The sequence below is a fragment of the Triturus cristatus genome, chromosome 8, assembly GCF_964204655.1.
Source record: "Triturus cristatus chromosome 8, aTriCri1.1, whole genome shotgun sequence".
In the NCBI taxonomy this organism is placed as follows: domain Eukaryota; kingdom Metazoa; phylum Chordata; class Amphibia; order Caudata; family Salamandridae; genus Triturus; species Triturus cristatus.
Window position 1 is genome coordinate 1509219968 of NC_140591.1, and position 144179 is coordinate 1509364146.

The following is a 144179-nucleotide window of genomic DNA, read 5'->3' on the forward strand; positions in this document are numbered from 1 at the left end:
GACGACGAAATTCTCTCCTACCTTCGAGAAGACTTTCAATACATCTCCGTGTCTCCTGAGCAGATAGTCGGAGGTCTTTTGGCGCCATCCTGTGACAGAAAAAAGAAGACCAAAGCTAAGTACATTTGAGAGACATGAGAGATGAATGGGAAAAGTATATGACAGTAAAGATTGCATAGAAAACGTACCTGATAACTCTAGTAATCAGAAATTCACCCTGAGAAGAAAGATTAATGTGCAGTTAATTAGAGTTGAAGAAAACAATACAAAAATATACTCCCACCGTTCTCTAGTACAAGATAACTAGAAATAAGGAAAAGTAAGGTAAAGACAAGTTTAGGACTAGAACAGTATAGAGTGAAAGTATAACCCTGCTAGACGAATACACAGAAGAAGAGGACAAGCAAGAATTATTCCACTCTAGAAGTAAGCCCAAAAATAATTATTTTTAAGTTAAGAAAACAATTTAGAAAAGGTAAAAAGGAAAGAGAAAGAATTAATAGAAAGATGTTTTGTAGGAAAGAGAGTCGGAAAGAAGTGACCAGACCCACAGAAAAGAATTGAAAAAAGAAACACCACACAACAAGACAGACATACAGAAGAGGGGCACAGTGCTTGAAACCCAGGGTAGGTGTTAACACATAGAGAGTGTTAGAAGTCGAAGGGAATAGAAAGTAATTGTGTCGTGTTTGTTATAAGGTTCTCATTTACAAGAGCTGGCAACAGCAATAAGAAGAAGCTGAGGAGAATAGTGAAGAACCGGAGTTTCAGGACCAGTCTCTTCTTTGTTTATTATTTTATCCACTTCCCCCTTCCCCCTGCGGGGTAGTTACAGAGTCCAGGTGAACATTACTGGAACTCTGGCTGCCGCGTAGTGGGTGTTGGGAACCAGCATCTCTGTTCCTGTGCAAGCACTTCAGGATACGTCATCTGGACTCTGACAGAGTGAAGTGCCCAAGTGGTAAACTTGCACCCGGACAGAGATGGCAGAAGGAATAAACTTACAGACCTTGGCGGTAGTGTTAGAGACCTTTCAAAAAGAGTTGGTGGCAGTGAGAGAGGACAACCAAAACCTGAGGCAGGAGGTGATGAACTCGAGAAAAGAGACAGCAGAGTTAGTTCAACGAGTTAAGCAGCCATTCGGCTCAGGGAGAAACGCCTTAGACCCATCCACTGAAGACCCAAATAGAATAACTACACAAGTGATCCATTCACTGTCCCCAGTTATTCCGTTGGCTCCTCCGGAGCGCTTTAGTGGGGACCCACAAAAGGCACAGCTATTCATCACACAGTGTTCTTTGCACTTCATGTGTCGCCCTTCCATTTTCCCAGATGCGCAGTCTAGGGTGGCCTTTGTTCTATCGTACTTGAGCGGAGATGCAGCGTCCTGGTCAATGCCTCTGGTTTCCCGGGATGATCCTCTGTTACAAAACTATGAAGACTTCAAACAAGAATTTCTTCGAATTTTCGACAGGCGGAGAATATCTCAAGCAGTAGATAATGAATTATTGGACCTAAGACAGGGAAACCGAGATCTAGTAGCATATCTGGCCCAATTCAATAAATTAGTCGTAGAAACGGACTGGCCAGAAAGCAAGAGAGCTGCAGTTTTTTATAGAGGTTTAAGAGATGAACTTAAAGATGTGTTGGCACAGATACCCAATAGACCCACAGAAATCTCAGAATTAATGGACCTGGTCTTAGAAATAGACTTTCGTCAAGGAGAGAGGAGAGGAGAAAAAAGGAAAGAATTCAGGCCAGTAGCTCCAAGATTTGATCGGGTTCGGCCAGAAGGGAATAAGGCTGTGGAAGGACAACAAGGTTCGGAGCCCATGCAAATTGGAACGATAAGAGGTCCCCTAACCAAAGAAGAGAAAGAGAAAAGAAGGGCAGGAAATCTTTGTATGTATTGTGGCTCCAGTGGGCATTTTGTTAGGGGTTGTCCAAGAAAACCAAAGACCCCCTTTAAGCCGAAGGAAAACTCGCAGCACCACCAGTAGCGGGAGTTGGACCGGTGGATGCTAATCAGAAGTCAACTCCAAAAGAACATCAAGTGGCTAACACTCTACAGTCGTCAGCTCCACATCTAATTCTATCCATGGTACTCAAGTTCCGGCAAGAAACGTTGACAGAAGTTTCAGTGATGATAGATTCCGGAGCCACCGGAAACTTTTGTGATATAAAATTTGCTGCCAAGGTGGGGTTACGAGCCATCTTGAAACCCAAGAGTGAACCGGTTCGGGCTGTAGATGGGACGAATCTCTCATCTGGACCAATAGTGAGTCATACTGAACAGGTACAATTGATTTACTGTGATGGACACGAAGAACTCATTCAATTCAATCTAATTGACGCACCACAGTTTCAACTTATCCTGGGCCTTCCATGGCTCACGGAGCATAACCCAACAATAAACTGGAGCACAAGAACCATAGTGATGGATTCAGAATATTGTCGAAAAAATAGTTTTGAAACAAAAGAAGGAACCAGAGAGTGTAATCCAGCTCAGGCCTTGTGCACAGCGGAGATGTCTGTCTGTGCGATAGACTCCCAGAAGATTCCGTCGGAATATGAAGATTTTGCCGATGTTTTTGACGAAACAGAAGCGGAACAATTGCCACCCCACCGGGTTTATGATTGTAAAATAGATCTAGAGCCAGGTTGTAATCTCCCCTGCAGTCGGGTATACGCGTTGACAGAAAAAGAACATCACCACTTGAAGGAATACTTGTATAAATATCTAGTGAATGGATTCATTCGTCCATCCCAGTCACCCGTATCTTTGCCTCTTTTCTTCGTGCCCAAAAAGCAGGAGGGAGATCTCAGAACTTGTATAGACTATCGCGCAATCAATAAGATCACCAAAAAGAACAGATACCCGCTTCCTCTGATTTCTGTTTTATTGGATCAGTTGAAGGGAGCGCAGATCTATACAAAACTAGATCTTAGAGGAGCCTACCACCTTGTGAGGATACACGAGGGGGATGAATGGAAGACAGCCTTCAGGACTCGATTTGGGCTGTTCGAATATCAAGTTATGCCTTACGGTCTGTGCAATGCCCCGGCTGCCTTCCAGCATTTCATCAACGATGTTCTCAGTGAGTATATTGATCAATGCGCAATAGTGTACATCGACGACATTTTAATCTATTCGTCAGACACGAGTCAACACCAGGAACAAGTAAGGAGAGTGCTACAGAAGCATAGAGAAAACAAATTATTTGTAAAATTGGAGAAATGTGCATTTGGGGTCTCCCAAGTGGAATTTTTGGGTTTTGTTTTATCTCCGGCTGGAATGAAAATGGACGAGCAGAAGGTGAAGGCCGTGGTAGGTTGGAAATCCCCAGAGTGTGTCAAGGAGGTCCAGAGTTTCATCGGGTTCGCGAACTTCTATCGAAGATTCATAAGCGAATTTTCACGAAAAATATTACCCTTGACGCGTCTACTGAGAAAAGGAGTGCGTTTCGAGTGGACGGAAGAAACAGAGAGAGCCTTTCAACTCCTAAAAAAAGACTTCACGACCGCACCGATACTCTTAAATGCTGACCCTACTGAACCTTTTTACGTGGAAACGGACGCCTCAGATCTGGCAGTTGGAGGGGTACTATCCCAACGGCATAAGGTAACCGGTCAATTACATCCAGTCGCCTACAGATCACGAAAACTAACACCTGCAGAGATAAATTACACCATAACTGAAAAAGAGTTACTGGCAATCAAGGATGCATTTAAAGAGTGGCGACACTATCTCATGGGGGCTCAGCATCAAGTGACAGTCTTCACCGACCACAGAAATTTGAAATTTTTGAAGTCTGCCCGGACACTAACACCAAGACAACTCCGTTGGTCATTGTACTTCGCAGACTATGATTTCGTGATTACCTATAGACCAGGAGCCCAGAATGGGAAAGCGGACGCTCTATCCAGATTGGGAACAAATGACCAGAAGAATCAAATCAAAGATCAAACAATAATTCTGGAAGACAAAATAATTGGAGCTACAATATCTTCTGACTTAAAGGAGCAGATCCTCAAACGAATGAGCCCAAAGGAAATACAGGAATGGGTTGAGGAAGACAAGGAAAGAAACATTCAGCAACAGTTGCCTTACTTTAAGGAAGCTCTCTACTTGCCAACCCCGGAGTTACGGAATCAGGTGATGGCTGAATGTCATGACAATCTTTTGGCAGGGCACAAAGGAGAAACGAAAACAGAAGAGTTGATCAAGAGACATTATTGGTGGCCGCATATGACCAGAGACATTGAGGAGTACGTTAGAACTTGTGAGATCTGCGCACAGGGGAAATCGGAACGGCAGGCCCCCAAGGGGTTGTTGCAACCTCTACCCACTCCACCATACCCATGGCATACAGTTACACTAGATCTAATAGTGGATTTACCTTCAAGTTTAGGTTATAATACTATTCTAGTGTTCGTCGATGCATTTTCTAAGATGGCGCACTTTATGGCCCTAAAGGGAATTCCATCAGCCAAACAGTTAGCCCACCACTTCACTACACAAATTGTAAAGATACATGGGGTCCCCAAGGTCAATATTTCTGATAGGGGAACACAATTTGTATCTCATTTTTGGAAGGCCTTTGTGGGTGGATTGGGAATTGAAGCCAAGTATTCGACTAGCTATCATCCAGAGACAGACGGGCAAACTGAGAGAGCGAATCAGGAGTTAGAGCAGTATTTGAGGTTGTTCCTTCTGAAGCAAGAAGGAGAGTGGTCAGAGTTGTTATGGGCGGCAGAATTCGCACATAACAACGCCAAAAATGTCTCGACAGGTTATTCCCCATTTTATTTAAATTATGGGAGACACCCAAATGCAACTATTAGACAAACGGATATTTCCGTTCCAGCAGTAAAAGATCTGGTGACCCATCTGGGTAGGGTCCATCAAACTGCTAAACAAAATTTAGAACAGGCAAAACAGAAATACAAACAATATGCAGATAAAAAGAGACGAGAGGGTCATTCCCTAGAAAAAGGAGATAGAGTCTGGTAAAGCACAAAGAACCTTAGACTAAAAGGAAACAGGAAATTTCAGCCCAGATTCATAGGACCATATCTGATAGAAGAGAAAACCTCACCAGTTAACTACCAGTTAAAATTACCTCCTAAATTGAAAATTCATCCTGTTTTTCATGTTTCCTTGTTAAAAAAGCCATCAGCAGGCTTACGCAGTGAATTGACACCAAAACCCATTCAGTTAGAATCAGGGGTTGAGTACGAGGTGAAAGAAATTCTGGATTCCAAAGTAGTTAAAGGAAGACTATATTACTTGATAGACTGGAAAGGCTATGGGCCCGAGGAACGGTCTTGGGAACAAGAGTCAGATGTTCATGCTCCTAGATTGGTGAAATCATTTCATCAAAGATTCCCTACCAAACCAGGAATGAGAGGACCTCCTTTGTTGGGGGGTACTGTCAGGCCTCCAGAGGACGAAGAGGCGGTAATGGGGGCAACGTTGGGGTCTTTCTGCTGCCCAGGACTGAACAGAAGGGCAAAGAACAATTCATGGACTTAACTACAAAGAAAGAGGAATTCCAAGATGGCGGCCGCTCTGGAAGCATAAGCGGCAGTCTAGTCTTTCTCCCCACAGGTGTTCCGAGGTTAGGAGAGGCGCGCGCTCCTAGAGGACGACGCACTTCACTGAGGAGATTCAGAGAGTAGCAGCTTGACATTAGAGTTCCTGAGGAAAGAGTCAGAGAGAATAGAATTAGAGTTAGTTAGTTAGCGCCAGGGCTATAGAATAGATTTCCAAGTCAGAAACCTTTCACAACTCCGAGAAAATCACTGAAGAGAATTTCAGGAAGATTTACAGAGACAGAAAAGACGACGAAATTCTCTCCTACCTTCAAGAAGACTTTCAATACATCTCCGTGTCTCCTGAGCAGATAGTCGGAGGTCTTTTGGCGCCATCCTGTGACAGAAAAAAGAAGACCGAAGCTAAGTACATTTGAGAGACATGAGAGATGAATGGGAAAAGTATATGACAGAAAAGATTGCATAGAAAACGTACCTGATTACTCTAGTAGTCAGAAATTCACCCTGAGAAGAAAGATTAATGTGCAGTTAATTAGAGTTGAAGAAAACAATACAAAAATGTACTCCCACCGTTCTCTAGTACAAGATAACTAGAAATAAGGAAAAGTAAGGTAAAGACAAGTTTAGGACTAGAACAGTATAGAGTGAAAGTATAACCCTGCTAGACGAATACACAGAAGAAGAGGACAAGCAAGAATTATTCCACTCTAGAAGTAAGCCCAAAAATAATTATTTTTAAGTTAAGAAAACAATTTAGAAAAGGTAAAAGGGAAAGAGAAAGAATTAATAGAAAGATGTTTTGTAGGAAAGAGAGTCGGAAAGAAGTGACCAGAGCCACAGAAAAGAATTGAAAAAAGAAACACCACACAACAAGACAGACATACAGAAGAGGGGCACAGTGCTTGAAACCCAGGGTAGGTGTTAACACATAGAGAGTGTTAGAAGTCGAAGGGAATAGAAAGTAATTGTGTCGTGTTTGTTTCAAGGTTCTCATTTACAAGAGCTGGCAACAGCAATAAGAAGAAGCTGAGGAGAATAGTGAAGAACCGGAGTTTCAGGACCAGTCTCTTCATTGTTTATTATTTTATCCACTTCCCCCTTCCCCCTGCGGGGTAGTTACAGAGTCCAGGTGAACATTACTGGAACTCTGGCTGCCGCGTAGTGGGTGTTGGGAACCAGCATCTCTGTTCCTGTGCAAGCACTTCAGAATACGTCATCTGGACTCTGACAAAAACACTAATGAGGGTAAAAATGGCCTCTTTAAATAAATATCATAAAGCAATTTTTGTTATTGATCTATTTTTTCCCATAGTATTGGTGCACTCTGAATCTACTGTCAATTTTAAAATTAGGTTGCGTCAATTGGAATATTGTTTTCTAAGTGAAAAAAATACTCAATGAAGTTTTAATGATAAACCATTGAAGACTGGATTTAAACCCTTTAATATATACATACATTCGTGCTTAAAAGAAGTCACAGGTGTGATCAATTTCATACTTCACATGACCTCTGTATGGGTATTTCAAGCAATTCTCTGAAGCAAAAATATTAGTTTCCTTAATGCAGCTTCTTAGTTGTGACTAAAAATTAAAGTTAGCCTTTCTTTTGAAACAGGCCTGCCCTTTTGTGAAGTCAACATAGGTGAACGGTGTGTTCACCTAAGAAATTCAACCATACTTTTTTGTTTGATGTCTCCCGAATACAATCCCATGTCCTACATTTCTTTCATTGCACAACTTGGTATTAACAGTAAACAGTTGAAATGCATGTGTTTGTCTTCTCATCCTGCCAAATAAAATAGCAAGCAGGATGTGTTGTGTTCCTGTTCATCAGAAATGCCTGCAGTAAGCTATGTGTAGGTCAACCTTCAGTGGCATGGCCTACATGCCAATGATATGAACGCTATAGCTCTATGCCCACCATCCTGCACACAGAGACTGTCAGCCAGTCAAGATTACTTTATTCCGTTCATAGCAAAAACCATAAAAGTATAAAAACACCATGGACCATACATTTATAAATAACATTTAAAATAAGCATATATTAAAACAGCTGGATTTTGTAGAAAACAGAATAAATATCACCCCACTAATTCTATGGGTAAAAATGTGGACCTCAGAGGACCTATTATTTTCAAGGAGTATTCTTAGAGACTATATAAACCCTGAAAAAGGCTCTGGCTATCCACTGGCTCCGTTACGTCAAAGATAATTTTAATAAGATTGGATTAGGGCACTATTATGATAATCCCGATAGCATTCAATCTAATATGAAATTGATCATAAAAACGCATATTATGCTGGATTAAGTATATCTAATCGGGACTGCGGAATACAAAACTGTGTAGATGGGTGCCTAAACCGTCAGCAATTTTATTTGTCTTTTACTACACATGTACAATCGTGTTTCCTTATGACCAGATTTTGTCTTTGCACGCTGCACTTTCTTGTGCCTTTTCTTAAACAGGCAAAGTGGCGTGAGAAACTGATTCTCTGTCCATGTAATAATTCAGCACAACAAAGCACTATGCACTTTAGGTTGTTTTGCACACTTTACAAAGATCTAAGGGCACGTTTTATCAAGCCCGTTTTGTGCGAAATCCGCCCCTGTTCTTACCAGGAGGGTTTTAATTATGTACAATCATTATCTACTGCTGCTATTTGTACTGCTGTGCTTAACTTCATTAGAACTGCTTTATTTATTAGGAAACGCTATGAATTGTAAAAGGAAATTTAATTTGTAAGTGATTTTACAGTTTTATTTATTTTGTATTGATGTCTTGGAAAATGATAGGATGCATTAGGTTTATTAATAAAGAACTTGTACTGGGGGAGTAAGAGCCATGGAGGAGAATCTGCTTTTTTAAGATTAGGCAAAGTGTACATTGTTTTAAAATTTTAAACCTTCAGTCTACATATGTCTTTTTTGTCTAATTTTTGCACAAGTCTTCTTATGAATACTTAACTATTTTATGTATGTATGCCAAAATTTTATGATTCGAATGAATTGAATAAAGTTATTTTGACTTGACTAGACTATTTGGTTAATTTGCCAGAGATCCTGAACTATCTTCTGCTTTTTGTTTGCCATTTGTAAGGCCATGATCAGACAGTTACATAGACTCATGATGACTTGTTTTAGGATGCCCTGCTTTATCATGCTCTCGGTGACAGGAGTGATTCCTGCAATGTCTTATGGGCATGTTTGAGGACAACCTGTGTTAGGTCAAATGTTTATCTTTACAGACTTTGCTCCTTTGATCAATCCAATCACACTCACTATAAATCTCAAACATCCTCTTTGACTGTCTTTCTTAAAATGATGGGTAAGTCCTCATGGTAATAACCAAGTACAGTTTGCCAATTACATCCCGTCATAACAAGTTTACAGGCTCAAATTACACTCCACATGCAAATCTGGCAAGGGGTAACCTTCTTTAGGGCACATATGCTGGTTCCTGGTGCAGCACCTCAACCCCATGAAAACTCCTTACATGCTCAACTCAGTACTGGGGTTAATTTTGGTCCCAGTGAGGGTATATTGAGTCCTTTCAATCCTCCATTTTGGGCTAATTGGGTCTATCATGTACATCTCCTTTAGCACCTTTCTCTTTGCTGCTAGCATATCACTACATTTTGCATACTGCAGGATCTCATTGAGTGGTTTACTCTGGCAAAAGAGAACACCTTGTGTTATCTGATTGCTAAGAATTTCAGGACTTAGTTGTGCACAAAGGAGCATTGGAATTCTCCCAAGTTGTCCCCAAGGGAGGCGTTTAGTACACTATGCTCCATGTATACCTACATCAACTGCTCAAAATAAGCTTGTACAGATTCTTTACTATCTTGAGCGGTTCGAAAAATCTTAGGCCTATTTATATCTCTATGAGGAACCATAGGATTTAAATGTTTTATGACTTTTTCAAATGTGGTTTTAACCAGGAGCGAGGGTATGTTTATTCTTTGTCCCCTATGAGGCCCCTGAGCCAGCCAATTTAATGATCCTCTTACATTCCAACCACAGTCCTTTGGGACCACTGACTGAACAAATGCATCAAGATCCTCCAACAAGGCTTTGAAAATAGTCACAATCTGTTTGTACCACTTATCAGGATTTTCCCTTAACTTAGGAAGAACATTTGTAAAGTGGAAAAGATGTCTGGAAACATGGGACATGTACGTATGCTTCTCTCTGTACCTGCCTTAAAGAGTATTACCTTACTGCCTCTCATGTGGCCTCTCACTAATTTTCCTTGTCAGCCTATTTCCTTTTTTGTCATCTTATCCCTTTCTTTCTTGGAACACAGTTCCCTCAACTTCTCGGTCTTGCTCCAATCCCTAATGTTGTCAATCAATTCACTTACATGGGTTCTCAATCGACTCAGCTTTAGCATCTTCAATTCCTTTTCACCCATCATCATCCCAACATTTCTCTCAGTTACATTGACTCAGCATTCATCCACTACTTTCCCCTTTCCCGCATGCTCCTCTTGTGCCACTTTCGCAGGTTCATTGCTCATGTAGAGCAATACACCCTTGTTGTAGGTAGTGTCCTCTGAAATCAATCCCTATGTTCCTTTTAACAATTTCTTCAAACGCAGCGTTCATCTGATTGACAATGAGTCTTTGTGGGGTATTTTTTTAAGTGAAGGGTCAATTGGTAGGGTCTCAAAACCAATTGGCTGTTTGCCATGAAGCTAGTCGAAACCTCTCCTTGCTGAGATCATAATGCTATTATGCAGGGTGCTGGTTCTGGGTCCTAAGACATGCTTGGAAGGGTCTGACTCAGGGGTACCAGGAACTGCCTCAGTGGAGGTGGTTCATGGGGTACCCAATAAAAGGGTTGTGCTTGTTGAGGGCTGAGCAGTGGGAGAAGTTGTAGTTTCATTGTTGCTTGGGGGTGTGCAGGCTTTGGAAGGGGTTCTGGTATCTGCACTAGTCTCAGTTGCTTTTGGGGAGGTTTCTGCCTCTGATTTATTTTTACATTTCTCCTTCTTCCCACGTTTCTGCTTTACTGTTACCTCACCCACTATCAATGGATAAACTCCAAAGGTGTCTATCACTAATTTCATCAAATTTTTTCTGCCTTTCATCATCCTGTGCATGTACCCATGTTTAAGCCCTATAGTGTTCATTTAATGCAAACGTATTCCTTTTCATTTCATTTGCCATCTGTTCCCAAATATTTAAAGCATCAAACCACGTAAATCTCGACTGAGGTTTCAACTCGTACATGCTCAGTCTCAAATTTTCTACTCAGGGAATATTGAAAGGACGACTCAGTGGTAAATGTAGCTCTCCATCTTTATACTTGTGTTTGTGTTATTGGCTAAGTCACATGCACATGTGTAACCCTTTCTTTGCTGCCATTTTCCTAACTGGTGTGCCTTCGGTTGGAAATTTCTCTTCCTTATTCACATCTTTCTTCTGTTTTGAAAAGGGATTCCTCAGGCTTAGAAACTCAAAATCATGCTCAGTTCCAATTTAACATGCTCCTAGTTTGGGTACATTATATGCTGACCAATATCAGTGCATCTCTGTCAGAGGTCACCCGATTGCAGAGCGGTACATTGTACGCCAGCCAAACCCTGTCGAGCACCTGAATTCTGGCAGGATTTCCTGAACCACTTTTTCCGACAATTCTTCTTTTGTCTTCTTTGTCCAATCAGAAATCTCTACAATGCCAAGAAGACTACCTACTCTCATGTAGCAGTAGAATCTCGCCCTGCAGGAATCACCATACCCAGTGTTCTCACTCCTGCACACCAAGGAATAAACTGCCACTAAACTTGATTAAAACACTTGTTCAAAGGAAAAGTTACATCCCTGCCTTGGTGTGACTAATAGTGCCTCAAAGTACACCTCACTTTAGCTGACAAGTTCAACAATTCAGTAATCTAACATAAGGTACCTCTTTCCACTATTTACTGTACATGTAACAATCTGCATTTGTCAAATTAAAAAGTCAAAGAATAAAATAAATACCATAATAACTACCATCCCCATAAAGCTGAGAGCTAAAGTTACATGATAAGAGTTCTCAAAATCTGTCAAGCGCATATCACCACAGTAGGCCTACATATACTGCCTTCCAGCTCACTTCTCAGTTATCATTTGAGGACATGCAATTCCCTATGTACTCACATTGTCCTTCTTCTGTTACCTCAGTTTCTGTATCCAAAATCAGGTTGGGACTGGGTCAATTTGAATCTTAGAGAAAAAATGGTCGAACCATGAAGATACAGTAATAGGTTCTAGAGCCAATTGGATTTTAGTAGAACAGATTGGATCCAATTGGAACCATCAGCTCTGCTACGAGTTCTTTCCATAGCAAACCAGTCTTCTCATATCCTTACCAAGGGCATGCCAATTTCTCAGACCGGAAGCAGTGTAGTCCGTATATGAACTGTGATGCTTCCCGACTGGACCTGTCTCTAATTCTATAGAGCCTAGAACCAGAACTGTTGCATTCTCCGTAAGAATGACAGACATGGGGCAAGAGTGTTATGCAGAATACATGAAGAATCTCACAAGCATGATTAGCACAAATCATGAATACGAAGAACTCTATAAACTTCAATGCAAAATCCAGCATAGATGGGCCTTACTACGTGGGGAATGGTGTATCCTAGTTATAAATGAAAAGCCTGTCCTTTTATTGGATTTTAGACAAAGGATTTCATACATTACTAAGCTTGTCCATGGTTCTCAGGAAATGCACCAATAACGAATTATTAAAAAAGAAACATTATAGTACAGAATACATTTGATGATCTTCTCATAACACTACCACATTAGATATAGTTACTGTGATAGTTTAGTAATACACATGAGCTGACACATGGTATAAACAATAACCTGAAACTGTTTGGATTCAACATGATGAAAAGCTCCCAGGAGCTCTCATTATTTTCAGTTTGAAGATTGCAATTATTTATTTAGCTGAGAAATAACTACAACAATGACCACATGGTTTGGTACAGTGCCACTTCAAAATAAAAGACAGTCGGCCAGATGTACGACCAAGAAAATTGTGCATCGCAAATTGCGACTCTTTTGCGAGTCGCAATTAGAGAGGCGCAATTTCCGATGTACAACAGTGTTTTTCACACTGTTTGTGATTCCCAATGGGGTCGCAAATTGCAAGGCTCATTAATATTAATGAGCCTCTCGCAATTTGCAAGCTCATTGAGAATGACAGCCCTCCCAGGGATGGTGGCCTGCTGGGCTCAGCAGACCACCATGTCTGGGACGGCTTTTTAATAAAGCAGCTTATTTTTTTTAAAATGCAGCCCATATCACTTGAAGGAAAACGGGATGCATTTAAAAAAGAAAAATGAAACGTTTCAGTTTCATTTTTTTAAGGGCAGGCGGTGGTCTCTGGAAAAAATAGTTTTCAACATACTCACAAAGGGGAAAGGGTCCCGTAGGGACCCCTTCCCCTTTGCGAGTGGTTTACCACCGACTTAAAGTAGGTGATAAACAGTGAGTGTTTTGCGGCTGCAAATGAGGTTGCAAAACACTAGTACATAGCATGTTGACTCACTATTAGAAAGGGACGCCCCTTCCTAATAGCGAGAGTTGTAATTGCTATTTTGCAAGTCAGGGACTCGCAAAATAGCATTTGTACAGGCTATTACCCTTTTTTGCAGCCAAAAAACGGTTGTACATCTGGCCCAGTACATCTTAGGATATGTTTGTGCAAGTTTAATTTCAAGCTTTTTAAAAACCCAAAAGTTGAAAGAACGTTCCTACCGATGACTGCAAATACAGAGAGGGAATGAAACCCATCAAGTGGAAGGGAAATAAAAAATGTTAAGAGCCAAGCAAATTAAACCCCGGTTGATGAAGACAAAAGGTTTCACAGCAGCTGTAGGAAGCTGGCTCTCTATATTGTGTACTAAAACCAAGTACGCTGTGCAGAGAGTCCAGTGAGTCCCTTATTGGTTGACAGAGGCAAAAGTAGATAATACTAACGCTCTATCTGTGGTAGTGTGGGCAAGCAGTTATTTATTTATTTATTTCTTGTGACTTGTATAGCGCACTATAACCCAGGGGTCTCTAAGCGCTTTGTTAGGATCAGCTATACAATAAAAAGATGCATCAGATTAAAATTTAGCGGCCACCCCACGCTTGCTGGAAAAGCACAGTTTTTAATTGCTTGCGGAAGGGCATTAGTTTCTTTTCATTGCGGAGTTTCAGCGGTAGTTTATTCCACATAGCTGGCAAAGTATGTGAGAAAGCACGCCCACCCACAGTGGTCAGTCTACAGCGTGGCTGAACCAGACATATGGAATCAGCAGATCTAAGCACCCTCCCTGGTTTGTAAAGGGACAGGCGAGATTTCAGATAGGTGGGTGCTCTGCCATGAAGCGCTTTGTGTACAATGCAGAGCCCCTTGAACATTAGCCTCTGCCTAACTGGCAACCAATGGAGTTCCCACAGGAGGGGGGATGCCTGGGTACTCCTTGGTTTCTTGAAAATGAGCCTGGCAGCATCATTCATGACCGTCTGCATTCTGTTTAAGAGGCCCTGTGGGAGTCCTATATACAATGAATTGCCATAGTCCAGCCTAGCCAAAATCATTGCAGAAACCGCGCTCCTTAGGGTGGAAAAAGAGAGCAGCGGGGAAACTTTCCTGAGTTGGCGAAGGAGACCGACGCAGCAGCCCACCACAGCTGTGACTTGCTTTTTCATGGACAGCTTGCTGTCCACCTGGATGCCCAGGCTTTTAACCACCTCAGCCGGTTCTGGAGGCGTGCCCAACTCCCCAGGCCAGAAACGGTCACACCAAGGGTTGCCAGCGATGGTAATCGGCAACACCTCGGTTTTGTCCGGGTTGATTTTTAGGGAGTTGCCGGACATCCAGTTAGGCTTAGCATACGGTAGTGCTAAGCAGTTGTTGTACTCACAGAGGCAATAAATGATGTACACGCTCAGGAATAAATCCGAGACCAATTTATGAAAATATTATACATTTTTATGTAATTTTTAAGGCCAAGAACTTTGATCTACAGTAAGAGTGGGGAAAATATATCAATTTTGTGCGCTATTACACCAACTGAAGTCAATGGGGAAAAGCAGAACATGAATATAAAACCAGGCAATGCTTTTACGTAGTTCAGCTTCTCATTTTAGAGAAGGACCAAGTCCAACGTTCCCAAAGCAAAAGACTTGGAGCGTCCCAGATTCATCCGGGGGCAGGGTGCTGAGGGTGATGGTAGCTGGAGCGCTATGATGAAGGGGGCCACCTGGAAAGACACTGCACAGGAGGACTTGTAGGTAAGCCTGGTGGGTCCCATTGAAGGGGGGAGGTTGCAAGGGTCTTAGGTCTATGGGTGTACAACTTGGTTGTCCTTACTGGGGCTTTTCGGGCCAGGTGCAGAACAGTTAGGTCAACTGGGTGCAGTGCGTCAAGATGTCCGCGTGGTCAGAAGCATGCAAATTGGAGAGGCAATTTGAGAACAGTTGGGCCACTCACGACATGGGTCTCAAGGGTCTTAATGTCCCTTGTTAGGGGCTTGCTCCTGGAGCAGTTAAAGTCCAGAACAGACCAGTCATCTTGCTGTTTGCTGAAGGGGGTCCGGTACCCCCTGCATTGGTATGGTGAACCTACGGTAGGTTCTGCAGTCTCCAAACTTGATGGCGATACAGATCTGACCCTCGGGAGCTGAGGTACCTCTTTTGGTGCAGGTGCTGTATCGGAGTCATCGGGGAGCAGCATGTCAACAAACAGGACTTAGTGGGATCTCTGCCTGCAGTGTGCAGAGGAGTGATGCCTTCACTCTAAGGGAGGATGTTGGTGATTTCTCGAGGGCTGGAGGAGCTCTGGGGTTCTTGGAGTCTTCATAAGTTCAGGACAAGACTGCACAATCATGATTGTTGCGTTCTTGAGGCAGCAGGCAGGGTTTGCATCAATTTTCTCTGCAGCATGGCTTTAGTTCTCGAGCAGCAGCTCTTTTTTCTTCTAGGTCCAGGGATGCCACATAAAAACTAAATTTAGGGGCATTAAATAAGGGAGACAGGTAGTAGTCAATAGACTGCCTACCTTTAGTGAATCTATACTACTTGCTGTAGGAAGGGGCACCACCCTAACCCTGATAGGTTGGTTTCCCACCATACCAAGATGGTGAATATTCAGGAGAATGGTTTACATTGCCTGCCTCATCTTAGGGGTGGTGCTGGCTAAATGTGGGCACTCCTCATCTAACTAATTTTCCAGCTTGTCCTCCTACCAAATGTAGAGCAGGATGGGAGTGTGGCATGCCCCACTATCTGGGGAAGCCTTAGCAGCACTTCAAAGATAGCATTGTCTTTGAAGCTTCCCACTCTGGATGGCCATTCCGGCCTGGAAGATGTAGGAAGCACCGCCACCCAGAGTAGGCTTTGTTTCTGGCCTCTGAGAGTGAAGGCTCTTACACGAGGGGGTCAGAAATATGTCTGGTGTTGGCAGCCTGACTATGACTACTCAGAGACCAAGGCCGTCTCAGTGCTATAATTAGCACGGAATCCTGATGGTGACGGATCCAGGTAGCCGGTTGTTTCAATATGGTTAGAGATGTGTTTATTCACATATTTCTCAAGGACCTTGCACAAATGGGGGAGGAGGGAGATAGGGCGAAGGTTGGTAAGATCCTCCATGGGAAGCTTATTATTTTTTCGTAGAGGTATAACCTGAGCAGCTTTCCAAGAAAGGGGAACTAAGCCCGTACTTAAAGTTGAGTTAAACAGCGTGGTAGCAGAGTCCGCAAGTGCGTGCGCCAGAGATGCTCCTAATCTTGCAGGCATAACATCTAAGGGAGAGCCAGATGTGACATTGCGTAATAATGTAGTGGTCTCCTCCCGTAGGATAGGGGGAAAGGACATCCAAGGTGAGGGGTTGACGTACGTTTACATAGGTAAATGTCAGGCTGTGTCTTCTGTCAAGCTGCTGCTTAATCTTTTATCATGGAGTTTGACATTAACTTACAACGTGACAATTTTGCTGAAGAATTTGAAGTGTGGAAGGAAAGGCTGCAGGGTGTCATGTTTTTTCTAACACAATATTTAAATACCTGTAAATGAACTGTGCAATTTATTCAGAATACATCAGCAGTTAGGAATGCACAAATGAAGCAAATTTGTTTTGCAATTCTGAAGTGTGATGGAAACAAAGATTTTAATTTGATGAAAACAAATCAAAGCACTTTACTTACTGAAACACAAATGATAAATGCTTTAGCTATATAAGTTTGACAGATTGTTCAAAAATGTACCATTGGCTAAACACTAAACCCTTACCTCTCTCCTACTAAATGGGTGTGCCTCATTTGCTAAACTTGTTTTCTGTGTTAAGCTTCAACAATCAATATTACTTGATTGATGTAACATTGATGCCAGCACCCCCACTCTGAAAATTGTTCCAGCACCTCTGCAAACTCACTAAGTTGTGTTCATGCAACCTCATTGGGAGTGCTTCTGTCTTTATGAATAGTGTTGTTGCTGCCCATTAAATGTGCAGTGGCTTTGCTGTTCTGCAAGGGCAGTGTTTCACTAAAATGTACAGAAGCCTTACTGAAAACTGTGGGGAGTGTCTTAGTAAATATATAGGGACTTACTGTAGTGTCTGTACTGCCTGGGACCAAGCATGGACGTCCATTAAAATAAAGTTTTCCAGCATAAGTTATTTTTAAACTTTTAAATCACAAGTATCCCAGTATTTAGAACAGTCTTGATACTCTCTAATCGAATGTATAGCAGTCTTGTTAAGTAGCTTGTCACACTATGATATTCCATGACTGATTTGAATGGGAGGAGTTTGGGCTGATCTGATCAGGTCAGATGAAACGTCAGCTACATAGAGGTATGTGGTAAGTTTTGGTGTTGATTCTTCTGTTGTCATGTTGAACAGAATGCCTGTCCCATTCATGTCTACAGCCTGATCAGGCCAACAGGAATTGTACTATTGCATTAGCCAAGCCAATGTTTGATAATAGGGGAAACTCCATGATTCTCTGCCCACCAGTGAGTATCACTCGAGCTTAAGAACTTCAAATTTAGTTCAAGCTAGATAGAGCCATTGAATCCATGTCCTCTGAGCTGAGACTGTTACAACTCCTTAAAAACAGGACATTTTGATTGAATTTGACTTTGCTATAGCTACAAGAAATATTTTTTGATTTTATTAAAGTCTTGTATTTTTTATTCCGAAGTGCATTTACATGTGCACCTGTTATTATGTCATAATTCTCATGCTCTTGAGCCACAGTTATGCAGCTGTTCATTTATTTAAGAAGCTTCTTTGCTGAAACTGAGCCATCCTAAATGTTTCCCAAGTGCTGAGTTAGGTGCAGGTTTTCAGAGAGAAGACAGTAAGGGCCAGATTACGACTTTGGCGGTGCAGTTCTGGAACTGCCCTGCCGCCGCACTGCCAACGTCGTGGTCCGACAGCCCACCAGAATTACAACTTATTATTTTTCTGTTGGGCTTTTCTTTGGCGTTCCCATGGCAGTGCCCTGAAAATGGGCACTGCAATGGTAATGCCAAAAACAGTTCCTGCATGGCATGAACTGAGAAGTCCATGTCTTGGATGAATTTGTGTGCATGCAGACAGGGGGCCACATGTTGTGCCCCATTTGCATCCACATGTAGAAGAGGCTTACTCTCACCTACAGTGTTCCTGGAGTAAGAACCTCCATGACATCACCGGCTGAGAGGGAACTTGTAATATGCTTGGTGGGACTGCAGCGGTACTGCTAAGCATATTGCAGCCTCCTGACCACCATTGGTGGTTCCCTGGTGGCTGTGGCAGGGCTGTGGTGGTCTGACCACCCAACTCATAATCGGGTCTTCGGGAGACTGCAGTGTCCCACAAGTCTGGTTATCTATGGACTGCTAGACTCATAATCGGGCCCTAAATGTCTCAAATTGAGAGTATTTTGCATTCTAAATCCCTTTGGCTGAACTCTAATTTCCTAGAATGTTTGTGGAAGAGGGTAATTAGGTATAAAGGATTCATGAGATTTCTTATAGTCAGTGTTATACCTGACATCTTTTGGCATGTCTCCATTGTCTTTTTTCTTCTGACCTCCCGGTTTTTGCTGGTTTAGTGGCTCTGTGCACTTTCTAACTGCTGTTCAGGGTTAAAGTGTAAGTGCTCCTATTGTAAATCATATAATGGATTGGTGTTTTCATGATTAAAATACTTTATTTACTAGTAAGTCCCTAGTAAAGTGCACTGAGGATGCCAGGGCCTGTAAATCAAATGCTGCTAGTGGGCCTGCAGCACTGGTTATGCCACCCACACAAGCGGCCCTGTATTTTTTTTATTGAAAATACAAAAAACAGATACAACGATAAAAAAACCTTTTTTTATCATGTGCCTCCCCCTACCCTCCCTTTGCCCCCCCCGGCAGTTAAAAACATCAGAATAGGCATTTATTGATGAGTAGCCTATTACAGACATTCAAATTCTAATGTTTCGAGAGTCAAGAAAACAGTGGACAAAGGGAAAAACAAAAGAAAAACATGAAGAAAAAGAAAAGAAGACAAAAAGGAAAGAAAGAAAGAAAAGCTTATTTATGGCGTCGACAGTGTGAATACGTGAATGTCTCAGCTAAAATCAAACAAAATCAAACATTATTGTGGGTACACTAAGTATCCCACAGAATATTCCTCAAAAGAGCAAGAACTATTATTTGAATGGCAAAAGCCCCTTTTAAGCCTATCTAGCTAAGCCAAGCGGATAACGGTTGCCAGATAGCAAGACCCTTTTTTTTCCCTATTGCCCATTCTGGAGAATATACTGGCACATGCATCAACAATGCCATTTGCAATTCCTTATTAGCGAAAAATAAGGATTCGCTAATAAGGAATAGCAAAAGGCTATGCATGTAGAATTCGCTTACAAAATAGCGATTTCTAAACATTCCTTAATTGCGAATCGCAAATTGCGAGTCGCAATTAAGGAATTACCTCCCCATTTATTCCTATGCACCTAGAGGCCCATAGGAATGAATGGGAAGACTTTCTCAATTTGTGATTCTCAAATAGAGAATCGACAAATTGCTCATGCAATTTCAAGGGTGCCAGGGTGTCAAAAGGACACCCTGTTGCACCCCTGAAATCTGCATATGAGTACATCTTGCACACACACATGCCCCAAGGGCACACGCACATGCCCTAAGGGCATGTGTGTGTGTGTAAAATGGAACTTTGAAAAATGCACTTTAGTGCATTTTTCAAAGTTTTTGCAAATTACCATGAAGTTCAACTTCATGATAATTTGTTCCCCCTTTTAGCGAAATCGCTAATATTTTTACTTTAATGCATTGCATTTAAGGAATCTCAATTTGAGATTCCTTAAATGCAATCGCAATTTCAGTAATCGCTATTTAGAGATTACTTAAATTGCGATATTTGCATTTGGGATGATGCATCCCAAATGCAAAAATACCGGATCGCAAAGGGGCAGATTCTGAGAATCTGCCCGTTTGCGACCGGTTTTTGCTTTGATGCATGTGGGCCATAGCCTCTTCCAATTTGCAAGTAGAAATCAATTGGGCTAACCAGTGGGAAAATAATGGAGGGTTGGGGGTCCTTCTATGATGAAGTTATACAGAGACACAGGATGCTCATAGCTACAAAGATAAGTGTGCCTCCGCTCTTTCTACTGACTTTATCTTGTGTGCCTAGTAAAACAGTTGGGGGAGTTAGTTGAATTTCCTGTGATAGGACTTCACTAAAGAAGTCTGCTCTCTGGCCCAAGAGAGGGGTAAGTTGGGGACATATGGATCGAATCCGCGCTAAACTCTGCACACCTAGGACAGAGTGTTTCTGCCCCCATCCCCCATTTTGCAACTCTGCCCGGTGTAATATATAGGAAAAAGGCAGTCTTAAAAAATTGTGCCTGCAATTTTGCTGATAGCAAGTCACTCCTGGCTGATTGCACAGCTTGGTTGAATGTGCAGAGATATTTAGCTTTCTTTACCATTTATTGGCAGTGGCAAGCATATCACCAGGCCTCAAACTAACTAATTTAGGGGCATATCAGCAACAACCGGCGATAATTATGGCTAAGCGCACTTAGCGCTAGGATAATTATCGCCTGCTAGTGTGGATTTTTATTGCTGAGATAGCGTGCTATTAGCAAAGCTTATCTCAAAAGCGATAAAAATCCTAGCGCTAACTGCCTAACGTGAGGTTATCGCTGGAAAACCAGCGATAATCCCACGAAGTTTGGCAATGGCTTGCTGATAGGGCCTCACATACTTAGCCATGAGATCCACCTTCCATAGGTTATCATGGCTAAGTCACTTTCATAGCAGGCGTAAGGAAAGTAGCAATAACAGAGGTTATTGCTACTTTTCTTGTCGCTATGCTGATTTGCGTGAGGCTTGATAATAGGAGAAATGTTGCTCAGCGACATTTCTCCCATTATCCTGGGGAGGAACGCCCACTTTGCATCTCATTAGAGATGCAAAGATGGGCGTTTGGAATTCAGGCGCTAAGGCAAGGTTTCACGTGATAGCGTGACCTTGCTGATATAGCGATAAAATGATCGCCACTTTTCGGCAGAAAACGGCCGCAAAAGCGGAGATGATTTTTTATTGCCGCCTTGTAGATATGCCCCTTAGTGTATATGTATCCGATCCTGGGCAGGGTGGAGTTTTGTAATTTATCAATGAGGTCTACTCTGGAGAAGCCAGCTGTCGCCCCAGTCTTACAGGATAGAAAGTTTCTTACAGCCATATATTTGAAAGACTGATGTTCTACCAATTGAAATTTAGTTTGGAGAGCACAAAAAGATTTAATACCATCAGTGGTTATCAAGTCTCCCATTTTCAGTATACCTGCTCGATGCCATTCAGGCATATAGGAGGCATCGAATATCGATGGCTAATTGGGGTTAATGTTAAGAGGGATGTAGTAATTTAAACTACCAAGCCCAAAAGTTTTCCGTATGTTGGAGAAGATTTTGTAGGCATTCATTAACGTCTTAAATCTTACCCGTTTGTAGTAGCCAAAGGAGAGCTGCTTCTGAGGCATCCATGGGTCTCTTCCCCCAGGAGCAGTTGATAGGGTGATGGTAGGCGTATATCTGGGGTATGTAGATGTTCTTGTAGCAGCTCTGCGCTGCATTGCATAGCCGCAGCCCAATAATACAATCTCAAATTAGGTAACGCGCAGCCGCCCCTCTCTCGGGGAAGAGAAAGCAGTTTAAAAGCTCCCCTTGGCCGGGAATATGCCCAGATAAATTGAGAGAAAATATGATCAAATTTTTGTAGCATTGTTTTGCTCATCTCCAAGGAGATGGCTCTAAAAAAATAGAGCAGTTTAGGAAAGTAAGTCATTTTAATAACATTGCATCTCCAACGTTAAAGAGTGGTGAGCGTCACAGAACTCGCGTGCACAGGCACATATTCTAGGTGTATCACTTATTGGCTAGATATTCAAAGAAACCGCTCACTTCTGATGATCCACCGCCCAGAGGTCATCTCACAAAAGATTAAATCCACACAGAAGGAGCGTACAATTATTATGAATTCACCCACAATTGATTATTGAAGTCCATAAATAATAAAAATTCCAATGCAAGCTTTCTTGTCCACTTGTCTTTATTGACACTTGTTCCAAACTCTTCAAAACACAGATCAATCAATAATTCAATACAGCCAGCCTACGCGTTACGTCCCCCATGGGACATCATCAGGGCTGAATCATTTTCATGTTACTGTCCATTCTTATTCTTTTTCCAATTTTCCGAAATTTCTATTTTATGATGCAAATTCTTTTTATAACGTCGAACGGGTTCCTGTCAATTGCTCTTGCAGACTACCTTATCGATTTTCAAAATTTCTATTTTGTGATGCTAATGTCCAAGCATCTCCATGAAGTTCCCTCCTCGGCAGCCAGGCCCGATAAGTGGACTTTACGTGACATTTTAATCTGCTCCGTCAGAGTAGCCTTAACTAATAAATTAGCTGTAGGGTTACTATAGAGCGCTTGTATGGCTTGTATTGCTTTCGGTCCAAAGCACATTTAACTCATGACAGCCCAAAGGAATGACCAGGAGACCCGATCAAGCGCTTTCTCAGCGTCGAGTAGAATGAATGAGATCGGGTCTCCTTTTACTTGAGCTGCATCCAATAGGGTGATAGCTCTGCGAATATGTTCAGTCGTACTCTTTTTAGGGATAATCCGGTGTTGCCACTGCGAAACCAGAGACTCTGTTCTCAATGATAATCTCGAAGCAAGTTTGGTGTATATTTTGGAGTCACAATTAATTAGGGTCATTGGTCGATATGATCCCATTTCCAGAGGAGATTTATATTTTTTAGGGAATTACACTATCTTGGCATTAGACCAAGAATCCGGGGGGGGGGGGGTGCACCACTAAAGATAGACTCTACCAGTGTAATAAGGATGTTTTTAATCTGAGGGGCAAATATTTTATAAAACTCAACAGGAATATATATATATAGTTTTATTCGATCAAAAGAAATGCTCACTCACATCATAAAAAGTACAACACTTCAGAGTAAAAAACACATCAGAATAAAAACAGTTAATATTCGTTAAAAAAAAATATTATCAGAATATCCACTAAAAACAAGGTTACAATTCCTGTAAAAAACACAGTAGGCCAAATCATCCATTAAGACAAAGTAAGGTTATGTATACACAGCCATTTTCACAGGCTGAGTTACACATTTTAGCCTCCTCCTCCAAGCAAATAGCAGGATTCTTGAGATAGAAAACACTAGCCAACGTGTGGTATCAGATTTAAAAATGCGTATAGCTTCCGAATGAGACCTAATAGAAAGCATACGACAAACTGGGGCTATCCAGGTTCTTCTATAGTCAGCAGATGACGGGCAATAAAAAAGAAAAAGTGTCTCGGATGCAACAAGGCAACATGGACACAATACATTAACTACCACATTTCCCCAGCTGCTTCTCCTTGTGTTTAAAGGAATCGTTCCATATCTAAGTTGGGTATACAAAGCTCGTGCCTGTGGTGGCTCAATGTCGTCCAAAAAGGACTCAAAGCCATAGCTGTCTTTAACATTTAAAAACTTCACAGTTAAAGTGCCATGTGCAAAATGTTCAACACTTTCGTAAATCATCAGTGCCCAGAACCTTTTTCTACAAGATGGATCAAAGATTTAGTAATGGACCCAGGTTCCTCCCAAAGCTGCCCCAACCCAATTTTTAAAAACCAATCCTTGATCTTTTTGAACCACTTGATTCGACCAGTTTGCCTGTGCAATGCAATCAGCTCAACCATTGCTTGCTTCAGTGGGACCTTTGTATTACTTGTCCACACCCTTATCCAGAATAAGAGGGCCCGGAGAATGGCAAAATATTCAATAGGTTTTAGGCCAAGGTCTAGTCTTAGTGGCAGAAGTGGTATATTCACTGGCAAGTTCGTAATAGCTCTAATAAATTTGTTCTCAGAGGTGGTTAGGTCTGTAAGATTTTCAAAACCCCATAACTCAGCCCCATAAAGAGCCGGTCCTAGACCTTTAGCCCTATGCATTTCTAGGATGGGTGAGATGGGCCGGTAGGGAGATGCCCTAGCTCTACGTACTAGGGCACAATCTACATGCTGGAGGGTCAGAGTGCTCTTTGCTAGCTGCGCATTCCAAGTTAACCTATCACTGATGCGAACCCCCAAGTAGTCAAAGGACTTAACTTGCTCTAAAACTTGTGTACCCAACGCAAGTTTGCCCTTACTAGATTTATATGGATTAAAGGACATATACTTAGTCTTGGAGCAATTTATTTCTAAGCTCTTGTCTTTACAGATCTTAGCAAAATTATTTAATAGATTTTGTATTCCTCTAGGGGTTTTGGCAATAAGCAAAGTGTCGTCTGCAAATAGCAGACACGGCACTGGTCTACCTGCCAATTTTGGGGGGTCACAGTCGCAATTAAAGAGTTTGACAATTAAACCATTGATATAATGAACAATGTCGGAGCAAGAACGCAGCCTTGGCGTACGCCTTTCTGAACCAGTATGTTATTGGTCAGGCTGCCATCGGAGTTCCATCTAACCTTGGCATATGTATCATGGTGTAGCCGAATCAGGATTCTAAGTATATAGGATGGTAATCCTAATTCGCTCAAGGCTAGCCAGAGTTTGGTCCGGTCAATTGAATCAAAGGCCGTCTTTAGGTCCACAAACACCACATATAAGTGACCACCTCTAATAGTAACTTCCTTCCAGATTAACAGGAGGAATCTAAAAACGTGTTCAGTGATGCCTGTGGAATCCCTAAATCCTGCCTGCAGATCAGACAAAACATTTTTATCCTCTATCCAATTATGAATTCTTGTCAGAATAATTTTACCAAACATTTTTGGGGGAACATCTATTAGGCTGATAGGCCTATAATTGCAGGGTGACCCTTATCACCCTTTTTATGGATAGGAATGATTTCCACGCCCCGCCAGGTTTCCGGAATGGCTCCCCGTGCAGGAGGGTATTAAACATTTTTTGAAGCAGGGGGCCCCAAATAACAGGATCGGCTTTAAACTAGGCCTGGGCTAAATTTCCGTTCCGATCGCGGAAATTGCGATAATTTGACATTTCCGCGTTCCGCGGAGAGCGCGAAAATGTCAAAATTTTCGTATTCCGCAGCTTAGCGATAATTTGTTTCTTGCTCGCGCTGTAAAATAATACATTCTCGCGCGCGATCGCCTTACCTGAATCCTCGCGTTCGCCGACAAGTTTTCCCGATCCGGTCGCGTTCTCCACGAGATGTTGGATTGTTGGTAGCCATTTGCGCTGTCTCGCGACAGTTCGCACCCGCAGTAACGTCATGCGTCGCGCAAACACGTCTTTCTTCTCGCGATCATGCACCGCGAGAAGAGTGAAAACGAGATGGCCGCGCCCGCGAGCAACCGCATGGGTAAGTTGGCGAGCCGCGACCACGCAGAAAATACCGCGAACGGGCGGGAAAAAAACTTCCGCATCTTCGCGATATTTCCGCGTGTTTGCGGAGATTTGTAACATTATCGCGATTATTTGCGAAAGTCGCTTTCGCAAATTTCGCCCACCCCTACTTTAAACAAGTCGCACGGAAGCTTGTCTAGGCCCGGGGCTTTCCCACTCTGTAACAAATTTATCGCCAGAATGGTTTTGTCTACTGTAAAACTATCTCTATCCAATATGCCAAGATCCTGTAGGTACGTGTGTGTGCCTAGATCATAATGCAACCCCTGTTCTGCAAATAGATTCCCAAAATAATCCTCCCACACATGGGCCTGAATGTGGAAATCTGTTTCTACAACTATATTTGATGATCCCTTTGACAGCAGATGCCCAAAAAGTTGGCTGTTCCTACGTTTTGTAGCTTCAAGATCCACGCGGCCCCTTCCCCTTTGAAACAAAAAAAAATCAAAAATAAAAGGCAGGCCGGCCCCGGGGGATGGGTTCCCTGGGGCCAGAAGTGGCCCATGAGGGGGGCCACGCAGCCCCCCTCCCCTGTAAAAAAAAAATACAATAAAAAAGGAAAGTCCGGCCGAGGGCCATAAATGGCCAGAGGAGGGGGGCCATGCAGTTACCCTCCAAAATATAAAAAAATAAATAAATACTGGCCATGCCCCAGGGATTGGGTCCCCAGGGCCGTAAATGGCCTCTGGAGGGGAGCCACGCGGCCCCCTTCCGTTTTTTTTAAGATTAACAAAATTGGGGTCAGGCCCTGGGGAATGGGGTCCCGAGGGCCCAAAAACTAGGAGAGGAAGGGAGGCCACACTGCCCTCTTTCTAAAAATATATATTTTTAAAAGCCGGCATTGCGCCCAGGCCCCTGCCCCTTCCCAGTAACACTCTGCAAATGCGCCCGTGGCACGTTTTAAGTTGGTGAATTAATTCCCCTTTGATTCTGAGGGTCCCTGGGGGCAACTCGCCCACCAAGTACCTCGAGTAAGCCCACAGAGCTGCCTTGTAAAGAGGTGTTCCGAGGCCATGCCCCTTTTTACACCTCTCTGCAATGCAGCTTTGTGGCGCTTACTAGAGCTACCTGGTGGGCTAGTTGGACCCCAGGGACCCTCAGGATTCAAGAGGACTTAATCGCCCAACTTAAAACGTGCCACAGGGAGCGTTTGCACACTTGTCACACCAGGTACCTCCAGTAAGTGCCACAGAGCTGCGTTGCAGAGAGATGTAAAAAGGGGCGTGGCCTTGACCACCTCTCTGCAACGCAGCCCTGTGGCACTTACTGGAGACACCTGGTGGGCTAGTTGGCTCCCAGGAACCCTCAGGATTGAGGGGGAATAAATCCCCCAACTTAAAACTCGCCACAGGGCGCCTTTGCACAGTGGTGCAGGGAGGGGGCAGGGCCTGATGTGACAAGTGTGCAAACGAGCCCTGTGGAGCATTTTAAGTTGGGGGATTGATTGCCCTTCAATCCTGAGGGTCCCTGAGAGCCAACTAGCCCACCAGGTACCTCCAATAAACACTACATTGCTGCGTAGCAGAGAGGTGGTCCGAGGCCACGCCCCTCTTACAACCCTCTGCAACACAGCTCTGTGGCGCTTACTGGCGATACCTGGTGGGCTAGTTTGACCCCAGGGACACTCAGGATGTAACGGGACTTACTCCCCCAATTTAAAACAAGCCAAGTGGCGTGTTTGAACAGTGGTGAAGGCAGAGGACGGGACCTGATGTGACAAGTGTGCAAACATGCTCTCTGGCGTGTTTTAAGTTGGGGGATTAAGTCCCCTTGAATCCTGAGGGTCCCTGGGGGCCAACTAGCCCACCAGGTATCTTCAGTAAGTGCCACAGAGTTGCATTGTAGAGAGGTATAAAAAGGTGCATGGCCTCAGACAACCTCTCTGCAACGCAGTCCTGCGGTCCTTACTGGAAGTTCCTGATGGGCTAGTTGGCTCCCAAGGACCCTCAGGATTCAAGAGGACTTAATCCATTCACTTAAAACATGCCACAGGGTGCGTTTGCACACTTTTGACGTCAGGCCCTGCCCCCTCCCTGTACCACTGTGCAAACGCACCCTGTGGCGCATTTTAAGTTGGGGGATTAATTCCCCTTCAAACCTTAGGGTCCCTGGGAGCTAACTAGCCCACCAGGTACCTCCAATAAGCTCCACAGGGCTGTGTTGCAGAGAGGTAGTCCGAGGCCATCCCCTTTTTTACACCTCTCTGCAACGCAGCTCTGTGGCACTAACATATGCACTGCTACAATCCCCTTTGTACTACTGATGCAGTCCAGCCATCTCCTTGTAACTACCCATGCACTCCTCCAATCACTCAGCCAGTTCCATGTCCTTTTCTAATCACTACGTCAAAACACAAGCACTTAGAAATTCACCATGCACTTTCCGTGCAGTACTCTAATCACCCAGTCAGTACTCATGTTCTTATGCAATAACTCAGGTACTAACACATGCACTGCTACAATCCCCTGAGCACTACTGATGCAGTCCAGCCATCTCCTTGTCACTACCCATGCACTACTCCAATCACCCAGCCAGTTCCATGTACTTATCTAATCACGGCACCAAAACACAAGCACTTATAAATTCACTATACCGCTCTCCTTGCAGTACTCTAATCATGCAGTCAGTTCCCATGTACTTATGCAATGACCCAGGCACTAACACATACACTGCTACAATGCCCTGAGCACAACTGATGCAGTCCAGCCATCTCCTTGTCACTACCCATGCACTCCACCAATCACCCACCCCGTTCCATGTCCTTATCTAATCACTGCGCCAAAACACAAGGACTTATAAATTCACCATGAGCTCTCCTTGCCATACTCTAATCATGCAGTAGGTACCCATGTACTTATGCAATCGCACAGGCACTAACAGATTGACTGCTACAATCCCCTGAGCACTACTGATTCAGCCTAGCCATTTTCTCGTCAACACCTATGCACTCCTCCAATCACCCAGCCAGTTCCATGTCCTTATCTAATCACTGCGCCAAAACACAAGAATTCATAAATTCACCATGCACTCTCCTTACAGCACTCTAATCATCCAGTAACTACCCTTGTACTCATGCAATGACCCAGGCACTAAAACATGCACTGCTACAATGCCCTGAGCTCTAATGATGCAGTCAAGCCATATCATTGTCACTACCCATGCATTCCAACAATCACCCAGCCAGTTCCATGTACTTATCCAATCACTCCGCCAAAACGCAAGCACTTATAAATTCACAATGCAGTCTCCTTGCAGTATACTAACCATCCAGTCACTACCCATGTACTCATGCAATGACCCAGGCACTAACACATGCACTTCTTCAATCCCCTGAGCACAACTGATGCAGTCCAGCCATCTCCTTGTCACTACCCATGGACTCCTCCAATCACCCAGCCAGTTCCATGTCCTTATCTAATCACTGCACCAAAACACAAGAACTTATAAATTTACCATGCAGTACTCTAATCATCCAGTCAGTACCCATGTACTTATGCCATGGCCCAGGCACTAACACATGCACTGCTACAATCCCCTGAGCATTACTGATGCAGTCTAGTTATCTCCTTGTCACTACCCATGCACACCTCCAATCACCCAGCCAGTTCCATGTCCTTATCTAATCACTGCGCCAAAACACAAGCACATATGAATTCACCATGCGCTCTCTTTAAAGAACTCTAATCATCCAGTAACTGCCCATGTACTCATGCAATGACCCAGGCACTAACACATGCACTGCTACAATGCCCTGGGCTCTACTGATGCTGTCAAGCCATCTCCTTGTCAACACCTATGCACTCCTCCAATCACCCAGCCAGTTCCATGTTCTTATCTATTTACTGCGCCAAAACCCAGGCACTTATAAATTCACCATGCACTCTCCTTGCAGTACTCTAATCATCCAATGACTACCCATGTACTCATGCAATGACCCAGGCACTAACCCATGCACTTCTTCAATCCTCTGAGCACAACTGATGCAGTCCAGCCATCTCCTTTTCACTACCCATGCACTCCACCAATCACCAAGTCAGTCCCATGTCCTTATCTAATCACTGTGCCAAAATACAAGCATTTATAAATTCACCATGCACTCTCCTTGCAGTACTCTAATCATCCAGTCAATACCCATGTACTCATGGAATGACTCTGGCACTAACACATGCACTGCTAACATCCCCTGAGCATAACTGATGCAGTCCAGCCATCTCCTTGTCACTACCCATGCACTCCTCCAAACACCCTGCCAGTTCCATGTACCTATCTAATCACGGTGCCAAAACACAAGCACTTATAAATTCACCACGCACTCTCCCTTCAGTACTCTAATCATCCAGTCAGTAATCATGTGCTCATGCAATGACCCAGGCACTAACACATGCACTGCTACAATACCCTGAGCACTACTGATGCAGCATAGCCATCTCCTCGTCAACACTAGGGGTGGGCAGGATTTGCGAAATCCACTTTCACAAATTATCGCGAAAATTTTAAAAATTATCGCAAACACACGGAAATATCGCGAAGATGCAGAAGTTTTTTTCCCGCATGTTCGCGAGATTTTCTGCATGGTTGCGGCTTGCCAACTTACAAATGTGGTTGCTCGCGGGCGCGGCCATCTTGTTTTCAGTTGTCTCACGGTGAATGATCACGAGAAGAAAGACGTGATTGCGCAATGCATGATGTCACTGCGGGCGCGAACTGTCGCGAGACAGCGCAAATGGCTAAAAACAATACAAGATCTCATGGAGAACGCGACCTGATCAAGAAAACTTGTCGGCGAACGCAGGGATTCAGGTAAGGCGATCGCGCGCGCGCGAGCATGTAGTATTTTACAGCGCGAGCAAGAAACAAATTATCGCCAAGCTGCGGAATGCGGAAATTTTGACATTTTTCCGCTTTCCGCAGAATGCGAAAATGTCAAATTATCGCAATTTCCGCGAACGGAACGAAATTTTCACCCAGGCCTAGTCAACACCGATGCACTCCTCCAATCACCCAGCCAGGTCCATGTCATTATCTAATCACTGCGCCAAAACACAAGAACTTATAAATTCACCATGCGCTCTCCGTGCAGTACTCTAATCATGCAGTCAGTTCCCATGTACTTAGGCAATGACCCAGGCACTAACACAAGCACTGCTACAATCCAATGAGCACAACTGAAGCAGTACAGCCATCTCCTTGTCACTACCCATGCACTCTACCAATCACCCAGCCATTTCCCTGTCCTTATCTAATCACTGCGCCAAAACACAAGGACTTATAAATTCACCATTCGCTCTCCTAGCAGTACTCTAATCATGCAGTAGGTACCCACGTACTTATGCAATGGCCCAGGCACTAACACATAGACTGCTACAATCCCCTGAGCACCACTAATGCAGTCCAACCATCTCCTTGTCACTACCCATGCACTTCTCCAATCAACCAGCCAGTTCCATATCCTTATGTAATCACTGCACCAAAACACAAGCACTTATACATTAACCATGCACTCTCCTTGCAGTATTCTAATCATCCAGTCACTACCCATGTACTCATGCAATGACCCAGGCACTAACTTATGCACTGCTACAATCCCCTGAGCATTACTGATGCAGTCTGTCATCTCGTTGTCACTACCCATGCACTCCTCCAATCACCCAGCCAGTTCCATGTCCTTACCTAATCACTGCACCAAAACACAAGAACTTATACATTCACCATGCAGTACTCTAATCACCCAGTCAGTACACATGTACTTATGCCAATGCCCAGGCACTAACACATGCACTGCTACAATCCCCTGAGCATTGCTGATGCAGTCCAGCCATCTCCTTGTCACTACCCATGCACTCCTCTAATCACCCAGCCAGTTCCATGTCCTTATCTAATCACTGCGCCAAGACACAAGCACTTATAAATTCACCATGCACTCTCCTTACAGTACTCTAATCATCCAGTAACTACCCATGTACTCATGCAATGACCCAGGCACTAACACATGCACTGCTACAATGCCCTGAGCTCTACTGATGCAGTCAAGCCATCTCCTTGTCACTACCCATGCACTCCTCCAATCACCCAGCCAGTTCCATGTACTTATCCATTCACTCCGCCAAAACCTAGGCACTTATAAATTCACCATGAGCTTTCCTTGCAGTACTCCAATCATGCAGTCAGTACCCATGTAATTATGCAATGACCCAGGCACTAACACATGCACTGCTACAATCCCTTGAGCACTACTGATGCAGTCAAGCCATCTCCTTGTCACTACTCATGCACTCCTCCAAACACCTAGCCATTTCCATTTCCTTATTTAATCACTGCGCCAAAAGACGAGGATTTTTAAATTCACCATGCGCTCTACTTGCAGTACTCTAATCATGCAGTCAGTACCCATGTACTTATGCAATTGCCCTGGCACTAACACATAGACTGCTACAATCCCCTGAGCACCACTGATGCAGTCCAACCATCTCATTGTCACTACCCTTGCACTTCTCCAATCACCCAGCCAGTTCCATATCCTTATGTAATCACTGCACCAAAACACAAGCACATATGAATTCACCAGGCACTCTCCTTGCAGTACTCTAGTCATCCAGTCACCACCCAAGTACTTATGCATTGAGCCAGGCACTAACACATGCACTGCTACAATCCACTGAGCACCACTGATGTAGTCCAGCCATCTCCTTGTCAACACCTATGTACTCCTCCAATCACCCAGCCAGTTCCATGTCCTTATCTATTTACTGTGCAAAAACCCAGGCACTTATAAATTTACCATGCACTCTCCTTGCAGTACTCTAATCATCCAATCACTACCCATGTACTCATGCAATGACCCAGGCACTAACACATGCACTTCTTCAATCCCCTGAGCACAACTGATGCAGTCCAGCCATCTCCTTTTCACTACCCATGCACTCATCCAATCACCCAGACAGTCCCATGTCCTTATCTAATCACTGTGCCAAAAGACATGCATTTATAATTTCACCATGCACTCTCCTTGCAGTACTCTAATCATCCCGTCAGTACCCATGTACTCATGCAATGACCCAGGCACTAACACATCCACTGCTACAATCCCCTGAGCACTACTGATGCAGCATAGCCATCTGCTTGTCAACACCTATGCACTCCTCCAATCACCCAGCCAGTTCCATGTCCATATCTAGTTAATGACCCAAAACACAAGCACTTATAAATTCACAATGCACTCTCCTTACAGTACTCTAATCATGCAGTAACTAACCATGTACTCATGTAATGACCCAGGCACTAACACATGCACTGCTACAATGCCCTGAGCTCTACTGATGCAGTCAAGCCATCTCCTTGTCACTGCCCATGCATTCCACCAATCACCTGGCCAGTTCCATGTACTTATCCAATCACTCCGCCAAAACCCTAACACTTTTAAATTCACCATGCGCTCTCCTTGCCGTACTCTAATCACGCAGTCAGTACCCATGTACTTATGCAATGGCCCAGGCACTAACACATGCACTGCTGCAATCCCCTGAGCACTACTGATGCAGTCCAGCCATCTCCTTGTCACTACCCATGCACTCCTCCAATCACCCAGCCAGTTCCATGTACTTATCCAATCACTCCGCCAAAACCCAAGCACTTATAAATTCACCATGAGCTCTCCTTGCAGTACTCCAATCATGCAGTCAGTGCCCATGTTATTATGCAATGACCCAGGCACTAACACATGCACTGTTACAATCCTTTCAGCACTACTGATGCAGTCCAACCATCTCCTTGTCACTACTCATGCACTCTTCCAATCACCTAGCCATTTCCATGTCCTTATCTAATCACTGCGCCAAAACACGAGGACTTATAAATTCACCATGCGCTCTACTTGCAGTACTCTAATCATGTAGTCAGTACCCATGTACTTATGGAATTGCCCTGGCACTAACACATAGACTGCTACAATCCCCTGAGCACCACTGATGCAGTCCAGAAATCTCCTTGTCACTACCCATGCACTTCTCCAATCAACCTGCCAGTTCCATATACTTATTTAATCACTGCACCAAAACACAAGCACACATAAATTCACCATGCACTCTCCTTGCAGTACTCTAGTCATCCAGTCACGACCCATGTACTTATGCAATGAACCAGACACTAACACATGCACTGCTACAATCCACTGAGCACCACTTATGCAGTCCAGCCATCTCCTTGTCAACACCTATGCACTCCTCCAATCACCCAGCCAGTTCCATGTCGTTACCTATTTACAGTGCAAAAACCCAGGCACATATAAATTCACCATGCACTCTCTTTACAGTACTCTAATCATCCAATCACTACCCATGTACTCATGCAATGACCCAGGCACTAACACATGCACTTCCTCTATCCCCTGAGCACAACTACTCTAATCATCCCGTCAGTACCCATGTACTCATGCAATGACCCAGGCACTAACAGATGCACAGCTACAATCCCCTGAGCACTACTGATGCAGCCTAGCCATCTGCTCGTCAACACCTATCCACTCCTCCAATCACCCAGCCAGTTCCATGTCCATATCTATATACTGCCCCAAAACACAAGCACTTATAAATTCACTATGCACTCTCCTTACAGTACTCTAATCATGCAGTAACTACCCATGTACTCATGCAATGACCCAGGCACTAACACATGCACTGCTACAATGCCCTGAGCTCTACTGATGCAGTCAAGCCATCTCCTTGTCACTACCCATGCACTCCTCCAATCACCCAGCCAGTTCCATGTACTTATCTTATCACTCCGCCAAAACCCAAGCGCTTATAAATTCACCATGAGCTCTCCTTGCAGTACTCCAATCATGCAATCAGTACCCATGTAATTATGCAATGACCCAGGCACCAACACATGCACATCTACAATCCCTTGAGCACTACTGATGCAGTCCAGCAATCCCCTTGTCACTACTCATGCACTCCTCCAATCACCTAGCCATTTCCATGTCCTTATCTAATCACTGCGCCAAAACACGAGGACTTATAAATTCACCATGCGCTCTCCTTGCAGTATTCAAATTATCGAGTCGCTACCCATGTACTCATGCAATGACCCAGGCACTAACACATGCACTGCTACAATCCCCTGAGCACTACTGATGCAGTGAAGCCATCTCCTTGTCACTACCCATTCACTCCTCCAATCACCCAGCCCGTACCATGTCCTTATCTAATCACTTCACCAAAACACAAGAACTGATAAAATCACCATGCACTCTCCTTGCAGAGCTCCAATCATCCAGTCAGTACCCATGTACTTATGCCATGGCCCAGGCACGAACACATGCACTGCTACAATACCCTGATCACTACTGATGCAGTCCAGCCATCTCCTTGTCACTACCCATGCACTCCTCCAATCATCCAGCCAGTTACATGTCCTTATCTAATCACTGCTCCAAAACACCAGCACTTATAAATTCACCGTGCACTCTCCTTGCAGTTCACTAATCATCCAGTCACTACCCCTGTACTCATGAAATGACCCAGGCAGTAACACATGCACTGTTACAATCCCCTGAGCACTACTGATGCAGTCCAGCAATCTCCTTTTTACAACCGATGCACTCCTCAAATCATCCAGCCAGTTCTATGTCCGTATCTAATCACTGTGCCAAAACACAAGAACCTATAAATTCACCATGCACTCTCCTTGCAGTACTCTAATCATCCAATCACTACCCATGCATTTATGCAATGACCCAGGCACTAACACATGCACTGCTACAATCCACTGAGCACCACTGATGCAGTCCAGCCATCTCCTTGTCAACACCTATACACTCCTCCTATCACCCAGCCAGTTCCATGTCCTTACCTATTTACAGTGCAAAAACCCAGGCACATATAAATTCACCATGCACACTCTTTGCAGTACTCTAATCATCCAATCACTACCCATGTACTCATGCAATAACCCAGGCACTAACACATGCACTTCTTCAATCCTCTGAGCACTGATACAGTCCAACCATCTCCATGTCACTACCCATGCACTCCTCAAATCACCCAGCCTTTTCCATGTCCTTATCCAATCACTGTGCTAAAACACAAGCTCTTATAAATTCACCATGCACTTTCCTAGCAGTACTCTAATCATCCAGTCAGTACCCATGTACTTATGCAATGGCCCAGGTACTAACACATGTACTGCTGCAATCCCCTGAGCACTACTGATGCAGTCCAGCCATCTCCTTATCACTACCCATGCACTCCTCCAATCACCCAGCCAGTTCCATGTCCTAATCCGATCACTCCACCAAAACCCAAACACATATAGATTCAACATGCACTCTCCTTGCAGTACTGTAAACATCCATTCAGTACCCATTTACTCATGCAATAATCCAGGCACTAACTCATGGCAAATACAGAGGAGGTCATGCTAATCACAGGGGTATCCCAACGCATAGTGTTCCCTAGTGTACGTAGGTGTTTTCACTGTATTCTAAGTGTCTTTTAGCATAGCACTGGGTCTAGGCCTGGTTATTCAGAGTCAGTTACCATCAGTACCCATCAGCAAAATGTTGGGGGCACAGGAGGACTTTCTGCCTCTCGGTCGGTTTTTTCTGCACATCTCTTGCTTCCTCCTGCATCTTTCTTTGTCTTTCTGGACTTCTATTGCCTCTTTCTGCATTTGTCTTGCTTCTTTTGAGCTTTTCTTTCTCTTATCTTCACATGTCCTATCTTGATATGCATAGTTAGAAATTAGCATTTAAAAACACTTTGAAATTCACTGAAAAAACCATAGGTTTCAGGAACGTTAAAGTTAGAAATTGAAATTTTAAAAACCTTAGTAATTCACTGAAAAAAACACAGGTTTCAGGGACCTTAAAGTTAGTTGGATATTTCACTCATACAAAACTAGAGAAATTCGGCTGTTAGTTCAGCTAGCTATAACTCGCGCCCCTGCAATGCACTGCTGATGACCTCACATATTATATCATTCATGACATGTTCAGTGACATCACTGATGACATCCCAAATGACATCACTGATTACATCATCCAGTGACTGGGTGTTTCTATAAAGTTTAAATATGTTTTATATATATGAAAAGGTGTAGTGAAGAATGGGTGGGTGTATAAGTGTCTGCATGGATGATTTAGTAGGTGTGTGACTGACTGTATAAGTGAGTGATTAAATGTGGTGTCTTACTGAATGCATGGGTTAGTGACTGATACAGACATTCACAGATAGTGCAAGCGCTTGCATTGGTTGGTGTGTGTAGGAGAGTAGGATCTGCTTGTTATGGTTACCCCCACTTTTTTCTGATTTGGTTCACAGTTTTTTTTACTTTAGTCTGGCTGGGGCCCTGTTACTCAGGACCCCAGCCTAGCTGCTTCCTCTCTAAATTGATTCCTAGTACCTTAGGTACACCACAGATTGGATTCTGGGGTGCCCTTGGTGGAGCGGGTAAAGTTTTTTTAGTATACCCTCTTCATTTTTGCATGTTTATATTAAAATGAATAATCGATTAATTATAATTTCATTAATAGTTTGATGTGCAATAACTAATCAACCGTATTAACAGATGAAACACACGTGGGAATGCATTTGCATGGCTAAAATAATATGTGAACTAAGTATGTACGCATACTAACGTTATAAACGTTGCTTTTGTGATGTATTTGTGATTCGTGCTTTAATAAGTGAGTATAAAACTGCATTAAGTGTTGCTTAGGCTAGATAAATGCACACAAATATGGGAATTAGTGAGGGAATAACATTGTATTAATCATTTCGATGTATTAATTATGTTTTGTGTTTCTTATGATTGAGTTGACCATTTGGGCCTGCCACAAAATGGCTGCCTCCTGTAGCTGACATTGAAAATGACATCATTTCTGATCCATGGAGAAGTGCGCCTGCGCTAACTTCAGCAACAGTGGCCTCTTTGTGACCCTAACTCAGCTGTACCCACCAAGGACGTTCTGGGCTACAAGCCATCTCCCCTGAAAGAACAAAGAAAAGATACATCGGACCGTCATATTAAAATATTACATATAAAGAGACTTTTCCCGTATGGGAACTCGTTGAACAATTTTGACCGACCAATCACAGTCTTTCAAAAATAATATTCGATACTTTTGGAATGTGATTTTACTATAAAAAATGGTAGAATAAAGAAGTGAAGAGAGAGGTCATTTTCCCATTTCCTGACGTTATGCTGACGGAGAGGACGGTGACACTGCAGGACAGCTGTTTCCCAGAAACTCTGACAGACTGAACCGATGACCATACTTTGACTTAGAGAACGACAATTAGCCAGAATAGGTAAATACGATGATTTGTGACTTGAATAACAGAGAATTTAATTTGAATTAATTAGATAAAGATTTATTGATTGATTTACTAAATGTGTCGGGTTGTTTATTCATTGAAAATGTATTGATCGAAGATAAATGAAGGGTTAGGAAGTCACTATAACCAGCAACTAGCTGATCCGATCGACCATTTATGGGAGGAATACCGGAAGATGGAATTTAGTGGTTAATGAGTTAAGGAAGGTTATGTAGGAGTGTTGCTCATTAGGAGAAAGAGCTATTTCCTTCCATGTCAGCGTGGTAGAACCAATCACCTCCCGAGTAATGTGGATCGTTAATGAGTGACTGTTGGTGTTATGGGCCCCACCAGCGAATATGTTGATTGAGTGTGATTGAGAAAATCAATTGGTCTGTGATAGAGGGAGGGATTTTGCATTCCACGCGGCAACACCCTTATAACTCCCTTGTATATGGTATACTATGTACCCAGGGCATAGGTACCCCAGAGGCCAATCCGGGGCTGCAGCATATATTATGCCACTCCTGAGAAGCCCTCCAAAATGACACCACAGGTCTGCTACTGCAGCCTGGGTAAGGTGGTGCGTGCAGCCCTTGCTGAGATATAGGTTCACTATATCTCACCCAATCACTACACATATAGACCTATCATTTACCCCTATGGCAGGCCTTATCAATCCTGAAGGCAGGGTGTTTGGTTTTATGTGAGAGGGTGCCCATGCATGAGCAGAGCCCCTCTGCTGCCTTTGGAATCTCTTCTCTGGGTTTGTCTGCGATGCAGCCTGACCATATACTGTTAAGTGCATTATAACCAAACGGTAAATGCTAACTTTGGACTGGCTGCACGACAACATGTTGTGTTTGGCCTCATACCCCCATACCAGTAACTGTTGTTGGAGTATGATCCCACCATTCTAGAGGGAGAGACATGACAGCACCGGTATACCCGGTACCAGCTAACAGAGCCCTGGCATCACAAAATGGATGCTGCCAGCCACAGACACGGGTCTTGCCTCCTGCTGCTGACCAGAATTCCGGCATGGGAGGCCTGGACAATAGGTTTCCCATCACAGGGAGGTGTTACCACCTCCCAGACAGGCCTTAGTGGAGTAAAGCTGGGTGGGAGCATTCCAAGATTGCTTTGAAGTCTGCATTAGGGGCACATTAGGTGTCCCTGTGCATAGTCCAGCTCAAACCAGTTGCAGGGGCTACCAGCCCCTGCTCTGGCATGAAACCTGATAAAGGAAATGGGTGTAGCCACCCCTGTTTCCTGACTCTCCCATAGGTGTGTCCCCAGAGTATGTCCAACCCCTTCCTTGGGTATAAGAAAGGAACCCCTACAGGACTTTAGATTACACCTGGAAGAAACTCTGCTACAGAAATCCCAGAACTTCAAAGATCTACACGACTAGATGACTGAAGACTCTCCCTTCGAGTAAAGGAGTTACCCCCTGCTTGGCAGGCACCAAAGATGCATCTGTCCGGTCTGCATCTCGAAAGCTCCTGCCGGACGCCGAATACTTTGCAACACAGGAGGTGGGTTTCCAGACTTCCCAGATGCTGACCCGAGTCCCCAGCAAGGCTTCCCTGGTTTGCTCCAGACGCGCCGAAGCATCTTTTCTCTTCTTGCGTGGGTTGCTGTTGCCAAGTCTTTTTTGTCCAATCTGGGCACTGATGCTGCAGCACTCGACATCCTTTGTGGGACAGCTCGAATCCAGCTTCTGGTCATTCTTGATGCCGCCTGATCCTCGTGGCTGAAACGTCAAGCTTCCCCTCTTCGCACCTGAAGCACCCGACATAGGTGGGCATTCGTCTATCATGCCCCTGGTCACTGGCAAGTGACCCAGACTCTGCCCCCTCTGCTTTCAGGTTCTTCACATCTTCGATCCAGGCTTGGATCTCTTCGGACACTTCTCCTCTTCACGTCATCAGCACTTTTCAGTCTCCTGCGACACGACCCAACACCATTTGACACCTACGCACCTGGCTCCCCTGGGTGAGGTAACATGAGTACTCCAGGGCTTCCGCGGGTGTTGGCCCTAGAACCATCTAAGTTCAAAAGAGTTTGTTCCTAGTGCACCTCTAGGTGTCCTTAAACTTTGAAATTCTAACCGCGACTTTCCCATAGATGGTAACGGGAGCTCGCAGCTGTGTTCTTACACTGCACACGGCCCCCGTGGTTCCCCTGTGTCACTACCTTGGGTGGTACCTTGGGGTCCCAGTGATTCTACAGGCTCTAGGCCTTGTGTCTAGTCAAGTCGTGGTTCTTATACCACTTTCTTAATATATGGTTTGGTTCGCCCCTAAGGCCTATCGTATATATTGTGCTAATTTACTGTGATATTTGAAGTGTAACATATGTGCTTTTACCTCTAACCTCATAAAGAGACTAGTAGGGTGCGTTTAGGAATAAATACATATGTTTTATATGTATACCTGGTGTGGTCTCCTTTCATTTAGCCACTCAAGAGATAGACTGGTAAAACAAGCTCCTTTACATTCCTTCAAGACGTAGCCTGAAGGCTGCTCTCCATAGCTACCACTAGGATAGCTTTCAAATAAGGTTGTCTTTAACCTATCATCAATAAGGGGTTGTTTGGACTGGCTCAAGGTGCCCACTATAACTAGTGGACAGCATATACCAGACCAACTTTTCACAGAGAGTAGCTAAATGAGGATCTATATGGGTTATTGATTGGTTGTCTGAGTATCTGTATGGGTGCCTGAGTGTCTGTGCTGGTGGGTGGGGGTGTGTGACTCTGTGCATAGATGTGTGAGTGGATGATTCACTGGGTGTATGGGTTCAAGAGTGTATCTGTGAAGGATTGTATGGGTGGGTGAGTGTGTGTAGGGGTGTGTTTGTGAGTGAATGGATGCCTCAGTGGTACATGTGTGAGTAACTGCATATGTGAAAGGCAGTATATGTGAGTAATGAAGTGTATAAATGACTATATGTGAGAGTAAGTGATTGTGTCAGGGCTGTATGGATCAGTGTGGGCTTGTATTAGTTATTGTATAAGAGTATAAGTATGTGTTAGTATATGTTTGAATAAGTAAGGTGGTTTGTGTATAACTGTATAGGTGAGCAAATGGGAGTGTGATTGATTCTTTGCATGACTAACTAGGTGTGTGAGTAACTCTATGGATGAGTGGCGGTGTGTGAGTGTCTAGATAGATATGTGAGTGCATATGATAATGCTATATTGTTGGTTGACTGCATATATGAGTGACACTGTGGGTGAATGTGTGGATGTGTGTAGACCTAGGAATTAGTGAGTGGGTATGTACTAACTGGTATTGGTGTATCTATGGTTTTGCAAATGGTAGTCTGTATTTTAGAGTGGATGTATCAAATGTGATATTAGGGTATGAGGAGGTGCATCAGATTATCACGTGGATGATGCCATCAGTGATGCCATTTGAGATGTTATCAGTGATGTCATCAGTGATGTCATTAACCATGTCATGAATGATATAATATGTGATGTCTTCAGCAATGCATTAGGGGGGGGCGAGTTAAAGTTAGCTGAACTAACCATAACAGCTAAATTTCTCTGGTTTTGTATGAGTGAAATGTCTAACTAACTTTAACGTCCCTGAAACCAGTAGATCTTTCAGTGAATTTCTAAGGTTTTTTAAATGCTAATTTCTAACTATAACGTCTCTGAAACCTATGTTTTTTTCAGTGAATATATATATATATATTATCTACTGGCGGTCGCCAGTAGATAGTTATAGTTAGGACCGTGTTTCCATAGGAAATCCGCAACATTTTATTTGGAATAACTTTGGCGCCGGTTGACGAATCCTCGCGAATTTTTCAAAACTAATGGGGCGCTACGCTCCGCTCCTACCCTGAAAGTCTTGGGGGGATTCGTCAAGCGGGGGCTGAGAAAAAAGGGGGGTCCCAAAACACGTTTTCCCCATGCATTTTCCCATAGGACCTTTAGTCCGAGCTACAGCCCGAACGGCTGACCAGAATTACTTGAAATTGGGCAGAGAGGTAGTCCTCAGGTCAGGGAGGTGCCTTTTGCAGGTCTGGTGTAAATCTGTTCAGTAGGTCCTGAGAAAATAGCATTTAAATCAATATATATATCTGTAAGCGCGCTCCGTGCGCTTACGGTAATCTTACCGTACGCGTACGGTGCCGTGCGCGAGCTCAATTCTGATTGGTGGTTACATGACTGTAAACATTCGAATCGGTCGAAATCAGAAAGTATCGGCTGCCATTTTCTGTCTCTCGCACTGAAAAACAAAGGTTGATAACATGAAAAGGGGGCAACGAAGAGAGTTGCAGACCCCCTAGCGTTCGTCAGGGGGTTCACGAAGGACCAAAAAGTATGAAAAATAAATTTAATAATTGTAAAAAAAAATCGCGGAGTGCGCGGACGGTAAGCTTATCGTACGCGTACGGTAAAAAAGAATTAAAAAAAAAAAAGAATTAACAATCACATTTAATATATAAATCTAAGGACCCCCAAGGGAGAAAAAAACAATTGATATTTTGTAAAAAATGGCGAGGCGTGCACGGTACGAAAGGCGCAACGTGGGCGCTCGGTGCGCTTCGCGCACCGAGTGCCCACAACGCGTGCACGGTGCGCGATGTGTACCAAGCGCGCAAAAATTAAAAATAAATACATAACTTAGCATTTAAAAAACCGTACAAATTCACTGAAAAAACCATAGGTTTCACACACGTTATAGTTAGGAATTAGCATTTAAAAAACCTTGCAAATTCACTTAAAAAACCATAGGTTTCACACAAGTTATAGTTAGCTGTACATTTCACTCGTAAAAAACCAATGAAATTCCACGTTATAGTTAGATCAGGTAACTATAACTTGCGCGACCGCAATGCACAATGTGTCATTTCAGATGTCATCATTGATGTCATGAGTGATGTCACTGACCATGTCATAAGTGATGTAATATGTGACGTCATCAGCAGTGCATTGTGGGGGCGCGAGTTATAGTTACCTTATCTAACTATAACGTGGAATTTCATTGGTTTTTTACGAGTGAAATGTACAGCTAACTATAACTTGTGTGAAACCTATGGTTTTTTAAGTGAATATATATATATATATAATCTACTGGCGGTCACCAAAAGATAGTTATAGTTAGGGCCTATTTTCCATAGGAGATCTGCAACATTCTATTGGGAATATCTTTTCGCCGGTTGACGAATCTTCACAAAATTTTCCAAACTTTTGGCCAGCTCCGCTCCGTTCCTATCCTGAAAATTTCACAGTGATTCGTCAAGCGGGGGCCGAGAAAAAAGGGGGGTCCCAAAACGCATTTTCCCCATGCATTTTCCCATAGCACCTGTTGACGCAGCTACAGCCAGAACTGCTGAACGGAATTACACCAAATTTGGCAAACAGATAGTCCTCAGTTCAGACTCGTGCCTTTTGCTTAAATGGTGTAAATCCGTTCAGTAGTTCCTGAGAAAATTAGGGTAAAATAGTTAGTGATATCTGGGCGGAGCCTAACCACACATCTCATCATGAGATCTGAACGGCTGTCAGTACTTCATCCAAGAAGTATTGGCAGCCATCTTGGGACCAATATACATGATAGCACCTCATTAAAAAGCATTGCAGTTAATAGAAAGTTTTAAGAATTTAGTTACATTATAAATCATTTGTTGATGGTACCATACTCATTTTAGGAATTGTGGTGTGTTCTAAGGTGATTTTACCATGTGAAAAAGCCTTCTGCTGGGATATCATGAATCATATTTGAGAGAAAACTATTTTCTCATGCTTTTCCCACAGAGGTTTGGAAGGTGATCTATAAGTTAAACTGAGAGCATATTTTCTGTAAATTCACATTATCTTTCTCAGTCATGTGAGAATGAAGTCTGACATTCTCAGTAAACCATGTTCATCCAACAAGGGCAGAGACTGTCAGTTGATTCCTTTGTGTTCTACTGCAGCTTCCCAGAGTGTTCTAAAGAACAACTAGAGCACTAACAGTCCTACTTATGACAAACGTATGGCACACCTGAAGCCATCTTGATTGGAATAAAGTGGTAACTCTTAAAACATTTAATTTAAAAAGGAACAAAATGAGGGGGTTCATTTTGCCATAGAAAGTATGATTAGTGCTGCAGAAAGAAACATTAGGGCACATTTTGAGTGACTTCTCAAATCATCTTCTATTTCATTAAAAAATTCTGACATGCAGACTGAAACATGCACTTTCAATACCAGCAGCAGACTTCCCTGGTGAGCAGTATCTTTACTACAGTGATCTAATAAGCAACTAGAGTGCTAACATTCTGAATTTATGGCAAATGTGTGACACATCTGAATGCCTTCTTGATGGAATCAAAGTAAAAAACTGAAAGTATTTCCTACTGAGGAGACTGTAGTAAATGAGGAAATTAGGAAACTTCACAACAAATAAGTCTCCCAAAATGGCCATGAGAGACAAAAGAGCCCAAATGTAGCACAAATATCACCCAGATGTAGCCCAAGTATAGCCCAATGACAGAATTTCTCAGTGTGTTCTAAAAAACAACTAGATCGCTAACAGTCTTACTTATGACAAAAGTATGGCACACCTGAAGCCATCTTGATTGGAATAAAGTGGTAACACTTAAAACATTTAATTTAGAAAGGATCAAAATGAGGTGGTTAATTTTGCCATAGAAATTATGATTAGTGCTGCAGAAAGAAAAATTAGGGCACATTTTGACTTCTCAAATCCTCTTCTATTTCATAAAAAAATTCTGACATGCAGACTGAAACATGCACTTTGAATACCAGCAGCAGACTTCAAAATTTTCAAACATACGTGACAAGAATTTTCAATTCTATTAAGGACACGGAGGCGAGGATTATGCTTCTCATTTCTTTACTAGAAATTGCTCAGTAGCCAATCATATTACAATAAAATAAAAACCAAGACTACAATACCCATGAACCCACTGGGTATGACGTCATAACAATAGAGTGTCTTCCTATAAAAGGTCCCCAAGAGAATACCACATCCTCTTTCTTTGGTAGTTAGAACAGGCAGAAGAAGAAAATACAGTTCAACATCTGGGAAGAGCTTGAAAGAAACAACGTAACTCGATCACTGCAACAAGAGACCAACAGGTCGGAACAGCTGACTTGATGCCTGAGTCAAAATTCCAAAAACGGAACCAACAGTTATCCAAAAGATAGTGCAAGAAAAGGTAGAAGAACGCAACTCACTTCAGATCAGAACCTAAAAAAGATATAAAGTCGTAATATACCATCCCTATATGAGGAAAAAAGGTATAGATACTAAGGGGAGGGAAGAAAAACAAGGAATTCATCCAAATTACATCATAAAATACACAAGAAATATAGAATGGAAAAATAACCATATACAAAGATATATATGAAAATACATGACATAAAAATGGGTGGGATAATCCTCGCCTCCGTGTCCTTAATAGAATTGAAAATTCTTGTCACGTATGTTAGCAAATTTTGAATTCTATGTCAGGACCGGAGGCTCCGATTATGCTTGTTCAAAGCTGCGCCACCACAACAGAAGCAATATCCAAAATAGGTTTATAATAAAAAGTTTTAAACATAGAGTCAGTTGACCAATCAGCTGCTTTCATAATATCTATTAAAGACACTCCCATAGAAAACGCTTTGGAAGCATTGCTCCATGAGTTGAATGCGCACCAAAAGCTGTAATATCAATACCTGCTTCACCCATGAGCTATCTGACCCATCTTGCTAAAGTAGCTGGGGTCACAGGACGGAAAGGTTTTTGCAACGCAATCAACAATTGACCATGCATATCTTGTCGCAATTGAGCTGTACTTACCTCATAATCCTTAATACATTGCACTACACAAAGTTTTGGATTATTGGGAAAACTCGGATAAGTAACCAAGGTAGTATTACACTTAGTACGTCTGGAAATAGAAAAGGTAACTCCTTCAGGTGAAAAGATACGACCTGCAAGATCTAACACGCGAACATCAGAAACGCGTTTGCAAGAGACCAGACATAACAACATTGTCAATTTTGCAGATAACTGCTTGCGGGATAAGGAATTGTTAGAGGGCCAAGCCTCCAAAAAACGTAAGACAATAGAAACATCCCATAGAGCAACATATTTTGGACAAGGTGGTTTGACCAACCTTATACCCCTGAGTAATTTAGAAACAAAAGGATGTTCACCAGCAGGTTTACTATTAATAGGAAGATGTCCTGCAGAGATGGCAGAGCGGAAATTATTGACAGTCCTATATGCAAGCCCGGAGGAGGCAATAGATGCCAAAAAATTCACAATCAAAGAGACATCTGCTGAAGAGGGATCCACTTCCCGTTGATCGCACCAATCACACCAACGTTTCCATGCTGCGGCATAACGTTTGTGTGTGTTGGGAGACCAAGCTTCGTTGATAAATCTGGAAGCGTCTCGCAAAAGGCCTGGGATTTGCCATCTATCCCCGAAACCCGCCATGCCACCAGAAAGAGTTGACCCGACTCTATTAGAGGATGAGGATTGTTGAGAGGGTCCAATAACAGATTCCACAGCTGGGGAAGAAGAAGTGGCACTGCACAAGACATCTGCAGAAGAACGGGAAACCAAGCTTGAGCCCTCCAGAGAGGGGTGATCAGAATCAACTCCGACTGATAAAATTTCACGTGTGCCAGAACCCTGGATATCATGACAAACGGGGTAAAGTCATAACACAGAAGAGGCGGCCATGTCTGTAGAAATACATCTGTGGCCAGAGCCACCGGATCCGGACGCCAACTGAAAAACCGGGGAAGTTGAGTGTTGAGTCGAGAGGCAAAAAGATCGATCTGGCAGGGACCCCACATTCGAGACAGGTATCTGAACACCCGAGGGTGAAGCCTCCAATCTCTGAAATCCAGAAGATGACTAGAACTCCAGTCTGCCACCAGATTGTTGTGGCCCGGAAGGTACTCTGCAATCACCGTGATATTCCTCTGAAGACAGAAGTGCCAAAAATCCTTGGCGATCTCTGCCAGAATCTTGGAATGAGTCCCCCCTAACTTGTTAACATATCGAACCGCTGAAACATTGTCCATGCGGAGGAGAATGCAACAGTTCGTCATGCGTGGAGACAGACAACGGATCGCAAAAGACCTCGCTAGAAGCTCCAGACAATTGATATGGAGAGATAATTCCTCCGAAGACCATATGATATGGAGAGATTTGATATGATCATATGATATGAAGACAATTGATATGGAGAGATAATTCCTCCGAAGACCCGTGGACATTGGACCGCAACAGGCTCCCCATCCCCACTGACTGGCGTCGGATTCTATCACCACCTCCGGGGACACTCTGAAGAGGGCTCGGCCATTCCAGGACTCCATGTGTTCCAACCACCACAACATCTCCCACCTCGCTTCCTCTGAAAGAGGAATCTGATCCGAATACCGGAGGCCTTTCTGGAGATGACGGATTTTGAGTCGCTGGAGCGCCTGATAATGAAGAGGACCCGGGAAGATGGCCTGAATTAATGAAGCTAACAGACCTTCAATCCGAGCTATAGATCTCAACGACACAAGCTGTTTGTGTAAAATCAATCGCAACTCCCGTTTGATTGTTCTGATCTTCTGAAGGGATAAGAGAAGTTGGCAAGAGAGGGAATTGATCAGAAAACCCAGAAATTCTATCGACTGCGAGGGACGGAAAATAGACTTCTGAGGATTCACTAGAAATCCGAGAGACTGTAAGAGACATACTGACCACTCCAAATGGAGCATTAACAGACGGGGACAGTGAGCCATGATGAGAATGTCGTCCAGATAGATTATCAGACGAGCACCCCGAGCTCGCAGTGACTCTATCACAGGCCTCAGAAGCTTCGTGAAACACCAAGGTGCTGACTAGAGGCCGAACGGGAGAACCTGGAACTCGAACCGGACACCCTGCCATTGGGATTGGAGAAACCGGCGATGAGGACCGTAGATGGGAATCGACAAATACGCATCCTTCAGATCGAGACGGACCATCCAGTTCCCTTCCTGAAGAAGATCCCTCAAAAGATGGATGCCCTCCATCTTGAAGTGGCGATAGACAATCCAGCCGTTGAACTCCTTTAAGTTGAGCACCGACCTGGAACCGCCTCCATTTTTCTGAACTAGAAAGACGTTGCTGGAAAAACCCTGAGGATGACGGGAAGTCTGGACAATAGCCCCTCTCCTCAGGAGGGAGTCTATTTCCGTGGAAAGAATCACCTGATCGTGAAGGGAAAAAACTAGGGGAGAAGGAGGGAAGGGTTGACTTGGGCAACTGAAAAACTCTATTCGGAAACCTTTGACAGTCTCTAACACCCAAGCATCGCTGGAGATCAAATGCCAATTGGGAAGAAAAAACGGAATCCTGCCCCCCAACATGACTTCTGAAGCCGAGATCAAGCTCACCTGAAGCAGGGGAATTGTGATATCCTCCTTGATTACCGCCATAGCGTCCTTTCCGGAATTGGTGTCGACCTTTACGGGATGGGTAGAAGGAAGGCTTGTTGGCAGTGTAGTTGGGATCTGGACCTCCTTCACGGTGGAACTGATAACCACATTGGGTGGATTGGTTAAAACCGCGGCCGAACGATCGTCCCCTATATCGTCCGGCCCGTCCAAAAACCGGGCAAAACGCCCTTCTGATGGAAGCTTGAGCCTTGTCAAGTCCACTGAAAGTGGCTACAAATTTTGTTAGTTCCTTAAGGAAAGGATGCCCGAACAACAAACCCTGCGCCAAAGGACCAGACTCAGAAGTTGAGAGTTCTGCCAACTTTGGGTCCAACTTCAACAATATAGAACGTCTGCGCTCACAGGACATGGCACAATTGGCGTTTCCTAATTGGCAAATAGCCCTCTGAGCCCAACCAATCAGGTCATCTGGGTCAATGGCGGAGGAAGACTCCTTGGCCCGAAAGCCTAAATCCAATATTTTAGTGAGGGGTCCCAGTAAATCTAGTAACTTGTCTTGACAACAGCGCCATGCTCTATCAATACCTCTTTTTGGGTCCGTGGCATATTTTTTAAGATCGGTTACCATAGTGGGATCCACCTCAGGAGTGTCCGCCAATTTGTCTGCCAAATCCGGCCGTGGACATTCAGAACGGAGACGGGTACGCACATCCTTGTCAAAAGGTTGACGAATGTGTGTCTGGACGACCTCCGCCACCTCCTGAGATGGGAGCCAAGAAGACGAATTCAGATGCATAATGTCGGAAGGTTCAAAGGTAAGAAGTTGGGGATGCGACGGCGCATCAACAAAATGCTCCTTCCTCTTAGAAGGAGGAGGGGAAGCAACCTCATGGTCCGAGGAGGAAGAGGGAGAGGTATCATCGTCATCTGTCTGGTGAGACGGAGGAGACGAAGGCTCTCTAGAAGGCTGACCATAGGAATGTTCAGAAGAGAGGACATTAGCAAGTTTCACAAAATCAAACTTATGCGGATTAGCCATTCTGGAAGATTTTGAAGACCTGGAGGACTGTGAAGATTTTGAAGACTTAGGCAGCCAACCATGCTGCACCACATAATTGGATAAATGACGTTTTAAAGGTGTAATAGCGCGAACCAGCGCTTTATTCACTGACTTTTGAACACCCACGTCAAGAGATTCCACCAAATCCTGTTCCATAGAGCCAGAGGCTCTCTCATCATCATAATAATATTTATCTTCCTCAAAATATTCAGCCATGGCAGTACCTGGCACTAATAAAGCCCACAAGAGGAAGTAATAATCACAGGAAATCAATATGCCAAAACACAATAAGGGGGGAGCGGCAAAATCCCGCAGGCAAGACCAAACAACAGGTGAAATAACCTGAAATATTTAAGTGTGGAGGGAGGGTTTGCCAATAATATAAACCTCTCTAGGTGGCGCCTATGCAGTATTATCCAGCCCAAACTGTGTCAGAATACAGCAGGACGTCAATAGGGGCAAGAAAACAGGCCGTGGGCAAACGAGCAAATGAAGCGCTGCTCTCGCGCTGATATTTGAGGAGAAACGTTGTTGATAAACAAACAAAATGGCCCCCGCTCTTGCGCGTTAACGCCGCCTGATTTCATCAAAGAAAGGACTACTTGACCACGCGCGTAGCCTTTCAGCCCCTGTATCTCCCACTCCACTTAATTAATGAAGGCACGGGCACAACGCGCCCGAACCGGGGAGGCAGACACAAGCTCCCTGCAACGCTGAAGCGAAGCCTGAAAAAACAAATTCGCACACGCGACCACAAAGAGCAAGGCGGAATGCGCGCACCGCAAGTAAAGTAAACAGCGCTAGATACAATAACAATAATGCCGCGCTGCATTAACGAAATACAGAGAAAATAACAGTAGAATAAACATAATAATGCACTTAACTGGCTGCGGAGCAGCAAAGAAAGAGTATGTGGTATTCTCTTGGGGACCATTTATAGGAAGACACTCTATGGTTATAACGTCATACCCAGTGGGTTCATGGGTATTGCAGTCTTGGTTTTTATTTTATTGTAATATGATTGACTGCTGAGCAATTTCTAGTAAAGAAATGAGAAGCATAATCGGAGCCTCCGGTCCTGACATAGAATTCCCTGGTGAGCAGTAGCTTTACTACAGTGATCTAATGAGCAACTAGAGTGCTAACATTCAGAATTGATGCCAATGTGTGACACATCTGAATGCCTTCTTGATGGAACCAAAGTAAAAAACTGAAAGTATTTCCTACTGAGGAGACTGCAGTAAATGAGGAAATTAGGAAACTTCATAACAAATAAATCTCCCAAGATGGCCACCAGAGACAAAAGAGCCCAAATGTAGCCCAAATATCACCCAGAAGTAGCCCGGGTATAGCCCAATGACAGAATGTCCCAGAGTTTTCTTAAGACCAACTAGAGCGTTTACTGTCTTACTTATGACAAAAGTATGGCACACCTAAATCCATCTTGATTGGAATAAACTGGTAACTTAAAACATTTAATTTAAAAATGAACACAATGAGGGAGTTCATTTTGCCATAGAAATTATGATTAGTGCTGAAGAATGAAAAATTAGGTCACATTTTGAGTGACTTCTCAAATCCTCTTCTATTTCATTAAAAAATTCTGATATGCAGACTGAAACATGCACTTTGAATACCAGCAGCAGACTTCCCTGGTGAGCAGTAGCTTTACTACAGTGATCTAATGAGCAACTAGAGTGCTACCATTCAGAATTTATGGCAAATGTGTGACACATCTGAATGCCTTCTTGATGGAACCAAAGTAAAAAACTGAAAGTATTTCCTACTGAGGAGACTGCAGTAAATGAGGAAATTAGGAAACTTCATAACAAATAAATCTCCCAAGATGGCCACCAGAGACAAAAGAGCCCAAATGTAGCCCAAATATCACCCAGAAGTAGCCCGGGTATAGCCCAATGACAGAATGTCCCAGAGTTTTCTTAAGAACAACTAGAGCGTTTACTGTCTTACTTATGACAAAAGTATGGCACACCTAAATCCATCTTGATTGGAATAAACTGGTAACACTTAAAACATTTAATTTAAAAATGAACACAATGAGGGAGTTAATTTTGCCATAGAAATTATGATTAGTGCTGAAGAATGAAAAATTAGGTCACATTTTGAGTGACTTCTCAAATCCTCTTCTATTTCATTAAAAAATTCTGATATGCAGACTGAAACATGCACTTTGAATACCAGCAGCAGACTTCCCTGGTGAGCAGTAGCTTTACTACAGTGATCTAATGAGCAACTAGAGTGCTACCATTCAGAATTTATGGCAAATGTGTGACACATCTGAATGCCTTCTTGATGGAACCAAAGTAAAAAACTGAAAGTATTTCCTACTGAGGAGACTGCAGTAAATGAGGAAATTAAGAAACTTCATAACAAATAAATCTCCCAAGATGGCCACCAGCGACAAAAGAGCCCAAATGTAGCCCAAATATCACCCAGATGTAGCCCAAGTATAGCCCAATGACAGAATGTCCCAGAGTGTTCTTAAGAACAACTAGAGCGCTTACTGTCTTACTTATGACAAAAGTATGGCACACCTGAATCCATCTTGATTGCAATAAACTGGTAACACTTAAAACATTTAATTTAAAAATGAACACAATGAGGGGGTTCATTTTGCCATAGAAATTATGATTAGTGCTGAAGAATGAAAAATTAGGGCACATTTTGAATGACTTCTCAAATCCTCTTCTATTTCATTAAAAAATTCTGATATGCAGACTGAAACATGCACTTTTAATACCAGCAGCAGACTTCCGTGGTGAGCAGTAGCTTTACTACAGTTATCTAACTAGGCCTGGGCAAAATTTCCGTTCCGTTCGCGGAATTTGCGATAATTTGGCATTTCCGCGTTCCGCGGAGAGCGCGGAAATGTCAAAATTTCCGCATTCCGCAGCTTTGCGATAATTTGGTTCTTGCTCGCGCTGTAAAATATTACATTCTCGCGCGCGCGATCGCCTTACCTGAATCCCCGCGTTCGCCGACAAGTTTTCCCGATCCGGTCGCGTTCTCCATGAGATGTTGTATTGTTTTAGCCATTTGCGCTGTCTCGCGACAGTTCGCGTCCGCAGTGACGTCATGCGTCGCGCGATCACGTCTTTCTTCTCGCGATCATGCACCGCGAGACAACTGAAAACAAGATGGCCGCGCCCGCGAGCAACCGCAGGGGTAAGTTAGTGACCCGCAACCATGCAGAAAATATCGCGAACGGGCGGGAAAAAAACTTCCGCATCTTCGCGATATTTCCGCTTGTTTGCGGAGATTTTTAACATTTTCGCGATAATTTGCGAAAGTGGCTTCCGCAAATTCCGCCCACCCCTAGATCTAACGAGCAACTAGAGTGCTAACATTCGGAATTTATGGCAAATGTGTGACATATCTGAATACCTTCTTGAGACAAAAGAGCCCAAATGCAGCACAAACATCACCCAGATGTAGCCCACATGTAGCCCAATGACAGAAGTGTGCAAAACACTTATTTTTAGTATATTTGCAGTTTTATATAGTGCAGACTTGTCAGGTATTGGAGTGCTTTACATGAGCATTGGTTACATCACACAAGATCAAATTCATTTTGGTTGTAGACATGGGGAGATTAAGTGATTTGACCAGAATCACAGAATGTTGAGCTGAAGCAGAAACTCCAACCTAGTTCACCAGTTGCAAAGTCTGCAGCTCTGGAAGTAACACCACATCCTCTCCCCTAAGTGCAACATTTAATCAAATGGTCAACTGGATAAAAAAGCATAAAGATTACAAATAATTTAAAAGTTCTTTGTCACTATTTGAAAACTCAGAAAACATGTCCTCATTTTAGTTTTATAGAGCACTAACCATAATTTTGATGCAAATAAGACCCTCTCATATATGTAATTTCTAAAGGAAATGCTCTAGGTATTACAGTTTTGATTACATCAAGATGATGTCAGTCGTTCCACACTTTTGTAATAAATATAGAAGGTTAGCAATCTAGTTGTTCATTAGGATACTGTTGAGGCCAGGGGCACGGACTCTGAAAATTGAAGGCAGGTAGGAGAGTGCAGAGGCAACAATTTGACCACACTGGGCAGGCAGGAAGGGCAGTGGCAGCACAACAGACTATGGAGGGCAGTGGAAAGGGGGGCAGGGGCAACACACCAACAATGCAGGACTGGCAAGAGAGGCTGTGGCAATATAATAGACCATTGTGGGCAGAAGGAAGAGGCAGTGGTAGTACAACCATACATGCCAACAGACCCGTTTCAGCCAGGAAACGTCCAATGTTTTCAAGCTCAAATGGGCTTTATTTGATCTGTCTCCTGTCTACAATCTCCTCTTTTTCAATGAAACTTAAAGGGGAAAATCAATACCCCAGTTTTTTTTTCAAAATCTCCCTCTTACCAAGTTCAAAATATTCGCAAGTATGGTACTTTGGATCATGGTAGGCAGGAGGAATTTGGGTAGGGACATGGACTCGGATAACAGAGGACAGGAGGGACATGGAGAGGTGCACCAAACTGCCCCTACAGGGCAGGCATCAGGGTTTGCAGCAGCACAATACACCATACAGGGCATGTGGGACGGGAGTGCAGCAAAACAATCCATAGAAAGCAATAGGGAGAGGACAGGACCATGCACATGGACAACAAAGAACCGAGGGGAAAGAGGCAATGGTAGCTAGCTGACCATAATGGACAGACAGGAAAGAAAGCTGCAGCATAACAGACCATAAAGGGCAGGAGGGACGGATCAGGGGCATTACAATGGAATAGACAAGTCAGGAGGGAGGGAATAGGGGTCTGCACATGGAAACAGAGGGCTGGGGGCAAGGGGGCAGGGCAGGAGCAGCAAGATGACCATGGAGGTCAGGCAGGATGGGCACTGGAAACAAGACACACCATGGAGAACAACAGTGAGACTATGATGGCATACACACAGACCACGGAGGGAAGGTGGGAGGGGGTCAGGGGCAGCTAGTTGACCACACAGGGAAGGTGGGAGGGGCCATGACAGCACAGAAGAGCATGCATGGCAAGCGGGAGGGTTAGTGGCAGCACAATGGCTATGAAGGGCAAGAAGGAGGGTGCAGGGGCATGCACAAAGGACCATGGAGGATAGAAGGGAGGGTCAGGACCTGGGCACAGACAAGAGAGTTCAGGGGAAGGGGCCTCACAACAGCATGCAGGAGGAGCACTTGCAGGACAACAGACCAGGGAGGGTGGAGGTGGCAGGGACAGGTTACAGTCATCTGACAATGCTAGGCAGGTGGGAGGGGAGTTGCAGCTCAACAGAACACTCAGAGTAGATAGGAGTGGCAGGTCCATGGAACATGGTGGGCAAAAAGGATGGAGCAGGGGCATGCACAAAGACATCAGAGAGCAGGGGGAAGGAGAATAGGGGCAGCAAGCTAAGCACAGAGGCTAAGCAGGAGGTCAATGATGGGCCATAGAATTGGGCAATGGAGGGCAGGAGGAGTGGACTGGTACATCATGCTAAATGGAGGGCAGTGGCAGCACATCAGACCATGCATGGCAGGAGGGAGTAGGCTAGTCCATGGATTCAGACAACAGAGGATAGGGAGGAGGTGGATGGGGCAGCAAGCTAACTGTTCAGAGAAGGTGATTATTAGGAACTTTATTGTTTTTAAAATGTGTGTCTGTGCGAACTACTTAAAATATGAACAAGTATGCAACATTATCTCACTTTTATTCAGGAAGAAGAGGACGTTTGTGACTGTGACTCCGGGCTCACTTGGCAGAAACACCCCCTGACACTCCACCCCCATCGCAAAATTTAAAAAGGGTAGGTGGACGCAGTGTTATATAGAACATAGTCCTGAGAGCACGATTGAAAATGAAAACTTGATATAGTATATGGTATAAACTATGCACCAAAAAGTGTGATATAAGATGAACCGAGGTGTGAAATATAATATGCAATACATTGTGCGCAATGACAGATTCATTGGAGAGCGCGAGATAGCACAGGCACTAGCGCGTGCTATGCGATATGCGCCTTGGAATGTAACATGCACAGGGCAGTGTTGTGTAACCTAACTAGTCTCTAAAGTTGTAATATAAAATATGTGCTGGGGAGTGTAACGTTGCATATGCACTGTGACAAAGATATGGATCCCAGATTGTAATATGTATGGCATAGCGCTGTGCGTTATAACATAGGCATTGAGGAAGGCACGTTGGATGGGGCAATATAACCCGTGCGAAGGCAAGTGTGGTGTTACATACTCACGGGGTGGTGTTACAGTGCACATGGGCTAGAGAGTGTCATAGCATACAAACTAGCTGGTGGAATACAACACAGAGGTGTGTGGCACTCGGTGGGCACTGGTGGGTGTAACACAGCATTGGGCTCAGCCAGGAGCACGCTGTGACTCTCAAGTGAGGTTTGTCTCCTTTCCAGAGAGTAAAATAAAAAGTATTACACATCCGGCGGTGGATGTGTGTTTTATTAACTGTGAGGGGGGTTTCTTGCATAGTTTGGTCGAATGTTTGTCGAGTCCTCTTTCAATGGCTTGGTGTGCGTGTGTATTAAATGTGCCCGTCAATAGCTACCCATGTTTGTATAAATAAAAGACAAGGGTGTCTACTTGGAGAGTACTCACCGGCAGGGGTGCTGGGATTAGGCACGGTAGGGCGTCAGACACGTCAGAGCTTCACTAGCGGTGTAAATACATTCCACGTGGATTCATTGTATGAATAGTCGACTTTTAATGAATATCACGCAAATCGTCATGGTGATAGGTACATATGGTTTGTCCAGCATGTCCTTGGTGTTTCTATAAATATATATTTTTTTAAATAATAAAAAACAAAGGCCGGCCCCTGGGGATGGGGTCCCTGGGGCCATAAGTGGCCTGAGGAGGGGGGCAAAGCAGACCCCTCCTAAAGAATAAATTTAAAAAAAGGCCATGACCCGGGGGTTGGGGTCCCCGGGGCCGGTTAAGGACTTGAGAGGGGTGTCACGCGGCCACCTTCCAAATTTATTTTTCAACAAAAAAAATTAGGGTGCAGGCCCTGGGGGATGGGGTCCCCAGGGCCAATAAATTAGAAAAAGAAGGGAGGCCACACAGCCCTCCTTCTTAAAAAAATAAAATAAATAAAAGACCGGCATCGCGCCAGAGGCCATGCCCCCTCCTTGCAGCAAACACGCCCCCTGGCCAATTGTAAGTTGGGGAATTAATTCCCCTTCAATACTGAGGGTCCCTGAGGGCCAACTAGCTCAACAGGTATCTCCAGTATGCGCCAGAGAGCTGCGTTGCAGACAGGTGTTCTGAGGCCATGCCCCTTTTTACACCTCTATGCCACGCAGCTCTGTGGCGCTTACTGGAGGTACCTAGTGGGCTAGTTTGACCCTAGGGACCCTTAGGATTCAAGGGGACTTAATCTCTCAACTTAGAACGGCCACAGGGTGAGTTTACACATTGGTGAAGGGAGGGGACGGGGCCTGAGGTGACGTGTGCAAACACGCCCTGTGGCGCGTTTTAAGTTGGGGAAATAATTCCCTTTCAATTATGAGAGACCCTGGGGGCCAACTAGCCCACCAGGTGCTTCCAGTGAGCGCCACTGCTCTGCGTTGCAGAGAGGTGGTGCAGGTCGTGCCCCTTTTTACACCTCTCTGCAATGGCACTTACTGGGCGTACCTACCGGGCTTTTTTGCCCCTAGGGACGCTCAGGATTCAAGGGGACTTAATCTCTCAACTTAAAACGGCCACACGGCTTGTTTACACAGTGGGGAAGGGAGGGGACGGGGCCTGAGGTGACATGTGCAAACACACCCTGTGGCGCGTTTTAAGTTGGGGAAATAATTCCCCTTCAATCCTGAGGGCCCCTGGGGGCTAACTAGCCCACCAGGTGTTTCCAGTAAGCACAACTGAGCTGCATTGCAGAGAAGTGGTCCAGGCCGTGCCACTTTTTACACCTCTCTGCAACGCAGCTCTGTGGCGCTTACTGGAGGTACCTAAAGGGCCAGTTGGACCCTAGGGACCCTCAGGATTCAAATGAACTTAATCTCCCAACTAAAAATGGCCAAAGGGCGTGTTTACATAGTGGTGAAGGGAGGGGACGGGGCCTGAGTTAACGCGTGCAAACACGCCCTGTGGCACGTTTTAAGTTGGGAAAATAATTAACCTTCAATCCTGAGGGACCCTGGGGGCCAACAAGACCACCAGGTGCTTCCAGTAAGTGCCACTGCGCTGCGTTGCAGAGAGGTGGTCTAGGCGGTGCCCCTTTTTACATCTCTCTGCAACACAGCTTTGTGGCGCTTACTGGAGGTACCTAGTGCTCTAGTTGGACCCTAGGGACCCTCAGGATTCAAGGGGACTTAATCTCCCAACTTAAAATGGCCACAGGGCGTGTTTACACAGTGGGGAAGGGAAGGGACGGGGCCTGAGGTGACATATGCAAACACGAGGTAGATTTAATCCCCTGACCTATTATATTCTAGGGGCTTACAGAGGAGGTCATGCTAATCACAGAGGGACCCCAACGCATAGTGTTCCCTAGTGTATGTAGGTGTTTGCACTGTATTCTGAGTGTCTTTTAATATAGCACTGGCTCTAGGACTGGTTAGTCAGACTCAGTTACCACCAGTTCCGTCTGAAAAAGTTGAGTGTACAGGATGATTTTGCAACAAGGCTTCTTTCTGCTCTTCTGTTTGTTCTTTCTGCACGTTATCCTTCATCCTCCACTTTTCTTCGTCTTTGAGGACTTCTGTTGCTTCTTTCTGCATTTCTTTTTTTCTTTCTGTGCATTTTTTCTTCTTTCTTCACATGTCCTATCTCTGTAGGCATAGTTAGAAATTAACATTTAAAAAACCTTTGAAATTCACTGAAAAAACCATAGGTTTCAGGCACGTTATAGTTAGGAATTAGCATTTAATAAACCTTAAAAATTCACAGAAAAAAACATAGGTTTCAGGGGCGTTATAGTTAGCTGGACTTTTCACTCGTACAAAACCATTGAAATTCCCGTGTTCTAGTTAGTTCAGCTAACTATAACTCGCGCGCCCTCAATGCACTGCTGATGACGTCACATATTACATCACTCATCACCTGGTCAGTGACATCACTCATGACATCACTGATGACATCTCAAATGACATCACTGATGACATCAATCTGCGGACAAAATTGGTTGGACGAGTTCCACTTTTGCCTTTGGCATATATTAGAATATACAAAGGTAGTATGTGGAAAAAGTGACATCAATTGCACAAAGGTGTACTTAACAAGCATTTCCAGACCTACCCCAGTTAAAGTGCCTAGGTCATTTCCACCACAGTGCACAATAATAAGGTCAGGCTGTGGGAGATGTAGAAAGGATTTCACCAAAGGCATTAATTGGTGCCCGTTTAACCCTCTCTGACCAATCCATTTAATGTCTACATTTGGCAAAGCAAGGCCTTTCAAAATACCTCTTTTTTCTGCATACTTTTCACTCCAGAAGACATAGCTATGACCTACAATCCACACTGTGAACATCTTTAAAGGAGATCTGGATGCACTCAGAAGGTGTCTTTCAGTAGAATGGCAATATGAAAAGAAAGATAGTTGTAAAATGGAGGCTTACATACTTTTTTTTTATTAAAAAGAACTCATTGGCTGTTTCAGACAATTCAACACTAAAACATAGGCTGTATGTTTAAATTTATAAATGCATGTTTTGTATTGGTTCAGAAAAATCTGTTCCCACAGAACATTACTTTGGATTTGCTGTTAGGTTTGAAAAGTCAAGCACTCTTGCACTTTGGATTAGAAACATTGTGTGCTGAACTTCTGACCTCTCTGCTCACACCAGTGTTCCATGACCTGTTGCTCTGGTAGCCGGCAAAAGTCATGTTGGGGGTAGGGATCATTTGGAAAGGGTTGAAATTTGCAACCAATAGAAATGTGTGTTTCCATTTGAAAAAATGTGGGAAGAACTGTGATTTGAAGTTAACATGTATATGTGTGAAAAAAGAGAGGGAAACATTGCCATTTACTGGTTCTGCTGAGAGGTGTACAGTACAGAGATTCTGGCTCTGATAATCTGCTGTGTGAGTGCCACATTTCTTTCTCAACTAACTACTTTTAAAGGTGAGTTATGAATTTGAGAGGGGATGTATGTGGTGTATTTTGATATAAATAATATAAATTTGTTTCTTCTTTTAAAGTTGTGTTTTACATTTTATGTTTTGGAAGATATTTAACTGCCTTGAACTTGTAAGATATTATGGAGTATGTCTTCACCATAAGTTGAGGTGTACTGGTATCACCCAGGAATACTCTTTTCTGCCTAGAATCACACCATGAGTCTGTGTGCAAAAGAAATTGTTGTCAGAGATTTAATTTGTGGTGGTCTGGTTCTGTAAGACTTGCATTCATAGGAAAGGGGCAGCTTGTTTTTTTGAAGTGTGATGGTTAGCATTCAGCACAAATCAATATTTCACAAATGAGAGGCAAATGTTAACACATTTGAAAACAACAGGGTAGATTTTCCTTCCACTCCTGCAATGGGTGAGGTAGTTCCTACGTGTTTCAAACTCCAATTAAAACTTACCACAGGTTGGAGTATGTCTTCACCATAAGTTAAGGTGTACTGGTATCACCCAGGAATACTGTTTTCTGCCTAGAATCACACCATGAGTCTGTGTGCACAAAGAAATTGTTGTCAGAGATTTAATTTGTGGTGGTCTGGTTCTGTAAGACTTGCATTTGTAGGAAAGGGGCAGCTTGTTTTTTTGAAGTGTGATGGTTAGCATTCAGCACAAATCAATATTTCACAAATGAGAGGCAAATGCTAACGCATTTGAAAACAACAGGGTAGATTTTCCTTCCACTCCTGCAATGGGTGAGGTAGTTCCTCCGTGTTTCAAACTCCAATGAAAACTTAACACAGGTGATCTTACATACATCTCTGCAGTCTTCATGCAGTTGTGCAAGCGTCCATGCAGATCTCTCTTGTACCTGACAATACACAGTCTCCAGAAGTATGCTCTTAGCACACAGGCAGCTGCTTCTCCTGCACTCCCATGCTAAGTATTCAGCACTGTGTGGTATTTCAGATAGCAGTGTGTAATGCTAACACATTCAACATCACCAAGGCTCATTTCCTTTGCTCTAGTCTAATCACTCACCCAGGATCCACATGCTCATGCTCTCAAGTAGCTGTTAGGACATGTGCTCTGTTCTGCCTCTCTAAGCGATAAGGAAAATGTGTCAGGCTGTTACAGTAATTATCACTTGCAAAACCACAGTGGTAAATGTGCTTTGAAAATGCCAGACAAAAATCGTTTTCTGCCTAGAATCACACCATGAGTCTGTGTGCACACAGGAATTGTTGTCAGAGATTTAATTTGTGTTGGTCTGGTTCTGTAAGACTTGCATTCGTAGGAAAGGGGAAACTTGTTTTCTTGAACTGTGATGGCTAGCATTCAGCACAAATCAATATCTCTCAAATGAGAGGCAAATGCTAACACATTTGAAAACAAGAGGGTAGATTTTCCTTACACTCGTGCAATGGGTGAGGTAGATCCTACATGTTCAAAACTCCAATTAACCCTTACCCCTCATTTACTCTTACACACATCTGTGCAGTCTTCATGCAGTTCTGCAAGCGTCCATGCAGATCTCTCTTGCACCTGACAATACACAGTCTCCAGAAACATACTTTTAGCACACAGGCAGTAGCTTCTCCTGCACTCCCATGCTAAGTATTCAGCACTGTGTGGTATTTCAGATAGTAGTGTGTAACGCTACCACATTCAACATCACCAAGGCTCATTTCCTTTGCTCTAGTCTAATCACTCACCCAGGTTCCACATGCTCATGCTCTCAAGTAGCTGTTAGGACATGTGCTCTTTTCTGTCTCTGTAAACTATAAGGAAAATGTGTCAGGCTGTTACAGTAACTATCACTTGCAAAACCACAGTGGTAAATGTGCTTTGAAATTGCCAATAAAAAATCGTTTTCTGCCTAGAATCACACTATGAGTCTGTGTGCACACAGGAATTGTTGTCAGAGATTTAATTTGTGTTGGTCTGGTTCTGTAAGACTTGCATTCATAGGAAAGGGGCAGCTTGTTTTCTTGAACTGTGATGGCTAGCATTCAGCACAAATCAATATCTCACAAATGAGAGGCAAATGCTAACACATTTGAAAACAACAGGGTAGATTTTCCATCCACTCCTGCAATGGGTGAGGTAGATCCTACACGTTCAAAACTTCAATTAACCCTTACCCCACATGTACTCTTACATACATCTGTGCAGTCTTCATGCAGTTCTGCAAGCGTCCATGCAGATCTCTCTTGCACCTGACAATACACAGTCTCCAGAAACATACTTTTAGCACACAGGCAGTAGCTTCTCCTGCACTCCCATACTAAGTATTCAGCACTGTGTGGTATTTCAGATAGTAGTGTGTAACACTACCACATTCAACATCACCAAGGCTCATTTCCTTTGCTCTAGTCTAATCACTCACCCAGGATCCACATGCTCATGCTCTCAAGTAGCTGTTAGGACATGTGCTCGCTTTTATTGTGTAAGACTTGCAGTCGTAGGAAAGGGACAGCTCATATGATAGGTTTTGAAAAGCTCATAAAAAATATAGTAATAAATTTAAATTACATAAGGGTATTTTTTTTTTAGTTTCTTTCAGGTATTGCTGAACAAGACTGAAATAAATTAAAGATGCCTATAAAATCAAGAAAGAGAAAAGAACAGCAACAACATCTATATTTGAAGACAACTGGACAACAAAAATTAGTTGAAGAACCTCATGTTGGAAAAAAGAAAAAGCCTTCTGGTTAGCAGACTAAGGATTTTATAAAAAATATCCTCCAGCAAAGAAAAAATGTAAAAAATATATCCACTGGAAATAGTGTTTCAAGTAGAAAACAACAAAGTAATCGACAGAATATACTAAATGCTAATGTACAATCAGAAGTAAGAAAGAATGACTTAAAAAGAAAATTAGATTTTGAAAACATTTGTAGAAAAATGTTTCAGAGAAGAGTGATGTTCAATTTGCTAAAGGATGTGAAAAAATATAGGAAGAAAGCCAAATTTTATAAGAAAAAGAAACATATTGAATCAATTGTTGCAAAGGCTTTGGAATTAAAAAGAAAACTATTCATTTAAATTTTGAACAGGATCCGTACGTTAGATAAATTAGTGAATGTAATGAAGTCAAAAAGCAAAAGAAAAAGAGAAGTGAAAAAAAATACCTTTTGTAAAGTGTTCTTAGGAGAATGGAAGCATAGTTCAAGTACAGAACCATTTTTTAATGAAGAGAGTTATCTTCAAAGTAATAGTTTGCTGCATGCAGTTGACACCAGTGGTTGAGCATATGAAGTTAAGGATGGTTGGAAAAGGAGAAAATGGTTCCAAGAAATGAGGAAGAAGTGTTAGCTGATGAGGTTATGGGGAGCCCCAGTGTACACTTGGAATTGTAGTAGTATTTGTACTGTACGACAGGAATCTATTAATAAATTTTGTGACTTTCTAAGAGAATATAGTAAAATAAAGTGTTAAACAGAAGATTAAGGTGCTTCAAAGACTAGATCCATGCAGAGTGAGAGAGAATACTGGTTTGCAATTACATTCTCTGGCTTGTCTTCTAGGAAAGTTTGTCAAAGTGTTTTTCACCATTTTAGGATGCTGGCAGTTCATCATACCGAAATGAGAAAGTTTGTGAGAAGATTGTATTTTGCTAAAACTCCAGCACTAAAGTTACATGAGTTGAATAGTGCTCTGTTCCGTGGATCTGTATCAGATGTGAAGAAGGTTTGTGAGGATATTGAGTTTTGTTACTTTGGTCCAGAGCAAGAAAGTGCAGGAAATGACACAGTTATTGAAGAAAATGTGGAAGAGAATGTAGAACCCACTGTTAGTAAAACATTTGAAGATCAAATGACAACATTTACTATCATCTCTAATGAAAGACCAAATATTACTTGTATTTGTTGCCAGATAAGCCGTTATAAAACTCAAACAAGGAATGTTGATCTCTATAAAAAAAAGTAAAAAAGAAAATAATTATGAGTGGAAGAATTTTGCTACATATTTGTTTCTGGAAAATTATTTTGAATTGGGTGAAGATCAGCGTATTTGTAAATACTGTTATAACAAGTTAGAAGAAAATAAAATGCCAGCGAGAGCTGTACATAATAATTTAGAATTGGTTGATATTCCTGCAGAACTTAGTGATTTAAATACGTATGAGTCTATACTCATTCAATGTGTTCATCCGTTTCAGACTATAGTTCGTATGGAGCCCAAAACAGGCAAATTACCTCCTTCAGATTTACAAAGATGTTTAAAAGGAAGAGTCGTCTATTTGGCATTAGATTTGGAAAAAAATATTGAAACAATTGATGCAGATAGTTTGGAAACTGAAGCATTAGTTATTCTGGATAATGGTGTACCTACAAAGAATAAGAAAATTTGGCACGAGCTGGTGGATGTACGAAAAGTACAAAGAGCAAATTTATATTTGAAAAGAAATAATAAATGGTATGAATCAATTTATATGGATGAAGATAAATAAATTTTACTATCAGACACAGGAATACCAACTGGGAAAATTAAAAAAGTTGATAAGTCAAAAGAAGAAGAAATTTATGAACATTTTAGCATACATCCTCTTCATTCTAAAGAAGTTAGGGGAAACACTATTGATCTGTTTCAGATGAAAAAAGCAAAAGGAACTCCTGTGAGTGTATGGGAGGAGAGCTTGGAAGCTCGTTGTTTTCCTCAGCTGTTTCCTATAGGAAAAGGTGGACGATATGATGAACGTCCAGTACAGATTCCTGCTTCTGAGTATCGGACTACAAGATTATATGCAGAAGATCCAAGATTTCGTCAAAGTATTCCTTATTTGTTCCATCTTTTATTTGAAAGTGACTTATCTGCACTATCTTATACAGTAAATCACATTTTGAAAACTGGAGTACATCTACATAATGTGTCTGCAAAGGATTTTCTGAACAAAGTGCAACAGCGAGATGATCATTTGGAATCACAATTGATTAATCTGATGGCTTGTCAGCGTGGGACTAATGAATATTGGTACCGACGCCATGGAGAATTGAAATGTATGTTACGGAATTTAGGAACTCCTACATGGTTCCTTACCCTAAGCTGTGCTGAGTACGCTTGGGATGATTTACTGGATTTTCTTCGAGAGGCAAATTCAAATATTGAAAACATCCAATACAAGACAGCAGGAGAATTGTGCTCATTGGATACAGTTAATGTTTGCAGATATTTCAATCATAGATTTGAGGCTATGATTTCCTTCATCTGCAATAAAAAAAATCCACCTCTTGGAGAAGTTGTGGATTTCTTTTGGAGAAAAGAGTACCAAGCAAGAGGTGCTCCTCATATTCATATGCTGTTGTGGATCAAGGATGCCCCAAAATTTGGAACAGATTCTGATGATGCAGTTTTATCTTTCATTGAAGGATATGCAACATGTGCTATACCTAAAAGCACAGAAGAAAAAAACTTAAAATAGCAAGTTTTACGTTGGTGTGGAAAATACTGTCGACGAACGTACAAGAGTAAAGATAAATTCTACACAAAATGTCGATTTGGATTTCCACGACCTGTTCTTTCAAAAGGAAGAGTAAACAGTTTTATGTCAGCTGTGCGACATACTATTACAACAAAATCACCTAAAAATACCTACAACCTAAGAAGAAAAGAAGAGTCAAAATATATAAATGACTACAACCCAGTCATTTTATCCATGTGGAATGCTAACATGGATATTCAGTATGTAGCAGACAATTCTATTGCTGTTGCTCGGTATGTCGCATCTTACATCACTAAATCTGAGAAAACGGAATTGAAAGAAATGTGGGAAGAGATTTCTCACGAGAAGACTGTCAGTAAAAAGCTATACAGTTTCAGTTTAAAGATGTTATCGCATCGCAAAATTGGATCTTACGAATGCTCAGATAGGTTCTCATCTGCAAGTCTGTACTCCAAATCCAGAAGAGTAATTTGGGTAAGTTTAGGCCTTGCAGGAATGCGAAATCGGGTACGAACCAGAAAGTACAGACATTTTACCCAAGGAGAAGTCATCATCTTGAGAACATGTGTCTCTATGAAGTGCTGCAGAACTACATTTATAAACGGAATGCCACAGAAGACATCAACAATGGAAAATATAAAGTCATTGATGAGGAAGGATGTTTGGTAAAACAAACAAAAGGAAGTTTGATTAATCACAGAAAGCTGAGTTGCGACATCACTGACAAGAGGGAATTTTACCACTTAGCACTTTTACAGTTGTTTAAACCATGGCGTTCAGAGGATGAATTACTTTGACATTTTCAAAGCTATGAAGATTCCTTTAATGCATGCAAAGATAACATAGAATGCAGTACTTTCACAACTTATGTACAAATGTTAAATGAAGAAATTGAACAAGAAGCAACAATTGCAGCTGAAGTAGCTAGAGACAGTTCTCAAGACAGTCAAAGGTCTGGGACGCTCAGTCAACATCCCCTAGGACAACCAATCATAGAAAATGAAACTGCAATAGCCATGACTGAAGTGGAAACAGCTATGAATCAAGCTCAAGAAGATTTAATAAACTTACCAAATTTGGAACAGCAACTGAATGATGAACAACATCAAATTTATGAGGAAATCACAAAAAAAATTGATCATGGATTACTACATGAAAATAAAGAGTGCTCATGCACATCATTTGAACAAATCAGAATGTATGTGAGTGGACAAGCTGGAACTGGAAAAAGTTTCTTAATTTAAGTAATTAGAAGCTACCTACAGAAAAAAATGGATTCAACTTTGTCTTGTGTTGTTACTGCTCCAACTGGGTTAGCAGCATATAACATAAAAGGAATTACCCTCCATTGTTTGCTAATGTTACCAGTAGAGCATGAGAACAAAATACAATACCACAAGCTAACAGGAGAAGCATGTTTTGAAGTTTCAAGAGTGTTAAAAAAAATGAAAGTTCTCATTATTGATGAGGAAAGCATGGTATCAAACTTAATGCTTGCCTTTGTGCATTTAAGAATGCAGCAAGTTCTAAAGACAAACTATGACGTGCTATTTGGAGGAAAACATGTTATAGTTTTTGGGAATCTACTGCAGCTCACTCCAGTTAAAGGACAACCAGTATTTCATACTCTTACACATGAAGACACGAAAAAGTCGTTAGGAAGTATAGGTAATGTGAATATTTGGACATACTTTCAGTACAAAGAACTCATTAACAATATGCGGCAAGCAAATGATGATGATTATGCAAGTATTCTCAAAGATATCAGAATTGGACTACTCACAGAACATGGCAGAAAAGCTTTACGGAGTCGATTGCTATGTAATTTGTTTCCAACAGAACAAATAGTTCCAGAGAAAATATACAAGAAAATTGCTGGAAAAAATATTGTAATCTGCTTAATGCCAACACTACATCAATGCTCTATATTAAATCAAGAACGTTTGAAATTGGAAAATGGAGAGATTGTAAAACTGGAAGCTGTGGATAAAATTAAAATACAGCATGAAGGAATAACTATTATATTGACAAGCAAATTGACAACTAAATTGGATTCTCTGGAGAAAAACATATCAAAATCAGCTGGTTTAGAAAAGAATCTTTATGTATGTATGAACTGTCGAGTAATTTTAAGACCTAATTTGGATGTAGAAAAAAGTTTAGTGAATGGAGCTATGGGTAAAGTTGTGGGTTTTGTTAATTAACAGAAAAAAGATGGAATTGAATTTTTAAAAATAAAATTTGATCAGATTGAAGGGGTTAAAGACATTAGTCGTTGTTCAGTTCGTTTCTTGCTTGTGAAAGACTTATATGTACGTAGGAAGCAGTTTCCGTTTTCTCTAGCATATGCTGTAACTATTCACAAATCTGAAGGAATAACTGTAGATAGTGCTTTTGTAAACATTGGATCTAGTGTGTTTAAAGAAGGTATGGCATATGTTGCTTTGTCACGCGTAAAAAAAATATCTGGTTTATTCATGATAGACTTTGACGAGTCAAAAGTTAGTGCTGATGCAAACTGTGTAAAGGAATATAATAGATTAAGAAGAAGCTATGCTCCTCATTTAGGTCAGTATCCTGTGTTTGAAAAACGTGTTGTTTGTCGGAAAAGGAGATTTGAGAATATCTGTAATGAGGATGTACAGAAGAGTAAACAAAAAGGGACTGATGTGATTCCAAGCAAAAAGAAAAAGGAAAATGCTGAAGAGGTTGTTGGTTGTCATTTTGAAAATAGCTCTGGTGTCAACTGCTATGCTAATGTAGTGCTGAATGTTGTATTTTATCTTGAAAGTTTGAAAGAGCAGATAATACTAAATCATGAAAAAAGATTCTGTTCTCTACTGAGTTTCCTTTATGAGAAGCTGAGTAATGATAAAACTAAAATAGAAAGTGCTTCTGATGTTAGAAATGTTTTAGATGTATGTTCTGGATGTACACAGTTTACTCAAAATGTCCAGCAAGATGCACAAGAATTCTTAATGTATATGCTTATGGTACTGGAAGATGAAGGGGTAGAAACAGAAAATATGTTTGGTCTCTCTTATAAATGGGAACATAGTTGTGAAAGCTGTTTGAACACATGCAGCTCTAATGTTGATTCTGAAAGGTTCATATATTTAACATTACCAGAGAGTAAATCAGTGACTTTTAGTAAATTAGTTAAAGATGCAAATCACAACATGGAATGTTCTCAATGTAAATCAGAAATGTTATCAACGTTATTTTAAAGAAATATGGACAGTATGTAATTTTAATGATGCAACGTTGTAGAGCTGATGGAACAAAATTGGACACTTTAATAAAGAAGTTTACAGGAAATCAATTATCAATATCAGTAAAAACCTTTGTTGCAGTTGCAATAATTTTCCATGATGGACCTTCTATAACTTCTGGTCATTACACAGTTTATCTAAAATGTGAAAAAGGCTGGACACTGTGTAATGATTCACAATTGATTTTCAAGCAACGTTTGCCTGCAGAATTACCAAATTCATACTTAATTTTTCTAAAAACAAAATTTTAGATACAAATTGCAGCATCTGAAGAAACCATTATTTCGATTTTAAAGGATTACCATTGGATATTTCACCAAAAAAGAATTTAAAACTTACCATTTGGCCTCATGGAAAGGTAACTGTTTCTTTTTTTTTTGTTTATTTTATTGAGCTTGATCTGTTTCATTCAAACATACAAAATATATATATTCTTAATACAACAAGAAGTACATCAGATAAGAAAAACAAAATCATTACAGCACAATACGAATGCACAATTAATATAAAATATAGAAAATGCAAAGTAAATCTCTACATGTTTTACATCATCAAATCATATCAACCCTTCTCTCTACAGGGGGGTGATCATACATTGGAATACCAGTTGGAAATTGGGGCCCAGATCTGGGTACCCCGGAGTCTAGTTTTCCTGCCTCTTGTACTATATATAGCTGTCTCCTGCTTATAAATGGCAAGAAATCGGCTAAGCCACATCGGAAAAGTAGGTACATTGGGATCTTTCCAACAAGCAGCCAAAATGATACGAAAAACGGCTGTGCCCAGGAAGACAATCCTCTGTTCCTCCAAGCTGTACCCCAAAGATTCGTCAAAACCTAAAAGAAATAGGGTAGCGGAGGATCTAAGAATCCGCCCGAATATTTGAGTCCAAAATCCTCCAATCAATGTTTGCAAATTATCCAATTTTGGACATTCAGCAAACATGTGAATTAAATTTGCCTGTCCCTGTCTACATCTAGGGCAGCAATCATCTAGTCGCATTCCCCAGGTAAAAAGTTTGGCCGGGGTAAAATAAAGGTTGTAAATAGTTTTAAAATATTGTGCTTTGAGATTGGGCGCTAAAAATAATGTTGTGTAGAGAGTTAGGGAGTAGTCAATATCTACATCTGGGTTTCCAAGTTTTTGTGCCCAGGATCTCTCCACATGATCTAAATCGTCTTTAGAGGATTGAGAGAATATATCATATAAAGTGCCTATCCTAGTGGCTCGTTTCTCAATAATAGAAAAAAAAGGAAAACTATCTAAGTTGATATTAAGTTTTGATTTCCGTATATTAGTAAAGACTTGAAAATATTTTAGATAATCTGTAGATGGAATATCAAATCTCTGCTGTAGTCCCTCAAAAGATGGAATAAAATGTTGTCCAAGAAGATGACCTAGTGTATATATGCCTAAATTCTCCCATCTCCTAGAGACATTATCTATCATAGATGATGAAATGATCTTGCTATGCCACAGAGATGTATATCTTGTTATTTTGGGTATACCTAATTGTTTTGAGGCAAGTTTCCAGGTTTTCCATGCGTCTCCAATCACCTTAAACTTGGTCTTTTTGTAATAAGACGCTTCCAGTTGTCTCAAAAATAGCCCTTGACATTTTTCACCCAATCCCAGTTCAAAAATAGAAGGAATATAGGAGTCTATGTTGGGTAGATTGGCCGGTTTAACTTTAAAGAGAGGGCCCATTTGTTGGAGTAATGTCGCCCAGAGATAAAATGTCAGGTTCGGGATACCAAGGCCACCTCTATGTACGGAGAGAGTTAATAATGGTAAAGCTCTCCTTATTTTACCATAGTTCCATATAAATTTAGATATCGTGGAGTCAAAAGTTTTGATAATACTACCGTCGGCAATCAATGGAATAGCCCGGAACAGATAAAGTATTCTGGGAAATATACTCATTTTAATATAATTCGCTCTCCCGATTATTGAGAGATGTAGGTTATCTACCCTCTTAAGATCTGTTTTTACTACCTTAATCAAAGGATCATAGTTAAGCCGGTTAATCTCTTTTACCTCAGGAGAAATAATTACACCAAGATAAGTTGCATTTCTAACTTTGTAAGGTAACTGTTTCTATTGTGGACTTCTTTCACAGATATTATTTTGGTGTATGAGCTTAAGCAACAAGATTTACAGACGTTATTTATTGCAAATTGTTCTTAGATGATATTTTTAATATATATATATTATATTTCTATCTAGGTATGTTTTACTGAGGAGCGAATCGGGGCTTTTTTTAAACAATCTTTCAGATTGTTATTTTTTTTGCCCCCTGTTAATTGATGAATGCAATTGATTTCACAATTTGCAGTGAAATTCAATATATTCTGAAAACAGCAAAAAAAGGGCAACAAATTACTTTGTTAAATATGAAAATATGTGTACTGTATTCTAAAATGTATTGTTAAATATTACTACTTTTTTTCTTTTTTTTCAGATCGAGAAACAAAATTTAGGAAATGTAATCCTTTTTTCTAGCAAATAAAAAACCCATTTATTTATAATTAAGTTATTTTGTTAGTCAGGTAAGTTTGAAATATCTGTATTTTTCACCACTTCACTTTCATGCTCCCTTTTCATCACTTCTCCTCACTCTGCTTTTCTCATTACCCTTTTCTCTCTCTTCTTCCTTTACTGCTCTTTCGTAACTCCCTCACTCCTTCTGTACTACTCCTCTAGGTTTACTGCCTCCATCACTACTTTTTCAACCATGTTTCTCTCCCTGCCTCCATGTGTCTCAGTCATTCTAACTGCCTTACTCCTTCTCAGTTCCTTGCTCTCTGTCTCTGTTTCTGTCTCTCTCCCTTTGTCTGTCTTACCCTTAATTTGCTTAACATCTCTGGGGCAGATTTACAAGCCCCCTGCGCCACCAATACGTCACTTTTAATAATGTACTGGTGGCGCAGGGAGCTCCTCCATATTTACAAGGAGAGGAAAAGCCACACTGCGTGACTTTTCCTCTCCACATAAATACAGCCTCTTCACAAGCAGCACTGTGCGTTGAAGGGGCGTTCCATGGGTGTTGTTGTGGGTGTTCCCACGCAACACACAAAGAACTAGACACATCTCCAAGTTTATGAGAAATCGTAACTCTGGAGATGCATGTGAATGCGACACCACCCTAGAGGTGGTGTTGCGAGGCACAACGAGGAGAAATGTTTTTATTTCTCCTCGTTTTTTCCTCTATTAGTGCGTCCTCCATTCTACAGCACGCATTGAAGGAGGAAAAAGCCTCTTTTAATTGTTTTTGTGCAGGAAGATGTTCACTATAAATATATAAAACATATTTAAATTTTACAGGAACACACAGTCATAGGATGATGTCATCAGTGATGTCATCAGTGATGTCATTAGATATGTCATCAGAGATGTCATCAGTGATGTCACTGACCATGTCATGAGTGATGTAATATGTGACGTCATCAGCAGTGGATTGCGGGCGCGCGCGTTATAGTTAGCTGAACTAACTATAACGGGGGAATTTCAATGGGTTTTTTCGAGTGAAATGTCCAGCTAACTATAACGTCCCTGAAACCTATGATTTTTTCAGTGAATATATATATATATATATATATATATATATATATATATATTATCTACTGGTGGTCACCCGTAGATAGTTATAGTTAGGACCTATTTTCCATAGGAAATCTGCAACATTCTATTGGGAATATCTTTGGCGCCGGTTGATGAATTTTCGCAAAATTTTCCAAACTTTTGGCCAGCTCCGCTCCTACCCTGAAAGTTTCGTGGTGATTCCTCAAGCGGGGCCCGAGAAAAAAGGGATAGTCCTCAGTTTGGACTCGTGCCTTTTGCATATATGGTGTGAATCTGTTCAGTAGTCCCTAAGAAAATTAGAGTAAAAAAGTTAGTGATATCTCTGGCCTGGGAGGATCCGCAGACCCTACCCGCACCGTATGCGTACCCTCCCCGAACCGAGCGCGCACTCTCCCGAGCGCGCGCTGAATGCTAATTGACTGTCGAGTGTCTCTCTACATTCGAAACCAGGAACTGTTGGTGGCCATTTTCTGCCTCGGTAGAAGCGAGGCTGAAGAAGCAAGGGGAATAAGTGTGTAAAACATATAAAGGGGGCAGAGTGGAAATACACTGACCCTCTGGAGGTGCTTAGGGGGTCCCAGAAGGACCCCCTGGGGCCCCCCCTTTTTAAAAAAAAAATGGCGAAATGCATGGATCCTCTCGCGGTGGGTTCCCGGATCCAAGGGAAAAAAATTGAAATTGTTGGGAGATAAAGATTAAGCTTGTGTTTTGTTCTTGAGTGGCTCTAAAAAGAGCCGTTGTCTTCATTGAGAGTTTTTGGTACTCATAAGTAAGTACCTATACAGAGTCCAAAGTTGTTGAGGAAGACTCTGTTTCCTTCATCAGTAAAGTGTACTCCATCTCTCCTATACATCTCTTGCATATGAAAGCGCAGATTGTTATTGTAAATGGACCCCATTCTGTAGTCTCGGAGAAAAGCAGAAACAGATTTATTCACATGTTTCCTAGCTTTCTCAATCTGTGGACAAAAATGATCGGACCATTTCCATTTCTGCCTTTGGCATATGTTAGAGTACACAAAGGCAGTTTTAGGGAAAAGTGAAATCAGTTCTGCAAAGGTGTCCTTCATAAGCATTTCCAGACCTACCCCAGTCAAAGTGCCTAGGTCATTGCCACCATAGTGCACTATTATGAGGTCAGGGTGTTGGATTTGCATGAAGGATTTCACCAATGGCATCAATTGGTGCCACTTTAACCCTCTCTGTCCAATCCATTTAATGTCTACATTTGGCAAACCTAGGTCTTTGTGAATGCCTTTGTTTTCTGCATACCTTTGGCTCCAGAAAATGTAGCTGTGTCCCACAATCCACACTGTAAGCATCTTGTAAGGAGGTCTGGATGCACTCAGATGGTCTCTGTAAATGAAATGGCAGTTTGGAAAGTAAGATGTTTCTAAAATAGTGGCTAAGATGCAATTTTGAAAAAAGACAAGAAATCATTGGTTGTTTGACAACCTTCTACACTGAAAGGTAGGGTGCATATTTCTGTTTTTTAAACGCATGATTCTTATTGGTTAACAAAAACTGATTGTAAGGAACATTATATATGATAAGCTGATATGTTGAGAAGTCAAGCACACTTTCTGTTTTGATAATCAACATTGTGTGTGCTGAACTTGTGACCTGTGTGCTCAGTACAGTGTTCCATGACCTGTTTCTATGGTAATGGGCAGAAGGCAGTTTGGGGGAAGGGTTGAAATTTATGTCATTTAGAAAGGGTTGAAATGTTTAACCAATAGAAATGTGTGTTTGCTTTTGAATTTATGTGGGAAGGAATGTCATTTGATGTTTACATGTATATGTGCGGAAATGAGAGGGAAACTTTGCCATTCTTTGGTTCTGCTGACAGGTGAACAGTGCAGAGATTCTGTATAAGAAAATCTGGTGTGTGACTGATATCTGGTGTATGACTGATATACTTCTTAATCTACAACACATCTTGAAAGGTGAGTTATTTAATTGTGAGGGGATGTATGTAGACTATTTTTATTTTAATCAGACTAATGTATTTCTTCTACTAAAGTGCAGTGAGTACTTTTTTTTCTCTACAATCTTATTGACAGTGTGTATGCATGTAGAAACCATTTTGTGATAAGGATTTGTTTTTTTCATGTGTTTATAGACAGATAACTATGCAGTTTTTATATTTTGGTAGATTTAGAAACCAGTCATTGTTTATGAATTTGTGAAATGAGTTATGTTTCTGAAGTAAAATGTAGTACTCCTTGTAGATGAAGAAATGTGTTTTGGTATAGTGCAAGGGATAGTGTTGTTTGTCTAGAATCACACAGAGAGCCTGTGTGCATTTGGGAACCACTGTGAGAGAAGCGTTTAGTAACATCGTGAATTTGCTGACAGATAACTGTTTTAAAACATGTCATGTTGTGAAGTTTTAGTAGCATTAGAAGACAGTTATGGCTTATGCTTTCATTAAATGAGTTAGGTATTGACAGTAAAGTGTAGGCGTGAAATATGTAGATTGTGTGCAGTTCCCTTACCACTTCCAGTGTAGTGAATGAGTTTTGGTAAACTCCTAGGGATAGTGGTGCTTGTCTAGAATCACACTGTGAGTCTGTGTGCATTTGGGAACCACTGTGAGAGAAGCGTTTGGTAACATCCTGTATTTGCTGACAGATAACTGTTTTAAAACCTGTCATGTTGTCAAGTTTTAGTAGCATTAGAAGCTTGTCTTTGCTTATGTGTTGATTAAATGAGTCAGGCATTGAAATTAAAGTGCAGTCGTGAAATATGTAGATTGTGTGCAGTTCCCTTACCTCTTCCACTGTAGTGAATGAGTTTTGGTAAACTCCTAGGAATAGTGGTGCTTGTCTAGAATCACACTGTGAGTCTGTGTACATTTGGGAACCACTGTGAGAGAAGCGTTTGTTAACATCGTGTATTTGCTGACAGATAACTGTTTTAAGACAACTCGTGTTGTGAAGTTTTAGTAGCATTAGAAGACAGTTATGGCTTATGCTTTCATTTAATGAGTTAGGTATTGACAGTAAAGTGTAGTCGTGAAATATGTAGATTGTGTGCAGTTTCCTTACCACTTCCAGTGAAGTGAATGAGTTTTGGTAAACTCCTAGGGATAGTGGTGCTTGTCTAGAATCACACAGTGAGTCTGTGTGCATTTGGGAACCACTGTGAGAGAAGCGTTTGGTAACATCGTGTATTTGCTGACAGATAACTGTTATAAAACCTGTCATGTTGTCAAGTTTTAGTAGCATTAGAAGCCAGTGTTTGCTTATGCATTGATAAAATGAGCTATGCTTTGACACTAAAGTGCAGTACCATGTAGTATTGTCTTTACTGCACCAGAACTGAAAATTTAAAATTTTTACCCAGGCACTGTCCTAGAAGTAGTCTGATAGTCAGTTTCTGAGGACTTATGTTGTGAACCATTCATTACCAAATAGACTGCTTCAAATGTCTATGCAGTATGCATGTAGTTCTCTAACCACCTACACAGTTGTTTTTCACACCTTCAATTCTCTAGACAGTATCCATACACTTCCAGGAAACACCCTGTCACTCTCTTTGTAGTCTTCTAGTGACCCATTCAGCACCCACTGTGCCAAAACCCAAACACTTATAAATTCATGAAGACACTCTCTTTCCAGTACTCTAATGATTCAGTCACTGTCTAAGTATTCATGCACTGAGCCAGGCCTTAGCACATGGACTGCTTCAAAACCCTATTCACTATGCATGCAGTCTTCTAACCACCTAGAGACTTGTCTTTTATACTTTCAATTCCCCAGTCAATATCCATATAGTCCAGCAAACATCTTGTCACTCCCTTTGCACTCTTTTAGTGACCTTTTTAGTACCAAGTACTAATCCATTCCCTGTGCGAAAAGCCTACCACTTATAAATTCATCCAGGCAGTCTCCTTGCTGTAGTCTAATCATTCAGTCAGTACCCAAGTACTCATGCAGTGAGCCGGGCCTTAGCACATGGACTGCTTTAAATGCCTATCCACTATGCATTCAGTTCTCTAATCAGCTACACAGTTGTCTTTCGCAGCTTCAATTCCCCAGTTAGTATTCATACACTTCTAGCAAACACCCTGTTACTCACCCAGTGTGTCTCTTTTTAGTACTGTAATCATTCAGGGGCATATGTATCAACATCACCATTTGCGATTCTCAAATAGCGATTTTTAAAGAATCGCTATTTGAGAATTGCAAAACAGGATGTATTTAAAAAATTGCAAACTTTTTGCGATTTCTTAAAATTCCTTAATTGCGATTAGCAAATTGCGAAATCGCAATTAAGGAATACCTGCCCATTCATTTCTATGGGCCAGGAGACCCATAGGAATGAATGGGAAGTAATTCTCAAATAGCGAATCGCAATTTGCTAATCGCAATTTGAGAATAATTTCAAAGGTGCAAGGGTGTCATGATGACACCCTGATGCACCCCTGAAATGAGCAGGTGTGTGCATATGGCGCACATACATGCCCTAAGGGCATGTATGAGCACCACGTGGCACTTTGTAAAATTCAAAAAAGTGCATTTTGAAAGGAAATCGCAAATTACCACCAACTGGAAGTTGGTGGTAATTTGCGATTTCTTAAGGATAATTCGCACAACTTGGGTGCTTTTTACATATCATTTAAGAAATCGCAATTTGCGATTTCTTAAATGCTTACGCAAAATTAAGAAATCGCTAAATTAGCAATTCCTTAATTTTGCGATGGGATTTGGCTCATACATCCCGATTACCAATTTTTTAATCGCAAACGCTGTTATTTTGCGAATCGCAGCGTTTGCGATGAAAAAATCGTTTGATACATATGCCCCTCAGTCAGTTAGCATGTAGTCTTTTAGTGAGGTAGGCTTTAGTGCACGAACTGCTTCAAAGTAGTATGCACTATGTATGTAGTGTTTTAATCATCGTCACACTTGTGGTTCAGGGCTATAGTTTCTTAGTCTGTTTTTATATAAAATATGTTTGACCAGTAATGGAATACTGTAAATTTGAAAGTTATTAATATACATTTATTTGTGATTCTTTTTTGCAGATACTGTTTTTCAACGTTAAAATCGAGAAAGTATGCCAGAAAAAAAAAGAAAAAGAAAAGAACAGAGACAGGAGGTTTATTTGAAGAAACATCAACCACAAGTATTGAATGAACAAGATAATGTGGCTAAATGGAAAAAATCTTCTGGTAAGATCACGAAGCAATTTATTAAAAATGTTTGTAGGAGCAAACAGAATGTAGAGAATGCTGCATCTTCAAAGACTTTTTTAAGTAAGAAAAAAATCAAAATAAGAGGACAAGTGAAAAAGCAAATGTTCAGTCAAAGGAGATAAAGTATGGTAAAAGAAGACAATATCAGTATAAGGAATTACGCAAAAATATATTTTACAAGAGAGTAGTGCATAATTTGCTGAAAGATGTGAAGAAATATAAAAAGCAAGCTTTATTTTATAAAAAGAAGAAGCATATTGAAAGCATTGTGGAAAAGGCTTTTGAAGTATAAAGGAAACTGTTTATTTTAGTGTTAAACAGAATTCGATCACTAGATGAACCAATATATGTAATGAAGGCCAAAAGTAGGAGGAAAAGAGTTATTAATAAAAAAAAATGTTGTGATGTTTTTTTGGGAGAATGGAAACACATTTCTAGTTCAGAGCCTTTTGATAATGAAGAGAGTTATTCACTAAGTGGACAATTATTGTATGCAGTTAACACCAGTGGTAGAGGTTATGAGGTTAGGGATGGTTGTCCAATGGAGAAAGAGAAAATGGTTGAAAGAAATGCAGAAGAAGTGATAGCTGATGAAGTTTTAGGGAGACGTGCTAAAAATCCTGTGCACACTTGGGATTGCAGTAGTGTTTGTAGTGTATGACAGGAATCTATTGAAAAATTATGTAGTTTTTTACGAGTCTATACTAAAAAAGTGTAAAACAAAAGATTAAGCTGTCGCAAGGACTAGACCCTTGGCAGAGTGAGAAAACATACTGGTTTGCAAGGTCATTCTCTGGCTTGTCTTTCTAGGAACGTTTGTCAAAGTGTTTTTCACCATTTCAGAATGCTGGCAGTACATCATACTCAAATGCGGAAGTTAGTGAGAAGGTTGTATTATGCAAAAAGTCCAGCACTAAAGTTAAGTGAGTTGAACAGTGCTCTTTTGCGTGGGTCAGTTTCAGATGTGAAGAAGGTCTGTGAGGATATTGAGTTTTGTTACTTTGGGCCTCAGCAAGAGAGTGAAGAAACTGACATATTAGTAGAACAAAATGTTGAAGACAATGTAGAACCTGTAATTACAGACAAATTTGAGGATGAAATCACAAAGTTTAAGGTAACTTCAGGTGAAAGACCAAATGTTTCTTGTATTTGTTGTTGGCGAAGTCACTATAAAAATCAGACTATGGGTGTCAATCTGTATTTAAAAAGTGAAATAGAAGATAATGATAAGTGGATGGAATTTGCAACTTATTTGTTGGTAGAGGATTGTTTTGATTTGGGATGTGAGCAGTGTATTTGCAAATATTGTTATAATAAATTAGATGAGAATAAAATGCCTGCTAGAGCTGTTCATAATAATCTAGAGTTGGTTGCTATTCCTCCAGAGCTGATAGATTTAAATACGTATGAGTCTATTCTGATACAATGTGTTCACCCGTTTCGGGCTATTGTTCGTATGGAGCCCAAAACTCCATCAGAGTTGCAAAGAGGATTGAAAGGAAGAGTTGTGTATTTACCATTAGATTTAAGGAAACATTTTGAAACTATTGGTGTAGATCATGCAGAAAATGAGCCACTAGTCATTCTAGTTAATGGTGTTCCTACTAAGAATAAGAAAATCTGGCAAGAGTTAGTGGATGTTAGAAAAGTGCTAAAGGCATCATTGTATCTGATAAAAAATAATGAGTACTATAGAAATGTGTTTGTTGGAGAAGAAGAAATAGATTTAGCAGAAGATAGTGAAACATTAAGTGGACAAATTGAAAAAGTGGACATGTCCAGATGTGAAGAGATCTATGAACATTACAGTGTACATCCACTTCATTCCAAAGAGGTGATGGGGAATACAATTGAGTTGTTTCAAATGAAAAAAGCAACAGGAAGTCCCATGAGTGTATGGGAAGAGAGTTTGGAAGCTCGTTGTTTCCTGCAGTTGTTTCCAACAGGAAAAGGTGGACGATATGATGAACGTCCTGTGCAGGTTCCTGCATCTGAATATCGGACAACAAGATTATATGCAGAAGATCCAAGATTTCGACAATGTATGCCTTATATGTTTCCTCTTCTGTTTGAAAGTGACTTGTCTGGACTTTCATATGCAGTACATCACATTTTAAAAACTGGAATGCATCTTCAAAATGTTACTGAAAAGGATTTTATGGATAAAGTGCATCAGAGAGATGATCATTTAGAATCTCAGTTGATTAATCTGATGGCATGTCAGCGTGGGACTAATGAATATTGGTACCGTCGACATGGAGAACTGAAATGCATGCTACGGAACTTGGGAACTCCTACATGGTTTGTTACACTAAGCTGTGCTGAGTATGCTTGGGATGATTTACTTGAATTTCTTCGAGAGGCAAATTCCAATATAAATAATATTGAATACAAGACACCTGGATAATTGTGCTCTTTGGGTCCTGTCAATGTATGCAGATATTTCAATCATAGATTTGAAGCTATGATGTCCTTCATCTGCAATAAAAAGAATCCTCCTCTTGGAGAAGTTGTGGATTTCTTTTGGAGAAAGGAGTATCAAGCAAGAGGTGCTCCTCACATACATATGTTGTTATGGGTCAAGGACGCCCCCAAATTTGGAACAGATTCAGATGAAACTGTTTTGTCTTTCATTGAAGATTATGCTACATGTGCTCTTCCAAATAGCAGAGAAGACAAAAACTTAAAAGAACGAGTCTTACGATTTCAAAGCCATAGGTGTGGAAAATACTGTCGACGAAAGTACAAGTCAAAGGATATGTTCTATACCAAATGTCGTTTTGGATTTTCACGTCCTGTATTAGCCAAAGGAAGAGTGAACAGTTTCATGTCAGCTTTATGACATACCATCACAAGAAAGTCTCAGAAAAACACCTACAACTTAAAAAGAAGCAAAGAATCAAAATACATAAATGACTACAACCCAGTTATTTTATCCATGTGGAATGCTAACATGGATATTCAGTATGTTGCGGACAATTCTATTGCTTTTGCTCGATATGTAACGTCTTACATTACTAAATCAGAAAAGACTGAATTGTAAGAAATGTCGGAAGAGATTTCTCACGAGAAGACTCTAAGTAAGAAATTATACAGTTTCAGTTTGAAAATGTTATCGCATCGTGAAATTGGAGCATATGAATGTTCAGATCGGTTATCATCTGCAAGTCTATATTCCAAAAGTAGAAGAGTCATTTGGGTGAGTCTAGGTCTTGCAGGGATGCAAAATCGGGTACTGAAATCTGTTCAAGAAATTGAATATTTAGCAGAAAATTACCCTGAAAGTACACATATTTTGAAAACCAATATGTTGGACACATACTATCCAAAGAGAAGTCATCATCTTGAGAACATGTGTCTCTTTGAAGTGTTGCAAAACTACACTTCATGAAAAGATAGTGTGCTCATGTACATCATTTCAACCTATCCGAATGTATGTGAGTGGTCAAGCTGGAACAGGAAAGAGTTTCTTAATTAAAGTAATTACAAGTTATCTGCAAAAAACAACTGAGTCTCATTTGTCTTGTGTTGTCACTGCTCCAACTGGGTTGGCAGCACATAACATTAAAGGAATTACTTTACATCGTTTACTAATGCTGCCAGTAGAGCATGAGAACAAATTGGAATACCACAAGCTATCTGGAGAAGCTTGTTGTGAAGTTTCAAGAGTGCTGAAGAAAATGAAACTTCTCATTATTGATGAGGTGAGCATGGTTTCAAACTTGATGCTTGCCTTTGTGAATTTAAGAATGCAGCAAATTCTTAAAACAGAGTATGACGTGTTATTTGGAGGAAAACACGTCATAGTTTTTGGAGATCTACTGCAACTGACACCGGTTATAGATCAACCGGTATTTAAAACACTTGCCCATGACGATACCAGAAAGTCTCTTGGCAGTGTTGGTAATGTGGACATTTGGAGTAATTTTGAATACAAAGAACTGACAACAAATATGCGACAGGCAAATGATGCTGAATATGGAAGTATTCTTCAAGATATAAGAATTGGAATTCTTTCAAAAAAAGGGAAAGAAGCTTTGGAGAGTCGATTACTTTGCAATGTCTTTCCAAATGAAACTGCAGTTGCTGCAAAAGTGTACATGGAAATTGCTAAAAATAAGTCAGTGATTTGCTTAATGCCGACACTGCGTGAGTGTTCAATATTCAACGAAGAATTATTAAAATTGGAAAATTAAGAAATTTTCAAAATGGAAGCTATTGATAAAATACTACATGAAGGAAGATCAAAACTAGATTGGTTAGAAAAAAAAATATCTAAAACTGCTGGTTTGGAAAAGACACTGTATGTGTGTGTAAACTGTCGGATAATTTTGAGGCGTAATTTGCATGTAGAGAAAGGTTTAGTTAATGGTGCAATGGGCAAAGTGGTGGATTTTGTGAATTATCAGAAAAAAGAAGGAATTGAATTTTTAAAAATTAAATTTGATCAGATTGATGAAGTTAAAGAAAGTGGTCATTGTTCAGTTTGTTTTTTGCTTGTTAAAGATTTATATGTCCGTAGGAAACAATTTCCATTTTCTCTGGCATATGCAGTGACTATTCATAAATCTCAAGGATTAAGTGTAGACAGTGCATTGGTGAACATTGGATCTACTGTATTTAAAGAGGGTATGGCATATGTTGCTTTGTCGCGAGTCAGAACATTATCTGGTTTGTTTTTGATTGATTTTGATGAGAAAAAGGTCACTGCAGATGCAACCTGTATAAAAAAGAATAATAGGTTAAGAAGGGTGTATGCTCCCAATTTAGGTCAATATCCTGTATTTGAAAAGTGTGTGGTTGGTCGAAAAAGTAGGTTAGAGAATATCTGTACTGAATATGTCAAGAAGGGAAAAGAAGAAGATAATGTTGTGATTGCAGGTAAAAAGAAATTGGACACTGTTGAAGAGATTGTTGGTTATCAGTTTGAAAATAGTTCTGGTGTCAACTGCTATGCTAATGTAGTGGTCAATGTTGTTTTTTATCTGGAAGGTTTGCAAGAACAAATTATGCAGAATCGGGAAAAAAGATTTTGTTCTCTGTTGCATTCTGTTTATGAAAAATTGACAACAGATAGAAGTAAATTACAATCTGTTTCAGATGATCGTAATCTTTTGGATGTGTGTTCTGGTTCTACACAATTTACACAAAATATCCAACAAGATGCTCAGGAATTTTTAATTTATTTGCTTACAATTTTTGAAAATTAAGGTGTAGGAATAGAAAATATTTTTGGCCTTTCTTACAAATGGGAATATTATTGTGAAAATTGCATGTATACATGTAGCACCGATGTAGACACTGAGAGATTTCTGTATTTAACATTACCAGACTGTAAATCTATGTCTTTCAATAAATTAGTGAAAGGTGCAATTCAAAACATGGAGTGTAGCCAATGTAAATCAGAAATGTTATCCACATTATTCTTAACAAAATATGGAAAATACATAATTTTAATGATGCAACGTTGTACAGCTGATGGAAGAAAATTGGATACTTTAAAAAAACAATTTGTAGCAGCACAACTATCAATATCAGGAAGGACTTTTGTAGCAATTGCAATAATTTTCCATGATGGTCCTTCCACCACATCTGGACATTACACTGCCTATCTAAAATGTGACAAAGGCTGGACACTTTGTAATGAAGCCCAGTTGGTTTTCAAACAACGTTTGCCTAGGGAATTACAAAATTCCTACCTAATATTTTTGAAGCCAAAGTTTTAGGAAGATAATTCACTCTCTGAGGAATTTATTATTATAATTTATTAGGACTACCATTGGACAGTTTACATAAAGAAGAAGTGCAAAAATACCATTTGGCCTCAAGGAAAGGTATATTTTTGAATTATGGACTTTTTGGTGGTCATTTATTCGGTGATTATTTTAATGTGGCAACATTTACAGTTTTTATAAGTTAAAGATATAACATTTTGTAATCTGTAAGCAGTTTATAAATGTATGATTTGTATTTTCTGGTATTTTACCTAGAATAGTATGTTGGTTTTTTTTAACAATCTTTCTGATTGTTTTTCATTTGCCGGCTGTTAAGTGATAAGTACCATTGAAATCACTATTTTGAGTGTTGTAAAAAATGTATTATTATATGTTATAATTTTTATTTTATTTTCTTTCACAGATCCAAATTTTAAAATAAGCAATTTTTAAGAATTTATATTTGAATGAAAAATAGCAAAAAATGAATAACATTTTGTATTCCTATTACTGTGAAGGTAAGTTTAACTAAGTCTCAATATGCAGAATGAAGAGGCCTGCAAGAAGCTACAAAGTTGAAACACGTTTCTAAAAACACTCTTTTTATGTAGTTTTGAAATCTGACCATAATCAGATATCAAGTGACCTGCAAAAAAAGAGATTTGAGGGGTTCATAATATTTCACCTTTTTAGCTGTTGAAGGACCGCAATCGTTTCAATCATTCTTCTTTGAACATCTTTGCAGTCAAAACTCTGTGCTTACCTTCTATCATTCGCAAGGAAATTTATAAACGGAAATATGTCACTTTTTGTAACATAGTTATTGTGTAAGATACTCTTTCAGATTTTCAAAGAGAGGAAAAGGCACTCTGTGCACTTTTTATACTCCATGTAAATACAACCTCATCATGCAGACCACTTTGTGTTGAAAGGGTGTTCTATAAGTGTTGTTGTGCATGATTGCACTTAATACCCATAGAACAAGACACATGTCTAGATTGATCAGAAATCATAAATCTCGATATGTGTGTGAATGCTGCACCATTCTAAAATTGGTGTAGGAAAGCAAAACAAGGAGAATTGTTTTAATTTCTCCACATTTTTATATCTTCAATGCATACTGAAATGTTCAGCATACATTGAAGGTGAACAATGTGTTTTCTTATCGTTTTTGTGCAGGAAGGTGTGTCTTCCTGTAGAAAAACAAACAGCACATGACACAGATATGCTTGCACTATGGTGTCGGGTGCCTGTGTCACCACATGGCTGCAGTTTAAGCAGTCGTGCAGAGAGAAGCATAGATTTGCAACATATTTATGTACATATGTTGCATCCCTGTGCTTCGGAAGTACTACAGCACACTGCAGTTAAAGAGGTTACTGTGTGATGCTGCAGCACTTCCTCATAGTTCTGCACTTATACATTCACCATACGCTACTAATGCATTCATTCAGTTTATTACGTACTACACATACATTCATCTAAACCTTCACACACTAACAAAGAAATTTAGCTCTTTTTTTAAACCAGGAAAGTTAGTTCTTACAAGAACTTTTTTTTTCTTTTTTCTTCTTCTTTAATTTTGTTGGGGTTTTCTGAACAATTTTGTGATTTTTTTGGTTTTTCTGAAAAAAACGAAAAAAACAAAAAAACAGGAGAAACCAAACAATGATCTTCAGGGAACAATAAAAAAAAAAAAAAAAACTAGCAAATATGACTTTCTTGCCAACGGCAGATCAGATCGATCGACTGCTCACCATAGCACTAAGTCTTATTGCACTTAGTGCACACCACTTTTAAAAATGTAAATTGAGGACGATGTCCAAGGTTTGGTCTGATGGATGCACTCTTGATGTGCTCGGCTGCGATGAGGTGGATGGCGCAGGAGCAGGAGTGTTTGTCATCCGTCGGCACTCTTCTTTTGCAAGATTGTTTGGATGAAGGGTCCTCATGTGCTTCATCATACTTGCCGTGCCGCAAGAGTATTTCTTGTTAGGATCCCCTCTCGATAAGTCTCTTTTGCAAATCTTACATGTGACCAAGGTGGCATTGGTCTTATTCTGTCCTTCGGGAAAAGTAAAAAATTTCCACACCACTGAACAAAAACGTTTTTTGGATGGTGCCTCCGGCAAAAATTCATCCTCAGAGGTTTGAGGTGATGCAGGTGATGCCTGCTGCCCTGAAGCCATTTTTGGTTGAAAAAAGTTAGAGCTAAGTGTATACTTAGTCTAAAAAAAGAGATGGTTCTCCAAAGAAGCTCAAAGAAGAATGATTGAAATGGGTGGGGTCTTTCAGTAGTTAATGAACCAATCAAATCTCTTCTTTTGCAGGTCACATGGGATCCGTGCACCGTGCGCATATGCAGCACGCACCCAGCGCGCATCCGTGAAATTGAATTTAAAAAAATTATAGGATTAGATGTAAAAATATATTAGTTTTAAGAATAGTTTAGAGTTTGTCTTGAATTAATATGCACATGAAATACATATATATATATGTTTTTTAAAATGTTAAATATTTCGCGGGATTCGCGCACATGCTGCGTAATGGACGCATATGACGCATCGCGGAAGCGCGTAAACGTCGCGTTACGTACATCGAACGTATCGCGTATAGGCTGGGAGTCGCGTACTGGTCGCATAGCGATCACGCACTAAACACGTACCCAACGCATACCATGCGCGGATGCTATCGCGTAGGGATCGTGAACGGTACGCATAGGGTGCGCGGATCCAAAAACATTGAAAAAATATATATATAAAATAAAGTTTTGCACATATAGTTAAAAAAAAAATTGAAAAATATAAAAAAATATGTTTGATAAACCAATTAAGTTCAAATATTTTTTAATTTTTAAAAGAATTATTTGAAAAAATAAGTTTAAAAATGGTGTTAAAAAAGTATTTTTTTTAAAATGTAATTAATGAAATTGACACACTGAATTTGAAAAATATAGAAATGCAATCAAAATGATTAAACATGATATCTTCAGAGATAAGTTATAGATAGGAATTAGCATTTAAAAAACCTTTGAAATTCACTGAAAAAACCATAGGTTTCATGCACGTTATAGTTAGGAATTGGCATTTAAAAAACCTTTGAAATTCAATGAAAAAACTAAAGGTTTCAGGGGCGTTATAGTTAGGAATTGGCATTTAAAAAACCTTAGAAATTCACTGAAAAAACCATAGGTTTCATGCATGTTATAGTTAGGAATTGGCATTTAAAAAACCTTAGAAATTCACTGAAAAAACCATACGTTTCAGGGGCGTTATAGTTAGCTGGACATTTCCCTCATACAAAACCCTAGAAATTCACCTGTTATAGTTAGTTCAGCTAACTATAACTCGTGCCCCCGCAATGCACTGCTGATGACGTCACATATTACATCACTCATGACATGGTCAGTGACATCACTGATGACATCACTGATGACATCTCAAATGACATCACTGATGACAACACTGTTGACGTTTATATATATAAATTCACACAAAAAAAACAGAGGTTTCAGGGACGTTATATTAGGAATTAGTCATCAGTGATGTCATTTGAGATGTCATCAGTGATGTCATCAGTGATGTCACTGACCGTGTCAAGAGTGATGTTATATGTGATGTCATCAGCAGTGCATTAGGGGGGCAAGTTAAAATTAGCTCAGCTAACTATAACAGCTGAATTTATCTGGTTTTGTATGAGTGAAATGTCAGCCTAATTATAACGTCCCTGAAACCTGTGTTTTTTTCAGTGAATTTATAAGGTTTTTTGTAATGCTAATTTTTAACTATAATGTCCTTGAAACCTCTTGTTTTTTAAGTGAATTTCTAAGGTTTTTAAATGCTAATTCCTAACTATAACCTCCCTGAAACCTCTGTTTTTTCCAGTGAATTTCTAGAGGTTTGAAAATGCTAATTTCTAACTATTCCTACATAGGTAGGAAAGGCGCAAAAAGAAGCAAGAGAAGTGCAGAAAGAACCAACAGAGGTGCAGAAAGAGGCCTACTTTGACTGTACCTTACAAGAGAGTCATAAAAAGTAGCCTAATCACTAATCCTTCTAATCATTCACACAAGTCTTACCACGTTTGTGAAGCTATGCATGCATGTCTCTGCTTTTACCTAGTGACATGTTACATAAAAATAAGCGTACAAATACTTGAATACCTGTTTTGCAAACAGCATACTCTGTAAATATGTGTACAAAAAGGTGTATGTATTTCTTTCTGCTCATAATACAGTGCACATGGGTATTCAATAATATATTTGAGGGGCTCTATAACACCTATATACATAAGACATGTCTGCCTGTGCAACTGAATGACAGAGCAGAACGGAGAACATTAAACCACCCATGGAGAAGCTACCCACTGTTTAAGCTACCATCTTCAGATGCATAACACATGTGAGAATACATATAAAAGTAGACATATACCTCAGTCACAAAAGCATGCAGACCTTTAAACTTGACAGCTTGCACTTCCCATTTGAGTACAGAAAGAGGTAAAAGAAGTACAGAGAGAAGCAAGAGAAGTGCTGAAAAACAAATGTGCAGAAAGGGGCAATGGAAATGCAGAAAGAGGCAAGAGGGGTGCAGAAAGAGGCAAGAGTGGAGCAGAAAGAGGGAAGATGAGTGAAAAAAGAGACCACAGGGGTGTACAAAGAAGCAAGAGAGGTACAGAGAGAAGAAAGAGAAGTGCAGAAAGAAGCAACAGAGGTGCAGAAAGAGGCAAGAGAAGTGAAGAAAGAAGCAACAGAGGTGCAGAAGGAGGCAAGAGAACTGCAGAAAGAGACAAAAGAGTTGCAGAAACAAGCAAAAGGGGTGCAGATAGAGGGAACAGGGGTGCACGCAGAGACAAGAGAGGTGTAGAAAGAGTTAAGAGGATTGCAGAAAGAGGCAAGAGGAGTGCAGAAATTTGCAAGAGAGGTGCAGAAAGAAGCAAGAGCAGCGCATAAAAAACCAACAGAGGTCCAGAAAGAGGCAGGAGGGGTGTAGCAAGAGGCAAGAGCAGTGCAGAAAGAAGCAAGAGATGTGTGGAAAAAAGACAAGAGAGGTGTACAAAGAGGGGTACAGAAAGAGGCAAGGGGGGTGCAGAAAGAAGCAAGAGAGATACAGAAAAAAGCACAAGAAGTACAGAAATAAGCAATAGAGATGCAGAAAGAGGCAAGAAAAGTGCAAAAAGAGGCAAGAAAGGTGCTGAAACAGCTAGGAAAGGTGCAGAAAGAGGGAACGGGGTGCAAGAGGCAAGAGAGGTTCAGAAAGAGGGAATAAAGGTACAGCAAGAGGGGTGCAGACAGAAGTTAGTGAGGTGCAGAAAGAGGCAACAGAGGTACAGAAAGATGCAAGTGAGGTGCAGAAACAGGCAAGAGAAGAGCAGAAAGAGGAAACAATAGTGCTGAAAGAAGCAACAGAGGTGTAGAAAGAAGCAAGATAAGTGATGAAAGAGACAAGAGAGTTGCAGAAAAAACAAGAGAGGTGCAGAAAAAAGAAAGAGAAGTGCAGAAAGAGGCACGTGAGGTTCAGAAAGAGTCAAGAGAAGTGCAGAAGGAGGCAAAGAGAACTGCAGAAAGAGGCAAGAGAGTTGCAGGATGAAGAAAGAGGTATATAGAAAGAGGCAAAAGGGTTACAAAAAATAGCAAGAGAGTTGTGGAAAAAAAGCAAGAGAAGTGTAGAAAGAACCAACCGAGGAGCAGAACAAAGCAAGAGTGGTGCAGAAAGAAGAAAGATAAGTGCAGAAAGAAGCAACAGAGGTGCAGAAAGAGGCAAGAACACTGCATAAGGAGGCAAGAGAGTTGCAGAAACAGGCAAAAGAGGGAACAGGGGTGCAGACTGAGGCAAGAGGGGTACTGACATAAGCAATACAGATGCACAAAGAATCACACGAGATCCACAAAGAAGGAAGAGAAGTGTAGAAAGAAACAACAGAGGTGCAGAAAGAGGCAAGAGATGTATAGAACGATGGAAGAGAGGTGCAGAAAGAGGCAAGATGGTACAGAAGGAAGCAATAGAGGTGCAGAAAGAAGCAAGTGAGGTGCAGAAATAGTCAAGAGGGGTGAAGGAAGAGGCAACAGAAGTACAGAAAGAAGCAAGATCGGTACAGAAGGAGACAAGAGAACTGCGGAAAGAGGCAAAACAAGTGCAGAAGGAGGCAAGAGAACTGCAGAAAGGGGCAAGAGAGGTACAGAATGAGGCAAGAGAGGTGCACAAAGAGGGAAGAAGGGTACAGAAAGATGCAAGAAGGGTGCAGAAAGAAGCAGGAGCGATGCAGAAAGAATAAAGAGCTGTGCAGAAAGAAGCAAGAGAGGTGCTGAAAGAGGGGGCAAAATAGCACTCCTGTTACCTCCAGTAAGGCCCACATAGCTGGATTGCTGAGAGTGGTCAGAGGCCATGCCCCTTTTTTACACCACTCTACAAACGCTCCTCCTGGGGCACTGCTCTTTGGGGGGTGAAGTCCACTTTAGTCCTGAGGCCCTCAGGACACAACAGGACCTCATCACCCCACCGGCAGTGCTCTAAGAGGTGCGTTTGCAGAGTGGTGTAAAAAGGGGCATGGCCTCGGACCACCTCTCAGCAATCCCACTGTGTGAGGCTTATTGGAGGTACCTGGTGGGCTAGTTGGCCCCAAAGGCAAACTGCAATGCCCCGGGGGTGGGTACCCCAGGACATTGCAGGAGCCAGCCCTGGGGGGTGTTGGTCCCTAGGTCCAAGGAGGGCTCCAGGAGGGGGGCTGCATGGTCTCCCTCCCAATGGCATTAAAGCCCCAGGGAGGTGGTGGTCCCCAGGGCTTGGTGGAGCCCACAAGGCCACCCTCCCAACATCATTAAAGCCCTGGGGATATAGTGGTCCCTGGGGCAACAGGGGGGCAGGAGTCCCCTAACATATTTTTTTTATAAAAGGCCAAGGGGAGGTGGCAGCTGTGGGGGGCACGTGCCCCCACATATTATTAAAAAAGTCCCAGGAAGGTGGTGGTCGCTGGGGCTGGGGGGGCCCTTGCGTGCCCTGCTTTACAATTAACCATTGCCCCAGAGACCTGGCCCACCCTGGGGCTTAAAAGAAACTAACTACAGGACACCGCTTAAACAAAATCTTTTTTAGGCCCATGGGTCCATGTGGGACTCCATGAGCAGGCCTAGGGGGCAGGATGCTTCTACCCTGCCCCTTTTGGCAGGGTAGAAGCAGCCAACCAGAAGTCAGCTCGTGATCAGGGTGGTTCGCGGAACCACAGCGGTCACCAGATACTAATATTGTTTAAAGTATGAATTTCTAAGGAACTACTAAATGGATTTACACCATTTGAAGCAAAGAGTGCACTCTGGACCAAGAGCTACCTCTCTGCCAACTTTGGTGTAATTCCGTTCAGTAGTTCCTAAGAAATTTAAAAAAGAAAACATTCGATACCTGAGCACCGAGGTGGAGTTGTGACTACTCCCGAGCACGAGCTTCATTCTAATTGGCTGCCGACACTCCAAACCAGGAAGTGTTGGCAGCCATCTTGTGACTCAATAACCGAGTCACAATAAAACAGTAAAAAAAGATGAAAAACAAGAAAAGGGGTCAGGGTAGAAATACCCTGACCCCCTAGGTCTGCTCAGGGGGTCCCATAAGGAACTCCATGGCCCAAAAAAGATTTTTTTTTTAATCGCCTGGATGAAAAAAATGGAAAAAAAAAACAAAGTGCGGACTCCCGCTCTTCGTTTAATTAAGCCCCCAGGCGGGCCACGTCCCGGGGGCAATCACAAATATAGTGCGAGGTCCCAAATGATGCGGGGGGTTGCTGCTGGCCGCACAAGACATGCCGGGGGGAGGATGGGCTGAGACAGGGGGTGCGAGGCTGATGAAGAGCAGCGTGCCACTGAGCGGCGTGGAGGAGGCTATCTTCCGGAAGCTGCCATTCTCCCGGTGCTGCTGCTACTGGTGTTGAGTCTTGAGCAGACGGCTCTGACTCGGCCCCTAGTGCTGCAGTCCTGTTGAAGACAGCCAGACCGCCTCCCCCTGCTGGACCTGGAGCATAGTGACATTACAGCTTCCAGCTGAGGCGCAATCCTTCCTTCCCGGTGCAGACATCCTTCTGCAGAGGTCCCTCGCCTGCTGGTTCCCTTTCTCTTGTGCAGGAGAGTTGAAGACATTTTTAAAAATGTGTTCTGCTAACAGCTCTCCAGCCTGAGTCTAGAGTAGAGAATTCAATGCAAAACGACTAAGCTACAAGGCGCAGCAGAATTTGCAGTCTCAAATCGCTTTCTGACAGACTCGGATCTGCTCACTAACTGCTGTGAGCACTGGGTCGTAAACCCCACATGCAGCCAGGCATGCAGTGCGGGAGAGGACGAGGCAAGGTGAGTGAGGTGTACCAAGGGCTGCTGCAGCGATAACAATCAGATTAACGGGGAAACACTGTCTGCGAGCCGTGCCACTGTGAAGCAGGTGTCTCAGATGCTCTTTTGACCTCAGCTCAGCTCATCGAAGAAGATACATTCATTCAGGGGGTCTAACTCATTTTTCTTTCCCTCTTAGTCCTCAGCCCCAGGTACTTATGAACACTGTTCTTTGCAACAAGTCGGTGCTTGACAAGTTTCTTCTCAGCAAAGGTCTGCTTTTTTATACCCATATGCCTGTGGTGTCAAGAATTTCAGCATAGCATTCCCCAAAGCACCCCACTTCCACTCAGTATTGAGCATGTGCCCCAGTGCCTTCAGAGGAAACCAGGACTCTTCAATCTTTTTAGCACAAAGTCCGCTCATCTCATTTTACCCCACTGCCCTCCCACACCCACCCACCGTGTTGGTCCGTCACCTTTTACTTTCGGAGAGAGTTATATGGCAGCAATAAAGCACAGGAATGCATCAATAGCAGTGTCGGCGTGCATGAATCATTGTAATGTAAACTTAGTAGGCAGTATCCTGACTCCAAGGGGGCACCTGCCCCCACCACCATGGACCCCATGGCCTGCGCTGCCCCTGTCGTCATGACCCCCATGCTCAGGGTCATTGTCAGCCGATGGGTCGCTCTTCGGCCCCTGAAGCCGCTTCTGCAGACCCATTATCAGCTTTTCACACTGCACCCTCTGACTGTGATGCAACAAAAGGAGCTGGAAGGGCTCTCTGTCCACCCCCAGAGGGCAGCCATTTATCCTGATAGCGGGCACTTACTGGGCAATAGTATCTCCGTCCCTGCGAAGGGGATTTACAGAAACGAGGATTTAATGGCAGATATGCCCATTTCCGGTCCAATTGGACATCAAGGTCCCATATAGGCACCAAGCTTTAGCGCATCAAGCTAGGAAATGCACAGGCCAACTTGATATGGCAGGGGTCACATTTTTATTCACTCAACCTTTCCATTTTTACGTTCGCTTCCTGCCCTACCTGTTACAAAAACATAGCCTCCCTGCCCCTGAGAATGTGTGAACATAGTGTGGTTCTCTTGTAAAGCGCTCTAATGCCCCTGAAGGAAGTTGGCGCTACATAAATCACCAATATATATATGTGATTGTATTATTAAAAAGCAAAACCACAATAACCAGTTTGTAGAGAGGCACGTAAGCTGGAAAGCCAGATTTGGAACACATCTACAATTAGGACAGTTGCAGAATTCCACTATATGGTTGACTAGTAATGCGTGACAACGTCGCCCTGGCTTTTAGACAGCAGAAAGTTGAGGTCTGTGACTTGTAGTTTCAATTTTAACAGTCCGCTAAAATATTAAAAGTCTGACTGAAAGTGCCATATATAGCTTTTTGGCTCTCAGCGGAAAAAACTCGTTCCTGAATTAAAGGGTGTTCTCCTTTAATTCTAGACACAACTTCAGTGCCTGGTTACCCTCCTGGCTGATTAGCCGCTACACAAATCCCGATTGATTGATTGTAAATAGCTTCTCTTTCATCGCTCCTCCTGAAGCTATATCCCCCTGACGAGGTGATACATTTGGAAACTAAACACCGTATTTTTGTCTCCAAGGGGCATATCAACAACAACCGGCGATAATTATTGCTAAGCGCACTTAGCGTTAGGATAATTATCGCCGGCTAGCGTTGATTTTTATCGCTGAGATAGCGTGCTATTAGCAACGCTTATCTCAAGAGCGATAAAAATCCTCACGCTAAGTGGCTAACGTAGGAGATTATCGCTGGAAACCCAGCGATAATCTCACATTAGCTTGTTGATAGGGACAGACAAACTTAGCCATGATATCCTCCTTCCGTAGGATATCATGGCTAAGTCAGAAAAATACCAGACGTAAAAAAGCAGCGTTAACCGAGGTTAGCGCTGCTTTTTTTGTCTCTAACTGGGTTAGAAATATTCTTGATAATAGGAGAAATGTCGCTTAGCGACATTTCTCCTATTATTTTACTCGGGAACGCCCCCTTTGCATCTCATTAGAGATGCAAGGGGAAGCATAGAGTAAAAGGGTGCTAACATGCGAATTTTCATGTTAGCACCCTGTTGTTGACAGGGTGCTAGTTTTATCACTTTTAAAGCCAAAAAAGCAGAGATAAAACCCTTGTTGATATGCCCCCAAATTTCCCCAGCATATGGCCTAGGTAGATCAACCCTCGCAACGGGGGAAGTATGCATGGCTTAGAGCTGCATGAAAAATACTAATACTCACAAACTAGAACAATAGCTCAGTGGGAGAATGTGACAGTGGCAGAGAGCCACATGCCACCTTCAGCCACCTTAAAACCAGGCAAGGCATTCAGTAGACAAAGAACATACAGACAAGCCTGGTTGCAGAAGCTCTCCACCCTTAGTGACTGGATGACTTCCTGGCCCCGGCTCTCATAGGACCAACCCCTCATATATGGAAACCTTAAAAAGTCCCATGTTTAGGGTGACGAGAAGGCTTCATCGCAGGAGACATGTTTACATTCCTGTACTTTGTTTCTTACGTCTTTATGAGCCGTGTCGGTCCGATTGGCTAAATGAAAATGAACCAAGACTACTACTCCCAGAATGCACCAATATGCCAAATCAAAACTGAAAAAGTTTTTCTGGCTGACATGAAGTTATCTAGTCGCCCTACCCAGGCTTATAGTGCATTAGGGAGAAACACTGATGCTACCCCAATACACCAGAAGGTGATCTTTAAAAAAATGAATATCTATTCATAGCCACCAACTCTCTTACCAGAAAAATAAAATCAACTAAATCTTTCCGTTTATTATCATGTTTTTGTTTGTTTTGCTTGTGATGTTATTGGCTTGTTCTTGCAATGCAAACAATTCTGCTGCTGGACATGAACATACAGTTGAACTTAAGAGGTCAGAGGTCAGCCCTTAGATCTTAGCGCTGGCTTGCAGTCAGTCTGGCATGTGTTGTGCTCTCAAAATAATGTTTTGAAGAACGAGGGCAGGAGACGCCGCTCCCGAAATATTATCACAGATGGGTGGCATTTTTAATCACATCTGTAACAAAATGAGGCACTAAGCAGTCCCATGTAACACCGTCCACCATTAGTGGCTATTAGCAAACAGCATTCTGGGACTAGTAGTTTTCTCTTTACAGCCGGAAGCATGACACAAGAATGGCAGCATGCTGCTGGGTAAGAAACGGGGCTGGTATAAGGTGTCACACCTGACTTTGGGGCACCTCAGCTGACAAACTAACGACCTAGCGGAATTTAAACGTATCTACATCACTGCTATGTTACCACTGTGTGCCAGTTTGTAAGATTTTACACACAGCAGTTACTTGAAGAAAGATTATCACAAACGATAATATAAAAGTTACTGCTTTGTACTATCTTGTGTTTATCTAAGCACTCTATATAATGGGTTTTACCCAATTGAATTAGTTAGTGCCAGCGTATCGACTTTGGAAGAATGAAGAGCTCAATTGAATGAGACGCGTGGACTAACCAAACGTAAAGCCATGCATATTAAGTGTTAACATAAGGTTTATTGTAAATGAGCGTTGAAAAGTGTAATTCTCGAAAATGGTAATTTTAGGAAGGACAGTGACCTGCGGGAGTGGGGTATAATTACCGCCCCCTTCACTCCATCAGTCCTCCCCATCAGCCCCCCTCTCGCCAGCCTCCCTCGACGCTGCAGTGTGACATATATCGAGGGCTGCCGTCTTTTCCAGATAACACAGCGCCCATTTGTTCAGGATTTAGGGGTAACAGCTGCTGGCTCTGGGGGTCTCCTCCTCCAACTTGCCCGGCATTTACTGTATTTCACAAGCCACGGATCAGATGATTAACCCAGCGTTTTACTTCTGTTTGTTTTGTATGGCGTGTGCAGGGTTCTTTTGTCCTATATGCTGCATAATTCTAGGAGCACAGGATACGGCAAACCCCTGTAAAGGGGTTTGAGGCCTGCCATTATGAAGTCAAAAGCCATATTTTACAGGGAACTGTGAAATATTCTCATGTTTCACTGTTCGCTGTGCAATACGGGATTTTATACCACTGCATTTTGCAAATGTAACATGCAATGTATTACATTTTGTATGTGGGGTGCAGGGGGCATTATTTTAATATTATAGATCATTGGCCTCACAAACACAGCTAAGAAATATGTCCAGCAGCATTCCTACTCACTCTGTTTTGATGGTACAGACATTTCTGCATTTTAGCGGGGGCTTCAGAGCACCTTAGGTTAATTCCATGTCACAAGGCCTCTGCTGCTCTGGTCCTGGACATTCCTTTTACAACTCATTGCATGCATATGTGAAGCATCACTGACTTTGAATGAACTGCACCGAAAGTACAAGTCCCAAAATGCATTGATATGTTAAGTAAAAGCAGAATGCAGGAAAGAAAGATGTCTCTGCATGGACCCACAAAATATTCCTGAATATTGTAAAGCTATTTAGAGGTTTCTTGAGCACCCTTTCCATTTCTGCCAGGTTCCTATGCCTCCCCACCTCCCCGACCCTGGGTTCTTTCTTCCAGGGAGTGTTTCCAGGCCCCCACGCCGAGACTGACTCCTAATAAGAGGCAGGGGCTTTTCTACTCAGAGAAGGTCTTGCTAATGCCAGCACAAACAAGATGGCGACCCCCTGCAGTGCACGCCTTGATGTCTTTTTACCCCTTTTCCAAATCCCTGGTTAAATCCCCCAGATCCCAGATTTGTGGTGTAATCTGCTGCCTGCACCCTTTGCTTGCCTCTATTTTATGTTGTTCCACCTCCACAAAAACAGTGTGTGTTGTTTCACTTGGTGTTTGTCCATTCCACAGAGAGGCCTGGAGCATCTGTCTCCATCCCTGACTGAGCTGTTCCACCCATGCCTTGACACCCCTTCTTCCAATCAAGGCGCTTGGTCCCCAGCATTTAACCTGGCCATCAAGGGGCACGCTCCATATCCAATGGCGTTGTTTATCCAACAAGCCCCCACCCCACTGCACCACCAATCTATGATTCCAATCGTGGGATCATCAGTATAACAAAGCCATGGTGGTGCAGCAGCATGAGGGAGATTCCTTCAACATATCCCACCATTCTTAGCAAGCAGTGTTGAACGGTGTCTTTGGTATCCATTTTGTCACTCTGCTCTACATCTTCGTCTGCCAGGGACTTTCCAAGTGTGTGTGTGTGTGTGTGTGTATCACAGAGGATTATGCAAAAATGCTTACGTGCAGAAACTAAAGGCTTGCCACTGTGGAAATGTTTCGAGCACGCAGGTGCTCTTTAACCACATGAATGTCATACGGCTATAAATGTATTCTTTGCATATGGGTGAAAGGTTTATGGCTTAACAGCCTTTGCATATCAGTAACGAAGGGAACTTCCAGCAATTGACTCTTGTTTGCTTAAGGCTTGGACTGTAGTATAAAAGCTGTACCGCAATATATGTTTGGCAGTTCCCTCTCAGATATTTACTGTGTCTGAATGGCGGAGCCCCACTCTTTAGTGTAATAAATTTGTCTTTGATTTCACTCCAGTGTCGATCTTCATTTGTGAACCCGTAGACTAAGGGTAACCCTGCACCGATGAGATTTCTACAAATGGCACCCAACGTGGGACCCCACTGAAGACCGCGGCTGGACCAAGAGGAGGTCACTACGAAAAGGCGAAACCACCAAGGGGCGCCCTGCAAAAAGAGACTTTTTCCTGTGGCCGAGGTGATTGTTTGGCTGATTGACCTGACCTTTGTGGTGGCTGTGAGTCTCAACTGGGGCCCTTTTCGATTGGCAATTTGGAGGTGATTTATTGATCGGAGGATCAACAGGTGGGAGTTGAAACCTACGATCAGGTAGGATTGTATTCTTTGACTGTTGGTCTTAAATTTTTGAATTTTGTATTCTATAAAAATATTTCCAAATATTTTAGACAGGTAATGTGAGAAATGTTCTCCTCTTTATATTGATAGAGTGATATAACATTTCTAAAAACTACATAAACATGCCTGTTTTTAGTACATTATGTACGATATGTTGTTGTTGTTATAACAGAAATAGATTATTGGAGGAATGACAACCAGCACCTTTCGAGGGTACCCATAATTATGAAATGTACATTAAACACAGTATTTCTTCCATACTGTTCAGTACTTTGTGGAATAAATATACGAGGGATAGTAAGACTTTACAGTGGCCACACAGCGGTACCTTTGAATATAGTAAATTACAATACTTAGAGGAACAATTATTTAAGAAGAAAAGGAGACAAAGTATGTTTGATACATTATGATTATGGAGAAAAGAAATAAAACAAAGACAGAGAAGGGAAGATAAAAATAAAAAGAAATTGGAAGAACAGACACTTTTAGAAGCACTTAATGAACTCAAGTTAAAAGAACATGAGGAAAAAATAAACTGTGAAAATAGACGGTTTAGACTCCAAGTACAAAAGGCCTATATCGTCAGAGATGAGAAAAATAATCAGAGAGTGGACAATGAGGACCTACTTTCTCGATAATCTCCTCCACCTTATGAGCCTAATATTGACACAAATAATGTGGTCCCTACAGCACCGGCAGACCATATTTCACAACCCCGAACAATATATCCATCCATTCCTACAGACTTGGCAACGTACTCCTCAGATCTTATGCAAGAACAACTCACAGTCAATCATAACATTATCATAAAACAAAAAAGAACGACATTGGTCAGTCAGAGAAGTCATAGACTAACGACAAGTGATAAATTAGATCTAACTGAGAAGGCTCGCGACTGGGTCCAAAATACAGATATGGAAACAGACGAAGTCCTTAATTCCCACTTCCCTCAGAAAATACAATCAGATGACCCAACAGTATGTAATAGATCAAATGGCAGATGTTCTCATAGAAAATTGGCGTACTAGTACAAATGTCAAAGCACCGCCAGTCCTTTATAATATATGGACAATGTACTGTTTTTAACCATTCTGTGTAGCGCTGCTGTATTATTTGTATCAGGCGTCACGTAAGCGCCTTTTTATCATTTTTGCCGGGTAAATCACAACTGCCGGGGGAGTGGGTGAATGAAGGGAAGAGGATTTAGGGATTTATAGTAGGACTTACCCGCACGTTAAAATACACCGCACCCTTGCATTTGCAGGGAACTAAGAGACGAGGAACAGGATCGCTCTTGCTAGGCTGAGTAAACTCACTTCCGGTTGCCACTAGCGGCGCCATTATTGTTAGCGTTCTAGTGGATGCACCACTGCCCCTGCTCCTCTACTTAAGGAGGGGCCATGCAAGCGCACAGCCCCAGGACTGTTTTTAACCATTCTGTGTAGCGCTGCTGTATTATTTGTATCAGGCGTCACGTAAGCGCCTTTTTATCATTTTTGCCGGGTAAATCACAACTGCCGGGGGAGTGGGTGAATGAAGGGAAGAGGATTTAGGGATTTATAGTAGGACTTACCCGCACGTTAAAATACACCGCACCCTTGCATTTGCAGGGAACTAAGAGACGAGGAACAGGATCGCTCTTGCTAGGCTGAGTAAACTCACTTCCGGTTGCCACTAGCGGTGCCATTATTGTTAGCGTTCTAGTGGATGCACCACTGCCCCTGCTCCTCTACTTAAGGAGGGGCCATGCAAGCGCGCAGCGCGCGTGTGCAGCGGGCGCGCCGCGGTCGAGGCGCGGAGGCGTGCCAGAGGCAAGCCCGTCTGCGCCCGTCCGCGCCTCGACCGCGCCTAGCGCCAGTCACGCTGCCCATACCGACCATAGTCCACTGATATACACGAGGGAACAGATGCTAGATATCAGGAACAAGATCAGCTGGGGGGAGAAGGATGTCGAGGTGATGCAGCCCAGCTCGGTTCTAGAGTGTGGGCTACTTAACTGTCGTTCCCTGGTCAAACACCATCAAGAAGTTCTAAATCTGGTAGAAAATTTGGAACTGGACGTACTCTTTCTCACAGAGACGTGGTGTAGCAATAACTCACTGGTAGAGCTGGGTCTCGCCTGCCCGGAGGGATATAAGATCTTCCATAAGCCCAGAGCAACGAGTAGAGGTGGAGGGGTTGGGGTGATGTTTAGGGACACCTGGGATTTTGCCCCGTTTAAAGCGGATGAAGTGGTGGGCATTGAGCTTTTGGGGTTCTCCCTACAAGATCAGAGAGGGAGGCTCCTTACTGGGATGGTCGGGTATAGACCCCCAAGCTCCAACACTCAATACCAGGCACTCCTGGATGTCATTACGGCCCAGTCACTGACTCATTCTAGAATGTTGCTTCTGGGTGATTTTAATCTGTGGGAGAATGGCATGTTAGATAGCCATCTAAGAGATCTCAAGGAAACCTGTGAGAGTTGTAATCTGCATCAGCTGGTCCAGCAACCCACGCATCTAGGAGGGCACACTCTGGATCTTCTGTTTGCAGACCGCACGGAAACCGAGGTGGTTAACATCCTACCCCAGACCTGGACTGACCATTCACTGATCCAGTTTCGGATCCGGATACCTGGAGAAAAAAAGTTCGGAAAGCCCCCAGTAACATATCGTATGGGGAGGGACTGGGCAAAAATTTTGGGAAGCGGGGCAGAGTCCTCCTTTCAAAGTCTGCCTCCTTTCGACCCTCACGAGTCAGTGGATACGAATTATCATCTTTACTGTAATTATATCCAAGAAGTACTAGATAGGCTTGTGCCTTTGAAGCGTCTGAAGGTCAGGAAAAAGCACTCCGCTCCTTGGTACACCGAGGAGTTGAGAGATGCTCGTAGGACCTGTCGGCAGACAGAGAGGATTTGGTGCAGGCACTATGCTGAGCCTGACAAAATAGTCTTTAAAAGGGTGCAAGCTCAATACAAAGAGATGATTGCCAAGGCCAAGGCGGATTTTTTTACCAACACCATTATGTCAGCACCAAACAGAGCCAGAGCCCTCTTTAAAGTTGTTAGTGACCTCTCCTCCCCCACCAGCCTAGGGAATAAAGTGGTCGCCTCACAGTAGCTGTGCGATAAAATTGCCTCCCATTTTGAGGAGAAAATTTTAAAAATTGTCGGAGGACTAACTGTGCGGGACCCTACCACCCTAAAATCTCTTGATCAAATGCCTACGGAGGTATACGGGGGGAAACCACCATGGAATATTTTACTCCCCTCACAGACGAGCTGTTTTACTGCTGCGCACAGAAAGTCAGGTCAGGATCCCCACTTGACCCCCTCCCTAATAAGATTTGGAAAGAGCATATACAGACACTGTTCCCCAGAATGAGGCAAATTTGCTGCCAATCTCTGGAGGAAGGGGTGGTGCCTGAAGCTTGGAAGATGGCGGTGGTCACCCCACTACTGAAGAAGCCCTCCCTGGACCCGGGAGATCCTAGTAACTTTAGACCTATCTCCTTGCTACCGTTCCCTATAAAAATCCTGGAAAAGGTAGTAAGTAGATCTCTCTCGGAGTACTTGGAAGAGTTCCATCTCCTGGACGAGAACCAGTTTGGTTTCGTCCGGGCCATGGGACGGAGACAGCCTTGATCACCGTATTGGACAATCTGCGGATGCGGGCTGACAGAGGCCTCTCGTCGGTATTGGTCCTCTTAGATATGTCAGCCGCGTTCGATACGGTTAACCATCGAATTCTGTTGAATAGGCTGGAGCACTTGGGAGTTGGTGGCCGTGCCCTGAGGTGGATGCAATCATACCTCACAGGGAGACAACAGGTGGTTGCTCTGCCTCCGTTCACCTCTGGCAGGACTTTGGTGGAGCATGGGGTCCCTCAGGGATCGGCCATCAGTCCCATCCTTTTTAATATCTACTTGCAGCCACTAATGTCTATCATCAAGTCGCATGGGATTGATTTGGTTAACTATGCTGATGACACCCAATTGGTGTTCTCTCTGGAGGGGAAGGGCGCACGGACGGTGGACAGCTTTCAGGAATGTATGCAACAGACCTCATTATGGCTAAGGGATAACTCCCTGCAATTTAATGGAGGAAAGACAGAGGTGATCTACTGTCCCTCGGCGGGAGTGAGAGACATGCCTTTTGACTTCAGACTGACCCCAGAGGCGGATCCCATCGCCCCTGTGACAACGGTACGGAATCTGGGGGTCATGTTTGATGACAATCGTCAAATGGCCTCCCAAGCCAAAAAAAACACTGGGGTGTGTTCTGCTCTTTTGAAGGCATTACGACAGATCCTGCCTCTTTTGCCTGTAGAGGACAGACCGTTGGTAGTACGCAGTATTATCTTGAGTAGGCTGGACTACTGCAACTCGTTATATCTGGGAGCTCCTCTTTATATCTATCAGAGTCTGCAGAGGGTCCAGTCTATGGCAGCCAAACTAGCACTGAACAGGAAACGCTGCTCATCAACCACCTTGGCGCTACAAGAGCTCCACTGGCTCCCCATAAAAGAGAGAGTCATGTTTAAGTCTCTGTGCATTGCCTTTAGAGCGGCACATGGCCTGGGCCCTATCTCCCTGCAGGAGAAACTGTCCTGGTATAAGCCTCAAAGAACCTCAAAGAAAAGAAGGCTAGGATGGGGGTAGGGCCTTTAGCACTGTGGTTACGCGCTGCTGGAACGACCTCCCTCTGAATATCAGACAAGCCAACTCCTTGATGGACTTTAGGCGGAGCCTCAAAACCTGGCTCTTTCCGAGGGAGGGACCTATGACCTCCTAGTCCGGCACCCCTGGTTAGCTGTCCTCTTCCTCTGTTCTCCTCTTCTTTTTTGTTCTAAGGATGCGAACACTGGATTGGTTAAAGCCTTTCTTCCTCCATCTTAGTCCTAGCGCCAAGATACCCGTAGGGTGATAGATGCGCTCTACAAGACTGTCTTACATTACATTACATTACATTACAATGCAGGTAGATTAACAGGCAAATTGTTACAACAGGCGGTACAACATATTTTTACGCGCAAAGAACCACTCCAAAGACAAACATCAGAGACAATAAAAACATTTCCAATGCGAGAAGCAACGCCTGTCTTTCATCCAAGAATACGGGATGGAACGGGCGACAATGCGGCCTGTTTTAAATTCCAGTGGATTTATACTCCCTGGAAAAGAGCAAACATATTGACCCTTAAGGCTTCCTTACCTGACCCTCGGAAAAATCCTAGTGCATTCTATGACAAAATGAGTGCTGCTCTCTCTTCTTGTGTTCAGACTCTTGCAGATATTGAAAGGTTTTTCGGACTCACCCTGCCTCCTGATCACTGGCGTATGGTCCGGAAACAAGATCACGTCAATTTTGTAGGTACCTGGACTGATATACTAACAGCCGATGCAGAGAGAAAGCCAGGAGAAAAATCAGCAGAGATTATTTTAAACTTGCCAAATAAAATAATTGACTATATGAAAACGGTAGTACATCTCTAAAAGATATCTTGGGCAAAATGATCTGCTTGTAAACAAAAGAAAGATGAATCAGCGTCTGATTTCTTCACCAGATTTGAAGAAACATTCCATGACTATAGTGGTCAAGACACAACATCTGATACCGGCAAACACTTATTTGTAGACAAATTTATGGCAAACCTGTTAACAGAAATTACGGTTAGCAGAAAGTACATGGGCGGTGTCAACTCCAACGAGAATATTAGACACGGACCATTATTACGAAAGTCAGGTTAATGACGACAAGGACAAAAAGGAAGGGGAAAATAAAGCTTTAAAGACTAAAATATTGTTGCAACAAGCTTATGGATTCTCTAGAAATAGGGGTCTGACCCACCAAAACAATTTATGCAGGATCCACTGGCATCAGACCCTTTGGGACCCAACCACTGTGCCAACTGTAAAAAAGAGGGACATTGGCTGTCCGAACGCCCACTACTCCGACGAATGGGTCAATGGAAGGGCACAGCAAGAAAGCCCGCACAGCGACCTAATACTAATGACAAGAGAAATCACTTTGACAACCAGGGGCCAACAAAAAATTACTATGCCAATGACTTCTCTGAGCAAAATGCAACAGGGATGTATTTTAACTAGGTCAGCGTAGGACAAGTGGAGGGATCGGTTGTAATACCAGTAGATCAATCACGCCCATATGTGACAGACGAAATAATGGGACAATTACAATAGTTTTTGGTAGATACTGGGGCTACACGAAGTGCCATTTCCCAACAGCTGATCCCTGGGGCTCCCTTGTACGGCCATAACAATTTATCTGTTGGTTTCGCTAGAAAACCTATCCTCAGTCCTGTGTCAAAACCATTAGATGTTACCATATGGTCTTTCACTACACCGTTCCTCCTGGCACCAAATATCCCTGATAATTTGTTAGGATTAGATCTACTCAAACATTTTCATGCTCGTATATACTGTTCACCAGATGGTGTCTACATTAAATTTGGAAAACCTGAGAGTGATGAACAATACATTAGTAAAGATGTAGAAAATCACCTGTCTTCAGTACTGAGGTTCCGTGAGAATCGTAATGACATTTTTGGGTTGTTCGAATATGGACGAGTTTGGTATCTACGAACCGCAAATGACGAGTTTAGTGGGTGTACGCGTTTTCGCTATGCTACTGTGTACGGTTCGTCTCATTCCTGGGTGTGTCCATCTGAACCCTCGGGTTCCATTTTAGATACGGCATCCATTTTGTCTCTTGCCCTCAAGTAGTCAGCGAACGGACACTGTCCGCTTCGTGACCCTGGGATTCCCAAGCTTTCGCGGAGGACACATGTTCCTTTGAAGGTGTCTTTAACCTCTTCGATGCCGATGACGGAACGGTTCCGTCATGCACGCCGGTTGGGCTGTGCTTATGACGGAACCGTTCCGTCATGGCCCCGCCCGTGCTCAGATCTTTCAGCACTGCGCGGGAATCCGCGCAGCGCTGAAGAGGTTATGATGAGGGGATGACACGGCAAGGGCAGATGGCTCCGCTCGAGGCTCATCTTGCCGTGCTAGTCTAGTGTTTCAGTCGTGCATGCATTAGGCACGAGTCCTTTGATCCTGCAATCAAGTTTCCGATATTGCTCTCTACACTCTTTTCCAATCTGTTGTGCATCCTTGTTTTTCCTTTGCACCTGTTTCTGTCCCTTCTCCTAATTCGTTTACAGTCAGAATGGAATGTGCTTAATGTGGGGATAATGTGCTCTTACAGTTGGGAACCGGCAATGCTGCTGTAATTATGTTCCGGGCTTCTGAGAACATGAATGCGACCCTTTTGAAGTTTACCGTGGGAACTGAGTTGTAACCTTTTGTTCGCCATGTTGTTCAATGACGAAAATGTGTATAAAAGGAGCGATCCACTTTTGCAATTTGAAGCAGTCTCTCAGAACCTACACGTTGTGTATTTCTTGCGATTTCTGTATCCCTGCAGTAAATAAATACTGATCTTTGACGCCGCAGGAAGTGTCCCGTGTCTCTGTGTTTTGTACGCCGGAACAGGTAACCCACGAAGGTTTCAGGTGTTGTCCCCTGGCACCGCTGGGCCTTAGAATAGCCCAGTCCTTCAGTTGGCGCCCACGTGGGGCGACATCAGCGGTACCGGTCTAAAGCCCGACGATCGTGAGGAACTTCGTGTGAAATTTCCGAGGGAAGGTGCACCCCGCTTCATCGATCCAGTTGTCGAAATAAGTGGTCCGAAGACTTTTCCCGCGAAGATTCCCGCCTCCTGACGGCTGCGACGGACTGATGCCCTGACTGTCGACCTGTTTTGGCGCCTGGCGTAGTCCTTTGTACGGCGAGACGACAGACGGGCCTTCCTGGTGATGCCCGTGCTCTTTCAGTTAAGTATTTGTGGGTCGCTAAACCTGGTTGTTTGCATGGTTCCATTGCATTTGTGGTTCTTAGTTGTTGGTTCTTAGTTGTTGGGTTTTATTTGACAATTGCAATTGTCAAAAACCGAGGGTCTTGCATTTTTTTTGCGAGGACATCGTAATTCGATAGCCCTTGAAGTTTGTAAACTCGGTTAGTGTGCACGATGCCTGGCCGTAGTACTTTGTTTGGTTTCCTTAAATGTTGCAGCACGGATTCCCGACTGGAGGATTCATGTCCGATACCTCCAATTGGAACTCCAATTTATGAGCTCTATAGTCGCCACGGAGTAGGTCCTATCATATATAATGAATATTGGATTTGTTACACTAAAAATGATGGTGTTCTTAGTTGGCCATCACATGGTAGTTTCGAAACTGCAATATTAGATAATCTTGAAGCTAAATTGTTTAAAAAGAAGGCTAGGCCGGCCATGTTTGATTCCTTTCGGTTATGGCGTAAAGAGGCCAAGCAGAAAGAAATCAAACAGATTAAGAAAAATAAGAGAGAAGGTGTTATTACGGTGATGCGAAATGCAGAACAGTATCAGCGAGACAAAGACGAGAAGGAGCAGGAAGTTTTTGCTAGACTGCATCATATGGCGGTGGATAAATGTTATCCGGTTTTACCGTCTAGTTCTGATAAGACGGGAGAAGAAGCGGTAGAGGATCCATTATTGTCTTATTTATTGAAATCACCACCTCCCATGCACCAGATACTGTGGGTCCTGTGATTCCTCCTGTTCCTCAACCTGTTGTCCTGGTGGCTGCTGGTCAGCCTGTCATTCCTCCTGTTCTTCCGAATCCCCTTGTGCCGCAAATTGTCCATCCTCCTCTACCCGCTCTTCTTCCTACTGCTCCTTTGCCAGTACCTCATCAGCCTATTGTTACTACTACTCCTGTTATCCCGACTACTGCTACTGTTCCTACGTTTACTCCTAATGTTGTTGCTCCTGTACTTCCTTCTTCTTCCCCTTCTGTTCGTAGTCGTATATTTAATGCTGTCGCTAATCTCTATTCTCCACTTTTTGGACCGATACTCGGGTCCGATCTTTCTGATGTCTCTCAGAGGCGCAGTCAAATTCCTGATGGTAGAGAACGTGAGTCGTTAGTGAAAATGGCGCGTAAATGGATTAGGCATTCTGCGAAGTACACTTCGCGTATAGTTTTCAAAACATTCTCTCAGTTTAATGAGCCCACACAAAGATTTGTGTACGAGGAAATGTGTAAATCTTTGAGAGAAGAGTGGGATAATGATGCGGTAGACAATGTACCGCCCGATATCACTGAACTTCAGAATCAGTTTTCGAATGGTATGATTGTGGGTGCTAATGTCCGACGTGCTTTAGAACGTCTGTTATCCTTTCGATCTACCGTACAACCTCGAGCATTGTTTACGGACGACACTGAGGAGCGGACGGCACAACCTGGTCAGTATCCTATGCGGGAAGTTCCCCCAGTATGGATGCCAGGTGATCCTGCTGCTAATCCTGCTGTTTTACCACACTTTCAGAGAGTTTGGATACACCTCCCGTGGAAGCGATCGGAAGTTTTGCAGGTAAAGCAAACTTTGCCTGACCCCCGCAAAAATCCTGCAGGTTATTATAAGGAGTTATCCCAATTAGTGGATGCTACTGTTATGAACCTTGTCGATATCGACATGTTGTTTGGTAACGTAGTACCTCAACTGATTTGGGTGAAAATCCGTCAAGAGAATCACGCAGCTGAGTTAGGCGGTGATTGGGCTGCTCTTGCGGCGGCTGACGGACGGAAAGTTGGTGAGGCTAAACCTGAACAGATCATTGAGAATCTGCCCCAGAGGATAATTACACTTATGAAGACACTTATGCCAGCAATAAGAGTTAACTGGGACAAATTGTCTGCATGCAAACAAAAGAAGGGCGAGAGTCTCTCCGATTTCTTTACGAGATTTGAGGAGGCATTCATCGATCATAGTGGTCAGGATATGAGCTCTGAGGGAGGTCAGCAATTGTTTGTTGATAAATTGGTATCGAATTTGTTGCCTGAACTAAGCAACAAATTGAAGAATTCTGAAAGTTCGTGGGCCGTTTCTACCACTGCTCAAATATTAGCCAAGGCCCAATACTACGAAAATAGAGAGAAAGAAGAAAGCGAACGCGCAGACAAGAAAACAAAGGATCTTAAAACTAAGGTCTTATTGCAGCAAGCGTATCCTCCGCGCTCGAATCAAAATGACTCGCAACAGCAAAATCGATTACACTCACAGTTTTCTAGATCTCAGTTGCGTACTGACTCCTCTACACCTCGATCTATGCTGGGGTATAATCAATGCGCATATTGTAGGGGTGAGGGCCATCTGAAGTTTAATTGTCCAGTTTTGCGTGATCGAAACAATGGTGTTTCGGCTCGAGGAGGTCGTAGTGGTCCTCAACAAGCGTCACGTGGTAGAGGTCGCGGTGTTACTCAGAATCAGAATGAGCGTTTTGCCACTTCATCAGACTCGCAAAATTGCTTTGATCGGCGCGATTCATCGTCTGGTAGATCTGCACAGTATAATGTGGATGACTATTATCTCGAGCATGATGTTGATGTTGACGGTAATTACTAGGACAGCCATAGACAAAGAAAGGGAGTAGTATCAGTTCCGGTTGATCAGAGAGGGCCTAATGTCGCAGTTGCCACATTGGGCGTAGTTGAGCCTTTTCTGTTGGACACTGGTGCAGCGAAAAGTTCCATCATGCATTCGAAACTCCCTGGCGCGCCTTTGTCTGGCTTAACAAATGTTTCCGTTGGATTCTCTGGCGCCCCCGTTACCAATCCAGTTTCAAGCCCTTTGCCCCTTACAATTGGGTCTCGTGAGTTAGAAGCTCCTTTGATTTTGACTACTGGTTGTGGTGTGAATCTTTTGGGCCTGAATTTGTTGAAGCGGTTATATGCGACTTTGTACTGTTCTCCTGCGGGAGTGGAGCTTACGTTAGGTCAGAGAGTGATCTCTCCTATGTATTTGTCGACTGATAAGCTCCCACCGGAATTGAGTTCTCTTCCTGAGTCTTTGTGGGCGACAGGTCCCAATGATGTGGGCCTGCTGGATATACCACCTTATGTTGTTCAATTGAAATCCAACGTGCGACTGCCACGCATTCCCCAGTATCGTATCTCTCTTGATGGAGAACGAGCACTATTAGTGATCATTTACGATTTGATCAATAAAGATGACATTGAGGAAACTCGGGGTAACGTGTGTAATAGTCCTGTGTTACCTATTTTGAAACGAACTGATCCATCCAAGCCTCCTGTGTATCGTTTTGTTATTGATTTAAGAGAGGTAAATAAAATTGTTATTCCACAGTTTCCCGTGGTGCCTGACATTACAGCTGTGCTGACTCTGATTCCAGCTTCTGCGTCATGGTTTTCGGTAATCGATTTGAAGAATGCTTTCTTTAGCATTCCGATTGCTGAGGAAAGCAGAGATCTATTCGGTTTCTCATTAGGTGGTCGCAGCTTCAGGTTTAAACGCGCACCTCAGGGCTACTGTGAGAGTCCATCGATCTACAGCCAAGCTCTTAAGAGTCAACTTGATGCGTTTGTGTTACCGGCTGGTGCGGCCTTGATTCAGTACATTGATGATCTGCTGGTAGCTGCTGACACTGAACAGATTTGCAGAACTGCTACAGTATCACTGTTACAGCATCTATGTGACTTACATCACAAAGTGTCACCTTCTAAATTACAATATTGTTGTCAAGAAGTAACCTATCTAGGTCACTTATTGTCAAAGGAGGGAAGAAGGTTGACCCCAGAAAGAATTGCAGCGATCGCTCAAATGACTGTGCCAACAACATAGAGAGATGTGCGTGCCTTTCTAGGTATCACGTCATACTGCAGACAGTGGATTCCGAAATTTTCACTGTTAGCGAAACCATTGATAGCTCTCACGTGCAAGGATGTTTTGACTCCTTTGCCATGGACGGAAGAATGTCAGAAAAGTTTTTCTGAACTGCGTGATGCGCTGTGTTCGGCTCCTGTGTTAGGTACTCCTGATTACAGTAAACCATTTACACTATACGTTCACGAGAGAGAAGGTTGTGCGTTGAGTGTTTTGACGCAACAATTTGGTGGTAAGCAGCGTCCATGTGCATATTTTTCCTCGACCTTAGACCCGGTAGCTAGAGCGTTGCCAAGTTGCTTGAGAGCGACAGCGGCAGCTGCGGTGTCTATTCGACAATCCGCAGGTCTGGTCATGGATAATATGCTCACAGTGATGGTTCCGCATGCAGTTGACACTCTCCTGAATCGTACAAAAACTCAACATCTGACGAGTGCAAGGTTGTCCGGTTATGAGTTGACACTTTTGGCAAGTCATATACAGATCAAGCGTTGTAATGTGCTGAATCCGGCGACATTGTTGCCGACTAATATGGAACCAAATGATGTACCACCACATGATTGCTATTTACGAACTGAGGAAGAAACGAAGGGTCGTGTGGACCTGAAAAACACTCCATTGATAGACCCCGATGGCACTTTGTATGTTGATGGTTCATGTTTTCAGTTGCCGAATGGTGATGTGACGACTGCGTATGCTGTAGTGACGTTGAGTACGGTTGTGGAAACTGCGAGATTGAGTCAGAATTCAGCACAAGTGGCAGAGTTGATTGCGTTGACAAGAGCATGTGTTTTGTCTAAGGGAAAGCGAGTGAATGTGTTTACTGATAGTCAATATGCGTTTGGTGTTGCACATAGTTTTGGTCGATTGTGGAGAGAAAGAGGATTTATGACATCGCATGGTACGAAGATCCAACACGGACAGCTCGTGAACGATCTTTTGGATGCACTTACATTGCCTAAACAGGTGGCGATCATTAAATGTAGTGCGCATCGAAAGGTTACGGATGATGTTGGTCGTGGTAATGCATTTGCGGATGAGATTGCTAAGGAAACGGCTAAGAATCTTGCGACCCGAATGTATGTTACGAGTTCAGTGAGGTGGCCGACGGAGACTGGTATGTGTGAAGACACTGTTGAGAGCGTGAAAGCAATTCAGAATGAGGCCACTGAAACTGAAAAGACCAAGTGGAAAGAAAGCACGGGAAAGTTAGACACGCATGGATGTTGGGTTGACTTGTCGGAATGTCAGAGGTGGATGTTACCGGATGCGTATGTACTAGCTGTTGTGACTATGGCTCACAGTTTGTCACACATTAGCACGAAAGGTATATGTAAGTTGTTGTCCCCTGTATGGAAGAATGATGGTATTGCTAAATGTGCTGAGAGAGTGGTTAAGAATTGTATGGTGTGTTTGATGCATAATCCTGGCAAGGGCACCCCCACTCCACCCGGCCATTTTGCTCCTCCTGTCTGTCCCTTTGAGGTTATCCAACTGGACTTCATCCATATGGAGATATGCAATAATCTGAAGTACGTTTTAGTTGTGGTTTGTGCGTTCTCCAGATGGATCGAGGCCTATCCTCTTAAGGATAATACTGCCCTGTCCACAGCGAAAGTCCTACTGAAGGAATACTTTCCTCGGTATGGAATGCCACGGATTGTGTGGTCAGATAACGGAAGCGAGTTTGTGGGAAGCGTGATGCAGAGTGTGTGTAAGGGCCTTGGAATTCGACAGAAATTCCATAGCGCCAATCATCCCCAGGCAGCGGGTTTGGTTGAAGGGTACAATGGTACTCTGAAGCTGAAACTTGCGAAGATACAAGCTACGACTGGTTTGTCATGGCCTGATGCCTTGCCTCTGGCTCTCTTATCGACCAGGGCGACTGTGCACTCTCGAGTAGGGCTTAGCCCATATGAGATTGTGTTCGGCCGCCCTGCAAACATTTGGGGAGTCCCGAGGCCTAAGGCCTTTGATAGTCTTGAGTATCCAATGTTAATTGATTATCTTTATGATCTGACTGCTAAACTGAGGTTAATTCATCAACAGGTCTTTGAAGCTTTACCGGCACAGACAGAGGGTCCTGGACATCGGCTCCAACCGGGTGACTGGGTCGTTACCCACAATTTTGGCAGAAAACGCAACTTGGAGCCGAGATTTGTGGGTCCCTTCCAAGTATTGCTGGCTACAAGGACTGCAGTTCGGTTGGAAGGCAGAAAGAACTGGGTGCATGCCACCCATACCAAAAAGGTTCCGATCCCTTCACCAGCAGACAATTGGGTGAGAACTGGTATTGCGGCAACGGAAACCGAGACCCCTCTATGCTTTGTGCCGTTTAGTGATGCTCAACCTGTAGGAGACAATTCATTGCAGCCAGACACATCTGTTGAGTCGTCCGTTTTGGGGAACTCAAGGTCTGAATTGCCATCTGATCGACTGAACACTGTTTCACCAGCTGAACAATTATTTGAAGAGCAGACTCGACCTGGAAGAAGTCGATATTTTCTTCGTTCACATGACAAAGACTAATAAAATTTTTCTTATATTTTCCTTTATTGTTGCCACGAACATTAAGAACAATTGCATCCTTTACTGATTTTTGAGTTCCTTTCTACGTGTGCTTTTTACAGCTAAGAGATTTTTTATTAAGTTGGGTGTTTGTTTAAGAAAACCTATCATCCGGGTTAACCGTAGGGCCGTGCGGGTACTTCCTTCTGTTTAGCAGGTTCCTGACACTAGGTCGGTTCCTTTTGTCGATGCCTGGGAACTCCTGGGAATTGATAATCGCTACTCAGAACGAAGTGCGTCAAGGACGTCACGGACGGTTTTTACAGGATAGCGTTCTCTAAGCTGTTGGAAGTAGAAAGGATGTCGGCGCAAAGATCAAAATTGCATAAGATTGTACGAACAAAATGCTTCCTGTTTCAGGTATTCCTGCTGTTTCTGACTGTTTCTATGCTATTGGTGGGTGGAGTGTATTTCGGAATACAGTCGTTATTGCCTTCCATTTCACCTACTTTTTCTCCTAAACTAAGTTCTATTACCACTGTTTCCCCACATTTCTTTCATCCTCTGCCCCAACATGTACAGGTTAGACGAGCGGAATTCATGAATAACTCCTTCGTTCAACTCCTACATCAGCATCAGTTGGTGATGAATACTACCAACTGTTGGGTGTGTGGGTTAATGCCACATACCATGGATAGAGGTATTCCGTATTTGGTTCTTCCTTACAGCTCCCAGGGCTCAGCTCGAGCATTTCACACTATGTTCCGTAGTGCACTAGATTCCTACCCCAGTCGAGAGCCACGTTCTGCAAACTCCGGTCCTGGTCCGTACCACAAGCCTTTGGCGATAGCGATTGCTGATTTAGATAGAGATATTTTTGATGCATCGCTTATTCCAGATGAAGAGATGCAAGCATATAAAGATCTGAGTGAGGCTGAGTATAGTATGTCAGTGGGTGATAGACAGCTTAAGAGCTCATCTCCAATATGGATCGTACCTCACCTCGGTAATTTCTGCTTGAAAGGTCTTGGTCGAAATCCGAGAGCCCAACTTGGGAAGAGTGCTTGTACTGATACGTATTTTCTACCGATGCTCTCTTCCCCTGTTTTCCTGACTGCCAAGGATACCTATTTCGTATGTTATGAACGTGCATATACATGGTTGCCCCGTGACTTCTCGGGTACCTGTTATATTGCGAATCTTTTGCCACCGACTTTTACGGTTGCCTCAGACTATCACAAAACTAGAGTTGTGAGAGGCATTATTAGCGAAGAGGACACTGCCGGTCAAGAAGCAGGAGATTTCTTTAAGGGTTTCTTGTCGTTTTGGGGACCTATGGTTAATAGTAGGAACCTGAGACAGTTGACCCGTGTGGTAGAATTGACTGCTAACATAACTGCGAGTGCTCTTGGTAATTTAACAGCAGAACTTCAGGCGGATAGACTCATGACGTTGCAGAACCGTATGGTTCTAGACGTTGTTCTTGCAGATAGAGGTGGTTTGTGCAAAGTGATCCATTCGAGCTGTTGCATTTTCATCCCTGACAACGCTCCAACTGTTTACCAAGCCATCTCGAAGTTACATAAGATCTCCGAGTCCATACACGTGGACGAAGGTAATTGGACACTTCTAGGATGGTTTTGGGGCCTGATATCAACTTAGGGTTGGAAGATTCTGATGATCGTAGGGGTTGTTGTAACGTTTCTGTTCACGTGTTGTCTTTGTGTGCAGTGTGGTCCTGCCTTATGTGGTCTCTGTGCTACAACGTGTATAAGACGGCCATCTGTTGCCAAGGAGACATTGATGGATAGAATGATGTTCCAGCAACAACTGAACGATCTGATGAATATCAAAATCGATTCTGATCTCGACTAGTGCTTGCCTACATGAGGGCAAAAGGAGCGTCTGAGGTTCCGTGAGAATCGTAATGACATTTTTGGGTTGTTCGAATATGGACGAGTTTGGTATCTACGAACCGCAAATGACGAGTTTAGTGGGTGTACGCGTTTTCGCTACGCTACCATGTACGGTGCGTCTCATTCCTGGGTGTGTTCATCTGAACCCTCGGGTTCCATTTTAGATACGGCATCCATTTTGTCTCTTGCCCTCAGGTAGTCAGCGAACGGACACTGTCCGCTTCGTGACCCTGGGATTCCCAAGCTTTCGCGGAGGACACATGTTCCTTTGAAGGTGTCTTTATGATGAGGGGGATGACACGGCAAGGGCAGATGGCTCCGCTCGAGGCTCATCTTGCCGTGCTAGTCTATTGTTTCAGTCGTGCATGCATTAGGCACGAGTCCTTTGATCCTGCAATCAAGTTTCCGATATTGCTCTCTACACTCTTTTCCAATCTGTTGTGCATCCTTGTTTTTCCTTTGCACCTGTTTCTGTCCCTTCTCCTAATTCGTTTACAGTCAGAATGGAATGTGCTTAATGTGGGGATAATGTGCTTTTACAGTTGGGAACAGGCAATGCTGCTGTAATTATGTTCCGGGCTTCTGAGAACATGAATGCGACCCTTTTGAAGTTTACCGTGGGAACTGAGTTGTAACCTTTTGTTCGCCATGTTGTTCAATGACGAAAATGTGTATAAAAGGAGCGATCCACTTTTGCAATTTGAAGCAGTCTCTCAGAACCTACACGTTGTGTATTTCTCGCGATTTCTGTATCCCTGCAGTAAATAAATACTAATCTTTGACGCCGCAGGAAGTGTCCCGTGTCTCTGTGTTTTGTACGCCGGAACAGGTAACCCACGAAGGTTTCAGGTGTTGTCCCCTGGCACCGCTGGGCCTTAGAATAGCCCAGTCCTTCAGTACCGTCATCAGTATGGGCAGATAGTGACACTGATGTCGGTTTGCTGCCCATTAACCCTGTGCATATCCAAGTTAAGCCAAATAAAGTTCTGCCAAGGGTCCCCCAATACAAGATTTCTCAGGAAGGTGAATAAAGCCCTAGTTCAAATTATAGAAGACATGACCCAGAAGGGAGTAGTTGAAGAAACAAGAAGTAACTTGTGCAACAGCTGTATTTTGCACATCCTAAAACGTACCGCATCTGATGACGCCAAACAAAGGGTCTACAGGTTCATTATTGATTTGTGCGAGAGCAATAAGATAGTGATTCCACAATTTCCTGTACTTCTAGATATTACAACCTTACTCATGATGGTCCCACCAACATCATGTGTATTTTCTGTCATAGATCTTAAGAATGCATTCTTCTCCATCCCAATAGCGCCCTCTAGCAGATACTTATACAGATTCTCAATAAAAGGACGTTCATTCCTCTTCTGTCGTGCTCCACAGGGCTTTACTGAAAGTCCGAGTATCTATAGTCAAGCACTTAAAAGACAACTTGACACACTGCATTTGCCATCAGGGCTGGATTGTTGCAATATGTTAATGACTTACTCATAGAAGCAGATAATACATAAAAATGAACCAATGGTATCTTGTTACTACTCCACTATCTTGCTAAACTAGGACATAAAGTCTCTAAAAATAAACTGCAGTTTTGTTGACCAGAGGTTACCTATTTCGGTCACCTCTTGTCGAAGGAGGGAAGAACATTGACTCAGGACAGAATCAAGACATCACATACAAACCCAATCCCTGTAGCCAAAAGGAAGTTAGGGCACCCATTGGCATAAAATCCTACTGCCAACAATGGATTCCCAAATTTTCCCTTATCATCAAACCTCTCCTCGCCCTTACCACTAAAAATACCCCATTTCCTTTACCTTGGTCCCCAGAATGTCAGAGCGCATACCAACAGCTTCGAGCTGCACTCTGTTCCTCCCCGGTCCTTGGCACACCTCACTATACGAAACCATTCTTTCTCTATGTCCATGAGGGAACAGGTTGTGTGCTCTCTGTCCTAACCCAACCACACGGAGATAAACTATGCCCATGTGCACACTTTTTGACAGTATAAGATCCTGTGGCCAGGGCTCATCCTGGATGCTTGAGGGCAGTGGCAGCAACTGCCATATCCATCAGATAGTCAGCCAGACTTGTACCCCATTGTTCCCCATTCAGTGGATGTGTTGCTGAATCAAACCAAGACCCAACATCTCACAAGTTTTCCCCTCACTGGTTATGAACTCACCTTGTTAGCACCACATATCATACTCAAACGCTGTTTAACCTTAAACCCAGCTACCCTTCTTCCCATACCTTCAAAGCAACCCATAGACATGCACGACTGCATTTTCTCAACAGAGGAACAGACAAAAGGGAGAATAGATCTTACAGACACTGCCCTACCCGATTCTGATGGTAAACTCTATATGGATGGGTCTTGTTTTAAATTACCTGATGGCACCACCACAACAGCTTACGCCATCACTACATTACAAACCATTGTGGAGACAGCCCGTATTCCCTACAATTTTGTGCAGGCAGCAGAGGTTATTGCACTAGTTAGAGCATGTGAATTAAGCCAGGGACTCAATGTGAATATCTTCACAGACAGCCAATACGCCTTTGGCGTTGTGCACAATTTCGGACGTCTGTGGATGGAAAGGGGCTTTTTGACATCACATGGCACGAGAATACAGCATGGAGAGTTAGTTCAGAAATTATTTACAGCACTGACACTACCAAAGTGAGTAGCCATCATTAAGTGTAGTGCACACCAGAAAATAGTGGATGACGTGGAGCACGGCAATGGCTTTGCCCATAGTACAGCGAAAGACACAGTGTGCAGCCAGCAAGATATCATCTACATGTTATATTCCCCAGAAGAAAAACTTGCAAATGTACATGAGTTAGTCAGGGAAATTCAACAGATGGCCACTAGAAAAGAGATAGAGCACTGGGAAAAGAGAGGAATATTGGATAGCGAAAAATGCTGGAGAAAGGGCCCAGATGGAGACAAGTGGAAACCTTCTAGTTCCTATGTACTGCCATTCGTAGTAATGGCCCATGGCCCAGCCCGTGTCAATGCGAAAGGTACAGCAACACAGTTAGAACAGGTATGGGACCACCCAGATATTAAGAAAACAGCTGAACAGCATGTTAAACATTGCATGATATGCCTACAACACAATCCAGGAAAGGGGGTAACAACTCCAAAAGGAAGGTTCTCCCCGCCTAGCGCTCCAATTGAAGTACTAAAAATGGACTTCATTGAGCTCGAACGTTGCCATACCTTGAAGTATATTTTGGTTATCGTGTGTGCTTTCAGTAAATGGGTCGAGGCCTATCCCACTAAAGACAATACTGCGCTCACCACTGCAAAAATATTGTTAATGTAATACTTTCCTCGGTTCGGGATCAGTAGAATTTTATGGAGTGACAATGGGCCCCATTTCATTGGACAAGTGATCAAACTAATAACTGATAGTTTAGGCATACATAAGAAGTTTCATGCTGCTAATCATTCACAATCCGCGGAATTGGTGGAGAGATATAACGAAACTCTGAAACTTAAACTAGCAAAGATATAAGCATCAAAAGGCCTCAAGTGGCCGGATGCCCTGCCCTTAGCACTAATGTCCACTCGTGCAGTTGCCTTCAGTAGATCTGGCCTTACACTATATGAGATAGTGTTTGGCAGGCCAATGACTGTGTGGGGTCCACCATGCCCGGAAAGATTAAAGAACTTGAATACCCTATATGATTGGATTATATGAAAGAACTGACAATCTCTCTGATTCACCAACAGGTACATGACTCACTGCCAGATAACTCGGAGGGTCCCGGACACCTACTGCAGCCTGGTGACTGGGTCCTCACAAAGAAGTTTCAGCGGTCAAAAAATCTGAAGCACCAGTGAAAGGGGTCTGAACAGGTCTTACTGGCAACCCGATCAGCAGTCCGGGTCACCAACAGAAAAAATGGGGTCCCCGCGACGCACTGCAAAAATTTGCTGATGGACTTGGCCCAGGGACAGAGATCTGAGGATGCGGAAATGATATATAGTGCCCTCCACGAGGAAATACGGGAACAGTATTTTGCCACAGCCGATGAACTACTTTTTGCTGACCAAACAGTGGCTGAAAGAGACAGGTACAACTTGAGACCGCGGAAATAAGAACTAAATTGCAACACCATGAGGAAGGGGTCCGGCGAGTCTGGTCCAGTTAGAGGGTCTAATTGGCGGGAGGATCTGTGTTACGGAAGCGGCTGAACTAGGTTTGCTGCGATTTGTGACCTGAGCACCCTGAATCCGTGAAAATACCCTATACACCCAGTGTTCCAACCTCCCACATCAGGAGGCCCACATTTCAGAATGTCGATAAACAGGATTAGAAGCTGCATGATTAAACAAACACTTGGAGGGATATATATAGACGTCCTTGTGCTGAATCCTGGGACAGAGACATTGATTATGGTCTCCATTGTGTGGCCACGATGTCCTTGGAAGAGTAAGGTTGTTAGGCGACCAGTTGAAATTTTCTGACCTTTCCCCAGTAGGCTATTAAGCAGGGCCTGAGTTATATCACTTAAAGAGGCAGATCCCGATACAGGTATTGGAAGCAATAGGCGAAGAATTAGTGAGAGACGTTCCAAGATCACCTGATTAAGAGACCATTGAATGGAAAGATTGAAAGGGTACACAGTTCGAAAAGATGCTCAGGACATCGAAATACGCATCATTGCCGTCTGCCCAGGACTTGAACTAATATTGGAGATTAGGTCTCTCTGGCCGCGGCGGCCACACACAAGCTTTATAGCAGCTCGCTGTCTGGGAAGCAAACTTCAGTTTCCGGTTTGTTCACCCACCAGTTACTACAGGGGACCTGAACTCCAACCCCTGAGACAAGCCATATATGAAAGTATCTTGAAAGCTGTGGGAGATGAATTGGTGGATGATATAAACAATTAATGGCAGCCACCATCACTTGGACTGCTAAATGGACTCCGAATGAGATCTACATCTTCCTCACAATAATTGCCCCTGAACGGCTTGTTCCGCATACCTTGCTTTTCTGTTGCCCTCAACATCCACAGAAAAGTAAAATTTCCGCCATCTGCCTGAACAGTGTGCTTTTTCCACCCTCCTGTTGCTTTAATGACATTATTTCTGGACAAAGACTGCAGACACTTCGATTGAACATCTGTGAAGAGATTTTTAAAATAATTGGTGATGAACTAAAAAGGGATTACAATAAAATATACAATGGAGGACCACCAGCCCATACTGCAGCCAACTGTAACTGGTTGGTCAGGACGCAAGAAAACAATAGTGTGTTTAACAATAGCATTGATTTCTACTGTTAGTATCTTTGTGATAGCATGGTTTTTACATATCAAATTTCCTATACATTCACTACTACCGCCTACTCCTACGCCCCCAGAACATCACCACTTTTATTTACCTTCCCATGGGAAGACACGTAGTGAATGGAATAACACGTTTTTTCAGACCCTATCAGAATCACCTATTAGTCAACGTGATAAATTGTTGGGTGTGCGGCCTATTGCCCCATTCTGCTCACCAGGGAATTCCATTCATTCCTGACCCATTTTCAATTGGAGGATCTTGTGTATCATGGATGCTTCCAGCAAAAGAAGCATTCCTGAAAAACACAACATCTGGTGGAGCATGGTATCCACAGTTCAGAGACGATTTATACAGAAATAGGTCGGGCAATGTGTTCAACTTCCCAATGTACTGTCACAAATATGACTGTAACTGAGTTAAGTGAAATGGAGGTGTCCAATAACTCTGGAAGACTCACCTTCTCCTGATTGCCAAAAAGGGCCACACTCCGGCATCCAGAGGCCCTATTACCGCACATCATTAGGCAAACAGGGACAATATGTATAAAGGGTCTGGGGTCCATTCAACTTGGTATTAGTATATGCTCTACCACTGTTACCCTAAATACCACCGACAGTACATTGTTTGTAGCTTCCAAAAACACATACTTCATCTGTGGCCCAAACGCATATGGGTGTTTGCCACTTGACTGGAGGGGTGTCTGTTACTTAGCATTTCTATTACCACCAGTTTATACAGCCCGTCGGTTTATCACAAACAGTCGCTGGCCCGCCTTACTCGGCCATCCATGCATTATGTTAAAAGATTCATTGATACTAGTGAGGTGGATCAGACTGACACATCCCTACAACAATATGTAGACTTCAACCTAGGTTTTTTTTTCTTTACAGGTCCTGTGGTAAATAGCAGGAGGATCAGGTGACTAACAAGGGTGGTTGAGGCTGTTGTAAGTCAAACAACGGGTGCTCTGAGCACATTAACAGCCGAAGTACAGGCAAATAGGATAGCTACTTTACAAAACTGTTTGGTTTTAGACATTGTCCAGGCTCATAGGGATGGTGCATGTCGTATCATATGCAGTGGTTGTTTTGTTTACATACCAGACAACGCCCTCGACATTTACCAAGCCATCTCCAAACTGCAAAAAATAGCTGCTGAAATTCACCAAGACACAGGGACCTGAACATGGTCAGGGTGGTTCTGGGACATCCTTACATCCTGGGGTTGGAAGTCATTGATTATGGCGGCCTGTATTGGAGGTGCTATACTTGGATGTTGTATTTGCGTTCAGTGTATGCCACTGATATACTCAAGTTGCATATCAGCATCCTCTTGCACTCCTAAAAGGATATGCATACAAGATACCAACAAACAATTGATGCTCAGAAAGGAGTTAGACAACTTAATGAACATAGATGTAGGAAGCCTATATTACGATGTTTCTGGAGGTACCCAGGAACTGACCACCCAGGACCTCGTTGCCCTAACTACCCACTTGCCAATAGCACCTGCACCCTCTGTCGACTCCGACTACACATGCATGGTGTAGTCGGTACACCATGCATGTGTACTTCCGTACTCAGTCCTCCTATTCCTTTCCATCACAAAAAATCACATTGCCCACTCTGTTGACTCTGACCTTGCATAAATATCCTTCCCGATATTAGCATAGGCTAAAAAGAAGGGACTGTTGAATGGGGAAAATGGGTTTGTGTTAAAGTTAGCCTATGCTGTCATCCATTTTGTCTTTGGTTTCCATTTTGTCTCTCTGCTCTACATCTGTGTCTACCATGGACTTTCCAAGTGTGTGTGTGTGTTGTGTGTATCTCACAGAATTATGCAAACATGCTTATGTGCAGAAACTAAAGGCTTGCCACTGTGGAAATATGTTGAGCACTCTCTTTAACCACATGAATGTCATTTGGCTATAAATGCATTCGTTGCATATGGTTGAGAAGTTTATGGCTTAACAGCCTTTGCATATCAGTAACGAAGGCAACTTCCAGCAATTGACTCTTGTTTGCTTAAGGCTTGGACTGTAGTATAAAAGCTGCACTGCAATATATGTTTGGCAGTTCCCTCTCAGACATTTACCATGTCTGTATGACGGAGCCCCATTCTTAAGTGTAATACATTTGTCTTTGATTTCACTCTAGTGTTGATCCTCATTTGTGAACCTGTAGACTAAGGGTGACCCTGCACCGATGAGACCCAACCTTCAGAGAGGCAGGACTGAGGCTTGGGGTGCACTTTGGTTCTAGCTGAGGCCTGGAACAGGCCTGGAGCAGCCTGCACGCCTGAGAGGCCAATCATTGTAGGGGCCAAGCAACCCAGACTAGCAGCAGCAGAGGCCTATCGTCAGAAGCCAGCAGTAAGGGTTTATCTCTGGTTACAGCAGCAGCGTTATCAAGCGCCCCAGCAACATGGACTAGCAGAGCAGAGGCCTGGCTTCAGCAGCAAGGGCTCAGTCCTCGACTAAGCAGCAGCGTTATCGCACATCCCTATGACCCATAAGGGTCTCAGCACCCTGCACTATGTTGTGACCATACATCCTGAACCAAACAGTAGCAGATGGCTAGTGACATGAAGGCAGCAGAACAGGGACCGCAGAGGCGTTGCACCCTGGATCAAGCAGTAGCAGGTTAGCGCCATGAAGCCAGAAGCATGGGTCCCGCAAAGGCGTAACACCATGGAGCAATCGGTAACCCTGCAGCAAATCGTAGCAGATGTCTAGCGCCATGAAGCCATCAGAGGCGTAACAAATTCGACAAAACTGTAACCTAGCATCCTGGAACAAGCAGCAGCCCAGGTCACTGGAACCCTGGCCAAATCAGAACTTTAGCTTCCCGAGCCCAGAACTATACCCGGGTCCCAGCAGAGGCCTAGCACCTTGGGCCCACCAACATTTTGTGCCCCAACAGCTCCTGGGCATCATGGAGCCAGTAGCAGCCCAGGGAAGGGACTGTGGCATGCCCAAGGGGCCCTATCCTGGAGACCCCTTGCCCCCAGAGGCCAGGGGCTCCCCCACACCGTGTGCAATGGAATGGACCAGGCACCAATAGAAGTCCTGGACTCTGTGAAGGAGATCCTGGGGAAAGGGAGCTCATGGGCAAAAGGGGACCATGCTCGGAGGGAACAGGGCCAGAAGGAGAACATAAAATGGAAGAAGAACTACTGGTGCCACACCAAGCCCCCCTAGTCCTACCTGGCCATTAACACCCTGGTGATCCAGAACTCCTCGGAGAAGAGGCTGACGCTGTCCCAGGTAAGAGGTCCCCCTCTCATCACTTGTTCGCTACTAGACTCACTGCATGCTGGTACCACCTCCATCCCAACCCCCGCTTCCAGGGTCACACAGGCTGTGTTGACCAGCTCTCCCCTTTCCAGGACACCACTTTCCTTTCCCAAACCATTGTTTTCAGGCCAGCCTGTACCAGCACTTCACTTTTGCCTATGTGGACCACATTCCCCAGAATTCTGTTGTATAGCGAAAGCCAAGTACTGGTAACAGTGCCCCGGTGACTCTGGGTGATGCACCCCTCTCTTCCCAAGACACAGAATCAATCAATCAATCAATCAATCAGTGACACTTATAGAGCGCGCTACATACCCGTAGGGTCTCAAGGCGCTGGGGGAGGGGGGTGCCGCTACTGCTCGAACAGCCAGGTCTTCAGCTTCTTCCTGAAGGAGAGGTGGTCTTGGGTCAGGCGCAGGTCGGCCGGAGGGAGTTCCAGGTCTTGGCGGCCAGGTAGGAGAAGGACCTTCCTCCTGTAGTCGCTCTTCGGATGCGGGGGACGGCGGCGAGGGCGTGGTTGGCTGATCGGAGGTGGCGTTTGGGAGCATAGAAGTTGATCCGGCTGTTGAGGTAGCTCGGGCCTTGGTCGTGTAGGGCTTTGTGTGCGTGGGTGAGGAGGCGGAAGGTGATTCTTTTGTTGACGGGGAGCCAGTGAAGGTCTCTCAGATGTCCGGAGATGTGGCTGGTTCGTGGGATGTCGAGGATGAGTCTGGCTGAGGCGTTCTGGATCCGCTGGAGTCTCTTCTGGAGCTTGGCGGTGGTACCGGCGTAGAGGGCGTTGCCGTAGTCCAGTCGGCTGGTGACGAGGGCCTGGGTGACGGTCTTCCTGGTCTCGGTGGGGATCCACCAGAAGATCTTCCGTAGCATGCGTAGGATGTTGAAGCACGCCGAGGAGACGTTGTTGACTTGCCTGGTCATGGAGAGGGAGGAGTCCAGGATGAAGCCCAGGTTGCGTGCATGGTCTGTCGGTTTGGGTGCGGTGCCCAGGGCGGGAGGCCACCAGGAGTCGTCCCAGGCGGAGGGTGAAGAGCCCAGGATGAGGACCTCCGTCTTGTCAGAGTTCAGTTTCAGGCGGCAATTCAGAATGCAATTTGTGCATAAGGGGGCCGACACAACACCCTACCCCCTTTGGGCCTCAATGTAGTTTATTAACCCATTCACAGCGCTCCTGCTAGCCAACACATCCCACTTTTTAACACAGCCTTATCTTTTCCAAGACCCTCTTTATTGGTGCCTCTGTTGCCTCTGTCTGCACACCTGTTCCCTCTTTCTGCAGTTCTCTTGCCTCCTTCTGTACCTCACTTGCCTCTTTCTGCACCTATCTTGCTTCTTTCTACACCTCTATTGCCTCTTTTTTGCACCTTTCCTACCTGTTTCTGCACCTTTCCTACCTGTTTCTGCACCATGCTTGCCACTTTCTGTACCTATCTTTCTTCTTTCTGTACTTCTCTTGCTCTTTCTGCACCCTTTACGCCTCTTTCAGCACCTCTCTTGCTTCTTTCTGCACTTCTCTTCCTTCTTTCTGCACTCCCACTTCCTCTTTCTGCACTCATCTTGCCTCTTTGTGCACCTCTCCTACTTATTTCTGCACCTCTCTTGCCTCTTTTCACACCTCTGTTGGTTCTTTCTGCACTGATCTTGCTTCTTTGGGCACCTCTTTTGCAAATTTCTGCATCCTTCTTGCCTCTTTATGTACCCCTCTTCCCTCCTTCAATCAATCAATCAATCACATAATTTGTAAAGTGCACTACATACCCGTGAGAGTTTCAAGGCGCTGGGGGGGTGCTGCTGCTATTGGTCGAAGAGCCAGGTCTTGAGTTGTCTCCTGAAGGTCAGCAGGTCTTCAGTTTGTCGCAGGTAGAGGGGGAGGGTGTTCCAGGTCCTGGCCGCGCGATGGGAGAAGGATCTGCCTCCGGAAGTAGTTCTGCGGATGTGTGGGATCGTGGCCAGGGCGTGGTCGGCAGAGCGGAGTTTCCTGTTGGGTACGTAGAAGGAGAGTCGACCGTTGAGATAGGCTGGGCCGGTGTTGTGGAGTGCCTTGTGTGCGTGGATCAGGAGCTTGAAGGAGATTCTCTTGTCGATGGAGAGCCAGTGCAGGTTCCTCAGATGGGGGGTGATGTGGTCGCGGCACGGGATGTCATGGATCAGGCGTGCAGAGGCATTCTGGATTCTCTGTAGTCTGATGATGAGCTTGGACAAGGCTCCGGCTTAGAAGGCATTTCCGTAGTCAAGTCTGCTGCTGACTAGGGCCTTGGTGACTGTTTTCCTCGTGTTTGTCGGGATCCATCTGTAGATCTTGCGGAGCATGTGGAGGGTGTTGAAACAGGTGGAGGAGACTGCGTTGACTTGTTTGGTCATGGAGAGTTTCGAGTCGAGGATGACTGCCAGGTTGCGTGCATGGTCGGTGGGGGCCGGGGGGACCCCAGTGACGTGGACCACTAAGAGTCGTCCCATGCGGAGGGGTTGGACCCGAGGATGAGGATTTCCATCTTGTCTGTGTTCAGTTTGAGGCGGCTGTCCTCCATCCAGTCGGCGACGGCCTTCATTCCCTGGTGGAGGTTGGATTTGGCGGTGAGGGGGTCCTTGGTGAGGGAGAGGATCAGCTGAGTGTTGTTGGTGTAGGAGATTATGTTGAGGCTGTGCTGTCGGGCGATGCATGCTAGTGGTGCCATGTAGACGTTGAATAGCGTCGGGCTGAGGGAGGATCTTTGAGGGACGCCGCAGATGATCTCGGAGGCATCGGATCGGAACAGGGGGAGGCGGACTCTCTGTGTTCTGCCAGAGAGGAAGGAGGTGGTCCAGTCCAGGGCCTTGTCTCGGATCCCTGCCTCGTGGAGGCACGTGCATAGTGTGCGGTGGCAGACGGTGTCGAAGGCGGTGGAGAGGTCCAGGAGGATAAGGGCAGCCATCTCGTTGTTGTCTAGTAGGATCCTGATGTCATCTGTGGAGGCGATGAGGGCGGTCTCAGTGCTGTGGTTGCTGCAGAATCCTGATTGGGACAGGTCCAGGATGTTGTTGTCTTCGAGGTGACGGGTGAGCTGGGTGTTTACTATCTTCTCGATGACCTTTGCTGGGAACGGAAGCAGGGAGATGGGTCGAAGTTTTTGAGGTCGCTCGGATCCGCTATGGGTTTCTTCAGTAGGGCGTTGATCTCCTTCTGTACCTCTCTTGCCTCTGTCTGCACACCAGTTCTCTCATTCTGCACCACCATTGCCTGTTTCTGCAACTCTCTTGCCTCTTTCTGCAGTTCTCTTGCCTCCTTCTACACCTCATTTGCTTCTTTCTGCTCTTCTATTGCCTATTTCTACAGCTCTTTTGCTTCTTTCTGCACCCCTGTTGTCTCTTTCTGCACCCCTGTTGTCTCTATCTGCGCGCATCTTCCCTCTTTATGCACCTCTCTTGCTTCTTTCTGCACCCTTCTTCCCTTTTTTGCATCCCTCTTACCTGTTTCTGCTGTTTTCTTGCCATTTTCCGAACCTCTCTCGCCTCTTTCTACACCACACTTGCCTCTTTCTGCACTTCTCTTGCTTCTTTCCACATATCTGTTGCTTCATTCAGGAATTCTCTTGCCTCTTTCTGCACTTCTCTTGCTTGTTTCTGTACCTCTCTTGGTGTTGCTGCACCGCTTTTGCCTCTTTCTGCACCTCACTTGCTACTTTCTGCACCCCTCTGCCTCTTTTTGCACCGTTTTTTCTCTTTCTACACCTCTATGGAATCTTGCTGCACCCCTGTTCCCTCTTTCTGCATCTTTCCTGCCTGTTTCTGTACCTCTCTTGCCTCTTTCTGTACCTCTGTTGCTTCTTTCTGCACTTCTCTTCCTCTTTCTGCACCCTTCGCTCCTGTTTCAGCATCTCTGTTGCTTCTTTCTTCACTTCTCTTTCTTCTTTCTGCATCCCTCTTGCCTCTTTCTGTACTTGTTTTCCCTCTTTGTGCACCTCTCTTACTTTTTTCTGCACCCCTCTTGCCACTTTCTGCACCTCTATTGGTTCTTTCTGTACTGCGTTTGCTTCTTTCTCTACCTCTTTTGCAAATGTCTGCACCTCTTTTGCTTCTTTCTGCACCCCTGGTGTATGTTTCTGCACCCTTGATGTCTCTTTCTGCACTTGTCTTCCCTCATTCTATACCTCTTTTGCTTCTTTCTATACTTCTCTTGCTTTTTCTGTACCTCTCTTGCATCTTTCTGCACCCTTTTCCCAGTTTTGCATCCTTCTTCCCTCTTTCTGCTGTTCCCTTGCCATTTTCTGCACCTCACTTGCCACTTTATGTACCTCACTTGCCTCTTTCTGCACTTTTCTTGCTTGTTTCCACACTACTCTTGCTTCTTTCTACACCTCTGTTGCTTCTTTCTGCACTTCTCTTGCCTATTTCTGCACCCTTTGCACCTCTTTCAGCACCTCTGTTGCTTCCTTCTGCACTTCTCTTTCTTCTTTCTGTACCCCTCCAGCCTCTTTGTGTACCTCTCTTGTCAATTTGTGCATCTCTCCTACCTTTTCTGCACCCCTATTGCCTCTTTTTACACCTCTGTTAGTTCTCTATGCACTGCTCTTGCTTCTTTCTGCACCTCTTTTCCAAATTTCTGCATCCCTCATGGCTATGTCTCTATCCCTCTTCCCTATTTCTCCACCTCTTTTGCTTCTTTCTGCACTTCTCCTGCTTCATTCTGCACTGCTCTTGCTTCTTTATGTACCTCTCTTGCACATTTCTGTATCCCTCTTACCTCTCTCTGCACTTCTCTTGCCTCTTTCTGCACATCTGACTTAGAGGTAGTTTTAATACCCCTGCCCTATGATGTACTAGGGCCATACAGGGGAGGTCACGCCAATCACAGGGGTACCCCAACCCATAGCGTACCCTAGTGTATGTAGGTGTTTTCACTGTATTCTAGGTGTCTTTCAGCATAGCACTGGCTCCGTGCCTGGTTAGTCAGAGTCAGTTACCACCAGTATCCGTCAGCAAAAAGTTGAGGGCACAAGATAACTTTGCAACAAGGCCTCTTTCTGCCCCTCTGTTGGCTCTTTCTGCATATCTCTTGCTTCTTTCTGCTCCTTTCTTCGTCTTTCTGTACTTCTGTCACCTCTTTCTGCATTTCTTTGTGCACATGTGCTACCTCTGTAGGTATAGTTAGAAATTACCATTTAAAAAACCTTTGAAATTCAATGAAAAAAACATGGGTTTCAGGGAAATTATAATTAGAAATTAGCATTAAAAAAACCATAGAAATGTATGGAACAAAACACAGGTTTCAGGGACGTAATAGGTAGAAATGAGTGTTTGAAAAACCTTAGAAATTCACAGAAAAAAACACAGGTTTCGGGGACGTAATAGATAGTTAGATTTTTCACTTGTACAAAACCAGAAAAATTTGGCCATTATAATTTGTTGAGCTAGTTGGTTTCTTCTTCTTGGTGATAGATATTCTACTCACTAGTTCAGTTCTTAATCTAGTGTCCACCTTCTTTTTGGCACTCAATAAAACCTCCCTTGAGTAACCTCGTGTTTGAGATCTAGCTATGCTCTCAGCAGATGCCACCTGCAAATCACATGCTCTTGTGCAGTTCCTTTTGATCCGCAACAGTTTCCCGTACAGAATGCTTTTTTCAATTTATCCAGATGACAGCTGCTGGCGTGTAACACGGAGTTACCCGCTGTCGGCTGTCTGTGCAATATAGTGCACAATCTCCCATTCAATACAAATATTGTCAGATCTAGAAGGTTGACTGATGTTTTACTAATCCCTCCAGAAAACTTCAAATTTAAATAATTACTGTTCAGCAATCCTATGTATTTGCTAGACTTGACATCTTTTGGCATGTTTCCCCTGACTTTTTGCTTTCTGACCTCCCATTTTTTACTGGTGTAATGATTCTGCGCACTTTCCTCGCTGCTGTCCAGTGGTAAAGTGCAGGTGTTCCTGTATAAACTGTGTTATGGATTGGTGTTTCCATGATTGGCCTATTTGATTTATGTGTCAGTCCCTATTAAAGCGCACTGCGAGTGCCAGGGCCTACAAATCAAATGCTGTTGGTGGGCTGAAGCACTGGATTGTGCCACCCACGCAAACAGCCCATAAAGTGAAACTCTGGCCTGTATTTGCAGATTATACTCAAAAAAGGAGTTTAAGAGGGACAAATCAGCCAGGCCACCCTCCACTCAATCAATAATACACACTGCAAGACCTGGAGATATCAAGCACTATTTCAAAATGAATGGGATTGGTAGAGGGGCAATATAAACAATTATTATACCCTCAAAAGTAGTTCATATCATGAACTATCAATACCATCCCAAGTGCTTCAAGATTTAACATTTAAAACAGCCCGACATGTGCAAAACATTCCATCAAAAGCATAAACCAGAAAAAATGTGTGGAGAATGAGAAAGCATCTCACGTGCGCAACACCAGAGGAGCTGCTGGCTGGTACTCGCCAGTGTGCTCACGAGTTTCTCATCATCGATGTCTTTCTCATGAAAATGATGTGAAAAAGAAATGTGTGAAGAGTTGTATGAAAAAAGTACACCAAGGAAAGTATCTTAGGCAGCCCATAAACCAATCAGAAAGAAAAAATTCTTTAGAAAAAAGACCCGTGTGGTCTTAAAGATAAGATTAGGTATGACCCACGTCTATATTTTGACCCGTTTTATTCCACTCTGTGAGTCACCCCAAGGTTAAAAACACGGTCATGTTCAAAAACCACATTTATGAATGGCCAACATGTTTCATTGCCTACTTAACTTTGCGGCAAATTCATCAGGGCGTCATGGAACTGCAATCACCTCCCTGGGATAAATCTGTTAAGAAACAGAAATCGCTCGTGAAAGCCAAGGGCCCATGTACCAGCTCTCACGAAGTCACTGTATTAAATGAGCACTGTCCGTTGCTCTATTGGTCCTAATGCCCAAACACATCCGTTATTTTGTAGTGCTTAGACCGTCATCGTACGGTTGACGAGCTCACTCCGTAACTCATTCCCGGAACCGGAAATGAGTTACGGAGTGAGCTCGTCAACCGTACGATGACGGTCTAAGCACTACAAAATAACGGATGTGTTTGGGCATTAGGACCAATAGAGCAACGGACAGTGCTCATTTAATACAGTGACTTCGTGAGAGCTGGTACATGGGCCCTTGGCTTTCACGAGCGATTTCTGTTTCTTAACAGATTTATCCCAGGGAGGTGATTGCAGTTCCATGACGCCCTGATGAATTTGCCGCAAAGTTAAGTAGGCAATGAAACATGTTGGCCATTCATAAATGTGGTTTTTGAACATGACCGTGTTTTTAACCTTGGGGTGACTCACAGAGTGGAATAAAACGGGTCAAAATATAGACGTGGGTCATACCTAATCTTATCTTTAAGACCACACGGGTCTTTTTTCTAAAGAATTTTTTCTTTCTGATTGGTTTATGGGCTGCCTAAGATACTTTCCTTGGTGTACTTTTTTCAAACAACTCTTCACACATTTCTTTTTCACATCATTTTCATGAGAAAGACATCGATGATGAGAAACTCGTGAGCACACTGGCGAGTACCAGCCAGCAGCTCCTCTGGTGTTGCGCACGTGAGATGCTTTCTCATTATCCACACATTTTTTCTGGTTTATGCTTTTGATGGAATGTTTTGCACATGTCGGGCTGTTTTAAATGTTAAATCTTGAAGCACTTGGGATGGTATTGATAGTTCATGATATGAACTACTTTTGAGGGTATAATAATTGTTTATATTGCCCCTCTACCAATCCCATTCATTTTGAAATAGTGCCTGTATTTGCAGAGCCTGTGCGCAGCCTGGGGCTGCCATGTCAACTTGGCAAGTGCACACACTTGCAAGTCCCTAAACCTTTCCTTTTCTACATGTGAGTCGCCTCTCTGGTAGGCCCAAGGTACCCCCCATGGGCAGGGTGCATTGTATGGGAAAGGTAGAACATGCCCTGGTATGTGTCGCATGTCCTGATAGTGAATTACAGCCTACTTCTTTATTTCACTATTGCAAGGTTACCTAGTCCCCATAGGCCGGAATGAGCAGTTTGATTATTACATCCTATAATCCTAACTGACCCAGGGAACATGGTAGAAATTCGACTTTAGTATGCCTGAACTTAGAATGATAAAATGCATCTTTTAGTGAAGTTGGTTTTAACATTCTGGGTTTGAAAATACCACTTTTAGAAAGTAAACATTTTCTTGTCTAACCATCCAAGCCTGCCTCTGCTAGGTTGTGTATTCCTTGTCTGGAGTTTGAGTGACACGGGCCGGGGGATTCCAGGAGACAGGGTGAGTCAGCACAGGGCTGGCTAGCAAGAGCTCCATGTAGATGGGTGTGAAGAGTTGCACCTGGGACCTGAATACTGCTGTGCCTTCCCTCCACAATGCTGGCTCCACCTCCTGGGGTGCGTCTGATGTCCCTGGCCTACACTGTGAAAGGAAAGAAGGAGTCTTGTCAACAAAGTGCTCCAGGACTGACCAGAACTGGTTTGGACAAGGCAAAGGCCTCTCTGCCTTCAGAGAACAAAGAGAAATTGAGGATAAAAAGAAGGACCCAGACCCTAGAACTTTAGAACTCTTTTGGATCAAGAAGACTGCCAAGAAGAAGAGCTGGAGAAGCTGTGAGGAGGAACTCCCACTTTGCTGTGGGCTTTGCTGTGTAGGCCTGCCGTGGCTGCTTCTGTCTTGGGAAGTGAAAGGACTGGACTGAACTTTCTGCAATCTACTTTTGTGAGTTTCTCCAAGGGCCTGGGGTAGAGCTTGCCCCCTGTTCAAGGAGTCTCAGGAACAGCAAAGACTTCATGCACTTTTGCACTCAGCACTGGGGACTGTGTGTTTTATGCTGCAACAGAAGAAAAGCAACCCGACAACATCGACGATGCCACTGCCGACTCCGTGTCTTGACGGTACCGCAGACGGCACCGCACAACGATGCACCACGACCCTGGTCTCACTGATGACGCCTACTGACATCACTACCGAGCTGCTGCCTGCACCGCGACCTTTGGGGACTGCACTCTGCACATCCTCACTTCACGATGACGCCTTGGTATCCCCAGCGACAATGCTCCATGCCGGAATCGATGCTGCTGCTTGCACTGTGGTTCGAGGGCACCGCTAGTAAAGTTACATGACGCACCGCTATCATCCCGCACCGCATCGCAGCCTCGGTCTACCGATGCCGGTGCCATTGACTCCAGTTCATCAGCCGACGACAGCGCTCCAGCAACGACGACGCTGCTGCTTGCACCGTGACCTGCCAGCACAGTGAGGAGCACCGCCTTCATCTCACACCGCGACCCTGGTCTCACCGATGATGCCATCCGACGCATCCACGGAGCACCTGCTCACACCGCAACCTAAGGGCACCGCACGCCGCACCGCTGCACTTCGCCTGCAGATGCCAGCGCTCCTGACTTCAACAAAGAGGAGTTCAATCTGCAACACGTGTGACCTTGAGGGCCCCGACAACTCCTGCACTGACCTCCGGAACCGATGCCTTGGGACGCCATGTGTTTGAAAGCTCAACGAGAGGTCATCGACACCCTGCATTTCTGAAAGGTACTGTTTGCAGGTCTTGCCGACACCGTAGCTGGCCCGCAACGCCGCAGTCAGCCAGAACTGTTTGGAATTGTTTGTTAATGACGCTGTGATAGCCCCGGACGGAGCTATTGACATCAAGGAACTGTTTTAAAAGGTTATTTTGATAACTGAAGAGTTTTAAGTACTATATTGTGAATTTTTATCGTTTTGGTCTTGTCTTAAGTAAATACAAATATTTAATATTTTTCTAAACTGGTGTGGTGTCCTTTTGTCGTGCTTACATTGTATTACTGTTGGTTATGTGCAAATGCTTTACACACTGCCTCTAAGATAAGCCTGACTGCTCGTGCCAAGCTACCAAGGGGGTGAGCAGGGGTTATTTTAAGAATGTAACTCCCTTACCCTGACTAGGAAGAAGGGTCCCTATTTGGACAAAGGTAAAAGCCCTCGCCAACAAGTGACCCCCGTTTCTAACATTATCGCTTAAAATTGCTTAGCTGATTCCTCCGTTCCGTTACATATGATGAATAAGTCATCAATATAACAGTTCCAACTGACCAATTTGTTGGTTCATTCCTCATTGGCATCCGACCAGGCCACCCGCTTCTCCCATCCTACAAAAAGATTTGCATAGCTAGGGGTGAAGCAGGTGCCCATTGCAGTGCCTTGTGTTTGTCTATATAATTTATCTTGAAAAAGAAAAATATTGTTGTTTAAACAGCAGTTGAAAAATTCAAGCAGCATAGCATTATGCTCTATGTATTTTAAAGACCGACCATTCAGGAAGTATTTAATGGTTTCCAAGCCATTACTGTGAATGATGCTGGTATATAAACTGGAGATGTCTAACGTGATCATGACAAAAACTGATTCCCATGACACATCCTCAATTTGTTTCAAGAAGTCTTTAGTGTCCTGTGTATAGGAAACTAATTCAGCAAAAAGACGAACAAAAGTGGACATATTTTCAGTCAAACTCCCCTTTGAAGAAAAACATAGGACAACCAGGCAGATTCACATTGTCCTTATGAACTTTGGGAAGATGATAAAATGTTGGAATGTGGGGATATTTGCAGTCTAGAAATGTGTATTCATCACTGCCCAGCATTCCTTTACATTTCCACTCATCAATCAGACATCTATATTTTTCAATACTGGTCTCAAAGTCTTTCTTTTAAATCTGTGTGTAGTTGGAAATATCTTGTACTTGTTGTAGTGGTTCATTGCAGTAGTATTACGCTGTGAGGAGCACAATGTTCCCACCCTTATCAGAGGGTTTACACACAATTGTTCTATCTTGTTGTAGATCCTGTTGGAGATCATTTAGTGCTTTCCTTTGATGTTTAGTGATGTTACTGTTGATCTCTGATCTGTCCTCCTTTATTCTGAGTTTGATCAGATCTTTTGTCACCTGATCCGTGAACAGATCAATTGCATCATTCGGCATTTGAAGAACAAATTTAGACACAGCTTTGAAAGGACTTTTCACACTCTCTTGTCTCATACTCATATGTCCTGTTCTCAACAGACCCGTGATTCCAGTACCACTGCAGGTGGCTCCTTCTTCATGTAAGTCCTCTAAGGTTGCTAAGGTATTCAAATAATTTCCAGTTTGTAAGTCTGAACCTATATCAGATGTCAGTACTGTTCTGGAGAGGATTCTGGACTCCTGGAGTTTGAAAAATGTGTCTAACTTCATCTTCCTGGAAAATTAAAAAAGATTAACTCTGGTCTGAGCATATTCAAATCTTTTAGATGGACAAAAAGTCAGTCCAAGTTGTAACACTGATGTTTCTGTTTCTGTCAATAACTTAGGAATCAAAATTATTATGGTCAAATTGTCATTTATTGATGCTTGGCTCCCCGTTTGCTCCTTGTCACGCTCGGCGAGGTGTTGTTGGTGCATGTGCCAGCCACCTTTCCTTGTTGGACGTTTCTTTTTTGTGCATCTGGTGGCTTGCCTCATACCCCTCTCCCCTGCGCTCTGGACTAAGAGCTACCTCTCTGCCAACTTTTTTGTAATTCTGTTCAGCAGTTCGGTCTGTAGCTGCGACAAAAGTTTCCTATGGTAATGAACATGGAGAAAATGGGTTTTGGGGCCCCCCTTTTTTCTTGGCCCCCGCTTGATGACTCACCCCGAAACTTTAAAGAGCGGAGCGGACCAGAGTGCCCCATTAGTTTTGAAAAATTTGTACAGATTTGTCTACAACCGCAAAAGATATTAACAAAAACAAAATGCTTTTTGAATAGAAACTAAGTCCTAACTATAACTACACGCTGGTGACCGCCGGTAGGTAATGTATATATATTTATGTTTTAAAAAAGTGATCATATACAACAATGACTCCCCTAAGTAACATGAGAGGACACCAGAGGGATCCCCTCTGGGTTTAAAATTCAAAAACTAATTAAGATTGCTGCCATGAAAAACAGCTGAGGCCACATTCTTCAATAATTGTCCCTATGGAGCCCACCCCCAGGGCACATTCCAGAAGAGGAGGGGGCATGTAGGGTCACAGGGTGGACGTCCCAGGTTTGCAACTGGTGGCTCAAGCTCCTAGAAGATGGTTCCCAAGAGATTGTATGATCTTGTGGCCCAAGTTGATAATGCAATGTCGATATTTATTACCAGGGGTTTTGCTTATATTAATGTGAACATTAGCCTCTGGAACTCTCGGAAATTCTCTGATACTGTCTTAAACTTTCTGGAACTCTCTAGAACCTTCTATCAATTTCCGGAACTTTGGCAGCCATCTTAGGTCCTGAAGTTTCCTTAGGACCATACCCCTGCTAGGCAATCTTGCCTCTTGGAGAAGACGGTTCTTCTCTCTGTGAATTTACCTGAGGAACTGCAGAGTGTCACTGTTCATCAGTCCGGTTCCTCCTGGCTAGTGATAGTGGTAGCTGCTTCTTGCCTCTTTTGGAACGTGGCATCTATACGACAACAATGACCTAGGAAGTAAGAAAGCCAAGATAAAGTTAAGTGCCTTTGAATCAAGCCTCGAATGTGCACGCATGGGAAAGCAAATGAATAGTATCTAAGACAAATCCAAGGCTACAAGTAAGACAAAAGCTGAAGTTGATTTTGTGTTTAATTAAGCTTTTCAGGGAAAACATGGATTTCTCAAAGCTGTGACTAAAAATAATGATGAAATGCTATTAAAAAGTCTATGGACTAATGAAGTGACTCATCCTTTTGTGCCAATCTTTATCTACAGATAGCCAACACATAGATTTATAATTGTACAGCCATATGAATGCAAGTGAGTGTAACATCTGCTATGTAATTTGTGACTAATCAATGACTAGAAAGAGTGAGTGTACGGTGACTCATACTGTTTATCTTTCACACAGATACAAAAAAATGTATTCAAGAGATACTGAAGAAAAATTCTTGGTGGTGAGATCATAAAAAAGTCATCAACCACACAGGGCTGGCTGTTTTCTATTGTTTCATGCCATTTCGCTATTCCCCACAGTGACCTACCTGGATGGGTGATTCTATCACTCTCTCGGTTGAGCATCAGGGGAATGGACGGACTGTCTTGGTCGATCGCTCCTGCTGGGCTGGAATCATAGGTTAGTCATACGAAATCTAACACTAATTACATCAGTACACTAGTTTCATGTCTTGGTTTGGTGCAAATCTTATGAAATTTGTTCTACGATTACTAACGCGTGCTTTGTATCTAGATCTATAGATCTTGGCCTCTGATTTGGTTAATGTATATTATTAATGTAAATATTTGTTGATTGTGCATCATCTTTTTATCAAATCTATGGACAGGCTGAACGTATGTGAGAAAGCTCCCATTTCTGTTACAACAGTGTTAGGGGGAACCTTTGCACACATTTGGAAGTACAAATATTATCTTCACAATACAAAGATATTTTAATTAACAATCCCATTGTTTGTTATTACTTTAATTTGATTTATATATATATATATTTTTTTAAAGCATGGTTTCCAGATTGTTAACACTATTTCAGAATAGTTTACTTTCTTGTTGCGTTTTGATGGTCAAAACAAGCTATGGAATTACCTACTGAAAATGTAACAAATCAAATCAATTTTAATACTAATTATATCAAACACATTTTTGGGTTCAATTTCATGCATTCTTTTCATTGAATAATTTGCGCATGAGGAATGAGTGTTTTTTTCCAAAACAAAAACAAGCAGTGCGTGCAAAAAATCCAAAATATTAGTTATAAATGTTTTTGAGAGAATACTCAACCACAATATGATCTGAAAAAAATATTAAATGACAGCATAACTGAGCATAAATAACATTCTGTTCTGAAATCAATTTACAATTATGTTGGAACAAAGAGGTATGTTGAGCCAACACAAGTTTAGAGTTTTTACCTTTTTCTAGACAGCAGGTCATAAGTCACTGATAAATTGTGGAACAAATGTGGAAAAAAATCTTTGTTCGGTCTCTCACTGGAGAAATGTATTTTTGTCCCCTCATGGTGATCGTTTGATGGGTGCTGTCCTCTATATGGCCAAATGAGAGACCACTACAAAAGGCCACTGGAACTGCCTAAGTTGGAACTGGTGAGTTTGTGACTTGTGATTGCATAGGTTAATATGTCCCCCTTTGCTTGTGGTTGCCAGCTAGATGGGCAGGTGGACTCAACATGGCAGAAGGTGCATTGTCCTAACAGAAAGTGGCTTCTTAACCTAAACAGATGTTATTTTGAGCCCTTACATATTCATTCTGGGCCCTTAAAAGTCCAATACTTTGGCCCAACTTTTCCCCCTGCCATGCAGCCACATCCATCTGATTGTGTCCCCTTGCATCCCACTGATGCTGTTGCTCTCTCAGCCACCCTTCCACCTGCATGCTCTGCCCCAGCTGTGTCTGTCCTGGCTGTGCAGCAATTGAAGTAGCACTTGTAGCAACTGGAGCCAGAATAGGGGTGGCCACCGTTGATGGTTGTGTGGGAGCACAGTGCTCTAGTTAGGTTACAGAAGTGTCCAAAAGGCACTGGACTCTTCTGCCTCTGCTAATTTGTACCAGGAATGGAGGGGGAAGACATTGTTTGCTGGTAAGACAATCCTGATGGGCCCTGATACTCTTCCTGATGTTTAACATTGGCAAGAGAGTTACTTCCACTGAAAAATTCCCTCCAATTTGTGCTGCGCTGCATTACTTGAAATTTATAAATCCACTCAGGGCCACACACAGTTGCTCTTGCACCATGTTGATTGATGCAAGAGTGATGAAACTCTGCTCATAAATATGCACCTTAGTATTTCTTCACATTGAGCATGCATGAAAATGGAAGATCTTTTCAATTACTGCTACAGCATTGTTGTGCATGCTCATTAAAATGAAATCAAGCTCCACACAGGTTCACTGACACCACATCGATGTAAAAAGTATCAATGTTAAAAATATTGAGTAAAAAATATAGACTATAACAACCAATGGCCTGCTCTATGATACACCAATTTATATACTGATCAACAGGGTTTCCAATCTTTTATGATTCCCTAGTGTATGTTTCCTATCACTATTCATATGTTTGTGGTATATCAATTTAAAAGTGTCATAAAACCATCATAACACCAGTTCTACCCCAAAAGTGACTAGAAAAAACCCAAAGAGGTTCCCGAGGGGGAGGGGGCCCGCCCCAGAGGGGGAGAGGCAGGGGGAGGGCTCATTTTCAACCAACATGGCAGACATACTCCCCACTCATCACACGCAGCAGAGGCAGGAACCATCAATGAATGATGGCAATGACGAACTAAATTTGCCAACAATGACCACTGTTGGTGACTTACAAGCAGGTCCAGGCTCTACTAATGATATAGTTGTTAATCTGTCCAGCTACGTTTTGACAGATGATGAAATGAGAGTGTTGAACAAGGGCTTGGGTTTTGTTCCCACCCCACGCCATGACACTTTCAACTGTCGGACTGAAATCTTTGAAATGATGAGCAAGATCAAAATTCAAAACATTTTTGTAGGAACTGAGAGGGCGCCACCATCGATTTTTGCAACCAATTTATATCGTCAATCAGGTTGGGCCCTGAAGTGGCTGTCTTTGAACAGCGGGTGTTGCGAGATATTGAAGCATTGGAGCGACCCAATAATCAGATCAATGTCAATAACATAAGTAAGAAAGATTGGACTGCCATAAAATCGCTACAGGACAATAAATCTATAATGATAAAACAAGCAGATAAAGGTGGAGCGGTGGTAGTACTTAACACCTGTGACTATGAAGCGGAGGTCCTTAGACTCCTGGGGGTCCGCACCAATTATCAACCTTTAATGCGAGACCCCACAACTGAACTCCTCAGCATCATCAAAACCCTGGTGGCTGATGCGCTGGGGAAAAAATGGATAACTTATAAAGAGGCTGACTTTATTGTAAATCAAAAATCGCGTATCCCGGCATTTTATATCTTGCCCAAAATCCACAAGCCCCAGCGCCCACCCCCTGGGCGCCCGATTGTTTCGGGGATTCAGTAGGTGTTAAAGCCTTTGTCTCAATTTGCTGATTTCTTCCTCAGGGAATCAGTGATTACACAGCGTTCATATGTACAGGACACCACAGATATTTTGAACATTCATAAAACTGTGGAATTTGATCCTGTGAATCAATTGCTGGTTACTATTGATATTGAATCACTGTATACCAGTATACCCCAGGGCGCTACACTGGTGGCAGCGGCGCGGGCCCAGGGGGCTCTTGAATGGTTTTATGACACTCCCCAATCGTTTGTGCTGCAGTGCATTGAACTGGCACTTACAAGGATTTTTTTTAAATATAAAAACCAACTTTATCTCCAGATAGCCGGGACTTCAATGGGGGCTACATTTGCTCCTAGTATGGCCTGCATTTATGTGGATTAATATCACAAAAAGGACACTGTTCCTGAAAAGTAGGGTGCAAAAAGTCACCCATACAATAAGGTGCAGTCACCATATGTTAAGAAGAGGAATCAGAAAAAAGAGAAAAGAGGAAGGAAAAAGAAAAAGAAAGAGAGAAATACCTAGGTGAAGGGACCCTCAGATGAAAGGGAAAACCATAATGTGTCCTCTGTTGCCCTCACACACCCCAAAGGGTGTCATGCTTCATCATCGGGCAGTTGCTCCTCGTAGGGCCGGCGCTGCAATTCCCTACGGGTCCCCCGAAGGGTCTCTTTGTCGGAGATCTTTTATAGGACTGCCGTATGGTGCATGTGGGTGTGTGGGGTGGGAGGTCCAATGAGGGTGAAAACAAAAGTGCGTGCAAGTGTCAAGAGAAAATTCGTGAAGGGTAAACCTGCAGCGATTGTCTGAATTGTGTACCCTAAGCAGACTCAACTGCTAAATAAAATCTAGCCCCAAAGGCATACTATGCCCGGGTGTAGAAAGACATAGGTCAACATGTTTCGCGCCTGCGTCGCCATAAGGGTCGTTGGCGCTTCGTCAGGACCAGAACTTTAAAATGTAATGTGCACGTGAAAACCAATTAAAATACCCTCAAAATAGATCAGGGCGGGCAGTAACCTCTATCACCCGAAATCTGGCTACAGCTGCATGATGTAACCGCTCCTGATCAGTACCTAGGACAGAAAAAACAAAACGAAGTAAAACACAAATATAAGCATCAGGAACACCTTGATGCCACATGATGTGTCACCGTTGTGTGCACATCCAGTACATGAAAAACAAGAAATAGATCGGCGCATGAGATAATAACCCACATCGAATAGTGCTTATGGACACTGTGTCCAGAGGAATCAACCGCTCTAAGATTTATACACATACCACCCCATCAAAATTAAAACAGGGGTTTTTTAATGAGTGCTTACCTCGCACTGCTGAAGAAAAAAAACGCTGGCACAAGCAATGAAACGCCCCTAATTTAACGTGCTGTGGAAAACGGGAGATCAAAAGGAGTTTTCAAAAACAAACATGGTACCAAATATATATTAAGCCCCCACTAATAGTGGTGCCTGTATCCCTTTTAAACAAGGCTACTCACATTTTTCCTCGGATACTGCCGCCAGTGCACCTACCCCATCGTTGCCTATGCCAGAAAGCAACAAAGCTTTACGCGGTTCAATTATAACAAATCACCGGGGTCAGGTACAGGGCGTTAACTCCATCCGGTAAATCCTGATAGTCGAAAAGTTTAGTGCGCATGCTCGAGTTTATGAGCTTAACGCGCAAGTGCATAGGTAGGGCAAACTAATCCCCAACACATGCGCAAATCATGCGCTCAATACAAACGATAATGCCTACTAATGAGTGTAGACTCAACTCGTGCTCACAATCAATTATCATTGCTGCAATATGTAAGATCTCCTAGAGTGAGAAAAGTTCCCACATTACTGTACAGACCCAGTGAATACACAAGGGGTCCATAATTGCTGGTGCCTGTATAACGGGGGGAACCACTTTCAAAAGGGTATTATCTCATGCACCTATGATAAAAAAGGAAAAAAAAGGTAAAATAGTAAGGTCCCACGGCTGAGCCGCCGTACATGACTTGCTATACAAAAGAGGGGGGGACCGGGAGCTTATAAAAGGTCCAGTGTCCACGCTCCTAATATCTGCATTAATATCACAAAAAGGACACTGTTCCTGAAAAGTAGGGTGCAAAAAGTCACCCATACAATAAGGTGCAGTCACCATATGTTAAGAAGAGGAATCAGAAAAAAGAGAAAAGAGGAAGGAAAAAGAAAAAAAAAGAGAGAAATATCTAGGTGAAGGGACCCTCAGATGAAAGGGAAAACCATAATGTGTCCTCTGTTGCCCTCACACACCCCAAAGGGTGTCATGCTTCATCATCGGGCAGTTGCTCCTCGTAGGGCCGGCGCTGCAATTCCCTACGGGTCCCCCGAAGGGTCTCTTTGTCGGAGATCTTTTATAGGACTGCCGGATGGTGCATGTGGGTGTGTGGGGTGGGGGGTCCAATGAGGGTGAAAACAAAAGTGCGTGCAAGTGTCAAGAGAAAATTCGTGAAGGGTAAACCTGCAGCGATTGTCTGAATTGTGTACCCTAAGCAGACTCAACTGCTAAATAAAATCTAGCCCCAAAGGCATACTATGCCCGGGTGTAGAAAGACATAGGTCAACATGTTTCGCGCCTGCGTCGCCATAAGGGTCGTTGGCGCTTCGTCAGGACCAGAACTTTAAAATGTAATGTGCACGTGAAAACCAATTAAAATACCCTCAAAATAGATCAGGGCGGGCAGTAACCTGTATCACCCGAAATCTGGCTACAGCTGCATGATGTAACCGCTCCTGATCAGTACCTAGGACAGAAAAAACAAAACGAAGTAAAACACAAATATAAGCATCAGGAACACCTTGATGCCACATGATGTGCCACCGTTGTGTGCACATCCAGTACATGAAAAACAAGAAATAGATCGGCGCATGAGATAATAACCCACATCGAATAGTGCTTATGGACACTGTGTCCAGAGGAATCAACCGCTCTAAGATTTATACACATACCACCCCATCAAAATTAAAACAGGGGTTTTTTAATGAGTGCTTACCTCGCACTGCTGAAGAAAAAAACCGCTGTCACAAGCAATGAAACGCCCCTAATTTAACGTGCTGTGGAAAACGGGAGATCAAAAGGAGTTTACAAAAACAAACATGGGACCAAATATATATTAAGCCCCCACTAATATTGGTGCCTGTATCCCTTTTAAACAAGGCTACTCACATTTTTCCTCGGATACTGCCGCCAGTGCACCTACCCCATCGTTGCATATGCCAGAAAGCAACGAAGCTTTACGCGGTTCAATTATAACAAATCACCGGGGTCAGGTACAGGGCGTTAACTCCATCCGGTAAATCCTGATAGTCGAAACGTTTAGTGCGCATGCTCGAGTTTATGAGCTTAACGCGCAAGTGCATAGGTAGGGCAAACTAATCCCCAACACATGCGCAAATCATGCGCTCAATACAAACGATAATGCCTACTAATGAGTGTAGACTCAACTCGTGCTCACAATCAATTATCATTGCTGCAATATGTAAGATCTCCTAGAGTGAGAAAAGTTCCCACATTACTGTACAGACCCAGTGAATACACAAGGGGTCCATAATTGCTGGTGCCTGTATAACGGGGGGAACCCCTTTCAAATGGGTATTATCTCATGCACCTATGATAAAAAAGGAAAAAAAAGGTAAAATAGTAAGGTCCCACGGCTGAGCCGCCGTACATGACTTGCTATACAAAAGAGGGGGGACCGGGAGCTTATAAAAGGTCCAGTGTCCACGCTCCTAATATCTGCATTAATATCACAAAAAGGACACTGTTCCTGAAAAGTAGGGTGCAAAAAGTCACCCATACAATAAGGTGCAGTCACCATATGTTAAGAAGAGGAATCAGAAAAAAGAGAAAAGAGGAAGGAAAAAGAAAAAGAAAGAGAGAAATACCTAGGTGAAGGGACCCTCAGATGAAAGGGAAAACCATAATGTGTCCTCTGTTGCCCTCACACACCCCAAAGGGTGTCATGCTTCATCATCGGGCAGTTGCTCCTCGTAGGGCCGGCGCTGCAATTCCCTACGGGTCCCCCGAAGGGTCTCTTTGTCGGAGATCTTTTATAGGACTGCCGGATGGTGCATGTGGGTGTGTGGGGTGGGGGGTCCAATGAGGGTGAAAACAAAAGTGCGTGCAAGTGTCAAGAGAAAATTCGTGAAGGGTAAACCTGCAGCGATTGTCTGAATTGTGTACCCTAAGCAGACTCAACTGCTAAATAAAATCTAGCCCCAAAGGCATACTATGCCCGGGTGTAGAAAGACATAGGTCAACATGTTTCGCGCCTGCGTCGCCATAAGGGTCGTTGGCGCTTCGTCAGGACCAGAACTTTAAAATGTAATGTGCACGTGAAAACCAATTAAAATACCCTCAAAATAGATCAGGGCGGGCAGTAACCTCTATCACCCGAAATCTGGCTACAGCTGCATGATGTAACCGCTCCTGATCAGTACCTAGGACAGAAAAAACAAAACGAAGTAAAACACAAATATAAGCATCAGGAACACCTTGATGCCACATGATGTGTCACCGTTGTGTGCACATCCAGTACATGAAAAACAAGAAATAGATCGGCGCATGAGATAATAACCCACATCGAATAGTGCTTATGGACACTGTGTCCAGAGGAATCAACCGCTCTAAGATTTATACACATACCACCCCATCAAAATTAAAACAGGGTTTTTTTAATGAGTGCTTACCTCGCACTGCTGAAGAAAAAAAACGCTGGCACAAGCAATGAAACGCCCCTAATTTAACGTGCTGTGGAAAACGGGAGATCAAAAGGAGTTTTCAAAAACAAACATGGGACCAAATATATATTAAGCCCCCACTAATAGTGGTGCCTGTATCCCTTTTAAACAAGGCTACTCACATTTTTCCTCGGATACTGCCGCCAGTGCACCTACCCCATCGTTGCATATGCCAGAAAGCAACGAAGCTTTACGCGGTTCAATTATAACAAATCACCGGGGTCAGGTACAGGGCGTTAACTCCATCCGGTAAATCCTGATAGTCGAAAAGTTTAGTGCGCATGCTCGAGTTTATGAGCTTAACGCGCAAGTGCATAGGTAGGGCAAACTAATCCCCAACACATGCGCAAATCATGCGCTCAATACAAACGATAATGCCTACTAATGAGTGTAGACTCAACTCGTGCTCACAATCAATTATCATTGCTGCAATATGTAAGATCTCCTAGAGTGAGAAAAGTTCCCACATTACTGTACAGACCCAGTGAATACACAAGGGGTCCATAATTGCTGGTGCCTGTATAACGGGGGGAACCACTTTCAAAAGGGTATTATCTCATGCACCTATGATAAAAAAGGAAAAAAAAAGGTAAAATAGTAAGGTCCCACGGCTGAGCCGCCGTACATGACTTGCTATACAAAAGAGGGGGGGACCGGGAGCTTATAAAAGGTCCAGTGTCCACGCTCCTAATATCTGCATTAATATCACAAAAAGGACACTGTTCCTGAAAAGTAGGGTGCAAAAAGTCACCCATACAATAAGGTGCAGTCACCATATGTTAAGAAGAGGAATCAGAAAAAAGAGAAAAGAGGAAGGAAAAAGAAAAAAAAGAGAGAAATACCTAGGTGAAGGGACCCTCAGATGAAAGGGAAAACCATAATGTGTCCTCTGTTGCCCTCACACACCCCAAAGGGTGTCATGCTTCATCATCGGGCAGTTGCTCCTCGTAGGGCCGGCGCTGCAATTCCCTACGGGTCCCCCGAAGGGTCTCTTTGTCGGAGATCTTTTATAGGACTGCCAGATGGTGCATGTGGGTGTGTGGGGTGGGGGGTCCAATGAGGGTGAAAACAAAAGTGCGTGCAAGTGTCAAGAGAAAATTCGTGAAGGGTAAACCTGCAGCGATTGTCTGAATTGTGTACCCTAAGCAGACTCAACTGCTAAATAAAATCTAGCCCCAAAGGCATACTATGCCCGGGTGTAGAAAGACATAGGTCAACATGTTTCGCGCCAGCGTCGCCATAAGGGTCGTTGGCGCTTCGTCAGGACCAGAACTTTAAAATGTAATGTGCACGTGAAAACCAATTAAAATACCCTCAAAATAGATCAGGGCGGGCAGTAACCTCTATCACCCGAAATCTGGCTACAGCTGCATGATGTAACCGCTCCTGATCAGTACCTAGGACAGAAAAAACAAAACGAAGTAAAACACAAATATAAGCATCAGGAACACCTTGATGCCACATGATGTGCCACCGTTGTGTGCACATCCAGTACATGAAAAACAAGAAATAGATCGGCGCATGAGATAATAACCCACATCGAATAGTGCTTATGGACACTGTGTCCAGAGGAATCAACCGCTCTAAGATTTATACACATACCACCCCATCAAAATTAAAACAGGGGTTTTTTAATGAGTGCTTACCTCGCACTGCTGCAGAAAAAAACCGCTGGCACAAGCAATGAAACGCCCCTAATTTAACGTGCTGTGGAAAACGGGAGATCAAAAGGAGTTTACAAAAACAAACATGGGACCAAATATATATTAAGCCCCCACTAATAGTGGTGCCTGTATCCCTTTTAAACAAGGATACTCACATTTTTCCT